Raw genomic sequence first — 133,785 nt, 5'->3', positions numbered from 1 at the left:
ACCACAATGGAATTAAGTTAGCAATCAAAAACATAAAAAAACTTCGGAAATCCCACAAATAAATTTGTAAATTAAGCAAGACATATCAATAATTCAAGGACTGGAGTTGGGAGTAATAATAAACACTACCAGTATACCTGCTACTCCCTACCCCTAAAGAAAAGAAGAAAAGAAACAAGAAAGACCACAGAGAACAGCCAGTGAAACATCTTTGGACTCTGATAACCAAGAGGGTAGCAGGGGTTGTCTCAGAGGAATTGCTAGAAATCATACAGGCTGGGCCAGCTCAGAGACCAGCAGCACAGACTTAGTCCCCACCGAGTGTCAGGTCTTAATATGAGAGTGAAAATCAGCTTCTCTAAGGCCCAGGTATGTGGGTTCCAGGACTAAATCTCCATGCCACATGGCAGCAGAGGCTGTCACTCCCTGGCTCCCCACCTGCTCATCAGCCTGGTTGTTACCCCCACAAGGTGCCCCCAGGAACAATCTTAGCATACCAACAGCCCTGGTTCAGAGACACCCAGTTGAATCCCAAAATGGATTAGTTCCCTATAGAAATGTCTCCAGGGCAGATGGAATAGAGAAGGGATCACTAAGAAAATGGTGACAGGAGCAATCAGTCAGGATGGGAGATGTGTGCTGAAAGTTGATAATGGAGCAAACATGATGACCTCTCAGTGTCTGTGTTGCAAGCTATAATGCCCCAAAGTAGAGAGAGAGTATGGGGAATATTGTCTGCCATGGAGGCGGGGGGAGGGTGGAAAAGGGGGGTATACTGGGGATATTGGTGGTGGGGAATGTGCACTGGTGGAGGGATGGGTGTTTGATCATTGTGTGATTGTAACACAAACATGAAAGCTTGTAACTATCTCATGGTGTCACTGTCACTGTCACTGTCATTCCATTGCTCATCGATTTGTTCGAGCGGGCACCAGTAACATGTCTCATTGAGAGACTTATTGTTACAATAAGTCTCTCAATCTCATGGTGATTCAATAAAATTTAAAAAAAAAAAAGAAATGTCTCCAGAACCCAATCATTTACAACCGAGGATTCCAGGAGTGTGCAGCAGTGGCACCCAAGATTTTCAAAATGAGCAATGAACAATAAATGATCGAGCATCTGCCCCTGGCAGGCAGGCTTGAATGGTGGAGGGAAATTTTGAGCAAAACATAATGCCCCAAAGTAGAGAGAGAGTATTGGGGAAATTTCCTGCCATGTAGGCAGGGTGAGGACTGGGATATTGGTGGTGGTGTGTGGCGGGGGGGTGGATATACTGGGGACACTGGTGGTAGAAAGTGTGCACTGGTGGAGGGATGGGTGTTCAATCATTGTAAGGCTGAATCTCAACATGAAAGCTTTGTAACTGTATCTCATGGTGATTTAAAAAAAGAAATGATGTGGAGTTCATGCCCAATTCAATCAGCTTAATCAATGGCTGAATAAATAGCAGTACTCCTACATTAAAAAAAATCAGCTTCTCTGTTTTAGCCCTACCGTGGCCTACTCATCACACACACAGTGGGGAGGTCCCAGGAACCTGCCCTCCAGAGGCATCTAAGAGTCTTGGGCCAGGAGCAGAGCAGCAGTAGAGCACTGGCCTTGCTTGTTTGAAGCCCTGAATTTGATCCCCATATGCAAAATAAAAAGAAAAGAAATTTAAGGTTCCGAGAGAGAGGCTGCAGTTGATTCAGAGAGAGGCAGGATCTGGGAGTGCGGGAGATGAGAAAGATGGAAGATTGAATAAACGGTAACTAATCAGCAATAATAATAATAATAATAATAATAATTTAAAAAAAAGAAATTTAAGGTTCCTCCTTTTTTTGCTTTCGGGTCACACAGCAGTGGTCAAGGATTGATCCCACAGTGCTCAGGGGGATTGTGCGGTCCCAGGAATTTCTTGGGGTTTCCTGCATGCCAAACTGGGGGCTCTGGCCTTTGCACTACCTCTCTGGCCAAAAGTTCTTTCGTTTCTTCCTTGGGAAGATGGGGGTGACAGGAAAGAATGTAATGTCATACTTAATGGAATATTCCAATTCTGAAGTAATAATATTATTCCATTAGAGCCTCTCATTCAAAATGTCTCATACCAAAAAAGAATAAATTATTTAACTAGATGTTCAGACCATCAGAGGACCCGTTCATAAATCATCACACTATCGTCAAACTGGAATTATAGGTCATCTGATAATTTCTTTGTCCTGCTTCCTGCAGTCATTTCTCAAAGCCACATTCCCTAAGTGCTGGCACAACACTCAGAAAGGGCAGGTGGTACAACCGCCCCCCAACCAAAACCCCTTGATTCTGAGAGGAAGAAGCCAGAGCAAGTGGGAATGGGGGTCCCGAGGCTTCTGGGTCTCTCAGAGCCATGTTCAGACTCAGACACATCGACCAGCCTCCTGGTCTTCCGCCCACATGTCCAGGGAGCAGCTGATCACTACTGCTCTCCAGATGCATCTCCTCTGCTCTGTGAAATAAGGCTGATGAAACCGCCCTTTAGAACCGGAATGGCGAGTAGGAGACGTTTGCCAAGGGCATAAGCACTGGAATTACCCACGTGGTGGAAGCACTGGTGTCAGGATCAGCATGGAAGTTCTCTTGCCCCCCTCCACTCATTCAAACCAGCTCAGGCCTGTCCCTCTACTAGGCCCCTCCAGCCCACTTATCTGCCCTATAAGTTGTTCAATCTCCAAATCATGAAACCTTTTCTTTTTAACTCTCACATCTTGTCCTATGGAAAATCCTGTGGATTTTACCCTCAAGACATGTCCAGATGCCAGGTAATCTCGTTATCAGCCACCATCCAGATCACATGGCTTCTTCTCCCAAAAGAGAACATGACATGAGGCCCCCATAACCATGCCACCGAACTCCACACCAGGCTGTTTCACATGGGGCACCCCAGAGGGAGGTGGGTGAGAGCCCTCCCTGCCCCAAGAGACCCAGCTCTGGCAACCAAAAACCTCCACAACCCAACTGCCGCCATGCTCAAGGCTGGTCCCATATGCTCAGGCCGAGCCTTACATATGAGTGAACATATTCCTGGACTGCGCGGCCGCAAAAGTGGCCATGCAACACATCATAAAACACTTTCTACCTTTTCTCCATAATTACCACACCACAATTGATGGGGTTCAGATAGTAGGCAACAAATCATAGAGGGAAATACGTATATACATATGTATGTATACATATTTTCAGATATATATACCAAAGCTCACATCGGGACTGGCCTCTTCCACTCAGATTCCCCTTTTTCCAGTAGCTAGGCAGTCACATCCAGAAACTGCTCTGGCACCATGTAATTCCATCAACAGTCAACATCCAGAGACTATAAAACCAAGCTTCCAGAAGAGGGCGACACAGAGTCTCTTGCCCCCGTGCCTGGCTATTTTTCACCAGGATCCCTCGGAGGGGGCAGGTTGAGTTTCCCTCCCTGCCCCGGGCAGAGCCCCATCAGTTGAAGACCTCTGGAACCCAGCCACAGCCATACTCAAGGCCACTCTCCACATGTCTGGACAAGCTTCACGCATGAAGGAACCAGCAGAGGAACCCAGGTGTGGGGGACCCAGGGCCAAGATCTCCAAGGCTGCTCAGATCAGAACTTGGCTTCTTCTACCCAGATTCCCCATTTTCCAGTAGCTAGGCAGTCACACCCAGAAACTGCCCCTAGTGCTGTGTAATCCCATCAATGGCCAACATCCAGAGACTGTAAAACCAAGCTCCCGGAAGAGAGTGACATCTGATAGCCTAGTTCTCCCTCTTGGAGAACCTGGCAAGCTACTGAGAGTTTACTACCGCATGTGGGAGAGTCTGGCAAGCTCCCCGTGGTGTGTGCATATGCCAAATATAGTAACAATGACAGTCTCATTCCCCTGACCCTGAAGAGCCTCTAATGAGGAACCACTGGGAAGGACAAGTAAAGAGAGGCTGCTAAAATCTCTAGGCTAGGATGAATGAAGATGTTACTGGGCCCGCTCGAGCATATCAATGATCAATGGGATGACAGTGATACAGTGATATACCAAAGCTCACATCACCCAAACTTTAACAACATGTTAGTGTCCTATAGAACGTCTTAATGGCTCCTGCCAAAATAGAACAATTCACACTGTTTCCTATATGAACACTTCTATGTAAACATGTTCAGCAGTTCTTCATAACAGACAACATGAAATATATTATTTTGGTTGTGTTTGGGGACAGGGACTAAGGTTTGGAATGGAAACATCCCGAATTTGGTGGTGGGAAGGTGTAATGGTGGTGGGATTGGTGTTTGAATATTGAATGCAATCAAACATGGTGAACTAACTTATAAATTTTAAAAAAAATTAAAAGAAAAAAAGTAATGTGGAGTCATGCCCATTTCAATTAGCTTAATCAATGGCTGAATGAATAGCAGTGCTCCTACATTATATATAAAAAAAGACATGTCCAGAGTTAAATCACATCTCAGCACCCCTGGTCCATCATTTTTCACCTGGTCTGGCAACTTCTGCCTGGCTGCAAGATTAGCACCCTGAAGGAGCCTATTAAACATGAGGTTGCTGGGTCAGGGAGAAGGCTCCATGGGCTAGGGTGCATGCTGGCACTATATGATGAATCTCCCAGGCACCACAGAGAGTGAGCACTGTGCCAGGAGCCAGCCCCAGCACTGTTGGGTGTGACCTAAAACCAAAGAGCAAGCTCACTCACTACTTCTGAGCAAAGCCAACTGCAAATGGTTTGACAGTTCCTGAACCAGAGGCAACAGTGGTCCCTGGGCCAGAAAGGATGGGTGCACACAGTATGGTGTGTGTTGGGGGACCTGAGGGAGCCCCTAATACAGAAAAAACGTGCAGCGTTCCAGCAACTTTCATGGCCCTCAGGATGGCACTGACTTTCGCAGACCTGCGGAGGCGGGGAATGGAGTCTGGCACAGGTTTCAAGACCAAGAATGATAGAGGGGCTTACCTTCTCCCTAAAGGTGTGCTCCCCCAAACTCCCGTGTTATCTCCAGCAGCCCCAGCTGGGTGCAGAGTCCGGAAGGATAAAGGGAAACTGGCTCCAGACAGTCTCCTCTGAATCAGGCCAATTCCATCAACGCTACAGCTACTGGAGCCTAGGAACGAGCTCAGCCGCCGACTGAAACCCAGGTTTAATCCCCAAACAAAATACCACCAGGAGGAGCCCCTGAACACTGCTGGGTGTGGCCTAAACAACAAGAAAGGCTGCAGGGGCTGGAGCAATAGCACAGCGGGTAGGGCGTTTGCCTTGCACGCGGCCGACCCCGTTCGATTCCCAGCATCTCATATGGTCCACTGAGCACCGCCGGGAGTAATTCCTGAGTGTAAAGCCAGGAGTAACCCCTGTGCATCGCCGGGTGTGACCCAAAAAGCAAAAAAAAAAAAAAAAGAAAACCTGCAGCTGTGCTGAAAGGGTGGGCTCTCCCCATACCATACCGCTGCTTGTTTTAAATGGCTTTCTTGAGGCATATTTGGTATAGAGAAAATATTGTATACAATGAATACAATTTGGTGAGTTGGGACTTATGCAAATACTTAAGAAACCATTGTCACAAATGGATAGATGTATTTGATATGCCAAAAACAGTAACTACAAGTTTTACAATGGAGACGTTACTGGTGCCCGCTCAAACAAATTGATGAGCAACGGGATGACAGTGATACAGTGATCCAACATCACCTCTAAGCTTCCTTATGCATTTTTTTTGTCACACCTGGCATTGCACAGAAGTTACTCCTAGCTCGTGCACTCAGGAATTACTCCTGGCAGTCCTCAGGGGATCATATGGGATGCTGGAAATCGAATCCGGGTCGGCTGCATGCAAGGCAAATGCCCTACCCACTGTGCTATGGCTCCAGCCCCTTCCTTATGCATCTTTAAAGAATAAATAATGCTTGTGGGGCCAGAGAGATAGTACTTAGGGTAGAGTGCTAGCCTTGTACATGTCCAACCCAAGTTTGATCCTTGGCACTCTAAGTGGTCCCCAGAGCCTGCCAGGAGAGGAGCAAACCAGAAGAACCACCATGTTGCAACAATGTTGCAATAAGGTTTAACTAGACAGTCTGAGGCATTTAAGATATGCACGCGAAAGAAATATGTTTTTGGGGAGGATCACATAACTGTCTCTGGAGTTTTTTGTGTTGTGGCCTGCCCAAGAGCAGCCTGTTCAGCCCCCTTTTATTAACTAGCTTGATGTTTTAACCAATGATATTAAGCCACATAGGCAGAATATGCAAATTAACTTAGTCAACGGAAACAGTATCAAAGTCAGTTACACAACGGAAGTATAGTCCGTTAAAGTAACAGTAACAGAAAAATGATGTTTACATCCAAGCCTAGCTAGGTCTGAGATTATGGGCTATTGTACACCAACACCAGGAGAACCACCAAGTATGGCACAAAAAACAAAATTTGAAAAATTACAAAATAAAATACGATGCTTCTCCAGGCCAGAGAGATAATACTGTAAGGAGGGCATTTGCATGCACTCAGGTCAGCTGCGAGCAAGGCAAGCACCTTTACACAGTGTACCAATCTTCCTGGCCCCACAAGTGACACTCAGTAGTTCCCCCACTTTCCTCTCCCCTGGTCACCTCATTCTCTGCTTCTCTTAAGTACTCTGTTTCTATATTTTAAGAGCCTCATACAAGTGTCATGGTTCAAGATTCGGCCTTCTGTGACAGGAAATTTATTCCAGGTTCATCCTGAAGCGAAATGTTCATTGTGGAATTGTTCACAATAGCCTAGTTATGGAAAGAACCCAAGTTCCCGCCAGCAAGTTTTAAAGTGTGATATATGCTATGTGAAATGTGTCTGAAAGAGAGGGACAGACATAGAATGACTGCACTCATCTGTGGGGTATAAAATAGCATAATATGAGACTAACACCCAAAGACAGTAGAAACAAGGGCCAGGAAGATTGCTCTATGGTTGAAAGCCTGTCTCATGAGCTGGAAGAAAAGGCAGCTGGAATAGAGAAGGGATCACTAAGTCAATGATGGTTGGAGGGATCCCTCAGGATGGGAGATGTGTGCTGAAAGGACCAAATATGATGGCCTCTCAGTATCTGTATTGCAAACCATAAGGCCCCAAAGTAGAGATAGAGAGAGTATAGGGGAAATTGTCTGCCATAGATGCAGGGGAAGGGATGGAACAGGGGGAAAACTGTCGACATTGGTGGTGGAAAATGTACACTGGTGAAGGTATGGGTGTTTGATCATTGTATGACTGAAACTCAAACACAACAGCTTTGTAACTGTGTCTCATGGTGATTCAATAAATAATAAAATAAAATAAAAATAATAATGTGATATTCATATAATGGGAAATTATCTAGCTTTGAAAAGGCAGGAAATACTATGTGCTTCTGAGAGGGCAAGCTACAGGTGGAATGACAGAACCTTAAGACTTAATGCACATACATCTCATGGGAGAGGAACTGGATAAAGAAATATGGAAAAAGACAAGCATCAAAAACCCAAAAGAGGGGCTGGAGCAATAGCACAGCAGGTAGGGCATTTGCCTTGCACTCGGCCAACCCGGGTTCAATTCCCAGCATCCCATATGGTTCCCCTGAGCACCACCAGTGGTAATTCCTGAGTGCAGAGCCAGGAGTAACCCCTGTGCATTGCCAGGTGTGATCCAAAAAGCAAAAAAAGAAAAAAAAGCCCAAAATCGACTGGAGAGAGAGAGTATAGTGGGTAAATTTTTCCTTGCATGCACTTGACCTGAGTTTGATCACTGGTACCCCATTAATGTCCCCAGAGCCTCTCCAAGGAGCAAGCCCTGAGCACCCCTGGGTATGACCCCAAAACCCAAAAGACAAAAACAGCCAAAGGTAAATCAGAGTAACTAAGGACTTTGGAAATTCTAATTGCTCAGAGGACTTGAACCGTGTGACTAGGATTTCCTCATGTTTTAATTTGCATAACAAATAACCTAAAATTCAGTGGCTTTAGACAATAAAGTTTATTATGGCTCATGTGTCTGCAGATTATTTGGGTCACTGTTTTGGCCTTAATTCCTTTATGCCCAACTGCCATGTTTAGTTAGATCTACAGGATGCTTTAGAAGGGCCTAGACGCCAGCAGACTGTCACTGGGCTGCCTCTTAGTACAGCTGGTCTGGGCCTCTGGGGATCGCGGCTGGTTACCAACGCATCCAGCATTTCTGTTCCCCTACAATGGCTGTAGCAAGCTGGGAGTCTAAATTCAGAGTCAGTAAGGGAGGATGTTACTTAAGTCTAGTAATAATACCATGAGCAACAGAACAATAATCCATCGACCGCACCGTGCCAGCCCCAGTTTCAAACCTGCCATGAGGCTGTCAGAGAGGTGCCCAGCCAACACCAGAATGGCTGGTCGAGACAGTGAGGTCCACCACACCTGGATACTAATCCCTTGTCCAAGTGTGTTCTGGAATCTTCCTTAACCGCTCTGGCCTCAGGTTCCCTCATCTGTAAAATGAGGATTATAATCTCCACCCCTCAGAACTGAGAAGATGAAATGACACAAACTGTGAAAATGTTCTCAAGCCGTGGTATATGGTGTGAGGCTTGGAGTAAAGGGGTACCTACAGGGGACCCCTACGAGCCCTCCTCTTCTCCTGGCTTCACATGAAATGTGGAGGACAGAAAGGATAAGGAGAGGAGGAGGGTAGAGGTAGTAAGGTTCTGGGGGCTGGCACTTCTCCACAGCACTGAGTTCTTTCCAGCCCCCCATCAGCCCTTGAAGCAGACCGAGAACAGACTCCAGGGACTAATGGGAAACAAACCAGGCAATTCATTAATTCACAGCCAGACCTGCTCAAATAGCCCAGGTAAAGGGTCTTCCATCACCTCTAACAAAGAGGGAGTTGTGACCTAACAAGGTTGCCTCCTTGCCCGTGATATTGATACAGCAGGAGCTGAAGCGTAGAGCACCAGGTCACTTTAAATCTCTGCCCATGGAACAGGTGGCCAATCAGAATGTAGAATGGGATAGCTGGGGGTGGGATTTGGAAGTCTCTCTCTCCCTCTCTCTCTCTCTCTCTCTCTGTCTCTTCTCTCCTCTCTCCTCTCTTCTCTCTCCTCTCTCCTTTCTCCTTTCTCTCCTTCTTCCTCTCTCCATCTCTCCCTCTTCCGCATACTCTCTTTCTCTCCTCTCTTTCTCCCTCTCTCTCTCTCTCCTCCTTTCCCCCTCTCCTTCATCCTCAGCGAGGTATGAAACATAGGGCTCCTGTCCGCGTGGGTATCTGTGGCTGGAGATGGATGAAATGTACCTGGGATAGAGAGCAGTGCAGAAACAGTACCTGGCCATTGTTCACAGGAGGCCAGTGGACAGCCTGGGACAGGACAGGGAAGTCGTTCACAAGTAAAGGAGAGGTCAGGACATCTAAGAAGGGACCTGGAACCATCTATCTTTTCTGTACAATAAACCAATTTTCAATTTTCCGAGTTTTGTATGCAAATCTTTCATACAATTCTCAAGAACCCACCTGCACAGTAAAACCTCCTTTCGCGCTAACAACATGATACCTCTCATCTGAGCTTGCATGAGAGAGACAGAGAATGGCTTCATTTCATACAGCTTGAAAGTATTAACTTAGTTTGTCCCTCTCATTTTCCCCTCACAGAGCAGCAAAACTGACCAGTGAGGCCCAATGGCTTGTCCCAACTCAGCCAATGAATAGACAGAGCTTGAACCCACCCAGGTACCCTGCACTTCCCTAGTCACCAAGGTCAAATTTCCAAAATCACCATTAGGAAACATAGCAATTTAGGAAAGAAATTACAAACCTCATTGAAAGCTATTCTCCTCACAGTTACAATTAGAGGGTAGGGCTACAGATCAAAAGTAGTCAGAAGAGACAGAGGGTGGAGGCAGATGACCCCAGACTCCTGTGACCTTCAGCACAGACCCAGACCTCTCTTCCCAGCATTGCTATTACTCTGTGGCATGGAGGATGGAGAATGGCCAGGCAGGAGAGCTTCCCTAAACGTCAGGCTTTCGAGGGGCCAGGAGAGGAGTGGGTAATGGAGTGTCCAGGGGAATAAAACCTTGGAGGTGTAACTTCAGGCTCTTTACTGCACCTTAGTTAAAGATATATGTTAAAGAGTTGTCTCATTAACATCAACTGTGACAGAAGGCCTAAGGTGACACTCCTACCCCACTGGGACATTCCAAGGATTCATCATTCCCAGGCACTAGGGCCAAGGTCTGGCCTCTTTGGACCAAATTCTGTACTAAACATGTTTCATCTATGTTTATGCCTATTGAAGGCAGTTACAATAACAAAAATAACTGTGCTGAGAGCCTAGTTTATGGCAGAAAATGCATCCAGATTGTGTTGAATCAACAATCCTGCAAAGTTGGTGTTCAGTCCCATTTTACAGATAGAAAATAGAAGCCAAGAAAGTTGCCCAAAATTTTAGAGTTGAAAAAGAAATTACACCATGTTGGCACAGCATACTTCTTGGCCTGTCTGATCCATGTTGTCAACATCATTCTTTCTTCCTTCCTTTGCCATTCATTCTATCAAACATTTAAGCCTTCTATATGCTAAGAACCCTTCTAGGTGCTAAAGATACAGCAAGGAACAAACTTTACAGAAATTTCAGCCTAGGGACCAGAAAGATAGTGCAGGGCTTCAGGTACTTGCCTTATACACAGCAGACCCTGATTCTATCATGTAGGGTCCTTGGGCATCTCTAGGTGTCACTCCTGAGTACAGAGCCAAGACTTAGGCACAATGGGTGTGGCCTAACCCCCGTCCCCATCAAGCCCCTGAAAAAGACTTTTTGTTTTGGCTCCACACCCAGTGGTGCTCAGGGCTTACTCCCGACTCTGCTCTCAGGAATCATTCCTAGAGAGCTCAGGGGACAATATGTGATGCCAGGGATCAAAACCAGGTTGGACCTATGCAAGATAAGTGCCATATCACTGTACTATTTCTCTGCCACCCCAAAATTAAAAAATAAATCTCACCCATGTTCAGTTGGGAAAGACATATTATAAACAAAAAAGTATGTTAAACATGTCATGGTGATACAACAATGTTACAAGGCATTTGTGTGCCTAGTTGGACTTTTATTCAAATGTTTCAACTATAATAAGAGTTTTAAAACAACTGGAAAATCAGATAAGATGTGTGTGTGTGTGTGTGTGTGTGTGTGTGTGTGTGTGTGTGTGTGCATAGGTCCAACCTGGTTTTGATCCCTGGCATCACTAAGATGACGTCAATGGAGCCAAGACTTGAAGGAGATGAGGAAGAGACGTAAGTGGATCTCTAGGTAAAGAACATTTGCAGGCAGAAATGGAAACAAGTATAAAGCCTTGAGTTGGAGTGTGCCAGAATGGACATGATCAAGGAAGAGGTTACCGGCTGAGAGGAATACTCAGTGGATCAAACAGTAGGAATTGGCCTCATCAGCAGAGATGGGGTGGGGGTGGCATGTGGAAGAGGTATCAGAATAGAGAATACCAACCAACAGACAAGGTAGGTAACCTAACAAAAGTAAGCAAAAGTCTTGAAAATACTCTACAGAGTAGGAAATGACCTATAAGCATATAAAAAGCTGTTCTAGGGGCCAGAAAAATAGCTTCAATACTGGAGCAGAGGCTTTGCCTGTGAAAGTCCTGGGTTCAATCCCTGACACTACCTGGTTGCCCCCATTCTTCAGGGAGTGGCTCCTAATACCAGTGATGTGACCAAAAATAAATGAAGGTTAAACAATGCGTACAACCACAGAAAAGCTGAAATGAAAAAGCAGAAAATCACATACATGGCTGGTGGGTCTGTAAGCATGTTCAGAGTCTACTAAAATTGGAAACCAGGCAGACTTTATAAGCAATCGGTTCCGTGTCTAGGTTTGTATTACAGAAAACCTTGTAAATGCACAGCAAGTCCTTGAAGAGGAGTGATTTTGAAAGCAATGAGATTCTTTTCATTTTGTGTTGTTTTTGGTCTTTTCGGGTCACACCCAGGGATACTCAGGGTTTACTCCTGGCTCTGCACTCAGGAATTATTCCTGATGGTGCTCAGGGGACAGATGGGTTGCTGGGGATCGAACCCAGGTTGGCCACATGCAAGGCAGATGCCCTACCTGCTCCAGTCCAAGCAATGAGATTCTTAACATCCAAAAATTTGAGAAATATCAAAATACCCAGGAATAGCAAATTGGATAAAAAGCGAACCACTGTTAACCGGGCCAAGATCTCCTCAGAGGAATCACACAAAGACAAGTTGCAATGCAATAAGCAAAGGGTCTTTATTGGCTAGCTCAGCTAGTTTGAGCTAGGGTCCTCGTCTGACACAGTGGCAACCTTCATGGAATGAGTGGCTCCGAGTCTCAAAAGTGAGGGGCTTTTATACCATAGCATTATAAAACAGAGACTTTCCAAGAATCACCCTTTTGTCCGGGGCTTTCCACTACTTGTACTTAGCCGATTGGCTGTAAGTTGGAGTTACAATAATAAGAGTTGCATAAGACTTACATAAGGTTATATAGGCGGGGGAACCGGGCTTCCCGACCTGCATCTGATTGGTAAACCTTAGTTAACCTCACCATGGCTATCTCACTACATAGAAATCATGACTCAATTCCAGGTATCTGTGGTCAATTGTAAAAAACTAAAGCACGCCGAAGGGCGTGTGCACTCGAGGGCTCTCCGGGTTGCTCTGTCTCACCGCCCTCGTTCGGTGCTCTGGAACTGCTGTTTATGGGCTGGATCGGGACAGCCATTGGCCAAGGACAGGCAAAGGAAGGACGAGGACCAAGCTGGTTGCTGATTAGTTACTGTTTATTCACTCTTCCATCTTTCTCATCTCCCGCACTCCCAGCTCCGTCCTCTCTCTGAATCTACTGCAGCCTCTCTCCCATCTCTCTCCTCCCCTTTTTCCTCTCTTGCCCGTGCCCCTAGGTTACACACTGCCAGATAGCAAAATCAGCATAAGAAAGCCCTTCCTGAGGGCTGTCAGGTTCAAAGGGAACACAACCTAGGAGCATTCCAAAGCCCTTCCTGACTGCCAATAGGCAAAATACCTCTTAAGGGTTTTTTCTCCTCTCCTTATTCCAAACACTCATTAACATCTTAATTCGAGTTATTTTTGTATGGACATAGAAAGAGATACATTGAGGCTTGCAAGGCAGCTCTCCTGGCAACATCTTGCCACAGACTCAGACTACAGCACTCAGGCCAGATTAATCATTCCTCACCCTAGCAGGGTCCAAATCTAGTTATCACTGGATAACTAGTTTGGATATCTAGTTTGGATCATGACAACATTTGTCCAAGATCAAGCTCTTATAGTTAAGCATTAGGCACTTTGGCCAGGCCCATCTCGATGCCAGGGTAGCACACAACTCACCGCTTGCCCTGGGTCCGTCTCGTCCCTCTTCAGGACCCTGCTTTTGGGGGTGCTAGGAAGTAAGGGCAGCTGAGGCTTAGGTTGAGAGAACAGATGCCCAGGAGGAAAATATCATGTAGCGTAAAATGACTCCCAGGTTACAAAAGCATAGCATTTTCTAAGTCTTCCTGTGTCCATACAAAAAGGTCATTGCTCTGAATAAACTATGCAAAGGACTCAAGGAGAAGAGAAAAACAATAATTACAAGTCAACGGAACACTAAGAAATAAGCAACAAATAAACACAGAGGAATGGGAGCACTATGATGGGAGTAACCCAATAAAACTAAACTACCTGAGGCTATGTTATCCTACAGTCAATTTCAGAAATTCTGGAACTGAAAGCTAGGCCTAGGTTCTTCTGGCTTCTTTATGAGCCTGTTGTGGTGCTGCATTTGCTTCACTATCTCTCACCACCATACTGTGCCAAGGCAAACATATAGATGAATCCCACCCAAAGTAGTAGGCAAAGGAAAACTGTATATTTGCATTAGTGTACAGTTCAAAACCAAGCAAAGTGTAAGTTATATGTTAGAAGTCTGTTAGAGTTTGTGGTAGCCTTAGTGAAGAAAGGGATTGGAGATAAGGACAGGGGTCGAAGTGACCATGGTGGCTAGTAAGGTCCAATTTCATATGTGGGTTTGATTTGTGAACATGCACTGGGCTACACACTTTGATCTGTGCACTTCCCTTTATCTGATTGTATTTTGATAAAACTGTAGCATTGTTGTCCCGTTGTTCATCGATTTGCTCGAGTGGGCACCAGTAATGTCTCCATTGTGAGACTTATTGCTTTTTTGGCATTTGAATATGCCACAGGTAGCCTGCCAGGTTCTGCCGTGCGGGCGGGATACTCTCGGTAGCTTGCCGGGCTCTCCGAGAAGGATGGAGGAATCGAACCCTGGTCGGCCACATGCAAGGCAAATGCCCTACCCGCTGTGCTATCACTCCAGTTTGATAAAACTATTTCTAAAAATCACAAAGGGGCATCTTGGTTCCCTCCTCTAAGGTACCAATTATGACCCACACAGGTCACTCCTACCCAGTTATCCTGAGATGAGTAAGAGAGACACAGAGCCCTGTGAATTGTTGGCTTACAGAGTAGAAGTCAGTTATTCACTTCATACCTGCAACCTCCACATTTCAAAATACTGAAACTGATAGAGCAAGTTCTCTCCTTCACGGAAAGGAAGAAACCAACTACTTAGAACTAGGTGAAACTATAAAGAAGAAATGAGAATTATTTCCTAAGCTTTCCAGTTACTCATAAAGGACTTTATTGTGTCTTACGTGAGAACATTTTACAAGTATCATAATGCCAATTGATTGTGGCATTGTTTCAATACCATTTTGAACTTAAACAATTCTTCAAATTTATAGGTATTAATGTGCTCATTGAATGCCAAAAATTTGGGGCCAGAACTATAGTACAGTGGGTTGGGTGTTTGCCTTGCACATGGCCAACTCAAGTTTGATTCCAGATACTACAAATGGTCCCTAGAGTCCTGCCAGGAATGATCCCTGAGCAGAGAGCCAGGAGCCAGCAGTAAGCTCCGAGCACAGCTGTATGTGTCCTAAAAAACAAGTCTAAAATGTGAGAAAAATCATGGATTCCTCCAAAACTTCCTAGGCATATTTGTTTCCAAAGTAACGAGTATTTTGGGCATCCTGATCTAATTTGGTGGTTGGCTTTTTTATTTTTTTTTGCATTTTTGGGTCACACCTGGCAATGCACAAGGGTTCGTCCTGGCTTTGTACTCAGGAATTACTCCTTATTCCTGGCGGTGCTCAGGGGACCATATGGAATGCTGGGAATCGAACTCAGGTCAGCTGTGTGCAAGGCAAATGCCCTAGCCGCTGTACTATTGCTCCAGCCCTGGCTTTTCCTTTTTAAAAAAAATTTTTGTTTTTCAGCCACACCCAGCTGTGTTCAGGGCTTACTCCTGGTTTTGCACTCAGGGATCACTCCTGGCAGTGCTCGGGGGACCACATGGGGATTCGGGAGATAGAACCCAGGTTGGCCACGAGCAAGGCAAATGCCCTAACTCTTGTATTAGTGCTCTAGCCCTGGATGTTTATCTGCTTAGTGTTTGCTTTTGTTCATTTGTTTTAATTGTGGATGGGTGCCACTCCTGGCAGTGTTCAGGGTTATTCCTGGTTCTATGCTTGAGGTACCCTGCATTGCCAGAGATCCAACTCAGGCCTTCTGCATGCAAAGTGTACGCCCAGCCCATTGAGCTGTCTCTCCAGCCCATGATAAATTTTCTTTGGCCACACCCAGTGGTGCTCAGTTCTTAGTCTTGTCTCTATTATTCAGGAATAATGGCCCTTGGCAGTGCTTGGGGAGAACCACATGTGGCGCCAGAGATCATCAAACCCAGGGTTGGTCACTTGCAAGCACCCTGCCCACTGTATAGTCTCTCCATGTTGATTTTTATTGTTTAGAATTTTATTTTATTTCATAATCAAGACCAGTTCATCAGGTAGGATGTCGAGTTCATTTTCTTTTTAGGTGGCTTGGACTGTTTCAAAATTAAGCTTAATCTTAAGCTAAAGTCTCAGACACCTGAGTTAAGTCCAACAAGATGCAGGATTTCCCAGTCATGGTGCAGAGGAGACTCCTCTCAACAGCCAGGGGCTTCTCGATACAGGAAGGATCTCCCAGCTAAGGCGAGGGTGGCCCGGTACATCCTAAAGGGGTAAGCAACTGCCTTGAAGATAAAAATGACTCAAGAGATCTCCAGCCTCCAGAGACGTGTCCACAAAGCAGGAGCCGGGAAGGCTATGCTCATCTTCACAGTGTGAAATCTCTGAAGGGACAGTGGCTGAGAAATCCTCTGTGTGGTGATCATGAGCCAAGTTCATGCGTTTTAGGCACAGCAGGAGCAGTGAGGAGAATAAGGGCTGGAGGCCAGTTCCACCCCGCCCACAATGTCTTGGCAGAGCAAGCCAAGAGCTTAAGGGAACTACACAGAGACCCGGGTCAGGAACCTGTCTGGGTTCTAACAGGAACCTCTGCCTTTAACTTCAGCAAGATTCATCTTTTATAAGCAGCTGCATATCTTCTGCAGCCAATGCCCCTCGGGGGCCCTAGAAATCTTTCAGGCTCCAAGTATAGCCCACTGGATGAGGATCTCTGAAAATAAGATTCTCCATCTATCGACTGACAGGATCCCGCTTTCTGAGGGAGCATCCAGGAGCGGTCTTGAGGGGACTGTACTTCCTGCTACACAAGCAAGGAATGTGAAACTCTATACCAGGAATTTTGTGATTCTCAGCAACGAATAGGAGGAAAAAATTGAATAGGGTGGGGTGTTTGCCTTGCACTCGGCCGAACTGGGATCGATTCCCAGTATTCCATATGGTCCCCTGAGCACCGCCAGGGTGAGTAACCCCTGTGCATCGCCAGGTGTGACCAAAAAAAAAATATTGTAGACCATGCATATGAGCTCTACATGAAACCACTCCTTGATGATTTAATTTCTCTCCCAGAAGATTAAACTTCTGAACCCAGGGGTTGCATATTCAAAGAGCGACAGAGTAACTGAGAGGACAGAGCTATAAAAGGTAAGTATGTCCTCCTGGGTTCCAAGAGATCCATACTGCAGGGCTATCAGATACAGTGGGGGGGAAGGGCGGAGCACCAGGTGAACTAGTTCATCCAATTGGCCCTTTAAATCTTGCTCAGACTCATGGAAAAGGTATCCAGAAATGGGATGGCTGGGGGTGCTAGGCAGCAGCAGATAAAAGGAAGCCCCCAGCCAGGCAGCCGTTTCTCCTCTCCATCACCATCTCCTCTCTCTTCTCCCTCTCCCTGCCTCAGGGGCATATAGCATGAGGGATCGCACTCATGCGCATGGGGCCATGGCCAGAGAGTAAGGAAAAGCTAAGAGGATGGGGAGATGCTGTGGTACAGTCTTACAGCTTTCAGAGCTGCAAGCCTCAGCAAGGGGACACAAGGACTATACCTGATGTCGAGGAACAGTATGAGTGATGTTGTGCACAGGTAAATAGAGAAACCTGGATATCAGGGAGTTACCTGGCCCCATCTACCGGAGCTGTACAATAAACTAATTTAAGCTCATGAGTTTCGTATGCAAATCTTTCATACTATTCTCAAGAACCCAGGAGCTCAGAAATAAACTTGCTTGTATGCTAACAAATTCATCACCTTCAAGTCTCCTTCTCCAGTGGGTCTGACCAACGGCCACAGTCCTGCCTCATCCCACAAGGTATGGCAGATGGTCTCTGCCAACCATGAGCAGCAGAGCAACTTCAGCAGCCCCCAACCCTGCCCTTCCCCGCAACTCTCGGAAGAACAGTCAGAAGTCATACAGAGCCAGACTCAGGGAGGAGGGCCGCGCCACAGCCACAGTGCCTGTTAGCCTTCTCCCTGACCTACGGGGGATGAAACCCATCTCTGTCCTGCCCCCAGTGACATCTCTGCCAGATAAAGAGGGGCAGGAATTCCCCACTGTGGAAGAGAGTCAACCTAGACCAGTCCTTCATGTAGGACAGAAAGACCCTCTCACCATGCCAGGTGCAGTTCCTAAGACATCAGCCAGTCTCCCAGCCCAGAATCTTCATCGGGAACCCAACTGGGCCTCCATGCAGCCTGGCCATGCCTCTGGGCTTGAGAGTACCCTCAGGAGCTTTTGCCCAGCCTTGCCCCAGCAAATTCTGTGCCTCTCCCTCCCATCTCCCATCGTGTAAGCAACTGGTCCATCCAACAGAACCCCACGCCACTCAGCCTCCTGGGACCAGACCAGAAGATATTGCCCTAAGCTGAGACCAGCCCCTGCCCCATGGCAATGGCCACAGCTGCTGATCAAATGTCATTCGGAGCTTCTTCAGGGAGTTCCGGTTCAAAACTAGGGAAGAAATCTCACAAACTTGCATGAACTTGAAGGCAAAGACCAAAGGAAGATAAACAGCCTCCATAGGGAGGCAGGGGAGACAGTGATGAAAAGAACTTCCAGAGCTAGGCAAGTTCTCTGCAGAGCAGGTGGAGGCCGAGGCACTGGAGCTCCATGAAGTCACACAAAGAGACGAGAGGGTGGGCGTCCGACAGCTCTGCGCAGCCCAGCTTGGACTCTGGTTATGCACAACTGGATAATCTCCGAAAAGATCTTGGACTTCCAGGGCCTCTGGCTGTACTTGGTCAGGCCAGTTCCCTGGGGTGCTGCTCCCTTGTGACCCCTTCAAAGTCTTCTCTTCCTCTTTGTCAAGGAGATGGCTCTGCAGAGACAAGACATAGCCACACAGTTCCTGGGAGCAGACAGAGGCCAGGTGCTCAGGACTGGAGAGCAGCCTCCAGCCACCGTCCTGCGTCCTGCGCTGTGGCAGTCGCCCCAGGCAGCTGGGCAGCAGGGAAGATTCCAGAGCAAAGGGAAGCTCTGACATGCTGCCAAGAGGCTGGAAGCCAGCACATCCCTGCCTTGAGCTCTCTGCCCTCCTGCATCCCCTAGAGCAGGGTACACTCCACGGGGGGCACTGTGCAAGGGAAAGTGGCCCGTCTCCACTCCCTGTTGACTCCAGAGCCAGCATGCTCCTATGCACCTTCTGGGCTCTTTGTCTTTTGGGGGCATCCAAGGGAATCCCACTCGTCCTCTTGGGCCCAGACCAAGAGATTTTGCTCCAAGGTGAGACCAGCTCCCTGTCCCGGAGCCCTCTCAAGGTACAGAGCCTTACCATACCAGGGCAGTCTTGCCTAGAAACATGTTCCCCCCCATCTCGCTGCCCGCTCCATCTCCTGAGTCAGAACTGATCTGGGCACCAGTTAATTCCATCACTATGGCTGCATCACACCCACACTGATGGTTCATTCATTTCTCAACAAGATGGGAGACAGCTGGGGCAAACAGTTCCTCCCTGCTGACCTCTCAAACAGAGGAGAGAGGGTAATGGACACTAGGTGCTGGTGGTCACAACTCCATCAACTAATTTCTCTATTTCTTTTCTTGAGAAATTGGGGCACAGACCAAGGGCTCCCTGTGTCTCTACTTCCTGTTTTCATTCCCTCTGGAACAACCCAAATTCTCTGCCAGTGATCAAACCCAAGACCTTACACACAGGAAGTGTATGCTCTTCTGCTGAACTTTACCTCTGGATGGATCCCACCCTCCTCCCGCCCCCCCCCCCCCCACCACTTGGCCTTTTGGGCTATATCCAGCAGTGCTAGGGCTTACTCCTGGCCATGTGCTCAGGGATCACTCCTGGCATAGCGCCAGAGACCATATGGGGTGCCAAGGATCAAACCTGAGTCAGCCACCTGCAGGGCAAGTACACTACCCACAGTACTATCTTTCTGGTCCCTGTCTATTTTGTATTCTGTATGTGCGTATTGTATTATTTATGGAAACAAAAATTCAGGAGTTACATTACTCCCAACTTACATGTACCAGCCAAAGAATGTGTTGATTTGCTCTAGCAAAGAAAGCACATCTGGAGCAGCAGACAAACTGACGTTCCATGGTTGTTCACCAAGATTCATCTGCCCTTTGTGGAAAAAGAACTCACTTATAGACATAGTTCAAAGAGGAAAAAACTGGGATTAAGCTACTAAATGCCCAAACGGAAGACAAACCTGACTGATGCCAAGGCAGTCCACCACCCCGAACCCTAAAATCTTTGTACATCTAATCTCATCAAGCTTGCGGATTTTGTTGTTGTTTGTTTGTTTTGGGGGGTTTGGCGCTACACCTGGCAGTACTCAGGGGTTACTCCTGGCTTTGTGCTCAGGGATCACTCCTGGAGCTGCTCAGGGGATCATATGGGGTGCTGGGAATCAAACCTACGTCAACTGCGTGCTAGGCAACTGCCCTATTTGCTGTACTATCTCTCTGGTCCCGAATCGCACCAAATCATTCACAAATCTGCGCCCCCTAGGGGCAGGAGCGGTAGTACTGCGGGTAGGGCATTTACCTTGTACGGAGCCGACTGGGGTTCAATCCCTGGCATCCCATATGGTCCTTTGAGCACCGCCAGAAGTAACTACTGAGTGCAGAGCATTCAGAGTAACTCAGAGTAATAGCTGAGCATCGCTGGGTGTGACCCCAAAAAGAAGAAAAAACTGAGCCTCCACAGATTTGCGGGGTGAAAAAATACATTTTTAAAATAACAATCTGACCTTCCCCACATATTAAATAGTTGAACATTTAATACCCCAAATAAAACTCAATATTACCCTTGAAGTCTTTGATTTCTGGTGGAAGCTCAAATCGGGACCTTTCTGGGTGACCGTTTGGCGATCACTGTTCTCAACGTCTAAAGTATGTGATCCGCGTGGTGGTCCCGCGGGGCTGGGCGGGGCGATGACGCTGCAGACCCGGGACTCGGATGTTCTTGCGTTTGGCTTCCAGGTCAACTCTGTCACTCCATGACAGGGCAGTTGGTTGGAACCACAGAAGTTGTGCATGCACTGCGGCAACTGCATAAGGAAAATTAATCTGCTCTAAGGGGCGGAGCAATAGTATAGTGGAGGGTGCTTGCGTGCCTTGCACACAGCCAAACTGGCTTCAATCCTGGCACCACATAAGGGTCCCCCGAGCCCTACCAGGAGTGATCCCTGAGTGCCATGCTAGAGGTAAGCCCTGAGCACTGCTGGGTGTAGCCCAAAAATTAAAAAAAGAAAGAAAATTCATTCGTACCATAAGATCTCAACACTGCTAGTGGCCGTTGTTGATGGGTTTCATGCTGTTGGTTTAAACCCTTAGGTAAATGCGTAAAACCAGGGCAGGAGTGACCCAGGTTCTGACGTGATATTTGACATTTCATGACTAGTTCCTGGCTGTTCCACTGCAGAAAATAGCAGATCACTTAAGACCACTTGAGTGGCAGCCCATCTTCACAGAGGGATGCAAACACCAGAACTGGAGCTGTAAGCACATGGCTTCAGAGGCAGAGCCAAGAAAAATGATCAACTAGGAAGGCATGGCATAATGATAAAGAGGCTAATCTGGGGCTGGAGAAATAGTACAGAGGGCAGGACGCTTGACTTGTATGCAGCTGACCCATTTCTGAGCCCTGGCACCACACATAGTTCCCTGAGCCCTGCCAGAGCACAGAGCCAGGAGTAAACTTGAGCACCACTGATTTGATGGGAGGTCCAAACTCTCTTCGCCAAAATAACCAAAATTCACTGTCTCACTGTCATCCCGTTGCTCATCGATTTGCTCGAGCGGGCACCAGTAACATCTCCACATTTGTGAGACTTGTTACTGTTTTGGGGATATCGAATACGCCACGGGGAGCTTGCCAGGCTCTGCCCTGTGGTGGGATACTCTCAGTAGCTTGCTGGGCTCTCCGAGAGGGATGGAGGAATCGAACCTGGGTCAGCCGCGTACAAGGCAAACGCCCTACCCACTGTGTTATCACTCCAGCCCCAAAATTAACAAAAATAATAAAAGGATCGATTTTCCCAGAAGACACAGCAATCTTCAACATGAATGAACCTAACAATAGAGCATCAAAGTGTATGAAGCAAAATTAATAGAATTGTAAGAAGACACAGACAAATCCATTTCTGACATGTGGAAATTGACACCTCTCTTAGGAATAAGCCCAGTAGGCAAAAAATCATTAAGGGTATATAGATAAACTGAAAAGTACCGTCAATTCAATGTATTGACATTCATTCACAGAATGCTGAATATACAGTCTTCACAAGCTCCTGTGAAACATTCACTAAAATAAACACATTCTGTTAAAGTGTTAAAATACATTTTAGCAGGGCCCCAGCCATAGCCCAGCAAGGAAAGCCACTGTCTTACACGTGGCTGACCTGGGTTTGATCCTTGACCCCACATATGGTCTTCCACCACCAGCACTGCCGGGAGCATCCCTGAGAGGCAAGGAGAAAGCCCTGGGAACAGCTGGGTGTGGCCCCCAAACAAAATAAGATACATTTTAGCAAATTTAAAAAGAATACATCAGTACTATAGATAGTACAGAGGGTCTGGCACTTGCCTTGCAGGCAGCCCACCTAGATTCAATCCCTGACATCCCAAATGGTTCCCAGAGCACCACAGCATCTCCAGGTGTGGCCTGAAAACCAAAATCAAAACCCAAAAAAACCAAACAGAAAAAAAATACATAAGTCTGCTCTCAGACCACAAGAGAATTGAGCAAAAAAGTAATAACAAAAGAGAGCTGGAAAACTCCAAATACTGGAAGATTAAACATCAGATTTCTAAATAACACGAGTCAACAAAGTGCCATGCCAGGGAGGTAGAGAAACTGCCTTTCATGACCTCCAGACTTCAATTCTTCATACTACAAAGAGCAAACAAGAAGTTCAAAGAAGAAAAAACAATTTCTCAAATGAATACATAATTTATCAAAACTTGCAGAATGCAGGAAAAGCAAAATTAGTGACTGACAGCTTTGAATGCATATACTAGACAAAGAAATGGTCAGGAGACAGTGTACAGGGAGGGGTCAAGGCACAAGCCTTGCGTGCAGCTGACTTCTATCCAATCCCTGGCACCTGTGGGCCTCTGAGCACTGCTGTGTGCAGCCCTGGAGGCCTGTCAGGTGTGGCCCAGATAATTCTGGCACAGCAGGGCTGCTGGTTGGTCAAGAAGAGCCAGGACAGACCAGTGGACCTCCTAATTACTGCTGGGTGGGGGTGGTGGAACCCCTTGCAAAGATTTTTTAAATAATAAAAGTTAAAATCAAAGTGTTGCAGGGAGTACAGGGGTTTAGGCCTTGGATGTGACTGACCTAGGGTTTAATCTCTGGCCCCCCATATGGTTCTCTGAGCCCTGTCTCTCGTGGTCCCTGAGCAGGGTCGCTGTGGTCTCAAAACAAAACAGAAATTGCTACTTGAGATAGAAATATTTGTCTTGAGATAGAAAGATTTAAATAATGAGAACTCTTACTAGACTCATTTTTTGGGTCATGGAAGGGGGCTTGCGTCTATGTACAAGGGACAGTGAGGGGCTACAGTGTCATGACCGGCTTCCTGAAGGAAGCCTGGACAAGAGTTATTATTATCTATCTAGCACACAGTGGTGCTCAGGGGCTACTCCTGGCACATTGCTCATTGCCTAGGACCACTCCTGAGAAGCTTGGGGAAAGCATACAGATCTGAGGATCAATTCCAAGCTCCCATGTTCACTGCAGCCTTTTGTGCTATCTGTGCAAAGGTTTTAAAATCTGTGAGGGATTTGTGCAGATCCATAAATCATGGCAATTGGACCAAAGCATTCTTCCAACCCAGTGGCTTCCTGTCTGTTGCAGCGAGATAAAGCCCTTGGCTCCCAGAAATTGCCTGGCCCGCTGGTCTGTAAGTGCCTAATTGGGTTCCGCTGTGGCCTGTGGGGTGACCTGTGGAGGTAGGTCCAGGCGGAGCATGCCCTGTGGAGATCAGTAACACCTGGCCTCAGAGGCACACCTGCTCATTATTGCCACTTGAGGAAGGTCATTTAGAGGACAGGTTGCTTAATACTGAGCCAGACTGCTAATAAGCACCAGTTACTCCAAGAGCTAAGAATTTTTCCCTGCTTTGCTGGGAAGATTGTCATCAAAATGCCCGATGGAATGATTAGCTTGCCCTGAAGAATTTGTAGGCTGGATGTTTTGCTTAGAGGCAAGTTCTCCAAGGAATTTGCAGGCTGGGCTGTTTTTTTCTTGAAGAGGGGGAAGGTGGATAAGGTACACCTGGTGGTGCTCAGGGACTAGTCCTGACTGTTCATTGTGGTACACCTGGGGGTGCTCAGAGACCCTTATGTGGTGTCGGGGACATGAGACTTTTACCGTCACATGCAAGTGTCTGCCTTCCATACTATCTTCCTGGCCCCTGGCTGGATTCCTTAATGGATGGGGTGAGTGGCCAAAGCCAGTCCTCAAAAATAAGTAGGAAAAGGGGCCCAGTAGAGCCCTTGCCTTGCACATTGCCAACCCAGGTTGATCCCCCGAGCCCCAAGCAGTCTACTGAGCTCTGCCAGGAACAATCCCTGAACACAGAGCCAGGAGAGAGCCCTCAGCATAGCTCAAAAAAGACAAAAATAGGTAGGATAAGAGAAATAATAAAAGTTTGAGGTATTGGGAAGATGTTTCAAAGAGCTGGTGTGCATACTTTGCCACCCAGCACCATACCGTCCCCCATGACCTCTGGCAGTGACCCCCAAGCAACAAGCAACCAGCCAGTCCTGAGAGAACTACTGGGTGTGGCACAAAGCAAAAACCAAACAAACATCTCAAAAGCAGAATCAAGAATTGTAAAATTTAAGATAGGAAATCAGTAGTGAAAAATCAAGAACATCAAAAACATATTTTTTGAAAAATCAGTGAGAAGGAAAAAGACAGGGACTAGAGCAATAACAGAGCGGGTAGGGCATTTGCCTTGCACGCGGTCCACCCGGGTTAAATTCCCAGCATCCCATATGGTCCCCCGAGCACTGCCAGGAGTAATTCCTGAGTGCAAAACCAGGAGTAACCCCTCAGCATTGCCAGGTGTGACACAAAAGGCAAAAAGGAAAAAAATGGAAAAAGACAAAAGAAAAATGAGTCAAATAAGCCTGTAGCCAGGCTACCAAGAGGTAAAACTTAAATTACTGATAAGAAAAATGTGAAAATAAAAAAAGGCCATCCCTGTTGCCAGCACAGTGAGGGAAAGCAGTGGGATATGGGAGGTTGTTTTTTCCTTTGACCATGTATCTGCTCATAGCCGGGTCTGTGTGTGCCCGAGGGTCCCAGAAGCTCTGTCAGGTGGGCAATGAGACATCCCTGTGTTTCCAGCACATCCTATTGAGCATACACAAACCCTCGGCCAGTAGTCAGTGATTGTTCCACTCTGAATGGTGGCTTAGACAGTGCTCCTTAAGGAAAGCTCCAGGGGCCTTTGACCGGTGCTCTCTGCTGTCTTAACACTGGCATTTGTTTTCTCATGGACACTGATGATAGTGTTAGAGGGGGGATTTGGGCCACACCGGGCAGTGTTCAGTGGATATTCCTGATTCTGCACTCAGGGGGACTCAAGGTGCTATTCGGGTAACCAGAAGTGGTGCTGTGGGTTCAGTATCTCTAAGACCTGCCCTATCTCCTCAGCCCTAAAATTTCAGGTTTTTTTTTCTTTATGGGTCACACCTGGCGATGCACAGGGGTTACTCCTATCTCTGCACTCAGGAATCACTCCTGGCAGTGCTCAGGGGACCATATGGGATGCTGGGAATCGAACCCGGGTCAGTCGAGTACAAGGCAAATGCCCTACCTGCCGTGCTATCGCTCCAGCCCCTAAAATTTCAGTTTTGATATCAATTTGCATGGTTTACTTTTTTAAAAATCAAAGTAAGCTAGGAAAACTGCTTCTTGGTGCTATTAAGGTGAGTAAGCTTGCTTTGGCCGTCTAGCTGATAGTAATTGCTGGCATTTTCCGTGGTGGGACGGGTTTCTTTGTCTGGCAAGCTGCAGCACCACAAAGCATTTAGCCAGCCTACCTGTCTGTGGTTTTCACGTCATGTAAATTAGAGCTGGCATAGTCCGAGAAGAGATTTGGGGTGGAGACTGTTTCACAGAGAAGTAGTACTTTTTCTCCCTCTGGTGGACAGTCTTATCTTTACAGTATGAGTACTTTTTTCAGTCAAGACTCACCTAGGCTCCAGGAAAGCAGGCGTAGCTCAGTAGCAGTGCACAGGCTGTGCATGTGTGAGGGGGCTTGACGGCTCACAGCAATGCTCAAGCCTCTCCCTAGACCAATCCAGACATGGGACCCCAGGAGCACTACTTAAGGGGGGGCCAGGGATTTGGGCCATGCCCAGCTGTGCTTTGAAACCACTCCAGGTTCTGCACTCAGGAGTGGCCCTGATGGTGCTTCGGGGACCATATGTGGTCCAGGGGATCGTAACTGGATAGCACCTTAACTCCTTAACTCTGTGGTCCTAAAACTGCATTTTTGTTTTGGGGGGCCACACCCAATGATGCTCAGGTCTTACTCCTTGCTCTTTGCCTAGAGGTTGCTCCTGGCAAGGCTGTCACTGTCACTGTCATCCCGTTGCTCATCGATTTGCTCGAGCAGGCACCAGTAACGTCTCTCACTGTGAGAATTCTTGTTACTGGTTTTGGCATATCCAATACGCCATGGGTAGCTTGCCAGGCTCTGCCGTGCGGGCGCGATACTCTCGGTAGCTTGCCAGGCTATCTGAGAGGGGCGGAGGAATCGAACTCGGGTCGGCCCCTGTGAAAGGCAAACACCCAACCACTGTGCTATCACTCAGTTGGCAAGGCTTGGGGGACCATATTTGATGCCAGGGTTTGAAGCCAGTGCTGCAAGGCATGTGCCCTATTCACTATACCATCATTCTGGCCCCTGAAATTGTGTTCTTGAACCACACACTGCTAGACCACACACTTCTCTGTGTACTATAGCATCTTGGGACTAGCAGCCTATATATAACTAAGCTGGTTACGTGTAAGCTGTACAGAATTATATCTCTGGATTTAGAACCCACATAGAATTCAATCATGCCGAGTCAGTACTATAAGGCCATCAAAGATAAACTAAGCCAGGCATCAACTAAAAAGGTGAGAACAGGATTAATTCTGGGAGAGGAGCCCTATCTTTCCTGACGCTGACATTTCAAATGAATGACTTCCAGGTCCTTGATACTCCTGAGTGATGGGACATACATACATCTCAAAGGGACTGAGAAAGGAGGCACAATTTTGAGTCTTTTTCAGTAAATTACTCAAAGAAAGTGCAATCAGGAGACTAGAGAGCTAAAGAGATGTACGGGCATTAAGGTGCTTGTCTTCTTGCATGTGGCTAATGCTGGTTGACACTGCATATCGTCTCCTTAGCACTGTCAAGAGTGATTCTTGAGCAGAGCCAGTAGTAAGCCCTGACCACAACAGAGGAGAGGGGGACAGGAGAGACAGAGAGACAGAGACAAGAGAGAGAGAGAGGAGAGAGAGAGAGGAGAGAGAGAGAGAGAGAGAGAGAGAGAGAGAGAGAGAGAGAGAGAGAGAGGCCCATGGTTAGGAACTAGCCCTGCTAAAATAGCAAATTCTTTAGACACTTGGATTTTTTTCCACAAAGGAAAGGGAATCTGTGGCATTGGAGAGACAGCACAGTGGGTAGGGCAATTGCCTTGCATGATACCAGCCTGGGTTTGATCCCAGATGGTCTCCTGAGCACAGCCAGGAGTAATTCCTGAGCACTGCTGGATGTGACCAAAACCCCCAAAACAAACAAAAAGGCTAAGCCAGCATTTGGTAAGCCCTCTCTTACTGCCTGGGTTTGAGCGGAGTGTTCGTGTTAGGACTTTGCAATGCTCAGGAGATCATGTGGTACCAAAGATTGCATCTTCCACATGCAAAGCATGTGCTTAATCCTTTGGGATACAAAGAAGGTAAAGCAGAAGAAAAAAAACACTGAGAATGGAACATCAATGGGCTCAGCCTTTTAGCTAACTAGTCATGAGAGCAGACTAGCTCAAGCCTCAGATTTAGGAAAACAGAATGAAGAGGCCCATTTATAGGTTTGGGCTACTCTGTCCTGGAAGAGGTTCTGAAGCTAAAATGTCCTTAATGAGCTCCAGGCAACTGACTCAGATTCCATCCCTGGCACCACATATGGTCCCTCAAGCCCGGTCAGGAGTAATCCTGAGCTCAGAGCCAAGAGTAAGTCCTGAGCCCTGCTGGGTGTAGCCCAGAAACCAAACCTAACCCAAAATCAGATAAACCTGGAACGTTTTGGTTGAGTGTCCAGTCCGGTCATTCGTCAGAACTTGACTGAAAAAGACAGCATTTTTAATTTTGCTTTTTTTCCCCATAAAATGTCTGGAAGGGAAGGAAAGTGCCCATGCTGATCTCACTGCTCCCTCATGGCAACCACAGCAGCAGCGATGATGTAAACAGAATCATTAGCACATGCTGTTTCGCTTCTTTCCGCTTCTAGGGAGACGGGCAGGTGGGAGGTGAAATAAGCTGTGGCCGGGACACATCTCCTTCATTACTTCTTCCTTCTGGATGACATGAGAGCCCTGGTCAGTGAGAACATGTGGACAGAACTTTGACTTCATGGCATAAGCGGTACAAGTGAGAGACACTGGCTGGTTTAACATGCCCATCAGTGACAATATTGTCTAAAATTTGCTAGTTGTCTTTGTTGTATTTATTTTGGTTTGGGGGCCACACTCAGCTGTGCCCAGAGGTCACTCTCACTTGTGTTGGAGGACCAACTGCAGTGCATCGATCTAACTGAGGTTAAAAAGATCTGAGTACCTTAATCCCTCTCTGGCCCACAAAACTGGTATACATTCTTTGGGGGGAGAGGGAGAATCTTCCATGCAGGGCTGAAGGGGGCTCGAGGTGCTGGGGATCAAACTCGAGTTGCCACATGCAAGGCAAATGCCCTACCTACTGCACTATCGCTCTGGCCCTTGGACTTAGAATTTTCATCGTGAAAAGGGCGTTAACTATTAGTTCATTTCCTTTTTGGGGGTCACACCTGGTGTTGCTGGGGTCCCACTCCAGATGTACTTCAGTCCTTTGTCATCTCTCCTTATTCATGTAACTTGTTTAACTTACTGTTGTTTTCATTTAGTGACACACAAAACAAAGCAAAGGCCGCCCTCCTTCTGCGAGAGGCCAGGTTCTTTATTGCACCGTGCACACAGCAGCTGCTTCAGAAATGCTGAAGAAGTAGTTGTGAGATGTCATAACGGTGGCAAAGGACTTCAGGAGGCAGACTGGTGAATCCAAGATGACTAGTGTTTGGGGATACATTGCCACATCCAGCAGTGCTTAGGAGAAACCCTTGGCAGGGCTCACAAGACTGGGTGTGGTACTGAGGATCTGTACCAGGGTCTGTGGGATAAAAGGCCAGTGCCTTAATCTATCTTATTTCTCCAGCCCTGTAGAGGGTCAGATATACCGCAACAATCACATTGCCCTGCCCCCACCAAGAGTCTTCATGCAGATGCAGGGACACACACACACACACACACACACTCTCTCTCTCTCTCTCTCTCTCTCTCTCTCTCTCTCTCTCTCCCCCCCTCCCCCTGCCCAGGGCCATTTTGATATTTACATTCTTCTTGGGCCACACAGTTGAGGCAGAAGGATTGAGGGCAGCAACCATGTGTGTCTGCCATGATATAACCCAGCAGGGCCCGACCATATGACTTCACAGGTCTTACGCCTGGAGGCTGCACCTTGCCTGGGTGATGAAGTTGCTCGGTGTAGAGGACGGAAGGAACAACTTGCAATAGTGAATCTAATTGCATTCTATATGGCCAGGAGAACAACTGCCAAGAAACACCACACAAATGTGATTGCCTCTGAGTGGTGGGCTCAGAGGTGAATCTGACTTTTTCATATTCCTTGTTGCACATAGAGCTGATTCCCCGGACCCTGTTGCAAACTGTAGTGGCTTGGGGGAGTCTGCAGCCTGGCCACTCTCTGCCCACATGGGCAGAGGTGGTGAGATTCAAGTAAGTATGCATGTGAAAAAAGTATAAAACTGCACACAAATGGAAAAGCTTCTATTTTGTCTCACAAGCATATAAATTTGTTGCTATTATTACAAGAAATTCACATGGAACAATGAAATCTAGAGTTTATTTAATTTCTGGTGGCACCAATAACCAAACTCAGGGCCCTCACACATGCAAGCATTGTTTAAACCACTAAGTCACCTTTACCCAGATTAATTCAAAACAAAATTCAAAAGTCACTGCTTTCTGCAGCAGGAACAACTAAAACACAAATCAGTGCTAAACTGGGCCAATGGTGAGAGGCAGGTTGAGGATCAGTCGTGGAAACGGCACAAATAACACAAGAGCAGACTGCAGAGGTTAAATTCAGGTGATTTATTGTAAACAGGATTACCCTAGCACTCCACCACACTGGCTGTGTCACATGCTCTGTCTTCCACATCAACTAGCAAAAAAGACTTCTTTGAAGAAGTCCCAGGTAACTAATAATTTAATTTGTTTCTCAAATCTCCTTGACTACGCCGTTGAGTATTGGGGAGGGGGGGTCTGTTATTGCTCAAGGACTGCAGCTTGGACCCATTGACATGAATCCATTAGTTTGCCTGAGTGATCCAACAGTTGCTCTCACTCCAGTCTGGAAGCTGCACAAAGCTGGGGGACACTGAGAAGCCACACGGGTTCCTGCAAGACTACCTGGGATTCCTGTCCGAATTTCGTCATGTGACTTTTTCATCAAAGTGACACTGCTAAATTTCATCCAATTTGTAAAAAGAGCCCAGTTATTCACGAGCACATAGTTTTCACAGAAAAGATAGGTGGACTATTGACTCTTACAGAGGCAGACTCAAAACACTCAGGACTAAGTTTGGATCCCACTTGTATATATTTGCTGTTTGATGAAACACTGCATAGTCGACAAGTGCATAAAACCAGAAGGAAGCAATGACTCACACGCCTTCTGGTGGGCCGAGATAGGCTTCTGATAAGAAGCTTTGGAAGGGAGAGGGTAAAAAGACGGTTACAGCACCACATTGATCTGACAACAGAAATGGAGCCCCACTTTGGAAAGCGGTCTCCATGGTAAATTATATCATTCTTGCCCCAAATTTAGATTATTTGGAAGATGGCAAATATGAAAACTTAAGATGTGAAAAGACGTGACTACAGAAAGAAGTCCTGGCAAATCAAGTCATGTGGAGGTAAATGTCATTTGAAAATGCCATTTCTTGACTGCCTGAGTTAGTGGACAACAGGCCATTACTATTATGAGTGCCTGTACGTGGAAGTATACTCACAATTTCTCTGAAAGCAGCAACAGTAAATATTCCAAAACAGCTGTTAAATCTATAGCATTTAATCTAAAATAGTATCTCATGAAAAAAATATTTTTTTAAAAGTCTATTCCAGTCATCATCTGTTTTGTATGTTTATATTTATATATATTCAAAAACAACTTAACACTTAAGGCAAGATTAGACTGGTAGCAAAAGGGATTTAAGAGTCTTATAGAGATCAGACTATTAAAGAACCCAAGGTTTATTTTTTATACCTCAAAAAGAAAGTAATAGTGGCTTTGTACGGTTGCCTTTTAAATTCTCAATGGGGCAAATATTTTGAATGCAATTTCATATTCTGAGAGCAATTTCATGGCAGTAAAGGTTACAGATGTTTAGAAGAGCTGATGTTGGAAAAGCATGTCACACACTCAGTGGGGTCTGAAGATGACCCTATATATACTTGTTAAATAAATACAGTAATATGATGATGGGAACAAGGAACTGATGGGAACACTGCAAACCAACTATGAACAAGAATGTCAATATAGAATTCAATCCAAAAGAAAAAAAAAGATTACAATAATCCTGAGAAATTCAGTTTGGGACAAAATTGATGTAAGGTATAAGTCTGTATTTCTAGCACTGTAAATAAGTAGGGTGTTCTAAGATTTTCCAGCATTTTAATAGTTTAAAAAATGTTCCAATTTTATAAAAAGATTAAAACCATGCCTTATATAATCAGCAATTTCACTAACAAAAGACAGTTACATTGCTTTGTTCATTATCTGCCAGATGTAACGTTCTCCACTGATTTACATGAAACCACCAAGTAGAAGGCAAATTTGAGGATCAATTTTGAACAAAGGGATAATCTTTCCAAATGTTTTGAAGTCTTTTCTGTCAACCTAGGAGGCATTTAGAAAAGAGCTAACATATTACCTTCTGACAAGTGGACTATTTTACAGAACAGGGAAGGAAGGTTCTATAGGAATATCATTCATCATTTTAAGTGTCGTTATATAAGGAAATTTTTTCATAATGAAAAGAAAAATTTTAAATATTTAAGCCATGTATTTTAAAAAATATTTTACATCTATAAGATTTTGTGATTTTATTGTTGGAATTTTAATACTTCTACATACTGACACTTGACAACTTTTTCTGTTTTTATCTCTAACAGTGAACCAGAAGCTATTAACGTAGCCAAGATTTCTTTTCCTCACGCCTGGAAGACTAAGAATGCATCCTCTTGCATTTTCCCACCCGAGGGGACTCTTCAGAGCTTCGCAGCCATGAAGTTGATATGTGGTTTTACGAGGGGAAACAGTGGCAAACCACGCTTGAACTCGGTCATGTTCTGAATCACTTCAGGCTGCAAAAGAGAACAACAAAACTTTGAGCATGTCTGGCCAGTAGTAGACCGAATGGGATGGCGTCCTTCCCTGATGACTAGGTCTCTGCCCGATACTTACTGTGGCCTGCTGACTTATCAGACAATTCATGTGAATAAGCCTACTGTGAGTGTTGCCCATGTGACTTGAGGCTGGAAGGGAGATTCTATGCTTTCCTCTGGCCACATAAAGACTAACCCAGCCTCAAGGTTGCAGAGAGGCAGAGGCGAGGGTGCACCCACCCCTCTCATGAAAAGGGCCCGGGGGCCTGCCAATTCTGCCCTCCTAGAAATAGCTGCCAGGCTTTCCAGAGAGTGAAAAGACACAGGGGCTGGAGGAGGAGCTGGAGGTGACCTGTGGCTGAGAGGCTGAGTCTCTACAGCCCTGGGAGCTGTAGAGAGCAGACCTGTCCCTAAGGGAGAGCCCCGACCTCTTGGTGACCGTGAATCTCTAGGTCTCCTGTGTGCCCTGGTGAATAAGCACTTTCTGTGTGAGAAAGTTCTTGAACAATGCAGCTTGTTTAACATTTACAGTTCTTACTTGTGGCAAGGATGGAGCCTGGGACAGATTTATGTCATTCTGACACGGGAACTCTCCAACCACAGGACCTATAAGAAAACAGAAGGTTTAATGTTTTCAAAGGATTGGTACTAGAAATCAGTGCATCGTTCCTTTGGGGGTCAGCAGGAGGGGGGGCGGTGATTTGAACTACATCTGGTACCAGGGAGCAAATCCACAATAAGCCATATAGAGGGCAAGCACCTTACCCCTGGACCATCTCTCTGGCCCCTTCAGGGAATTTATCAAAAAGCTGAGGGCTGGGAACACGGCTCAAGTGTAAAGCACTCTGGGGGTGAAGAGGGTTTGATCCCCGGCACCACGTAACCACACACCTCACACTGCCAGGAGAGACCCTGGCCGCCCCAGCACCACCAGGATTCGACCTTCCACTAAGAGACACCAACCATGACTATTTCCGCCCCTCACTCCCTACCCTAGGGGGTGGTCAGGGACTGCTCTTGGCCCCGTGCTGGGGCCACTCCTGGTGGCGCTCAGGACCGTGTGATGATGTCACTCTTGCAAGCAAAGCCTGCCTCCAGCCTGTTGAGCTCTCTCTAGTCCAAACACCAGTTCTCACTTCCACTTTATTTGCTAGGGACGGAAGCCGGGTCCCCTGCATGTCACACAGGCATTCTGCCCAGGAGTTCTCTTGGGCAGTCTATGACCTCAATCCCTGCACTCTCTTTCTAGCCTATAAACATAAGTTTTGTGCCTCAAATATGAGCTCCAGCAAACATGGGTAAGTCCCAGCAAAAATGTGAGCCCCCACAATCTCCTGGACAACTCCTGTTGACCACCCCAGTGAAGACCTCCTGTCACTGCAACAATGGCATCAATAACAAGGAGAGGGGTCGGAGTCATGGTACAAAGGGTAAGGCATTTGCTTTGCATGCACCTAACCTGGGTTCAATCCCTGGCACCCCATATGGTCCCCTGAGCACCGCCAGGAGTGATTCCTCAGTGCAGAGGCAGGAATGAAGAGCCAGGAATAGAGCCGGGTACGACCCAAAAAGCCCAAAACGAAACAAAACCAAACACCCCCCAAAAAGGGGAGAGAGAGAAGAGGAAATAAAGATTGGAGCATGTAAAATTTTTACAAGTCAACTAACAAATACTTACAAGAATCCATTTCCCTGGCAAGAACATGAACGGAAACCTTATGTCTCCTGGGGGCATCGACCGCCAACATTTCCTAAGCGGAAGGAAGAGCATGGTTATCCTTTTGCCCATTGAGAACTGAAGCTGAGCCGATTGCTCTCTCAGGACGCCACCACCACCAGCGATCAGGCGGTCCAAGCAAGAAACAACGCTGCCCTCACTCCCCGAGACACTGTCTGAGGAAGCAGGGAGGCAGAGACGCCCTACCCCGTCTTTGCTAATGAGCAAACAGCCCCAAGCAGAGCAAGGGATCCTGCTCAAATGCCTGGGCTGCGGCTCCTCCGGGGGGTGACACGAGGCTGCACTCTGGGCGATCTTTCATGTCGGTGACGTAAGGCCAAGGACAGTCACAATCCTGCATTTCTGAGAACCAAACTCTGCACGGGGGGAGCTGGGTCACTCAGTGGGGCCAGGTGCGCTCGGCTCTCTGTAGGGTGGGCATTTCAGCTCCCACTCGGACACTCGGCCAGTCTGCCCATCTCCGCTCCCCCAACTGCTGTGAGGGCTGCCCTATAGCTACAATGAGAACCAGGGCTGTGGGAAGCAGATCCACCTACGGAGAAGTATCTCCCGGCCTTTCATTCACTTTCACTGGGCTTTCATTTGTCTTTTCCAAAGCTAAGTGAGCGGTGATGGTTTCCTAAGCTCTCAGTGAGAAGTGACGTTTTGTTATCCTTTGAGGACCAACCAAGAGTGAATGAAGCAGTTATTTGTGGGGCAGGTTGGACAGAAGCCCGACCTTCCCAGCACGCCTAGTCGGGACCTCGGGCTCCCTGATGAAGAGCTGGCGTCTGAGTAGGGAGCAGGGAGGACAGAGGGCCCCCTCCAGAGCGCAGGGCCATGCCGGGCCCCGCCATGGGGAGAGGAAGACAGTACTCTAGGAGCTGTCCCCACGCCCCAAACAGCAGTGTCATAAACAGGGAAACCCCCAACAAGGCCGTCATAAACCCTTCCAGAATGGGTTTAAAAGCAGCAATACACATCCATGCATTATTTCCTCCTCTGTCAAAACCCAAAGAAGGAAATTCAAATTACCTTGTAGAATTTGATAATGTCTTCCTTGGTAAGTGTCTTTAAATATGCCACTTCGGTATTATCTGAAAAGGTAATCAATAATAATTTACTAACATATCTTCCCCCCCTTTATGGTGGGATGGAGGAGGACTCCAGCAGGCGGTCGTGGGGACAGTGGCTCCCTGCAAGGGCCTGAGGCTGCAGTGCCCTTGGATCCTGCTCAAATGCTGGGGTCAGGACCAAGGTGACGCCTGCGATGCCCTGGCCATCTCCCCGACCACTGACACTGCCACTGGAAGCAAGGCAACTACCCCGAGTGACAAAATACTCAGCACTAACACTCTCCAGCATCCCAAACCAGCGCTGGAATAGTCCCACAAAATGACCGCCCCCCTCTCTAGGAGGGCCCCCCTGTGCCAGCGCGACGCTGAGCCACCGTAAGTGCCGAGGTGCTCATGGTGTCTGACCTCTGTCAAAGTTGTACTGCTGCGAGATGATTTCCCCCCAGTATTTAGCGCACTCTGCCGACAGCTTCTTTGGTTTGTCTAGTCGACGAATAGCTAATGCCTGGATGTGCTTCTGGAAGGCTTCTTCCGTCATGTCCTCTATGGCCTTTTCCATGGTGATTAAGAAAGCTTCCACTCTGCTCTCTAGGTAGTGAGGTGGCTTTTCCGACTGAATGATGAACCTCAGGCCTTGTATGCCATTGGCTCGACGTGGCCCACTGAAGACAATATAGCCTGAAACACAAACATTAGTCAGGATTTAGGCATTTTAGACTTGGGTCACTCTGAGGGGGCAGGGGAGGGATGGGAGTTTGTGCCAGGGATCAAACCCAGGTCCCTAAACGCAAGGCATGTGCTCTACTACTGAGCCACATTGTGACCCTGGAGTCACTTCTAATCCGTCAAAAATTGTCAGAAAAAAAAAATCTACTTTGGGGATTAGTATCATTCACCTTTGAAAAAAAAAAAGAGCAACGAAGGCACTGCTAATTCCTAAGGACAGAAGAAATGCTCTCTGAAGAAAAGTTGGAAGTAACTTAAAAGCAACCAGGGCTCCACAGGCTAAGGCACATGCTTTGTGTGCTGAAGGTGGGTTTGATCCAAGGTCCGGGCACTACTGGGAACAAGCCCTGAGTAATGGACTAGGAGGCCCTAAGCACTGCCAGGTGCAGCCAAGGGGAAAAAAACAAAACCAACCAAATAAACAAAAAACCCCACAAAACCAAAAAAACCATCCTCCCTTACACACCCCCCCCCAAAAAAATCAATCCTATTCATCAATAAATTCTCAATGTCAGCGAATCTCCTTTAACCTACTGGTTATTTCTATTCATATAAAAATAAGACTCATTTTTATCACCTAACATTTGCTTTGCCCTCCAAGTTTCTGACCTCAACTAGACCCCCCACAGACCACCAGCCCTGTAATTCTGGGAGCTCCTACATGACCACGGCCCCCCTTCAGTATCTCTCCTAAATAGAGCTCGGGACTCCTCCTGCATGACACAGGCAGCTGTGGTCTCTTTGAGGTCCCTTTTTGAGGAAGAATGGGTCTACAGCATAACTGCAGTGTTTAAAGATCCTTAGGAACACTGCACTGAACTAGAATCATCACCCTTTTACGTTCTGCATTCCTGATGAGAAGGGAAGCCCCATCATTTAGCTTATCAGTTTGCAATATTCAGCATTAAGCATGAGGGTTATTTCAAAATTGATAATTGGAAGCTCATTTTCTCATGGGTTCTCACCAGTTACTGCTACAGCTTCCTTCTTTTCTTAGTGATCAAACATTCCAAGATCACTAAGACTTTTGACAGAGCCTCAATTTTAACATTTCCTCAATGCACACGGACTGAGTACCTTCTATGTACCTCGGGCTTGGGAAACAAAGATAAAGAAGAAAAAAATACCTGTTTGCAGGGATTCCAAAGCTAGTGAGTCTAAGTTTCTCTCGATAGCTTGCTTTCCACCTTGTCACACAAAAGAGTACATCCTTAGCATCCTCCCAACCCAAATGTCCTCTTAGGGTTCTATTTGTGATTTGGTTTGGTTTAGTTTTTGCAGTGGGGGAAAGAGAAGCCAGGACCTCATACATGCAAGGCAAGTGCTGTGCTGCTGAGTTACATCCCTAGCCCTGTCTACAAATGTTCTCTTAATTTGATGTGTCTGTGATGTAAAAACAGTGTTACTATCTCTAGAACTGCTTTAATGTCCATCTATACTGTTTACTTCTTAGAAGTGGATTTCCCCACAAGCACGGTACTCACAGGTCACTGAGTAGAGCATGCCTGGAGCACCATGCTGCGGAACTGTACATGTGGAGAATGTTTTCTGCAAAGAGTGTTTTCAAGGTCCCTGGTACCCTCCTACCCACCCCCACTCCCCATTTACCTAGCTGCTCCTTGGTGCGAAGGGTGTTGAAGCACGGCTCAGAGATGATCTGACAGAAGAGTTCCAAGAACATATTCTCCGAGGTACTCTGCATGTCTGTTTGGTAGTAGATCTCAATGCCACAGTTGTTATGAACTTCATTCCTCTGCTGATAAACAAACCAACCTCCTAGAAAGTTCAAAAAAAAAAAAAGAGGAACAAGATCTCAAATACTTATTTTGGCTCTAAGAAGCAATATTTGGCTTTTTTTTTAAAGTTGTTAGATTTGCTTGATGTTTTCTGATAATTCTATACTCCAATCAATTTATGAACAATGTAAGAGTCTGGGATGGACAATGAGTAGGACATCTGCCTTTATACTCGGCAAACCTAGGTTTGATCCCTGGTATCTCATACGGTCCCCTGAGCTCACCAGATTACCCCTGAGTGATGAGTCAGGAGGAAGCCCTGAGCACTGCCAGCTGTGGCCCCAAAACAAACTAACCAATAAAAGATGGGCTGGAGCCCTGGTTAACCTTGTGCCAGGCAAGCGCCCACATACTGTATTATTGGCTCCAGCCCCCTCTCTGTGGATATTTTTAATTGTTCACTCAATTTTTCACTAATTATTCACTAATTCTTCACTCAATTAAGTCAACCATAGTTTTATTCTCTTCAAAAAGATTACTTTTCTCAAATATTACCTCACTGGACCTTCTACAAAAAAAATCTCTTAGAAAATCACCTATCTTTGGGGCCGGAGTGATAGCACAGCGGGTAGGGCGTTTGTCTTGCACGCGGCCAACCCGGGTTCAATCCCCGGCATCCCATATGGTCCCCCAAGCACCGCCAGGAGTAATTCCTGAGTGCAAAGCCAGGAGTAAACCCTGAGCATCGCTGGGTGTGACCCAAAAAGCAAAAAAAAAAAAAGAAAAAGAAAATCACCTATCTTTAACTCACTTAAAAAATGTTTTACAAAAAAAAAAGGGGCTGGAGCGATAGCACAGCGGGTAGGGCATTTGCCTTGCACGCGGCCAACCCGGGTTCTAATCCCAGCGTCCCATATGGTCCCCTGAGCACCGCCAGGGGTAATTCCTGAGTGAAGAGCCAGGAGTAACCCCTGTGCATCGCCGGGTGTGACCCAAAAACCCAAAAAAAAAAAAAAAGTTTTACATTTACACCACAATAGTTGGTGGCTTCTCCCATACATTGCAGAGCTTCGGGGGTCACATCCCTCTGCGACTAGGGAATCGTGTGGTGCTGAGGACCCAGTCCTGGCCTCCCACATGCAAAGAGCGTGTTCCAGTCTGCTGAGCTACTTTATTATCATGCACGTCGAAAGAAATTTAATTTCAACTAATGAGTAATTTAACATTTCAACTTACTGTCAGGCAGCTGGACTTCTCTATAGCGAACCAGCTGACTTGGGAGGAGAGGTTTGGTGTGAGCATATTCAACAAGCGTGTCCTCGACCATCTGCATGATCCCTAATGCAGTCTGTGGAATAAAACAGGCCATGCCCATTACCATACACAAGGGTACCGTCTGGGAAAATGGTGTATTATCAGGTGGTGGCCATGTAATGCACACACATGCATGTGAAAGAAACAAAACCAGTGCAGTTGATCATGATCAGAAAACTAGATCTGTGAATCTTAAACACACCCCATCTGACTCAAATGCATTAAACCAAAATTAGTCCATCTGCCGTGGCAGGAGGAACACTTAGACATCAGTACTAACCCAGAACTCGAAGGAAAAGGGTTGCCAAATCTTTTTAAGAAGTACAGGTCCCAGGGAAGAACCCTGCCCAGACACTGGGAGTTAGGGCTAAGGTGAAGAAGTTAAGGCTTTATCTTGAATAAAACAGGTCCTGGGGGAAAGGGCATGAATTAGCAGCAGAGAGGACATACTGTTTTGGAGGCACTACAGCAGAATGGCAGAGTTCGGGCTCTTGAGAAGGACTCTCTAAGAACCGCAGAGACCTGCAAGGTGGGAGTCTAAATTCACGGGGTGAGTAAGAATGCAATCCTTCTAATTCTGATTTCATAGAGCAGGAAAGCAGAGCCCTCGCAGGCAGAGGCAATTCCAGAAGTTACCGATCTAGGAGGTAGCAGGATTTTACTCTGGGCTGCTGGACGCTCTACCAGGTGCTCATCCCATCACCCAGCCCGCGGTCCTGAACACGGCGGGAATAACTGCCGTCCCCCTCCCACAGGGCTTTCCTCCCAGCCTGACGGCTGCGGAGGGGACGGCAAGGAGAGTGGGTATGCAAGCGACCACTATCACGCTCTCCGCTCCTCTTGTTCCCTGCTTCTTCCAAAGAGCAAAACTTGAGTATGGCAGTACTCGGGATCATACTGCGATAGTGAATAGTCTTCGACTAGGGTTAAAAACAAGATCCAGAAAGATCTGCTAAGCCTGCTACACCCACCTGCTTTGTTATGTTTCCATGGAGAAGGGCTTCAATGTGCAGCCGAGACAGCAGCTGAGGAATGAAGGCCTTAAGGCAAGGAAGGGTGACATCTGCAAAGGGACAATAAACAGTCAGCAGCAGCCGGGAGGCTTTATAAAATAAACTCAGGGAATTTGAAAGAGAAAAGTTGCAAAGGTAACCCAGACCATGCGGGAACCCCATCACCCTGTCTCCCCTTAGGGGAGTATCTCTTCTAACCATAGAGTATTGATCAAAACCAAGACATCAACGCTGTGGCATGGTGTAAACTCAAATACAGGCATTATCTGGGTTTCCCGCTTCCCACTGGCATCGCTCCCTTTGTGTTTCAGGCTCCCATCCACACCCCACGCTGCACTTCGTTGCCAAGAGTCTTTAGTTTCCGCTAATCTGTGACAGTTCCTGGTCTTCACTTGTCTTTTAGTACCTTAAGATTTTTGGAGAGCACTATTCGATTTTGGCTTTAAGTTTTAGGGCCACCCCTAGTGGTACTCAGGGTTTACTCCTGGCTCTCTCCTCAGGAATCACTCCTTGTGGGGCTCGGGGGATTGAACCTAGGTTGGTGATGCACAAGGCAGGCACCTTACCCATGATGCTATCTTCCTTGGCCCCCAACATTTTCTAGTTTCTAACTCAGCCAAACAGAGAGAAAGATGTATTAGCATTCTTGTCTGATAAAATTACCAAGCTCGGTCTATTTTTTTCCTCTCTTCGGAGAACTTTAGTATTAATAAATTACAAATGCTTAAGCACAACATGCAACTACCTGCAAAAATATGTAAACAGAAATAACCACTGTGGATCCAGGTTGAAAATAGCAAACACAGCTAAGAAACAAGTTTCTTAAGGGAGTGGGAGGAATCACGGGGACATTAGTGCAGGGAAGTTGACACTGGTGATGGGATTGGTGCCGGAACACAATGTCTGAAACTCAATTATTTCCTTTGTAAATCACCGTGCCATAAACAAACAAACATAAAACACCCCAAAATGTCACCCAAATATCACTGTAATTTTATTTTGTTTTGGGTCCCATCCAGTGTTACTCAGGGGTTCCTCTGGCTCTACACTCAGGAGTCGCTCCTGGAGGGGTCACCATAGTTTTTATTTAAAAGTATGCCCAGGGGACAGAGAGAGAGTACAGTGGGTAAAGCACTTGGCTTCCAAGTGGCCAACCTGGGTTAGATCCCAAGCACCCCATGTAGTCCCCCGAGCCTTACCAGGAGTGATTCCTGAGTGCAGAGCCAGGAATAAAGCTCTAAGCACTGCCAGGTGGGGTCCCTCCTGGACCCCCAATAAATAGAGCATGCACAGCTGCCTTTAAAGTATAAACCAAGGTGATTTCAGAAAGATGAAGCAATAGGCTATAGGCGGGAAACAAGCATCTCACCATCCAGGGCTTCTTTCAGCTCATCTTTAGTCCAGGCCACTTCTGTCATCAGCAAGCGGAGGTAGTACATGGCATGCTGGTGGGGCTGCTCAGCCCGGAAGTTGTTGAGAGATCGCATATACTAGAGGATGAGACATGGGCTTATAACTTTAAGAAATACTTTTTTTTTTTCTTTCTTTTTGGGTCATACCTGGCGATGCACAGGGGTTACTCCTGACTCTGCACTCAGGAATTACCCCTGTCGGGGCTCAGGGGACCATATGGGGTGCTGGGAATTGAATCCGGGTCGGCTGCGTGCAAGGCAAAAGCCTTACCCGCTGTGCTATTGCTCCGGCCCCAATACTTTATTTTTTTAAAACTAATTATCTATTTATTGGTTTTTGGCCACATTCAGCAATGCTTAGGTGGTTACTCGACTCTGCACTCTGATGGTCTCGGGGGACTGTATGGGATGCTGGGGATCAAACCCAGGTTGGCTGCATGCAAGACAAGCGCCCTCCCTGCTATCCTATCACTCCAGTCCAGCTTTTAGAAATGCTTTAAAAGGCAATTACTTTACTCTTGCCCTTACAGGACTTGCTTTTCAGTGTCTAGGGTGGGGCTTTATCTGCAACATCTGACATGCCTGGAATGACACTATAAATATGTAGACCTCAGAAAGTTACCCCCAGCTTTTGGAGCCTTCATCTCTTGGCATTCTTTGGCACAGGCTAAGGCCATCCTGAAGTAGCAAGAAGCTGGCCCCATGGAATGTTAGACTCAGTATTACACATAAGAATAATATATGTATGTGTACACATATAACACACAGGCTCTTCATTTTTTTTATTATTATTTTTTAAATTTTTTGGCTTTTTGGGTCATACCCAGTGATGCTCAGGAGTTATTTCTGACTGCACTCAGGAATTACTCCTGGCAGTGGTCAGGGGACCATATGGAATGCCAAGAATCCAACCTGGGTCGGCCACATGCAAGGCGACTGTACTATCCACTGTACTATTACTCTGGCTCCAAGTTGTTCAATTTTAAAAATGCCATTTATGTTGGCGTACATTAAAGGTCACAGTCTGGTTCTTAAAACAGTATTCATCCCGTATTTCCATTATTGGGTCAACAGTGAACTGAATTTGAGCAGGATTCGTGTTTAATGTGACAGAGCTTAATGTGACAAGCTCCTCATAAAAGGCCAATCTCAACTTAGGGAACTGTGTGCTCTTCCAAGAAGAAAGTGAGACGAAACCTTCACGGTTTTCCTAGGTCACAGCAGGCTTCTCTGACAGCCAGTGCTGCCTTGTCCTTGCTCCTGGCCCCATGGACAGGCCAAGAACCACGTCTCCTGGGCTTCCCTTCTGCACTAAGGACTCAGCAAGAGCAGGCCGAGAGCATGAGCATGGGGTGGGGAATGCTTCTCTCCTCTCCAGAAATGTTTGGGACATGGCAGTAGCACCTTGCGAGTGAAAAAATTTCACTGACAATAAAATTAATTCAGGAAACTTACCACCTTTTTTTTTTTTTTTTTTGCTTTTTGAGTCATACCTGGCGATGCACAGGGGTTACTCCTGGCTCATGCACTCAGGAATTACTTCTGGCGGTGCTCTGGGGACCATATGGGATGCTGGGAATCGAACCTGGGTTGGCCGAGTGCAAGGCAAACGCCCCATCTGTTGTACCATCACTCCAGCCCCAACTTACCGCCTCTTTGATGATTTCAAATCTTTTTTCATCAATCTCAAAGGTGGCCATTTTCTCAATAATCTTCTTTAGCAAAATTGGCTGCTTGTCATTGTAACCTTTCACTGAGAGCTACAGAAAAAGAGTTCAGGGTATTTAAAGTCTAAGCACGCATGAGATGACTTCCAAATAGACATCTTAAGTTCTTTTTGTTTTCTGACCACTCCTGGCTTGGTGCTGGGAGAACTGCGTGGTGCCAGGGATCAAACCTGGGCTCCTGTATGCAAATCATGTGCTCCAGCCCTTTGAGTCATTTCCTTGACCCACCAAAAAAAAACCACTTCTTTTCTTGAGGGGAGCACACCCCAGGATATGCTCAACTATTCCTGGAGGTGCTGGGAAGAGCATATGGGGTCTAGGGATGCCAGGTCAGCTATGTGCAGGGCAAGCACTTGAACAGGTGCACTGTTTCTCTAGGACCTTAATCTGGATTTCTAAATTACAAAATCCCCAAATCAGGTATACAAAAATGAAAGTGAAAGGTGACATTCAGCTAACTTATATAATTTAAAACTTGGGGGGAAAATATCATTAACTCTCTTTACTAGTATCAGAAAAGCTTGATTTCGCTTCTCATAAGCAAAATAGAAGGAAAACTCATCTGGTGTGCACACACTATATCATTAAAACTTAAGTTCTCTGCCTGTCAAGGCGGCAGGCTGGGGGAGGGGGTGGGTGGCTGGGAGGAAACCTGGGAATCCTGGTGGAAGGAAGGGAAGAACTGGTGGTGGGACTGGTGCTGGAACACAGTAAACTTAAAACCCAACTTTGAAAATCGTGGTGCTCTAAATTTCTTTTTTTTTTTTTTAAACAAAGAGATGTCTTAAATTCTCATTAAATGGGAATGATGGAATAGCTATACATGTACTGTTGGGTTTTGGAGCCGCACCTAGTGCCACAAAGGGGCTACTCCTAGCAGCGCTCCAGCCCCATGCCCAGATGTGGCAGGGCTTACTCTAGCTCTGTGCTCAGGGCTCGGTCTCCCCTGGAAGTGCCTGGGGATTAGGGCACCATCTGCGGTATCAGGTTGGCTGTGTGCACGGCAAACACCTTAACCACTACTATACTTTTAAAGTTTAGTCTTTAAAAATGACTTTCTTTTTTTTTTTTTTTTCCCAAAAATTTTGGAACTCCCCAGCACTGCTCAGAGGACCAGAAGAAGTGCTGGGGATTTGACCTAGGATCGGCATTGGCAAGGAAAGCATCATAACCCCGGTACTATTTCTCCAGCCCCCAAGAAGAATTTCTAAGGAATAGCAGGATTATGGTTTGTTTTTTTTTTTTAAGTGTGTGGTAAGAAAGTATAAAACTACCAGGAACAAAGTAACAGGTATATCAAATTACTTGTATTTATCTTTGGTGAAATCAATACCCCTAATTTTGTATTAATATGTGATTTTGTCCCTTTTTCCATTCAAAGTTGTTCAATGAGGACCTATCGATACATCTCACTGCTTGTTTACTTGTGGATTGTACTGATATCAGGTTTGACCTTGGAACAATTTAATTCCATCTCTGAAAGTACTGAAAATCAGGCGATGCCACCTGTATTTCCAGAGGGCAGTACCCACAGCAGCCAAGGAGACAGTGCATCCAGAACACTCACGGAAGCCTCCATGCTGCAAATAATGACAGGCAGGAGTCCCTGGGGTGAGGGCCAGTGGTTTCAGAAAAGCACATTGGACCCCATGGGACTAGATGAACAATTAGCAGAGAGTCTATTTTGTCAGAAATATACAAGTTTTTAATTTGTTTAGGCTACACCTGGTGGCGTTCAGGGCTTGCTCCTGGCTCTGCACTCAGGGATTATTCCTGGTGGGGGTTAGGGACCATATGTGAAGCCGGAGATCCAACCTGGGCAGGCTGCACTGCAAGGCAAGCATCTTACCTGCTCAACTATCTATCTCTCTAGTCCCCAAACACGAATTATTTTAATGGCAATATCCTACTAAAATTAAATGGGAAAAAATAAACAACAGGATTACTACTTTTCTATTTGGGGCTTATTTTCACCTCTGGGCTTCAAATTTCCTGGATGCTAAGAGCAGTAATAATTTATATACATTTATCTACATTAAACAAAAGCTACCAAGAAATTTACTTTATGTGAAGAAAATAGTCACTACAAGATAAATCTTGAAAAGTTTAAGTCTTTTGTGTAAGTTTCTTGGTTTATTTTTTTAAGGATTATGCAGCACATGCTCTCATTTTAGTTTTCGCTAAAACAAACAATGTAATTTGAAGAAAAGTGAAGATGAATGTGTGCCATACATGAATGTTAATTTGGAAATGAGAAACGTTGGGAAAAAAATCAGTAAGTTTTAATAATAAGGATATTTCTTGGGATGCATTTAACAATGCTTGTTGAAAAAACAACTTAAAAGTATTTAATGATGCATGCCACAAAACAACTTAAATTAAAATGTCTGATATATCTAAACACAGGAACTCTCTACCACTGTTAGCAGAAAAAAAAGGTGTTTATGAGTAAGTAAAACTTGAGTGCCACAACAGTAACTGGATAGCTTTTAGTTACAGACATTAATATACTTAAATATGTGGAACAAAAAACATGCTGTCAGAATTAATATGTTAATTTAATTCAAGTGAAGGAGCATGCAAATAAATGTAGCACACATACATGTTCACAAGATGCAATAAGCTCTACTAAGTCATTCATTAGTGGAACTACTACTAATCTGATTTCTTCAATCAATAAAAAGGTGCAAGAAAAAAAATACCATCTTCTTGTTTAAGAATGCAGAAGTTAATTGTTTTCTCAAGCTCAACATAATGCTTCAAAGGAGTGGCACCTTTTCTTTGGTCTTCATTTTACTTACAAGTATTGCATTCATTCCTGATGCAATGCCATAGCTCAAACCTGAGAGGCGTGCTGCATATGTATACTCTTTTAAATCATCCTTCAATAACCTGATAAACAGGTATGTCATGTTGCAATGGAGAGGATCAGCATAAATGTAGCGACTAACAAAAAGAAAAACAAAAGAAATGCTTTGATACCTCAAGCAGTGACATGGTAATGAAGAAACATGACCGAAGAGTATGGATATGCAGCCACATGATCTGAATTTCTAGGGAAATGGTATAGGCCAACCTTATGTTTACAATGGCAGCAAGACTTCACTCTCTGCTTTCAGACCAAGACTTCAGGTACAGAATGAATGAGATCTTAACCTAAACACAGGTCCAATTTTGTTTGAGGATAAAAAATAAGACAATCTGATGAAAGATGTTTAAAAAAAGAAATCATGGAAATTTTGCATATATGAATGGAATATTGCTGAATACTTAGAATAAGAGTTAACTTAAAAATGATGAGAAATTATGATTAGCCATAAAGATTAAAAAAAGAAATTAAACTCATACCCTCAATCAAAAATGCTTCCATCAAATCAATATAAAAAATGTTGATGAGTGGAAGGCTCTAAGACGTGGGTACTTACATACATCCCATAGATGGTATTTTGGAGGTCATAGCTCAAGCCTGCTAGCTCTGCTGCATATGCATACTCGTTGAGTGAGTCTTTGAGGAGCTCAAGGTACAAATAGGCCATGTTACAGTGCAAGGGGTCCACATAAGCAAATGGGCTGGAAGAAAATGTTGACAGTAAAATAGCTGTTTTATTACTTCCCAATGTGACATGGCCTTTCGAGAAGGATCAAGAAACTGAACACCAGTTAATACCATTTCCTGAAGCTTGGCTTGAATTCTTGAGTCTGTTTTTTCTTCTTAGAGGATAAAAAGGCGGCTGAAATATGCTGTGTATGCTGGCGGTGGTGAAGAGGGAGAAGGCACTGCTTACCCTAGACGGTGTGGCAGAAAGGCAGGCCAAGGAACGGGCTCAAGTCTACCGTTCTGCTAAGAGGCGGAGGAGTATCTCAGAGGACTGCCACTCTCCCCTTCGGAGCCAGCCACACTCTTGGTGGATTCGGTATGTGACTGAGCTTGTATGTTATCAGTTAACTTAGAAAAACTGAGTTTTTCTTAGGTTTCTCTTAAAACCAAGAGTTTTGAGAAGTTTAAGTTTCTCTTAAAACCAAAAGAGTTTAAAGCACTGTCAGAGAAAAAACAACTTTTTTACCCTATTAATTGCAGTAACTCTTGTCAGAACTAGGAAACACTTAAACTAAGTGAGAAAGAGCAACCAGAGAGCACGGTGACAGAGTGCAACAGCTAAACAGAACAACAGATCATTTAAATCTTCATTTTCCAAGTAGGAAACACAATTTTGCTCATCTCACCTAGGTTTGTAGGAAGAATTAGGGTTCAAATATGAGTCAAATGGCCTACTCATCTGACTGTACAACATGCTTACCTTTTGAGAAGTAAAAGATTTATTCATGCAACAAATATGTATTACTAATGTACTACAGAACTAGGTTCTCTAGGTACTGGGAAAATAGAAGGAACAAATCAGGCAAATTTCTTGACTTCTGAAGATTATATAGTCAAGTCTCACTGGAGGGAATAAGTATTAACTTCTTATGGTGGTGGTGCCAGGGATCAAACCCAGGACCTTGCACTGGCCAGGAAAGTGCTATACCACTGAGCTACATAAAACCAAATACGATATACCAGGTGGTGAGGACACTGTGGACAAAAAAAAATGAGTAGAACAACGGGACAGAAGAGACAGTGTGGCAGTGACAGGGGAGAAAGATCTTGAGTTAATAAAAGGGTCAAGCATTTCTCTTAACAAAGGGACATTTCTCGTATATGTGATGCCAGAGTTCAAACTCAGAACCCCAAAAGTTATGTCTCTAATGCCTGGTAAGGGGTTAACTTAGGGAATGAAGAGAGAGAGCTGGGAGCATACTGGGGAGGGAAAGGTGCAGAATGAGGAGTTTTCCAGGGAAAGACACAGGTAGTACAGAGGAGCTGAAGCAGGGTCCCTATCTGGACACAAATTAGGAGTTTCCCTCTTTCTGCAGCACAGGAAATAGAATTAATGTGCTGAAAACAAAGCCAACAATGTTTGTTTCATGTTTTGTGTCTTTGGGCCACACCCAGCAGTGCTCAGGTGTCACTCCTGGCTCTGTGCTCAGGTAACTGCTCATTAGCAGACTTGGGGGATCATGTAGGATGCTGGGCATCCCTCAACAATGTCAATGAAGCAGATAAGTGAGCAAACAATACAGGCAAAGAACTATGGCATTTAAAGAATTAAAATCAAAGAAAGGGACGGGAACATGGCTCAACAGTCCCATCAGCCATACGTGTTTGAGGCCCAGGGGATGATACCTAGCACCACCCCGAGAAATTTAAAATCAAAATAATCAAAGAGAAAAATACTATAGTTACACATACTTCCTCCACCTGGAAATTCTCAGTACTTTATGGCTGAATATCCTCCATCACTGTTTCCTTTCTTTAGGAAAGAATGGCTCAAAAGCATAAAGCGGGCTGGGGCCATAGGACCGCAGGGAGGGTGCTTGCCTTGCACCTAGCTGACCTGGGTTGATCCCCAGCATCCCATATGGTCCCTCAAGCACTTCCAGGCATTAATTCCTAAGTGCAGAGCCAGGAGGAACCCCTGAGCATGGCCAAAAAAAAAAAAAGCAACATCATCAAAAGAAGATTTCATGAGAAGACCTCCTCGGCAGTTAGCTGTCTTACATTAAGAGCCAATCTGAGAGGGCAAAGGGACACAGCTCTAGCTCAGAATGTGACTCCAGGAAGTGCCCTAGACTGCTGCACCCCAGGAGCTGTGCTGGTGAAGGAGAGGCTGAAACAAACTAAACAAGGGAGCAAGAGTCAACCAGAATGCGTTAAGCCTGGTTTGCTGGTCAACTTATAAAACTGTATAGTAGTTTATATACTTAAGTATGGAGTCAGTTTTAAAAATTGTGACTCTGTGTATACATGAACATAATCTAAAATAACACAACACAAAATCACTTTAACAACATACAAAAAACTGAACAGTGTTTACCTTCAGGAAGACCAGAACATACACACACAAAGAGAAATTACGCGTGAGGGGTGATCATGGCAGTGAAGAAAGATTACAGTTTGGTCAAATGTCAAAGGGTCTTTCCATATGGCCAGAGATCTCTCCAGACCCCGTACCAAGCCCATCCCACCAGGGCACCTCAGATGGAGCAGATGTACTCTCCCCTCCCGCTCCAGATGAAACCCCAGTGACCACAAGCTTCCAGAAGCAAGGCCCAGGTATGCAGGCTCCAGGACCAAGACTCCCGGTCCTACAGCAGCAGCAGAGGAGTGAGGCTGTCCCTCCCCGGCTCCCGGCCGCTTGGGGTCCTGGTCATCATGCCCACTATCTGCCTCTGAGCACCATCTCAGCATACATCTCAGCCATGGTCCAGAGACATTCAAGTGAATCCCAAAATGGATTAGTGCCCTGCAGAGATGTCTCTGGACCCAAATCATTTACAATTTTAGAATTCCAGAAGTACACAGCCACTTTTGTGGCCATGCAAGCTCTCATGATATTCAAAATGAGCAACAGTAAATAAATTACCTAGCATCTTCCCCTGGCAGGCAGGCTTGAATGGTGGTGAGAAAATTAGCACAAACTATAATGCCCAAAAGTAGAGAGAGTATGGCGGAAATTGTCTGCCATAGAGGCAGGGGGAGGACTGGGATGGGGGAGGGGGGTTACTGGGGACATTCGTGATGAAAAAATGTGCATTGGAGGAGGGATGGGTGTTCAATCACTGTATGGCTGATTGAAGCTCAAACATGAAAGCTTTGTAACTGTATCTCATGGTACTGAATTAAAAAAATCAAAAGGTCTTTCGACAAGTATTATGAGGTAATTAATAATTTTTTAAAAATGGCAAAGTGGACACAAGCTGCTCAGTGTGTCACAAATATTCACCTGAACTGTAATAAAAGTCTGTGCTAAAGAACAAACCCTCTCATCACTCACCGAGAAAATCTACGAATCTCAGGTTATAAAACATAATATTTACAGCCCCACAATCTCAACATACTGAGTGAAATATTCACTTTCTACCAAGAGCTTGTTCTTTGCTTTCCCAGAGTATCTCTTTATTGGGGGTAGGGGAGATTGGGGAGGCAGGCGGGGTTGTTAGACCACACCTGGCAATGGACTGGGGATGACAGGTGGTGCCAGAGATTCGAACGAGGATGGCAGTCAATGTGGTTGCTTGCACGGCACTGTGCCTCCTGTGCTATCTCATTTTTGAGCCACACCCGGAGGTGCTCTGGAGGTGCTCAGGGATTACTCCTGGCTCTGTGCTCACTCCTGGTGGGTCTTGGGGGACCATATGTGGTGCCAGGAATTGAACCTGGGTCAGCCATTATGAAAGGCAAGCAAGTGCTCTACCTCCTGTACTACCTCTTCAGCCCATTTTCAATGAAATTTCTAAGATGAGTCTATAGTATCCCCAAGTTTTCAAATCCTGAAGGCCAGGAAGGGCTTCCTACTAGTGAATCCAAATCATTCAAAGGAAGAATGAGAAATTCATGAACAGCAGCAGCTTTCCCTTGTTTAGGCTAAATATCTCTTTAATTTGGGGGAGGGGCAGGGGCGGCGAGTAGTGGGCCCACGCTGAGCTGTGCTCACTCCTGGCTTTGTATTCAAGGATCACCCCTGGAGGTGGGACTATAAAGGCGCCAGGCACTGAACCACAGTGGGCTGAGTGGAAGGCAAGCACCTTAAGCCCTATCCTGTCCACTGTCCTCCTGGCCCCCTTCTGATTCTTTATTTGAGACATGAGTTCTCAAAAACACAGAGGAGACTTTTAGAAATGCAAATGTTGGTTTACAAGATGCTTTGTAGCTAGATTCAGTTTACCTACCTGAAAAATTCAAAATTGAGACAAGCCTTGGGCAAGAAAAACTTATCATCTTGCTTGAACCAGAGTTTGCTCATGGCTGTATCCTGTGATGGAGAAACAGTCTGGTTAGAGAAACGTGGCACAGCAAATCAGTCTGGAGGACAGAGGCAGTGGCTGGACTCTCCTCTGCAGAGGCTGCTACCTCTGGATTTTTTTTTTTTTGGTGGGGAACATGTGCACTGGTGAAGAGATGAGTGTTTGATCATTGTACGACAGAGACTTAAACCTGAAAGCTTTGTAACTGTTCTCAAGGTGATTCAATTAAAAAAAAAAAAGTAACAAAAATGAAAAAAAAAGTTATCTAATAATAATCTAATCTATAATTCATTAAAAACAATTTTTTTTTTTGGGGGGAGCTATACCTTGCAGCATACCCAGAGCGGGAGGAGGTAGGAGCCTGGAGAGCAAGGACTGCTAACCCCAGAGAAACCATCCGCTGCCTTCCTTGGGTTAGGGAAATCCAGCAGCAGTCCTATCTAACCCCCCTCACTGGACACTGGGTGGCAGCGTTCTTAGGGTGATCACGACCCACCCGTGGAAGCCATGGCTCCGTGGAGCCAGCCCTCTTCCCAACCTGCAGGAGGGCTGGTCTGACACGGCCAGGATGAGATCATAAGAGACACTCTGGCTTCCAGCTTGCTCGCTCAGTTTCCCTCTCGGGTCTCTCACTTTGGGGGAAGTCTGTGGCCAGCCAAGTCCCTCTATGGAGAGGTCCCGTGGTAAAGAACGCAGGCTTGCCAGCAACTACACAAGTAAACCTGGAAGGCGAGTGAAGCCCCAGCCAACACCTTGACCCAAAGCCGGAGCGACCCAAGTAAACCACTTTCAGATTTCTGACTTTCAGAAAACACGAGATAAGAATAAATGTGGATTTTTTTTTTTTGGTGGGGAACATGTGCACTGGTGAAGAGATGAGTGTTTGATCATTGTACGACAGAGACTTAAACCTAAAAGCTTTGTAACAGTTCTCAAGGTGATTCAATTAAAAAAAAAAGTAACAAAAATGGGAAAAAAAGTTATTTCTAATAATAATCTAATCTGTAATTCATTAAAAACAATTTTTTTTTGGGGGGAGCTACACCAGTGGTGAATCTTTACAGCTACACCCTGACTGTAAGGGATACTGGTGACCGAGCCTGGATTGCTATCAGCGAGTTGGCAAGTGCCTTGAGTCCCTCAATTTAAAACCACCAATCCTAATGTTACCTTGATAAGAGAAGGGTAAGGTGTTGCTTCTTTTTCTAATGGTAAAATCTCAAAATTCGTCGGAATAAATTCATTTTTTGTTGGAAGTTTAAATTTTCCATTCAGGTCAGCATTCTGCCATTTCTGGATAAAAAAATTAAAAACAAACACAAACAAGCAATTAAGAGTCTAAAAAGTTTAAAATCACCACTATGTTCAATATTCAGGCAAATATTAAGGGGACAAATGCCATAAAACTTTTTTCTCCTGTCACAGATAAAGAAGTTACATCCACAATCTATTGATGGCTCTTCATAAGAGCTCTGCTGGTTGCTCTGGTACTAAAGGTTTTGTACTTACTTTGGTCAGACATATCAAACTCTGGGCTCCCACCCGCATACACTCCATTCCTTTTAGTTATTTCCTCAGCCCTCAATACGAGCACTTCTTAAGGCCTGGCCTTTTTCCCAGATAATTAGGTGAACTTTTTCTTTTTTAATATTTTTGGGCCACACCCAGCGATGCTCAGAGACAACTCCAGCACTGCTCTGAAGCTCAGAATGCTGAGTCTCCTACAAGCAAAAGCAAAGCCACCCTCCAGCCTATGACTTTTATCCTCTGGCCTGAACCAGTGAACTTTAAAGTGAAGTTATTCTTTTTTGGGGCAGGCGGGGGGTCGGGGGGGGCCGGTTCAGGGGTGACTCCTGGCTCCTGTACTCAGGAATTAACTCCTGGCAGTGCTCGGAAGACCATATGGAATGTCAGAGATGGAACCCAAATCAGCCACATGCAAAATAAATGCTCTTTTTGCTGTACTATTGTTTATTATCGCTCCAGCCCCTAAGTGAACTTATTTGAATAATCACATAGCTAAAGATAAAGTTGAAACTTAAGTCTGGATTCTGGGACAGAGTTGACACAACTACGGGATTTTTTTTCTTTTCCTTTTTTTGGGAGATGGGGGTATAGCCGACAGTGCTCAGGGATCATTCCTGACACAGACACAGGGGACCATATGGGGTTGTCAAGGACTGTACCTGGGTCAGCCACTTGCAACCCACAGTACTATCACTCCAGCCCCCAGTTTGATTTTTTTCATGGGCTAATATTAAAAGTCTAGGCGACTAAATCACATGCCACCAATTATAGAATTCTATAAGGCTTAATTACTTATTATCTTTTGGATTTGGGGCAACACCCAGTAGTGCTCAGAGCTTACTCCTTGCTCAGTACCCAGGGACCACCTCTGATGGGGACTGGAGGTCCAAATGTGGTGCCAAGAATGGAACCCAGGTCAGCTGTGTGCAAGTCAGCACAAGTTCCCACTGTGCTGTTGCTCTGGCCCAAGACTTCGTTATGTACTGAAAAAATAAAATGTAATCCACTGCCAATAATTCTGGAGTCAGCAATCTGTCTCTAGTAGAGGTGGCGTAGCTTTGCAGCCTCTGTAGAGCTCAATTTTATCCTTATATCTGTATATTTTGGCACTATAGGGATACTGGCCATGTCACATAAATAGTAAACTTAAGTCTCTAGAGAAATAACTTCTATTTGGAGCACAACAGTCATGGTGAATAGAGTTTGGTGAGTAGGGATTCTCTCCTGCTTTAGCACTAACTCAAACTCAGCACTAGCTCATGAAAGAACAGTTTTCCTCACAGTCTTAACAGGTGAGGTGTAGATTCAAACCTAGGCCTCTTGTATGAAAAAGTATGTGATCAGGTGCATTGAATTTGCTTCCCAGCCCTTGATTTTCTTTCTTAAATTATGTTTCTTTTGTTTCTGCATTGTCAGTGCACAGGTATATTTAAGGAACGCTATTACTTCAATCTAATGAATTCTGATGTCTTCCCATGAAGGATACAATTTCAAAGCTGCACAGCCAATGAAAATAAAGAATAAGTACTAGGCAAGTAGATAAACCTTACAGATAAAATCTTGACTACTGATGAATGGGTTTAAAATGCTATTTAAGTACATTTATTTCATCATTGTTTCTAACTCCCCTATGTTGACAAAAAGGAGCAATGATATAATACAACATAAACTATACCACCTGTTACAGTGAAATTAGTGAGCCCCAGATTTCTCCCTGCCCCTGTTCACAGCAAGATCGTGAGTTCTCTGGAGACCTGGCATTTTGCCATTCATGCTCCCTACTTTCATCTCTTCCTGTCTCAATGCCTTTACTTCTGGGTGCACTTTTTGCTTCAATGATCTCTGCTTAAAGTTGGGAGTCAGCTTCACAGTCAGCTGGACTGACAAACACACGAAAGATGGCCAAAGTGCCATTTTTCCATGCAAAAACCTAAACTCCAGCTCTCTAGCATAAAGCGCCACCACCTTCTACTCTGGGGACCTGGGGCCTTCTCACACAAGCCATAGGTGTGCTGGTCTTACCTTGATGACATCCTCAGGAATGGCTTCTTGCTTGTACTGGGTTCCGTACCACTCTTCTGTGCGATCAGTTTGTCCTTCAAAGGATTTGGAAACTATTGCAACCCTGGAGATAGATAAATTAAAAATATATATTAAAAATAATCCATAAACCCATATTTTATATAAATATCTCTATATACAAATTTATAGAATCTGACACATTAAAAAATTATTTTGTTTTGGGGCCACACTTGGTGGTGCTCAGGGCTTTTATTCCTGACTCTATACTCTGGGATCACTCCTGGAGGACTTCTTAGACCACATGTGTGCCAGGGATTGAACCTGAGCAGGCAACATGCCAGGCAAATGCCCTGCCCCACTAGACTATTGCTTTGTCCCGACTTAAATTTTTTTTAAAGTAATTATAGGGAATAAGGGTATAGGAAGCACCTTTCTTCTGGTTTAGCAAAGGTTTCTTTGATACAATAGTAGAAACAGTCAAAAGGACAAAAACCTTCAGGGAGGGAAAGTATAACATGTCAAAGGATAACTGAACAGGGATCAGAGAGATGGTACAGTGGGTAATGCATTTGCCTTGCAAACAAGCTGACCTGGGCTTAATCCCCAGCATCCCATGTGGTCCCCTGAGCATCAGCAGGTGTGGCCCCAATGCAAAAAAAAAAAAAAGACAACTGAACAAAAGAACTAGTAAGAAGCAAAGGAAGCTCTGACCCAGGGGAGCTCCTGGACTTGTGGAGATTCACTAGGGAAATATCTGCTTCTGTTGCCTTTCTTGAATAATCTATGTTGGATTATTACACTCTGAGTAGCATGCTTAACTCTAGACAAGGACCAAACTATTCTGAATCTTATGGACAGAAGAGCTCAAAGCTACTAGCTTGGATGGCTTGTGATGACCTTAGTCTTGATACAAGTTCCACTGTTCCTTCACATCCCAATTCAAATAACCAGGTATGTGTCTGCTCCTGTCCATAGGTTTGGTAGTAGCTTCTGAAAGCTGATCTCACAGTGTTAAGTCCAGTATTTGCAAACAAAACTCCCCCTCTGCTGAAAACCCAACTATTTTCAAAAATTCTCATCTGTTTCCCAAACAGTTGCCCTCATAAGAACCCTTCAACTTCAGTGAGCAGGTATCTAGAGCATCTATTAATCATTTAGACAAAATTTTCTAGCTGAACTTGGTTTTAACACTGGTTTAAGAATATATATCTTGAGTCATTCAACTCACTTGTCTGTTAGCGTAATGAATTAATCAGTTCCAGGTGTTCTTGATCATTGGCTACATATTATTGACCACTTTGAGCTCTATAAACCATGCAAATAAAAAACTGCATCACAGAAACACCGAGGAATATAGGGTTTAGTGGGTGAGAGAAGTAATGCATGTTGGTAGTTGGAGAATTCCCCTGGGGGAGACGAGAGAATATATGCAGAACTGAATATACCCACACAAAAGGTATACAGGACAAAGCTTGCCAAGATTCAGTCTTAGAAATTACTTTCCCTCCTACTGACTTCTCAAAGAATAAATGGATAGATCCTCAAGGAGATGTGCGAAAACTGTGTGGGAATGAAATAACCTGGTAGCATTATCATCTTCCCTCTAAGAGCTGAGTGATTTTGGAAAAGTTGATTAGTAGATAGCACTGGTTTCCCTGAATGACAGAGATCAGAACAGTGGGCGAGGAACTGATGACAAGTTGTTAAGACTCAAACATTCACTTGCCAGTAAACTTTTCTGAGATGAAACTTTACACTCAGTTCTGAAAGAGAAAATACTCAGGGAACACTGCCAAGCTCCATGCACAGAACTCTGACCCAGAGGGCAGCACACGCTGGAGGTGTGGAGGGATGCTCAGATTAGAAAAAAGGAGCTGAGGGGGCAGAGACCTACCAGGTTAATCCTCGGGGACGTAGACAAATACCAGAGGGAAGTGTGTAACATTTGAAATGTTATCAGGAAGTAAATATGAAGCAGACAAATAATTTCTCAAACTGAGCAAATATCAAGCACAGTACTAACAAAAATGAAGGTCTTTGAAGACCAAAAGTTAGTGTACCATTTAGGAAAGGAAAGCTGAAATAGAAAATGGGAAGAGTACGTACTTAAATTTTTAAATATAGGGCAGAAGCGCAAGCTCCATGGGCTGAGTGCGTGCCTTGTACGTAGAAGGCCCCGTCTGCTTCCCAGCATTACCTGATCCTGTGAGCAGAGATGGGAGCAGCCCCTGAGCACCACTAGGTATGGCCCTAAACCGTCCCCCACCCAAAAAAAAAATTCAAAATAACAGGGTCAGGGAGATCACTCAAAAAGCTGGGTACGGGCCTTGTGTGTAGAGCACAGCAAGCCCCCCAATCTCAGCACCACCAAGTACAGCCTGAGTGGACCCCAGCTCCAGGCTGTGAGGGTGCAGCCAGCCAGGGAGGAGGCTGGAGCCCTAGGACAGCTTGCCTTGCACGTGGCTGAAGTGGGATCAATCGATCCCCGGCATCTCTTATGGCCCCCTGAGCACTGCCAGGAGTAATTCCTGAGTACAGAGCCAGGAGTAACCCCTGAGTATTGCTGGGTATGGCCTCAAAACAAAACAAAATTAAAAATTTAGAAAAAATACATCATAAGAGGCAGGAAAGGGGACAACAGAGCATACATAACACTGTAAAATATCTGGAAATCTGAGCTTGAGTGTGGAAGCACATGGAAAGAATTCTCGAATTGGGAGAAACAACTCCAGAGAACAGAAGTGTACTCCAGAGAGCAGCAGTGTATTTAACCGTCTGAGAAACCCTGGCACAGACATCACAGCACTTCTGACATCTGCTGGAAATCTAATTATGCTTTAAAAAATGTCTTGATGAGTTTTGTTGAAAATGTGTGCCTCTGCATCAATGCTGATCAGTCTTCTCAGTCCACAAAGGATTGGCTGCTGGGGCCCAGGCAAGAAACAGAGTCCTGGGTTCCATCCCCTGTACCATGTGACCTCTCAGACATGGAGTACCACTGGGAGGCCTCCTCCACCCCACAAAAAATAAAAATGACCGGTTGCAACTGGATGGCCCATTCAGAAATAATAAGCATTTGCATACCAGCTACAGGCTGACTCTTTTTTGAGATCCTGACCAGATCACGGGTAGAGCCTAAACTCTATGAATCTGTGGGCTTCTACTTCACTATTTACATTTTATTTTTTAGTTACACTTTGATATTTTATTGTACTCTTTGTTTTGGTTTTGGGCTCCACCCGGTGACGCTCAGGGGCAATCCCTGACTTTGCACTCAAATAATTACTCCTGGTAGTGCTGGGGGACTATATGGGATGCTGGGGATTGAACTAGGTCAGCTGCGTGCCAGGGAAGCGCCCTACCCACTGGACTATCTTTCCAGCCCCGCAAGGTTTTTTTTTAAAATACCTTACTAATGGGTCTAGAGAGATAGCACAAAGGGTACGGCACCTGCCTTGCAAACTGAGGTTTGATCCCCAGCATCCCATATGGTCCCCCAAGTACCACTAGGAGTAACTACTGAGTGCAGAACTAGGAGTAACCCCTAAGCAATGACAGGTGTGCCCTCTGGACCCCACCAAAAAAATCTTTATTGAGATACAGTGACTTACAGTGCTGTTAATGATGGTTTCATGCGTGTCCCCCCACACCACACCCACCACGGTGCCTACTTCCCTCCACCCAGTTCCTGAAGGCCCCTCCTTTTCAACAATCTCACCCCCACCCCACAAGAGTTGGTTCTGTGGACCAATTCTCCCACTCACTGCTTTTAATTAGGAATCTAAACCAGATGTACTCTATCCTTCTGCTGGAAGAACTCTACAATGTCCTGATATCAAATCACATATATAGAGTTGCTCGTTTGGGGGCCACACAGTCCACTCAGTACTCAGTGAACTTTCCTGACTGTCCTTAGGTGACCCAGTGGTGCTGGGTGCATTTTGAAAATGCGATGATTTTCAAAAAGAGTGGAAAATTTTTTTTTTTTTTTTGCTTTTTGGGTCACACCCGGCGATGCTCAGGGGTTACTCCTGGCTCTGCACTCAGGAATTACTCCTGGTGGCGCTCGGGGGACCATATGGGATGCTGGGAATCGAACCTGGGTCGGTCGTGTGCAAGGCAAAAACCCTACCCGCTGTGCTATCGCTCCAGCCCCCAAGAGTGGAAAAATTTCAAGACAAAAATACCACATAGCACTTCCCAAGCTCTTTAAGGAAAATTGTAGTTACTGTAAGAGTGTTTCCAACTTTTGATCTGGTTGGTCAGTCAAAAGAATTTTGACTGCAGAAAAAATGACTACATTTGCTTAGAAGAGCCAAATAGGTGAGCTGATATTTAAGGCATTTGAATTACACAGTGGATATTAGGTTTAGATACTTTTATTTTTAGCAGAATTGTGACCTCAGGGACTGGAAAGAGAGCTTAACAAGCCAAATGCATGATTTGCATGGGGGGAGGTGAGGTCTGATCCCTGGAACTGCTTATGATCCTCTGAGCACAGAGCCAGAAGTGGCCTCTGAGCACTGGAGGCTGTGGCCAAAAAATACAAAAATAACCAAATTCAACGAAGACTGACCAAGAGAGGCCAGAACAATAGTACAGCAGGTAGGGCACGTGCCTTGGACTTGGCCAACCCAGTTTTGATTCTTGGCACCTGATATGCTAGCCTGCGCGAGCCAGGAGTGAATCCTGAGCACAGAGCCAGGAGTAAGCCTTAAGCATTAATGGATGTAGCCCCAAAATGAAAAACAAAATTGAAAGAAAAAAATGTATGTATGTTCTGAAGATCAAAGTTGGGTATTAGTTCAACCTTTCTCTCAACTTTCATAATCATGCTTGAAAAACTGTTCAAAGCAATTTACTCACAATTTCAAATTTTTATTTCTAATCATCATAGTAAAATTTAGTATGTAATAAAAGTGACTCACCGGACATTTTCTGGTCTCAGTTTATCAAGAACCATTTCTATTAAGTCGCATCTAAATTCCTCTAGTAGATATTCAGCTGTGAGGACTTCTTCCAGGGGGTAATACTTAAAAAAAAAAAAAAAAAGTAAACATAAAATGCACAAGTCTAATATAAAGTAAAACTTATTAATTAAAACAAATGTCTAACATATTAAATTTATTTTTACATTACTCCCCTTTATCTATAGTTCATTTTGTTTAAAATTTCTCTGAATTCTAAGCAATTTCCTAATTTCATATTTTTATTTTCTACACTTGCAGAGAGCTAAATTTTTCAGGGGAAAATATGAGTAATATTTTTGCCTCAAAACTGTGTATTTATTAAGGCAGAAAATTTGAAAGTGCAATGCATCAACCTATAGTATTGGGTTTTTGGGTTTTTTTCTTTTTGGGTCACATCCAGCCATGTACAGGGGTTATTCCTGGATCTGCACTCAGGAATTACCCCTGGCGGTGCTCAGGGGACCATATGGGATGCTAGGAATTGAACCCGGGTCAGCTTCGAGCAAGGCAAATGCCCTACCCACTGTGCTATTGCTCCAGCCCCCCATAAAATTCTTAATATAACCTACACGCATTTTTGTAAGCAAAATTTCCTCTAACTTCTGTGAATGAAATCAGACAAACACTTAGAAAGAGACTGTGGAATTAAAAAAAAAAAAGGCTTATACTTTTGGGTAGTGAAGAAAAATCTAATTCTAATGTAGAGAATTCTTTTTAGCAATTTCCATTACACTGAGACTGACTCATTCATTTAACAGTTAATGGACTCTAATGAACAGGACACCAGGCATCATCTGAGAAGTTGCTGTGGATACAACAGCTAATAAAACAGATGACAAGTCTGTTCTCTGTGGACTTAACATTCTGACTTGGAAGGAGGCAGGGGGTACATAAACAGATACTGTCACTACAGTGATCGGTATCATGAAGAAAAATTAAAAACAGAACGTCTCTCTGAGGAAGATCTATCTGAATAGAGATCCAAATAATAAAAACTTAATCGTCTCAACAGGGAGGAAAAACTATTGCTAGTAGAGCTGACAGTAACCAGAAAGGTTTAGAGCAGACTTCCAAAGTGGGTGAGACCGCACCTGGAGGGGGTGGGGGCGTGAAGGGTGTGTGTGTGTGTGTGTGTGTGTGTGTGTGCGTGTGTTTTGGAGGCATGGCACAGCAATAACTTTGTGAGCAATGAGGTGGAAGGAAACTTCCATTTGCTCACTAAAAAAAGTAGGCTTCTTGGGGCTGGAGCAATAGCACAGTGGGTAGGGCGTTTGCTTTGCACGCGGCCGACCGGGGTTCGATTCCCAGCATCCCATATGGTCCCCTGAGCACCGCCGGGGGTAATTCCTGAGTGCAGATCCAGGAGTAACCCCTGTGCATCACCGGGTGTGACCCCCCCCAAAAAATAGTAGGCTTCTGAAGTAGCTAAGTACTCTTTTTATTTTTGGGGCCACACCTGGCAATGCTCAAGGTTTACTTCTGGCTCTGTACTCAGGAATCAGTCCTGGTGGTGCTTGGGGGACCATAGGGAATGTTGGGGTTCGACCCCTGGTTGGCGGCATGCAAGCCAAAAGCTCTACCCCCCGAGTAATTTTCTTTCAGGAAAGGGGGCAGCAAGGTCAAATATATTGGGAACCTCTAGTTTAAAGGAAGAGATAAAACTTAATATTTGGTGAATAGGTAGTTCATATATAGCTGCAGTTGAACGGGTATTATGGGAGAGGGTGAAATGGGGAATGGCCACAGAAATACACTGGGGTTGGATCACCATGTAGAAAATTTGAGATTTCGGGGCTGGAGCGATAGCACAGTGGGTAAGGCGCTTGCCTTGCATGGGGCCATCCCAGGTTTGATTTCCAGCACCACCAGGGGTAATTCCTGAGTGCAGAGCCAGGAGTAACCCCTGTACATCACCCGGTGTGACCCAAAAAGAAAAAAAAAACCCTGAGATTTCATTCCCACTCCAATGAAAAATCATTGAAGGACTTCAAAAGAAGTGAAGCAATCTGATTATGGTTTTGGTTTTCAACAGGTCATGAAGAATGAAAAAAAAAAAATACTATGGTAAAGCATAAGTAGGAAAACAGGCAACCCAGTCAAGAGACCATGGAATGAGAGCTCACAGTAAGAACAATAAAAATGGAGAAATGCTTGATTCACTTTCTTATACGTAGCATTTGACATAAATGGCAGAATATTTAAATCCAATAAGCAAAATGCCTTTATGTGCAAGGAAGATTTTAAGCACAAGAGACCAGAATGACTGTTCAATGGGCCGCGTACGAGCTCTACATGCAAAAGGGCCAGGGTTGGATCCCCAGCATTGCGTGTTCCCCCGAGCACCATCAGGGCAACTGCCGAGCACAGAACCACGAGGAGCTCTCAAGCACAGCCGGGTGGGGTCCAACCCGCTTCTGTCATCCCACTCCCCAAAAGATTTAAAGCATAATTAGACATTGAAATTTATCTGGTTACTAAGAAGTTTAAAGTTTCATACTGCAGTTACAGTTTTTAGCATTCATATAGTTCTGTCAAGTCTGTGTGCAGGATCACCAAACAGTGATCCATCTCTACATGCCAATGTATATAGTAAAATATACTATACCTAGAGAAACCTAAAAGCTCTTGTAAGAAACTCTTAGAAACAATTGACCTATACAGTAAAGTTGCAGGCTATAAAATCAATACCCAAAAATCCATGGCCTTCCTATATGCAAACAATGAGACAGAGGAAAGGGACATGAAAAAAGCAATCCCGTTCACAATTGTGCCCCAGAAAATCAAATACCTTGGAATCAGCTTAACTAAAGAAGTAAAGGACCTCTACAAAGAAAACTATAAAACTCTACTCCATGAAATAAAAGAGGACATGAGGAAATGGAAACATATCCCCTGCTCATGGATAGGGAGAATAAACATTGTCAAAATGGCAATACTCCCAAAAGCATTATACAGATTTAACGAGATCCCTATAAGGATACCCATGACATTCTTCAAATAAATGGAGCAAGCAATCCTGAAATATATATGGAACAATAAACGCCCACGGATAGCTAAAACAATTCTTGGGAAAAAGATGATGGGAGGCATCACCCTCCCCAACCTTAAACTCTACTACAAAGCGGTAACAATTAAAACAGCATGGTACTGGAACAAAGGCAGAGCTGCAGACCAATGGAACAGGGTGGAATATCCCAACACACAACCTCAAATGTATGACCATCTAATCTTTGATAAAGGAGCAAGTGATGTGAAGTGGAGCAAGGAAAGTCTCTTTAACAAATGGTGCTGGCACAACCGGACAACCACAGTAAAATATAAACTTACTTTACTATACACGTAATGTACATGATTAACATACAAACACTTATACATGCAATGTACTCTATACTGCCAACATATACTTACATGTAATATTCCTGCAATCTTAGAGGTATATCCCCGGGGCTTCTCCTTATCTTTAAACCTAAAAGCAACAGCGTTCAAGTCCTAAATGAAAAGTTAATCTAGTTAGACAGGTCAACCATTATTCAAAGATACTTTCTCTTCAGCGTATGAACTATCATTTTCTGAGAAAGTAACTATTTGACTTAGAAATATGTAAACATGAGGGAAAACAATAGACTGTTCCTCCAGCCTAAACTATTGAAACTATTAGTCACAGTATTAGGAAAACCATGTGACAGAACCTAGTGATATGCAATAATCAGAAAGATGATTCTGTTGATCCATTCACAGAATTGCACTTCATTACTGTCATAAATTTACCAAGTAGAGATCATACTTTTAAATTTTTACATAGGTGAAGAGGTGCTTTCATCTTAATATACTTTTCACAACGCTAAAAGCCTTAAATATAAAGTAGATATATTTTTAATTTCTTGGAAAAGAAGTTGAACAATTTGGAAAACAAATCTCTGTGGAAAAAAAAAGACATTAAGTACAATACTGAATGATAGAGTTTCGTACATAAAATTATTTTTTATTGCAGAATGTATGTGGTCTCTGTTTTAGATTAGGCACTATCAATATAAAACCTTTAAAATGAGCCCTCTGGAGGAACCAGTTGGGATGGGAGATGTATGCTGAAAGTAGATAATGGACCAAACATGATGACCTCTCAGTGTCTGTGTTGCAAGCTATAATGCCCAAAAGTAGAGAGAGAGTATGGGGAATATTGTCTGCCATGGAGGCAGGGGGAGGGTGGGAAAGGGGGCGTATACCCAGGATATTGATGGTGGAGGGATGGGTGTTTGATCATTGTGAGATTGTAACCCAAACATGAAAGCTTGTAACTATCTCACGATGATTCAATAAAATTTAAAAAAAATTTTTTTTTAAATAAAAAAAAAATACTGAAGTCTTTTGGGTTTTGGGTTTTTTTTGCAGTGCTAAGAACTAAAAGCAGGATCTCACACATAGAGTACAGTAGGATGTACTCTACTCCCTTGAGCCATATCCTTGGCTATAATCAGTTTTTTATGAACACAATCTTAAATAAAACCATTCCCCATTTTTCTGAGCATGCCACAAATTTTTATTATCAGCTCTAAAAATGACAGTTCATATAGCTTCAGGTAGAGTAAAGTAAGCTCTGACAGATACAATTTCAAGAAATTGCTTGTTGGAAAAACAATTCTGTTCCTTCTTTTCCCCTCTAAAAAGGATGCAATACTGCCTTAATCCTTAATGATAATCTATGTAGCCAAGCAGACTAATACATCTATACCTAACCACAAGTAATTGTAAAATTCAAAGAGTTCAGATGGGGGTGGGGGGAGGAGGTTCCAAAGATTCACTGGGCCTTAATTCAAATCAATTCCCGTGTTTATAGTATTAGACTATTGGGGCTGGAGCGATAGCACAGCGGGTAGGGCGTTTGCCTTGCACGCGGCCGACCCGGGTTCAAATCCCAGCATCCCATATGGTCCCCTGAGCACCGCCAGGAGTAATTCCTGAGTGTAGAACCAGGAGTAACCCCTGTGCATCGCCGGGCGTGACCCAAAAAAGCAAAAAATAAAAAAACAAAAAACAAAAACAAAAACAAAAAATATATAGTATTAGACTATTACCCAAGGACAGTAGAATGAGGGCCAGGAGGATTGGCCTACCATTGGAAGCTTGCGGCAAGTGCAGGGAAGAGGGCAGTTAGAATTAAATAAAAAAAAAAAAAAAGGAGGGGGATCATTATGACAATGGTCGTTGGAAATGATCACTCTGGACAAGAACTGAATAATGAAAGTAGGTAAAGGTGATGAACTTTCAGTACCTGTTCTATAAAACATAATGGATGGAGAGGGAGAGAGGGAGGGAGAGGGAGGGAGTCAGGAAAGGAGAGAGAGGAGAGAGAATGCAAAAGTGAAAAGCGGAAGTGCCTGCCATAGAGGCAGACTTGGGGTAGAGGCCTGACTATTGAGGGATATGGGAGATATTGATGGAGGAAAATGTATACTGGTGAAGGGACAGGTGTGGAACACTGTATGACTGAAAAACGCAATCATCAACAACTTTCTAATTGTATATATTTCACAATGATTTAACTAAGAAAAATTAATTCTCATGTATTTGTCCTTGATAAAACAAAAGTACCTTGCACTCTTGGAAAACCCATTCTTGAGGTCCTTCTGCACGTAACTTCTGAATGTATTGAAACATGTGCAAAATTATATCTTCAACATGTACTGGAAAAAAGGACATACTTAAAAACCCATTCAGTTCTCATATCCTCAAAGCAGTGAGCTCACCCCACCTAATGTAACATCAGGTAAGGGAAGGAGGAGTCCTCACCTTCTGATACCAGTGTTAGAGTCCCCCCCAACACATACAGCCCGCCAGTCTTGGGGAATTGTCAGAGAGGACATCTGAGTAGTAGATGAGCCAAATAATAAGTCAAGTACATATTTTGTAAGTGCAGCACACATGGTTAGCATGAAGGAGGGAGAAATCATCCATGAAACATAGGTCAAGTTAGGTGTGACAAAAATAATGGATGAATTTATGAAGTAGAGCTTTACAACATAAAGCCAGATTCACCGCATGAAAAACTTTTAGAAAGTAAACATAAAAAGTCAATTTTCATGCCCAGACAAAAGGGCAATACTTACATAATCCTTCTTCGGTCAAGTCCACATTAATGATAAAGAACATGAATCCTCGGGCTCCTTCCTTCTGCCCACCAACAAGAGTATTTACCCAGCCTGTGACAGCCAAAGGAAATCATAGTGACTGCATGTGTGGTTTCATTTAACACAGAATTTTTAAAAAACTCACACTATGCCCCTTAGCACTTAACTAGTAGGCCTGTAGCACCAGGCTGAGATTCTCAGGGAGTAACCCCCCACCCCGGGAGGTAGAAAATTCCTGGCATCAGAGGCCCTGAGCTCCATCCCAGGACCCCATAGTCCCTAAGCACCACCAGGGAGGGATTCTACACAGCACCTGGAGCTGCCCAGACTTACCCTTTGCTTTAAGTTCTGATAACAGACTCCCAGGACCTTCGTGTCCGATGAGGTGGCCAAGATAATGGCCAGGATTTGATTTGTAGTATTTCTGAAGGTCAGGTATGGGGAATGTCACATAAAGATTCCTAATATCCTTAATGGGTACTACTTTGTAAAGTTGCTGGAAAGGGAGAAAAAAAAATCAGAAGATCAGCTATATAAAACTTCTATTTCATGTTTTTGTTTCTTTGTGCCACACCTGACAATGCACAGGGCTTCCTCCTGGCTCTGCACTCGGGAATCATTCCTGGCAGTGCTCAGGGGGCCATCTAGAAAGCCGGGGATTGAATCCAGGTTTGCTGCATCTTACCACTGTAGTATCATTCCGGCCCCTAGCTAGATGCAACTTCTACTGAGTAAGTTATTTACAAACTATGAAGAAAAATTACTTTCATGAAAAATCCCAAATTCAGGAGAGAATCAACCGCCAAATAAAATGATAATCACCACAAAGATATAAATAAACTTGCCATTTTTTAGTGGAACTTCATTGTATTTGGTATGCAGTTTATGTGTGCTGCCCTAGACCATTCAGCCAAGTATTTGTCAACGCTTGTCTTTTGATGTTGGATAATAACTTCAACATCAGCTAATGCCTCCGCTACCAAGAACTAAGTATGCAAATGTTAGAACTTATCAGTATCTTTCTGGTGACACCTTAACAAGTGAAACATCTGGTTTGCTTATGCAAATATCAAAAAGTTCTATTCAGAAAATTACTAAAACTTGAGGGCTGGAAAGAGAGCTCACAGGGCTAAGCACATGCTTGGCATGCAGGAGACTTGAGCTCCATCCCTGATGTAGCCCTGAGCATTATCAGGTGTGACCACCCCGGCCTCTCCCCCTCCAACAACAACAAAAAAAAATCACAGAATGAATAAAACTTCAAAATTCTTCCATCTACTCTTTGGTAAGTAGGTAAGTGTTATGCATTTAAATTAAAGTACTGCTTTGCCAGTGTGAGACCAAGAGTTCGATCCCTAGTGCCACCTGCATAGCCAAGCCTGGTGCAGGCAGCCCTGCTGTTCTGGGGCACCACGGCATGGATGCAATCTCCAGGGTACTGTAGCTAGGCATGAGTGCTCTGGCAAGCAGGGGACTACACCGAAAGGAATGAAAACCACAGGAAGCACCACAACCAAGCATGGGCTCAACCCCAGGTCCTCGCAGCAAAAATAAAGGAAAAGGAAAAAATTAAAGATCCCGAAAAAGTTATTCTTACCTTCAGATGTTCTTCCTGGAAAGGGTGCTCAGGAAATTCTGGCAGTGGAACATTTTTGTTCTCTACTTCGGAAAATAACTTCACCACTAAATCTGTTAGGTCATCTAGAGATTCTACAAGAAAACAGACAAAACAATTTCAATTATAACACAACCATTCAGCCACATATTTCTTGGCATTTTCAAAACTTAGAATTGTGTGTGTGTGTGTGTGTGTGTAATTAACATGCCTTAAATTTTACACAACATTATACGTAAATTAAATCTCTTAATTAAACTGGAGCGAAGACAGAATGCTCTGATGGAACTGGAGTGATAAAGTGGTAGAGCACTTGCTTTGCATGCAGCTGACCCCAGTTCGATCCTCAGCACTGTATGCTGTCCCCTGAACACAGTGCTGGGAGTCCCTGAGCACCACCAGATCTGACCCAAACCCCCACCTCTAAAATGGACAAAAAAAAAAAAAAAAAACCTTTTATCTTCTGAAAGCTTTCAGGGCTATTAAATAAAAGTCAGAATTATTTATAACTCCTGGGGCTGCAGAGATAGTACAGTGGGGAGGGCTCTTGCCCTGCACCAGGCAACACAGGTTCAATCCCGGGCATCGCTGTCAGGAGTGATCCCGAGCAGAGCTAGCAGTGAGCACTGAGCACATCCAGGTTTGGCCCCCAAAGAAAACAAAACTGAAATTCCATATGATAAAGCTAAAGCACTTAAATTCTACCAGTGCCTATAAAATCAAGTTACTAATTAGCAATACTGATAATGGTTATACCTCACACATTTCTGTTTTCTATTTCAAACTCATTATACTTAAGAGAAAAAGAATTCACAATTACTCTTTTAAAATAAATTTAAAATAAGTATTAGAGGTGCTGGAGCGATAGCACAGCGGATAGGGTGTTTGCCTTGCACGCGGCTGACCTAGATTCGATTCCTCCGCCCGTCTCAGAGAGCCTGGCAAGCTACTGAGAGTATCCCGCCTGCACGGCAGAGCCTAGCAAGCTACCCATGGCATATTCGATATGCCAAAAATAGTAACAAGTCTCACTATGGAGACATTACTGGTGCCCACTCGAGCAAATCAATGAACAACAAGACGACAGTGCTACAGTGCTACCATTATATGAATCTGTATCATCACAATGTGCCAAGCTCACTCAGAGGTTAGTAATTCCTGACAGAACTACATGACTATTGAAGTACAGTTCTACATCCTCATCGGCCATATTCTTTGGTAAGAATCTCAATTGTCAGGGCTAGGTGATAACGCATCCTTTCACCATGCAGGAGGTCTGGGTTCCCACGGCTGGCATTACAGGTCCCCCAGAAACAGGAGCTAGAGTAGCCCCTGAGCATGGCCAACATAGCCAAACCCCAACACCTGCACCCTATCAAAAAAGGTACGCTTGTAAGGTTTAAAGCTGCAAGTAAGTATAAATATTTAACGCACACTGTTCAGTTACAAGAACTGGAAATGAACTAAACACTGACATATGTGAAGATGTTAAGAAATGTCAATATAGAAGAATTTCATTGAATCCCTAATGAAGGAGAGATCTGTTTCTACTAATACAAAAATATCTAAAAACTCTATCAACAGCAGCATACAAAATAATGACGTAGTAGAATCCCTTTGAAGAAGGGGCCTCCCAAGCGGCACTCAGGGGGACTGGGAGGTGCTCCTGGTGACACCTGATAGGCTGAGCATGCAGAAAGTGGGACTGAGGATGTGGAGCTACTCAGGCCCTTGGGTGCAGGGGACCACCAACAGGCCTATCCCCAGTCATGCGTGCGAGGTCATGTGGTACCAGGGAGTGAACCAGAATTGGGTGCAAGAGATGTACCCAAAAATCTGTACTATCACTCCAGCCCCTTGTTCATGTCTTAACAGGCATCATATAAGTAAATATATGAGCAAAATTCTATTTGGGAAAAAATAATAAGAAACTATGGAAGGTGAGGTGGTCATAGCATGGGAGAAGAACTTGAGTTCCATCTTTTTGTTTTGTTTCGGGACCATGCCCGTTGATGCTCAGAGTTACTCCTGGCTCTGCACTCAGGAATTACTCCAGGCGGTGCTCAGGAGAACATATAAGATGCCAGGGATCAAACCTGGGTTGGCCATATGCAAAGCAGTGCCCTACTCATCTATATTATCTCTCCAGCCCTTGATTTCCATTTTATATTTCTTTACTGTGTGGGAAATATTCTTTTCATGTATATATTATCACTATTAGTCTAAAAGAAAACAGTAAAGAGATTATCTTTTTATAAACAAGGGACACACCTTGATTCTATCTTCTGAAACAGAAGTATTTATAAAGGAATAAACAATCACTTGATAGTCAAGAATCAGGCATGTGGACCAGGGCCACAGAGACAGTACAGAGGGTAGAATGTTTGCTTTGCACTGGACCCATATTCAGGAGCGATAGCACAGCGGTTGGGCGTTCGCCTTTCATGAGACCGACCCGAGTTCGATTCCTACGCCCCTCTCGGAGAGCCCAGCAAGCTACCGAGAGTATCAAGCCCACTCGGCACAGCCTGGCAAGCCACCCGTATGTATTGGATATGCCAAAAACAGTAACAGTAAGTCTCTCAATGAGAGACGTTACTGGTGCCCACTCGAACAAATCGATGAGCAACAGGATGACAGTATCCCATATGGTGCCTAAGCATTGCCAGGAATAATTCCTAAGGGCAGAGCCAGGAATAACCCCTGATCATTGTTAAGTTTTTTAACATCAGATATTGGAATACTAAAAATATGAGCTTTGGGCCTGGAGAGGCAGATCAGCAGGTGAGGCACTGGCTTTGCATGCAGGTGACTCAGGTTCGATCCCCGCCATCTCATATGGTCCCCTGAGCACTGCCACAAGTAATTCTTGAGTACAGAGCCAGAAATAACTCCTAAGCACCACCAAGTATGGCCTCCAAAATTTTTTTATTGAGATTTTGTGGTTTACAATGCTGTTAGTAATGGTTTATCATGAACATAATTCTGACACCACACTGCATCACCAGTGTACCCAACTCTCTCCTTGCCAAGGGTCCCAAAGACCCTTCCTTACAACCTCTCACCAACTCTTTTTTGTGGACCAGTTCTTCTGTTATGTTGTCTTTGGACCTTTGGTACTATCTTGGTATGTATCTATAAATCTCTCATGTAAGATAGAACTAATTTTTATTTTCTTAAAATCTCCTAAACCCTGCCTTCAGATATTCTCCAACTCTATCATTATAAATTAAAGGCTATATCTTAAATACTTTTTTAATACTCTCAAGAAGCTAGAGTATAAGGAATTTTTTTTTAATTTATTTATTTTTAATTAGAGAATCACCGTGAGGGTACAGTTACAGATTTATACACTTTTGTGCTTATACTTCCCTCATACAAAGTTTGGGAACCCATCCCTTCATAGAGTATAAGGAATTTAAGCTTAGTGTTAGAGCATTTTGCCTTGTATGTGTGATACCTAATACCTCCCCCACACAAACACACACTGACAAACACACACACACACACACACACACACACACAGACCAAATGGAAAACTTAAATTACACAACTCTGAAAAACTTTAGTCTTACCTCGACCTAAAACACAAATGGCCATTAAGTTGGATGAATAATAAGTAGAATGGAATTTCAGTAGCTCTTGTCTCACATCAATGCCTTCTTGGTTTGGTCTAGTCTCAAGAGTATATTTGTTACCTGAAAAGGAAGAAAACATTTTTCAGAAAAGGCAAAATATAATGTTTCACAAATACTGACTGCTATAGGGTGAATTTAAATGCTGGGGTTCAAACTTAACATACATAATAAGTAGTCAAAAATGCTTGAATGTAAACAGGATACACAAGACAGAATAGTATGCTCTAGTAACACATAAACGATGGTTGTCCCTCAGGAACTTTATAAAAATCATAGTTCTTAAAATCCCTATGAGATCGCGGGTAAGCACTAATAAGAAAAAAAATGAGATCCTCATGGCCTCTGTTCACACTTATTTTAATTTCCAAGTCCCTAAGTGCTCCATAATTAATTGAACAGAGTCACTGAGGGATCTTTTTGGAACTTGCTGAGTTACTTGTGGAAAGAAAAGAACTATTCTTGGATGAAGCATTAAATTTGTGATGTGAGTTCTCACAGATTTGACTTAAGACAGGTAAAAATAGCACGAAACGTTATTTTTATGAGATCTCTTAAGAAATTTAACAATGAAATAAGTAAAATATGTCAAAAGCAGAAAGTCAAGGTTCAATAGCCAGCAATCAGGTGGGATCCAAACAGCCCAAACAAAACATAATAAAAAGACAAAAAATAAAAAGTGCAAACAGACTGTCTCAGCACTATTTCTCATAAAGCATTTGTAAGTTCAGGGACTGGGAAATGGATTTCCGATGATCAGTACCCTCTTCAAAAGTGCCACTGTGATTAAAAATATAATATTCTAGTGTATGTTCACCAACAGATCTTCGAAGAGCCGCAGCACCGGGCCCTGGCACTGAGCCTTTGACCAAATGGTCTGGGTTGGCTGAGTATCACAGGTATGGCTCCTGGTCCTCCTGAGCACTGTTTGGGAGACTGACCCACCCCTAATTTTAGAACCCTCACCTAATGGGGAAAGCGAAGAGGGTTGAGAGCCAATCCCTGGTACTGTTCAGGGGCTAGAACTGGCTCAGTGCTCAGGGATCATCCTGGCAGTGCTCAAGGGACCACACACAGTGCTAGGGATGGAACCAGGGTCAGCCATATATAAGGCAAGAGTCTTACCCCTGGTACTATCTCTCCAGTACAGATTCTAATGCAATTTATTATTGCTCTGTCTTACATCTGAAGAGATAAAACCATTAGCAGAACAGATTCTGGGCTTTACTGTTTGGGGGGTTCACACCCAGGAGTGCAAAACGTGCTCCAGTCCTTTGCGCAATCTCCCTGGTCTCAAAGGCTTGTTCGTTTCAAGTTTCTCCTCTTTCCTCTGCCACCCTACCCCGCTGCTATTGGCTTTACATATAGTTACACGGGCAAGCAAGACATACATAGATATAGATGTCAGCACGTAGCTTATTTATTTGCAGTGTACAGAATCAAGGCAGCGCCTCATGCACGCAAAATAAGCCTCTACCCCTAGAGTTACAGCCTGGGCCCCCGATGAAGCAGCACAGGAAGAATCTTGTCACTAAACTGGATTATCTACAAAAAGCCACCAGATGGCGTCCTCAAACCCACAGTCAGCTGCATTGAACTAAGATTTATGTCCCAGATGCTCGAATCAATACAACTAGTGGAGAGTGTGTGAGAACTGACTTAGCAAGCACTCACCAAAAATTTGTCTGGGGGCACTCAGGAGAATTACTCCTGGCAGTGCTCAGGAGACTATATGGGATGTTGGGGACAGAAGTTGGGTCGGCCATGTGCAAGGCAAACACCCTACCCACTATGGCTCCAGTTCCCTCAACAACCCTTTTTGAGACACAAAGTCATTGAATGTACTTCTATTTCCTAGAGGCGGCCTGCTGGGAAGTTCCCAGGTCCTTAATTAGTACTCTCAGTATTTTTTTACTACAGATCAGTACAATGCCAGAACTGTTGTAATCTGCAACATCCTCTCACCTTACTTGTTTTCAGGTGCTATTCAAAGAACCTGAGTTAACAAATCTTGGAGGGACGAGGGTGGGGGAACCTTTCTGCTGGATAATGTTTTAACATTTTCTCTACTGGGCCAGAGAGATAATACAATGGGTAGGGTGCTTGCTTTGCACAAGCAGACTGGGAGGACAGTCAGTTCTCAATACACTGACAAAGGACTATGGACACTAGGTACGATGGACCAGGTCAGGTTTGCTATTCACTTTCTCGACCCTCTCACAAGACAGTGCCTTCAGAAAGTCTACAAAAACAGAAAGTGGAGCCGGAGAGAAAGCACAGCACCTGCCGTGTGTGAGGCTGACTGGGGCTCAATCCCCAGCACCCATATGGTCCCCCAGTCCAACCAGGAGTGATCCCTGAGCACAGAGCCAGGAATAAGTCCTACCGGGTGAGGTCCTCCACCAAAAAGAAAAGAAAGGTATAAGAGGATAGAACAGAGCTTGGGGATTGGGCCTAGAATTCCAGAGCGCCTGGTGGAACCCAGGGCAGGGGGACACGGGCACGGGTCCTCTGATGTGCGTCAGCTTTCCCTTTTCCCTCATCCCTGTCCCCCTTCTTTCCCATCCCTTCTTTGGGGCCACAACCAGCAGTACTTGGCAGACACGCATGGTGCTGAGGACTGAGCAGGGGTCAGCCATGTATAAGGCTAGAGCCCTAACCCTGTACTATCTCTCCTGTCCCAAGGCAGCTTCTTTAAGTGACCTGTACAGTGCACAGTGCTTTGCTATTATCTCCTTTTGGGAAAAGCAAATAAGTAAACCGGTTGCAGCATCTAGCATAGTTATTTGCAGCATTACACAGACACAATACTACTGGGGTTAGAACTGCAGGAGGGACTCCTGGCATCTGCGCCTCCCAGACACTGGCTGTACACAGTAGAGAAGAAAGTTCTGTCAAGGGTTCAGATAACTTTCCTCCACTTAAGAACCATGTGTGGCCTGAAGAAATAGCCGGGAGCTCAGAGCACCTGCCTCGCAAGCCTATAGGCATGAATCCAAAACCCTGGTATCCTGCATGTGCTGAGTGATCCAGGCAGCTCTGCTCTCTGCTATTTCTGGCACTGCACATGACTCTCGGCCACCCTGCCCCAGCAAACACGACCGCAACTTGTGTCTTCAACGAAGAATGAGTGCCCCACCAAGCGTGTGCATGATCACAACTATACGAGCGCAAAATTCATTGAGCACCATGGATGACTATGCAAGCACTGCAGCCTCCTGTCCACCCCCTGACAAGCACCAAGGCTAATGTGAAAGCTCCGTGTGAGCGCCCCAGTCAGGTCTGTGCACGACACCTGGTCCTTGCCACCACCACAAAAGGATAATGGAGAGAGCGAGGATTTAACCAAAGGAAGGGAGGAAGACAGGAAGAGAAGGAGGAAGTAGAGGAGGAAGGGAGGAAGAAAGAACTAATTGTTTCCTTTTCACAGTGCCAGAAATAAAAATCTGGACCTCCCAAAGCATGGACTCTAAACCTTTGAGCTACTCTCTCCAGTCCCCCAAAAGTACACAGGAAGGAAGGAAGGAAGGAAGGAAGGAAGGAAGGAAGGAAGGAAGGAAGGAAGGAAGGAAGGAAGGAAGGAAGGAAGGAAGGAAGGAAGGAAGGAAGGAAGGAGGGAGGGAGGGAGGGAGGGAGGGAGGGAGGGAGGGAGGGGGAGGGAAGGGAAGAGGGAGGGAGGACCCATGTGTAGAAGTCAGTGTAAATATAGCTGGGATAACAAATAACACTTTAGTTACTGAAACATACTATCCTAAACGCATGCTAATTTAGCTAAATAATTTATGTCAAATTTATTTTATTTTTGGTTTTGGGGCCACACCTGGCAGAGCTCAGGGGACCATACAGGATGCTGGGGACTGAACCCAGGTTGGCCATGCGCAGCGCCTTGCCCACGGTACTATTGCTCCAGAGCCTGAAACGAAGGATTTGTCCCCATCAGAATGAGCCCTGCTAGGACTCTGCTCCTCTGGCCTTCTGGAAACGTGCTGGAAGCGTCAGGGTTTCTTGTCTTGACTTTATCAGAAGCTAGTAATTACACAACTCTGGAGAAGTCTGAACTATCTCCGAGGGATCACTTCTTTCATCTATAAAACAGGATGATCTAGATACACGCCAAGCTGTTGAAACATGTAGCCATTCCCTGACTTCTTGGTTTCTTAGCTCTGAGATATAGCCAAGATTCTCAACTCTAAGCTCAGGAGATTCCTATTTTTTGTTGTTTTGTGCCACACTTTGGCAGTGCTCAGGGCTTACTCCTCTCTGTGTTCAGGGATCACTCTTGGTTGGCTCAGGGATGAGATGGGGTGCCAAGCATCAAACCCGGGTCTGCCACATACAAGACAAATGCCCTACCCACTGCACTCTCTCCTGCCCCAAGATTTCTTATTTGTAAGTAAAATAAGAGAACCAGTCTCACAAGATCAGTATGAGAACTAAATGAAGAATTTATGGAAGGCTCAGCATAGCATTTATCAGATGCTTAATATAAACTCGAATTGTGAAGCTTATGAAAAGTGATAATAGATATAAAAATTGTTTTTTCTTTTATCTATTTTTGGACATGAAGGTTTTGTAGACTGTACTCATAATTCAGTAAATGCTTATATTTTCATTACAATTATTTCAAATCTATTAAAAGAAAACTACCCACGCAGGGCTGGAGAGATAATGCAGCAGGTCGGGCACTTTTCTCGCATGCAGTTGACCAAGTTCGATCTCTGCTATCCCAAATGATTCCCCAAGCACCATCAGGAGTGATTCCAGAGCCAAGAGTAACCCCTGACCATTGCCAGATGTGGTCCCATAACAAAAAACAAACAACAAAAACTCTAAATGAGTACTAATGTAATAATGTCATCTGGTAGTTATTTCTTCTACAAAGTCAAAGAATTTATATTTCTGAAAAATTTTAAAGTTAATTATTTCTTACACCTCATGAGAAGAACTGAGTTTGAAGTTCTAGAAATCTGCCTTAGAAACCATAGCTTGCGGACTAGAGTGATAGCACAATGGGTAGGGCGTTTCCTAGCATGTGGCCGACCCAGGTTTGATTCCCAGTATCCCATATGGTCCCCTGAGCACCGCCAGGAGTAATTCCTGAGTGCATGAGCCCGGAGTAACCCCTGTGCATCATCGGTGTGACCCCCCCCCAAAAAAAAAAGTAAGAAAAGAAACTACAGCTTGCCTACCAATGTATGCTTGAGAAGGAAGATCTTCAGTTTGCATTTCTCTAGAAATGCAACTTCTTAAGGTTGGGTTAAGAAATCAATAGTTTCTTGGAATTATTATATGCTCTTCTTAAATACTTCTTGGAACTGGAGAGAGAGCTCAGGCTCCAGCCTCACACGGGACTGACTGGAATCCCTAGCACCGTGTCTGATTTCCTGAACACTGCCTGAAGTGACCCCTAAGTACAGAGCGGAAATAACCCCTAAGTAACTGTCAGGGGTGGCCTCCAAACAATAAAAACTACCATCAAAAAACCAACACCAAAACCTTTCTTGCGGCTAGGGACATGGCTCAAATGGTAGAGCAGAAGTCTTGCATATTTGAGATCATGGGTTTAATCCCTTATCCCAAATGCTCTCTTCTGATGGGTCTTGTGGCCCTGAGCATCCATGGGGTCCAGGTGGGGCCTGAGCACCGCAGGCCCAAGCTCCATCGGAGTGGGCCCACGCCTCCAATGACCACAGCAGTAGCTCCAGCCTCAATCATCACACCATAACCTGGCAGGACACACCTCTCCATGGCACAAGAGTTCCTTCTTCTCTCAGTTGCAATCCTATAAAAATCCTGGAGACTTTTAAAATTCGAGCATCTTAAAAAAAAATCCATGGATGGGGCTAGAGCGATGCCTTGCATGAGGCGGACCCAGTTTCAGTTCCCAGAATCCCGTATGGTCCCTTAACTCTCGAGGAGTGATCCCTGAGCACAGAGCCAGGAGGAAAATCTGAGTGTTGCTGGGTATGGCCCAAAACACAAAAAATAAACTGGAGCTGGAAGGATAGTACAGTGGGTAGGGCATTTGTCTTGCATGTGGCTTACCTAGGTTCAATTCCCGGCATCCCATATGGTACCCGAGCACCACCAGGAGTAATTCCTGAGTGCAAAACCAGGAGTAACCCCTGAGCATCACCAGGTGTGACCCAAAAAGCCAATAAATAAATTAAATAAACAAAAGGCCATGGATGTTCCTAGAGAGTTAAAGACAGTATTCTCTTACAGCTTGGGAAGTACATCCAATATAAGATATGATTTACTAGAGAGAAGGGACTTAAGTAATGTGTCTGTTTCCACCAGTTCTAGTTTCCAGTAAATTCTTAGTTTTCCATAGATGAGGGAAAAACAATGATAGCAAAATCCATGGGAATAATAAGACATGACTAAGTGAGTTGAAACACACCAAATATTTTTATATCCATGAGTACATTATGATACAAAAAAAACCCCTACAAATTAGTCATCTTTCAAGGATGCCAGGGAACCAACACATTATTTTGGATGCTGGTAACTAAAGGGAATGAATGAAACATTTGTCTGACCTTTCCTGTAATAACTCTATTAGTGGGCAGCCAATTAGGTGAAAAGGAGATTTCCTTTGCTTTTCTTTTTACTCTGGGGGAAGAGGGCTGCTAGGCACTGCACAGGGGGCCAGGAGGTGTGCTCCCCCACTCCCCACCCCCCAGGCCTCTCTAGCAGAAATGGGATAGTCAGGCTGGGCGACAGCGCTGCTGACAGAACTGAGTCTCAGCATGCAAGGCACGTGCACCAGCCCTTTGAGCCAGTTCCCCAGGCCCAGATTATTTTCTTCTTTAGAGAGTTATTTAAGCTAATTAATGTGAAAAGGACTGATAGAACTGGAGGAACAAGAATTAGAGAGGATTGATGGTTATAGCATCAGAGAGATAACTGAGCATTATATGTCCTTGAAGGAAAAAACATGTCACCATTCATGAAGCTCACAAAAAAAAAAAAAAAAACAGAAATTCAGCTCAAACTTGCATACCCAACTACCAATTTGTGGCAAGACTGAGTACAGAGGGGTTCCACGCCTCCTTCTACTCGTAGATGCCTTCCCACTCTGCCTTCACTCCACGTGAATCAAGGAACACCCTGATGGGTTCCCTCACCCACCCACCCACTACTTCCCTTATTTATTTTTCCATTTCTTTCCCATCTAACTAAGCCTTACTTCCACAGGGCTCGTTCTGTTTGGTGGTTTGTTATGTGCTTATGTTTAGAGAAACAAATCATGAAAGAATAATTAGAACTATAAATCCAAATATTCCTGTTTGTATCCCAAGTGGTGGCAGTGGTGGAGCGTATGCCTAGCTGGAAGTTCAAGCAGACTATATGCCATCCATCTCCTGCACCACCAGGTGTGACCCCAGCACTGCCAGGTATGGTGGTACTCTTCCTCCAAATGCATAACATTTTAGCAATGAAAGATAAGGAGAACAGTATTTCTCTAACATTATTCTGCCCTACTGCCAGTTCATCAAACTCACAGGCCTTTCAGGCAGTTCTTAGCTGTGGAAGCTTTCCTTCACCAGAGGGGCTTTCTTGAAGTTCTGGTATCTTTCACAACGACTGATCAGTTATCATATTACTACACTGTTGTGAAGGCTACTGTCATTACTGAACACGGTCAGACTTTGCTAACCACTTCCCCTGCACAACCTCATTTAATTATCACATCAACCAAGAAAGGCAGGAAACCAAGAATTTACAGAGAAGTTCCATATGCACAGATTTTCAGCTGGACAGTGGTAAAGCAAAGATTTAAAGCCAGTTCAGCCCAAGTTTTTTTTTTTTTTTTTTTTGCTTTTTGGGTCACACCCAGCAATGCTCAGGGGTTACTCCTGGCTTTGCACTCAGGAATTACTCCTGGCGGTGCTGGGGGACCATATGGGATGCCGGGGATCGAACCCGGGTCGGCCGCGTGCAAGGCAAACGCCCTACCCGCTGTGCTATCGCTCCAGCCCCATCAGCCCAAGTTTTGAGGTCAAACTTTTTTTTTTTTGCTTTTTGCTTTTTAGGTCACACCTGGCTCTGCACAGGGGCTACTCCTGGCTCTGCACTCAGGAATCACTCCTGGCGGTACTCAGGGGACCATATGGGATGCTGGGAATCGAACCCGGGTCGTCCGTGTGCAAGGCAAACGCCCTACCCGCTGTGCTATTGCTCCAGCCCCGGTCAAACTTTTTTCAATCACTGAGTAATATGCCAGTAGGAGGTGAAATTCCTGGCTGATGCTGGCGACTAGGAGGGTCATAAAGATTTCAAAAGGAAACAGGTACGAAGACAGACTTCATAGACTTTATATGACAGCAACTTCCAAACAAAGTGAGTCAAAACCAAAACAAACAAAATAATTGGGCGGTGAGGCACACTCAGCTGTGCTCAAGGCTTACTCCTGGCTCTGTGCTCAGGGAGCACTCCCAGTGGGGCTAGGGGAACCATATGTAGTGTGAGGATCAAACCTGGGTTGGCCACATACAAGCAAGTGCTTCATCCACTTGGCTATCACTGCAGTCCCTTAAAACAAAAATTATTATCAGATGTCACTTTGAGAAAGTAAGAACTATGATCAGAGGAGGAAAAACTGCAATTTGAGGGCTTGTCCCATTTGGTTGCAGAAAGGTTTGCGAAACTCAATGCATAAGATAATAAATAATCTACAGGGATTTTCTTTTTCACTGTGTCTAAGCTGATAAGTCAATATATAGTAGTCCACCTACACACACAAGTGTGCTCTCTCTCCTGCTCACCTTGAAAAGTGTCACCCTGTTGGGCTTTCATTTTCTCATCGTTAAACAAATGAATATTGAAGTAGTCCACATTTCTCTTTTAAAACTAAAATATTTTAAATGTTTCAACACAGAGAAGTGATACAACGTATGTTGTACAAACATGATTACCACTTAGGTATATACAACCCAGTTTTGTCTCATCACATTTTGCCATATTATTACAAATCTTTTTCCTTCCATTAAAAATGAAAAATCCACCATTAAGGACAGAGCAAAAGTCTCTTCCTCCTTCACTCCTAGGACAAGCAATCAAAGTGTGGAACTTAGTAAGTCCTATACAGACATTAATAATATCCAGTATGGGGCTGGAGTGATAGTACAGTGGGTAGGATGTTTGCCTTACATGCAGCAAACGTGTTCGATTCCCAGCATCCCATATGTTCCCCTGAGCACTGCCAGGAGTAATTCCTGAGTGCATGAGCCAAGAGTAACCCTTGTGAGTCTCTGGGGGTGACCCAAAAAGGAAAAAAAAGAAATTCAGTATGTTTCAACTGTATTTAAATTTTATAGAAAGCTTCCATACATGTTTTAAAACTTACTTTTTCTTTTTTTTCCTTAGGTCTATTTTTTTTACATCTTAACTTTTTGATAAAAATATTCTGCACTCTACCTAGTTTGATACTTGAAGTCCAGTTTGCTCATTTTCACTGCTACGTAATATATTAAATTTTTTTTAATTAGTCACAGTGAAACTACACAGTTACTCATGATCAGGTTTCAGGCATGCACTGTTTCAACACCAATTCCTTCCCCAGCTTCCCTCAACCAATCCACCAGCAACAATGTAATATATTCTACAGACGCCAGATCACAAAAGGGCTGGAGTTCATGCTTTCCATGGAGGAACGTCCAGTTCAATCCCCAACTCTACACAGTCCCTTGAGCACTACCAGGACTGATGTTCAAGCATCAACAGGAGCTACTACCCACCCCCCAAAAAAAATGTTTCCTGTACATTCTTGTATATGCTCCCTCCGTCCGGCTGCTGAGCTGTTCCTCTCCAGGATGCCCAGGAATATGTCCAGAAATGGATTCCCATGGTCAAACAGCATAAACATCACTTCAGTAGATACTGAAAAATTGTTTTACAAGCTGTCAGGAATGGGCCCAGAGAACTAAGCCCAGAGAAGCCCATGAGCACTGCAGTTTAGCCCAAAAACCATGACCCTGGCTCGAACTTCAGTACTACAGATGGTCCCTCAAACACTTGCCAGCTATGACCCTTGAGCACAGAGCAGGTATGGTGTCTGAGCACCACCAGGTGTGGCCAAACAAAAAGGAGAAAGAGCCTTTCTATTCCAAAAACTTTACTGTTAGATTAGGTTTCTAAACTCAGCAGATCTCATTTTCTATACTTTTATACAGATCTGGGTCACTCAACTCTTAGCTGTTCATACTTCCTCATACTTGGCTTAATAAGTTTCCAGCAGCCGTGTCAGTGTTTAGAAAAACAAATATGCCTTCAAACTCCACCCACACATACATAACACCATGCACTTTTTCCCGAGACTTCTTGCCTCCAGAAACCAACCAGAGGTCATTCTTTGTTTAGTTTTGGGTTGGGGGAAGGATGTGCACTAAACAGTCCTTAGAGGCTACTCCCAACTCAGTGCTTGGGGAGCATGCCTGCTAGTGCTCAGGGGGACCACTGGACTGCAAGGGATTAAACTGATCTAACACATGCACTCCACCCTTTGAGCTAATGAAATGCACACCCCCACATCCCGTACATGTTAAAATATGAGAAATACAAAATTTTACTAATTTATTTCTGAAAGAAGTGCGGCTACGTCCTGAACTACATTGATAAGTCACCAGGCTATTTATTTATTCACTTATTTTCTGACTTTTGGGGCCACACCCAGCAATGCTCAGGGGTTACTCCTGGCTCCTCATTCAGGAATTATTCCTGGTAGTGCTTGGGGGACCATATGGGATGCCAGGTATCGAACCCAGGTCAGCCACATGCAAGGTAAACATCCTACCTGCTGTACTATCGCTCCTGTCCAATCATGAGGCTATTTAAAAGGCAACTCCCAAAGAGTAATCCCAACCATTTCACATAAAAGTGGCACTCTTTGTCTAAGTATCTAATCCCTACCAAAAGAAACTATTTAAAAAAAACTATCACTGGGATAAAATAATTTTGTGATTTGTTTTATAAATCTCCCCCCCTTTAAAAGAAATAAAAACACATTTATTTAAATCATAACATTTTAGAGGGCTAGAGCAATAGCACAGTAGATAGGGCATTTGCCTTATATGTGGCCGACCTGGGTTCGATTCCCAGCATCCCATATGGTCCCCTGAGCACTGCCAGGGGTGATAGTCCTGAGTGCAGAGGCAGAAGTAACCCCTGTGCATTGCCAGGTGTGACCCAAAAAGCAAAACAAAACAAAACAAAACAAAACAAAAAAACCTTTTTAGGCGTTACATAACATTGTGGGCTGGAGCGATAGCTCAGTGGTTGGGCGTTTACCTTTCACACGGCCGACCCGAGTTCGATTCCTCTGCCCTCTCAGAGTCCGGCAAGCTACCAAGAGTATCGAGCCCGCGCGCGCGGCAGAGCCTGGCAAGCTACCCTTGCGTATTGGATATGCCAAAAGCAGTAACAATAAGTCTCTCAATGAGAGACGTTACTGGTGCCCGCTCGAACAAATCAATGAAAAACGGGATGACAGTGACAGTGACAGTGACATAACATTGTAAACTGTGGGGCCATATTCCCTTCACTACATCAAGAGAAAGGGAGAGAGTTATTTCTAGCATTTCTGATGGGCTCATCAGTAAGAGAAAGAGCTTGAGCAGTAAACAGCAAAAGCGACCTTGGATTAGAAAAAGGGCAGTGTCCAGTTAAGCTCCTTAAGTTTCAGACTGATAATCGATAACCTTGGCCTGCAGCAGGCTCTCTCCTTCCAGACTCAAGTGTAAGGTCACCTATAAGGTCTACTACAGCAAAAAAAAAAAAAAAAAGAATTCTTATTTCATAATAGTTCCCGTCTCCCTATCTACTGAGCAATTTCTGAATTCTTCCTCACTGTGCTTTATGAGCAATATCACATTTAATCTTATAATAATGCTATAAATTCGTTGGTATTACCAGATGGGAAAATGAATCATGCAGCTAAGTAACTTGCCTAGTTACCAGATTTTAACTCATGTGTATGACTTCATGCACTAAACTATTGTCAATAAATCTGCATTTAATGCATCTAAACTCTCCTTGATACACCATATATGCTCATGGACTCTGCAAAAGCCACATTTCAAACAATTCAACAATGTGTAGACATTTCAGGAACCACAGGATTCCTCTTAGCAGTGATGCTGATATTGAGTGTTAGGTACTCTGTCTAAAAATACAGTATTATAAATGCTGCTAACTACAATGTAAAGCAATTTCTATTTGCTTTAATAGAGGCAAATTCTAAGCTCCTATTAGATTGCCCATAAGGAAAGATGCTTTTTCTTGCTCTTTCCTGCTAGCGGGATCCTCTATAATTCCCTGTGCAACCATATAAATAATATATGGGGATTGGGGCCAGAAGATGGTACAGTGGGTAAGTGCTTGCCTTACCTAGCTGGGGTTTGATCCTCAGCACCACATATGTATGGTCCCTTGAGCCTTACCAGGAGTGATCCCACTGGACAGAGCCCAGAGTAAGCCCCAACCAAGTACCACAAGATATGGCCCCCAAACAACAAAAAAAGAGATTTTAATGGGGACACACACCCAACCAAATCTAAGAAATAACAACAAAGAAATCTTTGTAAATGTATAAAACTATGCTGGGTATATTTAACTGGTTTCCAAATAGAAAGCTGTCTTCAGGAGTTGTCTTTACCATTTTGGGGGGTGATGGGGGAGATAAAAATAGTGCTTAGGGGTCCAGGTGAGATTCTTGGCAATACTGGGTATATTTCCTGTTTGTTCATTTGTTTGGGGGGTTACTACAGTCCTTGAGGCTACTCCTCGTTCTATGTTTGGGGGTCATTCCTGGCAGTGCTGGGGGGACCTTGGGGCTCTGAGATTCAGATTGGCTGCATATAAGAAAAGCACCTTGGGGCTGGAGTGATAGCACAGTGGGTAGGGCGTTTGCCTTGCACGCGGCCGACCCGGGTTCGAATCCCAGCATCCCATATGGTCCCCTGAGCATGGCCAGGGGTAATTCCTGAGTGCAGAGCCAGGAGTAACCCCTGTGCATCGCCAGGTGTGACCCAAAAAGCAAAAAAAAGAAAGAAAAGAAAAGCACCTTAACCCTGTACTGTCTATTTGGTCCTCAGAGGGTTGTTTTTTAGGGAGGCAAGGAGCATGCCCTAGATTGCTGAAGGCTGCTCACTCATAGTTGTGCTCTGGGGACCACATAGTAACGTGGATTGAACCAAACTGGCTGAATGTAAGGCAAGTGCGTTAACCTTTGTACATTGTCTCCAGCCCTCTGGAAAACTTGGACAGGCCTACAGATTCCGTGCCTGGACCTGGCAAACACTCTGCTCTGGCCCTGTGATGCTGGGGCCCACAATGCACAAGACCACATCAGGGAGTAGTGCCAGGGGCCACCAAGGTGACCAGACATGGGTGATCATACAGTGCCGGGGCTGGAGGTGAAGGCCTCCACAAGTAAAGCACACCTCCCAGGCCTCTGCGTTATCTCCCTTGCCCTGTCTGGAATCTTAAGAAAAGTCCACCAACAGTCTGGAGAGATGGTACATGGGGCTGAGCACATGCTTTGAACATTGGAGGCCTGGATTTGATCTCTGGCAACACACAGTCCCCCAAAGCAATACTTCTGTACTGTTCAAATATTTAATATACATTTTTCATTCAAAAGTATGTGATTAACCATAATGCACAAAAGAAAGGAAAACTGGAGGGGAGTGGGAGATGGTGAGAGGGAAATGGGGACACTGGTCACTGGTGCTGAGAAATGCACAATGGTGTAGGGATGGGTGCTGGATCATTGTATGACTGAAACCTAGTCATGAATAGCTTCGTAAGGGTCTATCTCACAAATATTCAATAAAATAATTAAAAAGCATGCAATTTTAAAATCTGGACTCTCCATTCACTCTATTTCCCCTCTCAGTTTCGCTTCTCATCTGCTCCCAGGACAGCACAGCTCTCTGAGCACAGGGACCCAGGGTTTCTGCGCTGCCCGCCCTCCCATGGAGCTAGTGCGATGGCGCACGCATCCGGAGGAGGAGAGGGGAGCTGGTGGGAGCAGAAGATTCAACAAGTCTTGAAATGTGCTCTAAAAATAGCATTTCCATTTGGAAGGTAGAGTTCAGAATAAAAAGATCTATTATCTTCTCTCCTTGAAAGGCTGGTAAAGATCTATGTGCAAGTCCTTTTCTGCTCCTTAAACAATTATACCCAACCTGAATGGAATGGCCAGTGAATCCCTAAGAGAATTAAATAACTGTTTAGGTCACTGTTGCTACAATGTGAAAAATATTCTCCTGAGTATTAAGTATAAAGTCCAATACCAAGAGCATGAGTCCTGTTTGACATCCTTAACCACTTCTTTTTTTTTTTTTTTGGAGGGAGGGGGCTACACCTGGCCGTGTTTAGGACTTACTCTCGACTTTGTGCTCAGGGGTCACTCCTGACTGGATGACTGGGGTTTAGTGGACTTGATACAGAGCCAGGGACAGAAGCTGGGGCAGTCATGAGCAAGGCAAGTATTTTACTCCCCGTAAACTATCTCTCTGGCACCCAACCAGTTCATTCCTAATGTCTGGAAACTCTGAAATCAAGTTCTCTATTTTGTTATCCAGCAAGCTTGCTTCATGCTGGGTCACTTGTCTCTCTCAATGACCTATAATTTTCTCTGTGAAGCCCACACATCTAAGCTTCAGCTTCATGTGTCAAAACATAGGTGTTTACACAGGGACCAGGCCCTTCACATAAGTGTCAGAGCACGGGTAAGAAATGACAGGGTAAACAGAAAACAGTAGTTTTGAAACCTTCTATCTTGAACAGTAAAATGTAATACTGAGCAAAGAGGCCTTGAGTTTAAATGAGGTCAAGGAGCATGAGAGCTGCTTTAGACAAACCTGTCCCAAATTTGCTGAATGGGTGTTTGGGATTTCCCGTCGCTTTTTCCAACTGGAAGAGTCTCCAGGCATCATTCATCACATTCTTCTCGTGTTCGGAATCGACTGCATTCACCTCTCGGTCTTTGCAACTCTCATCAAACAAGGGACACAGGAAAAACTGTGCAAACCTACGAGTATGAAACATGACAATTTCAAAGACTATTAACAGAGAGGAAATCTAAATTCTACAGAATCAGGAAGCATTACTATGGCTACTAAGAAAAAAACAAATAGGAGGGCAGGGAGATGGTTCAAAGGATCAGAGGGTATGTTTGACGTGTGAGAGCCTGTGTTTGGTCACTGGCACCATCTGGTCCCCCAAGCATGAGTGGAAGTGAAGCTCAGGCACTGAGCCAGAAGTAGCCCTTAGCAGTGCCAGATACAATGCAAAATACATGGAAAGGAGAGGACAAGGAGAAAGAGAAAAAAGGAAGAGAGAAAGAAAAAGAAAAAGAGGCATTTTCCCTGCAGCCACCAAGTTGCACAGAGGTGGAGGCTCGGGGAGGGAAGAGGCGTACAAGATTCCCTCCACCCAGAACCCACGGCCAAGGTGGAGGCAGCGCTGCTAAGACACTAACACTGCCCTACAAGAGGCACTGGGACCACCCACAGTCCTCATGTCCTGGGATGTGCAATTCGTGAAGTGGCACCAAGTCCATCTTTGTGTGCCTCTGTCCAACTGGATGGTCTGTGTATGTCAGGCTGGTGGAGGTGCTCTATGCTGGGTCCCAAATCAACCTCATTAAGGTACATGACAAAAAAAAAAAAAAAGGTGCATGACAACAAAAACCGAGGGAAATGGTGAGGCCTCTGTAAAACTGACAGAGATGGGAAAGCCCCGAAGAGCGTTGGGCTGCAATGGTGCTGTAGTTAAGGACAGTGCTAAAGAGCTGCAGGCTAAGGATGTTGCTGAGGAATCCTTCAAATGCAGAAGTTAAAAATTTGAAGGTCAGGGACTGGAGCGATAGCAGAGGGTAGGGCATTTGCCTTGCACGAGGCCGACCCAGGTTCGATTCCCAGCATCCCATATGGTCCCCTGAGCACCGCCAGGGGTGATTCCTGCGTGCAGAGCCAGGAGTGACCCCTGTGAATTGTCGGGTGTGACCCAAAAAGAAAAAAAAAATTTGGAGGTCAAAGGAAAACAAACTAGGGCCAGACTGATAATACAGTGGGTAGGGCGTTTGCCTTGTATGCAGCTGACTAGGGTTCGTCTCCCAGCATCCCCCAGCCTGCCAGGTTAATTCCTGAGTGGAGCCAGGAGTAAGCCATGAGCACTGCCACCAGGTATGGCCAAACAAACAAAAACAAACAAAAAAAGGGAAAATATAGATTGTAAGAGAGAAAAAAATAAAATATTGGACATACGCAAATCTGATGTCGATCAAACCATGATGTTTAATTAGTGAAAATACAAAAAAGATTACCACCTCTAGCTCTGACACACCATTCCCCATTTTTCCCTGCCCCACCCAGCAATTCTGCTACACCCACAGATGTTCTCCAATTCACCTCCATCCAGCTGGCCTCAGCCCACAGGAGAAGATTTAGTTCTTCTAGACTTTCAACCCTCTCCCTACTTCAGACCTAATCACAGACCCAGGCTGTCATCTGTCTCCGGGTCAAAGCTCAGAGGGTCCCACACATTCCCTCAATGAATTTTGCTAAAGTAGTTTACAGGATCCCAGGGAAATTCTGTGCTTACTAGATTATTCGATTACCATCACCTGAAAGTGACACATGGGGCAAACAATGGGAGAGAAGGTCAGAGCCTCCACGCTGGCACCTGTGAGGAAGATACTGGCTCGAGTCCTTCTGGGTATTTGGGAGGCTGAATTACACAACAGATCAACCCACTGGCTACCTGCGACCGAGCCCTTCTCCCCTCCTTGAAGGTGTGGACAGTTTCAACCCTGTAATCATAAAGCTGGATTTTCCTCCACTTCCATTCTCTAACCATCTTGGGGACTACCTCAGAGACATCCTCAAGGTCACACCCTTAAAAAACAAAACACACCTCTGTTAGGCGTTCATTATTTAGGAAGTAAATCACCAGAGTTTCAGGAGCTATGAGGCAGGGCCAGGATTAAGACCAAATACACACTACGCACCAACGTCAAGGCAGATATATGGTGGCAATAGTCAGGTAAGAGTTATTGTCATTTAGGGGCCAGGGAGATAGCCCAATGGACTGGAGCCCATGCTTTGCGTGCAGGAGGCCCAGACTGAATCCTCAATACCAGATGGTCCCTTATAGTTTGCAGATGCCATTTCATTAAGATTCAGGTTTTGTTGAAGGGGGGCACCAAGAGTAGTACAAGAGTAGTACCCAGAAGCTACTCTTAATTCTGAGCTCAAGACTCACTCCTCGTGGCACTCAGAGGACTACACCATAGCCAGGGATGTGACCATAGGCAGCATCATACAAAGCAAGCAGTTTAACCCCTGTGGCATCCCTCCAGCCCACTCCTCAAACATTTAAGAAAATTACTTTTAAAAGTAATTTTAAAAAGGTGTGTGGGACCCGGGACTGAGACCTCCAAACCTGCTCAGATTGGGACTGGGCCTCTTCAGCCCAGATTTCCCATTTTCCAGTAGCTAGGCGGTAACACCCAGGGACTGCCCCCGGCACCGTGTAATCCCACCAACGGCCAACATCCAGAGACTTAAAACAAAGCTCCTGACATCTTATAACTTACTTCTCCCTCTGGGAGAACCTGGCAATCTACTGAGAGTTTCCTGCCCACATGGGAGAGCCTTGAAAACTCCCCATGGTGTATTCTTATGCCAAAATCAGTAACAATGATGGGTCTCACTCCCCTGAGACTGAAAGAGCCTCCAATACGGCACCACTGGAAAGGATGAGTAAAGAGAGGCTTCTAAAATCTCAGAGCTAGGACAAATGGAGACATTACTGAGACTGCTCAAGAACTGCGATGATGATGATGATGATGATGATGATGATGATGATGATGACTTTTAAAAGGCTCTATTTAGATATGAATTTTTTTTTCTTTTAAAAACTGAGCTGGATTCAAGAATAAAGGTTCTGTCTAGTAGAACTACTAATCAGTCAAAGAAACTTTAGAGTCTATAAACAGCTCAGCATTGCATCTCACAGACCAGCTGTCCAAGAGGACAGATCCATCATTATGTGATATTCTAACTTGATATTTATTTTAAGCACACCATGCATACCATATTGCGATAAGTACTTTATTCATGCCAATACACAAGGAAACTCCATGTATCTGGAGTCTACAGTCAAACAAATTAAAAAAAAGGTGTTTTGGACACGCAGCCTCGAGTCCCTGATAGTCCAGAGTCATGATTATGACCCCAGTAATTCTGACATAATCAATGACATGACAATTTTTTAGAATATGTTCATATTTACATTGTCTCCATCATATAGAAACTGGTATATGAACAGCTGCTATAGAATTTGCAAAGCAGAAAACTGAATTCAGTGTATGATCCCTAAATCCCCTAGGGAATTCATTAACAGCAGGCTTCTGGGAATACAAGGTTTGGGGTTTGGGATGGAGATATGGTGGTGGGACTGATATTCAAATATCAAATGTAATCAAATATTTTGAACAATTTCTTTAAAAAGATGATTATACCTCAAAGTTGCTGCCAAAACGACTGAAACATAAGCTAGCATAAACAAAGGACTACTGTGACCCAGTCTTGTATCCAGGATCTATGGCATTGCCCTATTAATATTTTTTGGTGTTCAGGAATTAATTTAAATTGTTTAAAAATAAATAAGTAAGGATAAGGAGCCAGAGAAATAGTACAGCAGGTAAGGCCCTTTCCCTTGCACACAACCAACCTGGGTTGGATCCCTGGCCTCCCATATGCTCCCTTTGTGCCCCGCCAGGAGTAATCCCTGAACACAAGAGCTACAAGTCCCTAAGCACCGATGGGTGTGGCCCAAATACCCCACGCCCTCAAAAACCTAATCATCCCAGTTGACACAGCAGATCAAAACATCTGAATCTGATGAATATCCTTGAGAAGAGAGGCACCCAACAAACACCTAGCATCCTCAAACAGGAGAGGAGATCCATGACACTGCTGCTGTTTATGTCACCACATGCTTTGCATGTCACTCCAGTTAGAATTGGGAAGGGCTACTGAGGACTTTATAAGTCAATAAAATATTCTGTAGGCCTAAAGGCTAGTTTAAAGCCATACCATTATTCTTTCTCTATCACAATGCATACATATGACATCTCTCATCTTCTTTTTTATAAAACACAGGGAAAAAGGGGCTAGTTAAAAGGCCTTTGTTAAGATATAATGCTACAAAGACATCTTTTTAAAAATAATAATTATGTGGTAAGTACACACAGTTGGCTAATTTGTTGGGTGAATTCAGCATTACCTGTCCAGGGCACCTTCCAAGTGTTCATGGGAAACATCAAAGTAGTAGTTGGTATGCTCTCCACTGGTGAAGGCATTCGAACTGCCTGCATGCTCACTGAGAAACTGGCTGTATTCGTTTTCTTTAGGGTATTTTTTTGTTCCCAAAAACAGCATATGTTCACAAAAATGACTTAAGCCAGCAATATTTGGAGGATCTGACAATGAACCTGAAAGAGAAAAATACATGTAAATAATTTTTTATACCAAAAGCTATCAAGCGAAAAAGTTACAGGTGATCTGTCACTCCTGAGACAAATTCAACTATCCAATCAGAGAAAGCCTGCAACAGGCTTCTCTGAAACAGTTCAGACTCTAGTCCCAGTGCTTTAGACATTAATTAGGTGGTAACCTTGGGCGGATTACTTAACCTCTCTCAACAGGAATTTCGAGTTGAACTCACTCTTTTATAAGAGCTAGCATTTTCTAGTTCTTACATTTTATTGTAGGAGACTAAAGCATAGTGCTTAGAACCTAGGTTTAAAGGTTACTAGCTCTAGAAGCTATGAAACTCAATGTAATACTTGATTTCTCTTATCGCAGTCACTTTTTATGTTACCAAACTCATGGAGTTGTGTAAATATAAATTAAAAACTCTAAACTCACTGTATTATGTGGTATTTGTTCAACATGAAATGATTACTAATTCCCTCAACTCTCAATCATTTTGTTAAGAGCGTCTCAGAGAGGGAAAAACTGAACTTCACTAACATGTATAAATAGAAAAGAAGCAAATCAGGGGCTGGAGTGATAGCACAGCGGGTAGGGCGTTTGCCTTGCACGGGGCCGACCCGGGTTCGAGTCCCAGCATCCCATATGGTCTCCTGAGCTCAGCCAGGGGTGGTTCCTGAATGCAGAGCCAGGAGTGACCCTTGTGCATCGCCGGGTGTGACCCAAAAGCAAAAAAAAAAAAAAAAAAAGAAAAGAAGCAAATCAGAGCTGGAGAGATTGCACAGCAGAGAGGGTGCTTGTGGTGCCCAACACTAACCCGGGTTCGATCCTTGGCATCACATATGGTCCCCCAAATCCACAAGGAAGTCCTGAGTACCACTAGACCTGGCCCAAAAACCAACACCGAAACAGTAAAGGAGCAAACTTGACTTACTTTTTGGTTTGCATGCCATACCTAGACACCCAGCAGTGCTCAAAGGCTACTTAACCCTCTATACTATCACTCCAGGTCCTATGAAGGTACCTTTCATCTATTCATTTTCTTTGAAAGCAATATTGAGACCATGCAGGCAGGATGAAACTGTCACTTCATCCCCATTTACAAAGATCCCATGTCACTCTATCCCATGCGTATAACTGCTCATATCATTGCCAGACTAGAACAGCAAATCAATGGGAAGAAAGAGGTACCTTTTAAAGCAAGAGTAAGTGTGAAAGAATTATGTACAAGAGAATCTAGGATATGAGAGGGGGACAACTAGAAATATGGTGTTTCTCAGTATACAAAAAAATGTCTGCAAAGGAAAGCAATAAGAGTTGTTACTATAAAGGATGGCAGTAAATTTCCTTGCCGTCTGGTCACCTTCTATGGGAGCCTAATATGACAGCCTTCCTGGTAAATGTATTGACTTTATCACTGTGCACTGTTAGTTATACAGGGTTCCTCACAAAATAAGGTGTATAAAAACGGTATTTACGAGGATTTCGTTTACATCAATATGGGAGAGTTTCTATTAAATATCAACATTAGACAATGAAAGAGAACAACTGAAAATCCCAATTTTCAATCATAGTACCTATGTGTACATCGAGTGCTGCTGATGACTTATCCGTGGTGGGGTCACTGATGAGAAGTACTTTAATACCATTGGCCAGCTCAAGCCCACGGTATTCTCGCTTGTCTTCAGGAGATTTGATAATGTGATTTCCTAGTTTCTTGATAGCCGGGTTATTCATTTTGCTGTAAGGTGTTTTTTGGAAACTAAAGAAGAAAATAAAATTGTTTTCAATTATTGGGCTGTGATTTCTTTTAAAACAACAACAAATAACACCAAGCAAACCAATAAAATACATCATCATATAAAAAAGGAATTGAATCCTGGTTGAGAACCACAACCTCCGAGAACAACCCTGATGTGCATATGTGTCAGTACCACAGTGAAAATTAAGCGACCTCCTTCCTCCTCCTAGTGAGGCCCTAAACCAGATGTGATCCCCCCAGAGAAAGCACCATATCCAAGCAATTAATTGTGTATGCTACTTCAAGACACAGCAGCAGCAATCAAGGGAAGGGAAGAGAGAAAAGATCTGAAGGGAACTTTTTATAAAGTTTATCCACCATGTATTCCTCTTTCCTCCCTTTTAGATCTCACTCTTTATACATATGAAGTCAGTAAAAGGAAAAACATAACAAATAAAAATGGATCTTCCTAATTCCAAGTAATCTTTGTAACCTGGTCAAGTTGAAATCCCGAACAGAAACAACTCAGAAATTTAAGAGATGTTTGTTATTTCTCTTATATATGGTTTGTTTTGGATTTTGGGTGACACTACCAGTGCTCAGGGATCACTCCTGGCATGTAAGGCAGACACCTTAACCATTGTATTGTTCTCCCTCTCCCCCTCCCAACCCACTGTCTCCCTGTCTCTCTCTGTCTCTCTCTCCTTCCTTCCCTCTCTCTCCCTCCCACTTCTCCATCTCTCTCTCCCTCCCTCCCTCTTCCTCTTCAACCGCCCCCCCACCCCACCCCACACACACGGTAGGGGGCCTGGGATTGAACCAAGGGCCTCACATATGGGAGGTATGTGTACTGCCACCAAGTCATATCTCAAGCCTGAAATACTAACAATACTGATTTTTGTATTTACCTAGAGATCTGAGACAGAATGGGTTAGACCGGGGCTGGAGCAATAGCACAGCAAGTAAGGCGTTTGCCTTCCATGCGGCCCACCCGGGTTCGATTCCCAGCATCCCATATGGTCCCCTGAGCACCGCCAGGAGTAATTCCTGAGTGCATGATCCAGGAGTAACCCCTGTGCATTGCCAGGTGTGACCCAAAAAGCAAAAAAAGAATGGGTTAGACCATGAGATGGCCATTCTATTGACCTAGAATATCTTTCGATGACTGATAACTGCTTCTGTACCTATTTCAGAGTTATCTACTAGAGCACATGAGGTAAGAGATTACATAAGAATTATTACTGAGTCAGCCAAAACATTGCTCAACCTGAAGACAAAGATGCAGCAGATCTGGAACGCAAACACTAAGAATCCTCATAGGAATAATCCTGTGACCTCCTAAAGCACATTAAGAGACTTGGGCTATGCGCTGTTCTATGGAGACAGAAAAAGGAAAGATACAACAAACAGAACTGGTTATCTTCCTAATTGAAAAAATTTTTGTTACTTGACCAAGTCGAATATTCAAGCAGAAACAACTCAGGATAAATTTAATGGAGATGTTTGATCATTTTTCTTAAAAGGATGTACCTTCCTCTGGCAGACCTTTCCTTTCTTCTCTAGAAAAGCTGGAGTTAAAGTGATGGGAAGGACATCATCATCAGACAGGGTCATTCTGAAGCAGTACCAGTTCAGTGAAGGGATTTTTCCAGAGTCTGGGGTATGTTACATGTTTCTGACACCAAGTTATTTCTGTCTATGTTGAATATTGCTTAAGAAACAAAACAACTGGAACCAGAAAGATGACTCAAAGGGCTGGAGTGCAAGTTTCCCAGGAGTGATTAGAGTCTAGGGTTCAAACTCCCCCACGCCACCCTGCACTGTTCCTGAGCTACTTCCCTAATCACTGAGCTGGGAGTGACCCCCTACCCCTCACCCCAAAACTAAGCAAACCCCCCCTCACACACACACACAAAAAAAAACCTTGCTATTATCAGTAGGTCAATATATCATTTATATGAAAATAAAAACACCTGAAAAGAATAAAGATGATCCTGTATTTGCTTATTTGCTTTTTGCTTGGAAGACAAAACAAATGGATCTGACCGTTCCTTGAGGACCAACATATAGGGACAGATAGCTAGGTCAGGGAGCTGAACAGACAGTTTGGCATGCCAGAGGCTTCCCAAACATCGCTGAGTGTGACTCTCCAAACCAAACAAACCAAAACCTCAACCAATATATATCTAGATCTACTTATTTATTTACCTATTTATTACAGAGCCAAAGATCTAACTCAAGGTCTCATACATGCAAAGCATGTGCTCTACTACTGAGTTGCATTCCTGGCCCTGCACACCTATGTCTGTAGGTAGATCAGAGGAGATATACATATGTACACAATCGTTTTTGAATAAAATATTTTTGCAAGAAAATCTCTGAGGGTTAAGGGAAGGAAAAATCCATTTTGTTTTTATTAGAATACCTTCCTCTGAAATCACCTATAACTACTATTCTAACAATACATCAAAGAGCTAAAACAGTGGGTAAAGCACTTGCCCTGGACATGGTTGACCCAGGTTCAAACTCTGTCACCTCATATGGTCCCCTAAGCACTGTAGCACCAGGAGTAAGAGATCCCTGGGTGCAGTACCAAGAATAAGCCCTAAGCACAGCTAGGTGTGACCCCAAAAACAAACAAAAAACCCTCCATAGATAGGAGTTCTACCCAGCAATGTTCAGGGAGACCATGTGGTCCCAGGGATCAGACCAGGGTCAGACGTCAGACACCTGCAAGGCATCTGCACTAACCCATGGACTCATCTCCCCTGCCCAATGTCAATTTTTTAAAAACTCACACAGTACTTTACACAATGCTAAATCTTGCCTCATTTGTTTTGGTTTTGGGGCCACAGCCAATAGTGCTGGGGTAGGAGTGAGAGGTATCTCTCCCGGAGCTCAGCGAAGCATGCAGTACCTGGGATCAAACTCTGACTGAACCAGCACTTTGAGCTGCCTTCCAGCCCCTCTTTGTGTTTGTTATCTAGGTGGTGCTAGGGACAGAACCCAGGTTCTCATACTTCAAAGTAAGCACTTCACAAATGAGCTATATCCCCAAGCCCTAGATCTTGCTTTATATATAGTAAAAATACTTTCTTGAAAAATAAAGCATAGCTGGGGCCAAAGAGATAGTACAGAGGGTAGGACGTCCTTGCAAGTGGCCAACCTGGGTTCAATCCCAAGCATTCCATGCGGTTCCTGAGCATGGTCAGGCATAATTCCTGAGTACAGAGCCAGGAGTAACCCCTGAGCATCGCCGAGTGTGACCCAAAAAGCAATAAATGAATAAATGAATAAAATAAGGCATAGGGCCGAAGAGATAATACAGAGACTACAGCACTCCTGAATTGGGTAAATTCTGGTTTGTTCCTTGATACTTTGGCTAGGTATAACACATGCTTTGCATATAGGAGTTTGCAAACTCCCTCAGTTTGATCCCCAACAGCACCAAAAAAGAAAAGTTTTGACATAGCAACAACATTAAGAAACACACAAGGGGGATATTAAAAAAACAAAACAAAACAGTAAGAAACTAATATCTAAAGCCAGGGGAAACGGAAAAACGAGCCAGGAGGACTGGCTAATGGTTGGAAATTACCACAAGGGTGTGGGGGGGAGGGCAGTTAAGATAGAGGACATAATGCTGCCATTATGACAGCATTAGTTGATCACTCTAACAGGAACTGAGTGTTGAAAGTAGGTAAAGGGATACACATGATAACCTTGATTACCTTTCAGCATCTGTGTTGCTAACCATAATGCCTAAAATGAAAGAGAAAAAGAGGGGGGGGAGGGAGAGAGAGAGAGAGAGAGAGAGAGAGAGAGAGAGAGAGAGAGAGCGCGAGAGCAGAAAGGTGCCTGTCATAGAGGCAGGCAGGGGTGAGGGTGGGTGGGAAACTGGGGACATTGGTGCTGGGAAATTACACTGGGGGTGGGGACCGATGTTGGAGCGTTGTATGACAGAAACCCAACCACGAACAGCTTTGTAATGCTATATCTCATGGTAACTCAATAAAATAAAACGTTTAAAAACGAAATGCACAAGGCAGCATCCATTAGAGCCCCCCAACCATAAAAGCATTAAAAGGCAACAGTGTAAACCACAAAGAAATCTGAAGTAACTAACTGCAAGGCCCACCTGGAGAGAGGGAAAGGAGTTGAGTTTCTAAGGAAAGATTCCAGGGGGAAAGAGTAAAGGACAGTGGCTATTTTGGCTCCATTATCATTTGCTTACATCCAATTCCTTTTACCGTGTTTCTCAAGCTCCTCTGAACTAGGGAAACCCAGAATCCCAAAAGATTACCGTACAATAGGGGGTGATGACAATGATGGAGCTCTACAACTTCTGTCCAATTATCACAACTACAGTGAAGAGATGAAACATAGCTCACTTCAGTAGGACAAACTGTCATACTCAGGAAATGAAAAATTCATTAGTTAAGATCGCTACCAGCAACAGAGGCTATCTATATTCCATATTTAAAACACAACTTCCCTTCTCCAGATTTTCATTTTCAATTTTTAAGATGCGGTATATTATTGAGGGTTTTTTTTTTTTCTTGGTTTTGGTTTTTTATTTGAGGGCCACACCCGGCAGTGCTCAGGGCTTACTCCTTATTTTGCACTCGGGGATCACTTCCAATAGGCTTGGGGAACCGTATGTGGTGCCAGGAATCAAACCTGGTCAGCAACTGCCCTACCCACTATACAATTGCTTGAGTTCCCCAGACCTTCTTTTCTTAAAAGAAAAATAAATGATCCGAGTTCATCACTATAATGGATATAATTCATTTGGCCAAAGAAGTTAGGACTGATTAGTATCCCTGAGATGGCTGAGAGTAAGAAGGATTTAGGCTACATGTCAAACAAAAAAATCTACCCGACCACTTTTATTTGTTCATAAGATCACAGATTGCTATAAATTTCCTAGCTGGCAATACTCCCAATCAAATACCATAACTTGTTGAGGACATGAAAGCCAAAAGAAACATTAACAAAGGTAACAATAAGACGAATCCCCACACTGAATCGACATAGTCCGGTTTACCTCTAACACCAAGTTCTCCAACAATCTGATTCTCACCTGCAGAGCTGAAGACAGTGATACGGAACACCTCCTCCAATGATGAGCTCATCACCAGCTGGCCTGTGTCTGCATTTATACTCAAGATCACATGTCTATCCCGTCTCATCTCAGCTCCCTCATTAGCATAAGCCTTCAAAAGTAATTTATTTTATTACAAATGCTCTCCAATAAGTGTTGGGGCTGGACTGAGCTACCAGGGCGAGCCCATGTATACTGTACCGTACTACGGACAGGAACATAGGGACCCATGAAAATGGGCGAGACTTCTCGTGTGTCCTGACTGGTTTGGATGAAGCTGAACATTTTCCCCCTTCAAGCTGCCTTCAGAAAAATAATTTCAGAATACTGAAAAGAGCAGTTTTTCCTTCTCTCACAGAAGCCTGGCTGGTCTTTGACATGCAGATGGTGTTAGCCAGGCCTGACCTTTGATATAGTAAATTGTAGATTTCAGGTGCAGGCCCAGCTTTGTCTTTGGGATGCAGATTTCAGGTGCCTGCCCAGTTTGTATTTGAAGTGGCAAGCACAGCCTAGTCTTTGGGATGTAAATCCAGGTGCCTGAAGAAGGTTTCAGTTTCGGTTTTGTATCCAGGTGCCTGTAGGTTTCAGTTTCGGTTTTGTATCTTTCCCTTCTCAGTTCTGTATTCTTTTCCAGGAAACAATATGTTCCCATTGTCTCAATGTTCTCCCTGTACCATTTTTTGATGCCTTTGGTGACGTCACTATATTGCGCCCTTTAGAGGTACCATGATCAATAAAAGGAGGTCCACGAGGCCCTCTGCCTTTGCTAAGAGCCAGAGCGAGCCTTAGTCCTCCAATCAGTAATTATTTCTTCCGCGTTCCTATCTCAGCGCCTCCGATTGCAGAACGTTCACGCAACAAATAAGCACCATAGCAAGCAAGTATTCTTGACTTTTAGATAGATGACAAGCTAGTGCAAACCCAAATGCTTTCCCAGACATTTATTTGATATTTTTAACTTGTCAAAGTCAAAATTTTAGGAGCAATGAAATTGCTTTACATTTTAGGGATGTGATCATACACTGGAAACTTCAAAGTAAGGCATAGAATTGTTTTGACATTCTGATCGACTGGAGAGATACTCAGTAATCCCAGCACTCTTTGTTAGTTTCGTTCAGAATTGAAAACAATGAATAAAATCAAATGGGAAAAGCAGAAAGGGCCACTAGATATCATACCATCCTTTCTGGGCAGACTATGAACCATTTAACAAGGTCTCTAGACCAACTGTTCCCTTATCTTGCAGGAAGCTCAGAGAGTCTAAATCATTCATCCAAGATCTTAGAGCAAACAGGTTTTTGTTTTTTGTTTAATTAGAACTCAGCTTTGGGGCAGGGATAGCTCAGTGGTAGAAAGCAAACTTAGACAGATGAGGTTAACAGGTTTTTGTTTTTAATCAGAACTCAGCTTTGGGGCAGGGAATATAGCTCAGTGATAGAAAGCAAACTTAGATGAGGTTAAATTCTCCATGTGCAGTTTCTCTCTCTCTCTCTCTCTCTCTCTCTCTCTCTCTCTCTCTCTCTCTCTCTCTCTCTCTCAAAAAAAAAAAAAAAAAAGACCCAAAACTAACTTCTTAGCTCGCAGTCTTATATCCACTCCACCTCACACATTTAAAAAAATATTAAGGAGGGGCTGGAGAGATAGCACAGCGGGTAGGGCGTTTGCCTTACACGCGGCCGACCCGGGTTCAAATCCCAGCATCCCATATGGTCCCCTGAGCACTGCCAGGAGTAATTCCTGAGTGCAGAGCCAGGAGTAACCCCTGTGCATCGCCAGGTGTGACCCAAAAAGCAAAAAAAAAAAAAAAAATTAAGGAGACCTATTAAGGGCCAGAAACCATGTGATATATATTAAGTTTCTGTGCCAAATCCCTTGCTCTGAAGGAACCCAGACTTTGCTTGTAAGTATGGCGACAAAATTGTCCCTAGGGCACAGAGAGTCACAAAGGAGTGTGGGGGGCACCTTACCCTATACAAGAGTAAGGAAAGTAGGTGAGGAAGAGCCAAACAAAACATAGGGGTGACCAAAGGCAAGTAACTGGGGAGGGGGTGCATATTTTTAGGGGCCAGAGAGATACTGCAACGGGAAGGACACTTGCCTTGCATGTGGCTGACCTGGGTCCAATCCCTGGCACCCAATATGGTCCCCTCAACCCACCAGGAGTGATTCCTGAGCATAGAGCCAGGATTAACACCTGAGCACCACTGGGAGGGAGTGCCCTCCCCCCCCCAAAAAAAAGAGCTATATTTTGGAAAAAAATATCAAGTTTGACATACTAATGAAACTAAAACTAAAAACATGAACTTTTTTATCTAGCCCTAAACTATTAAGACCTAAATTGCTGGTTCACAAAAACTGATCTCCAAATCCACTAATTTCAAGGTCTCATAGCAAGAAAAAAAAAGCTTCATGTAAATACTTTTATTCAGATGATATGCATCAGTCTTAGCTCTTTAAATAGTTCATAGCCTATTTAATAGAGAAGTGTTGCATTTTCTTTGCCTATCTAACCAATAGACCCAGATATAGTTATTTATTTATTTTTATTTTTTGGTTTTTGGGTCACACCCGGTGATGTACAGGGGTTACTCCTGTCTCATGCACTCAGGAATTACTCCTAGCAGTACTCAGGGGACAATATGGGATGCTGGGAATCAAACCCAGGTCACTGCGTGCAAGGCAAATGCCCTACCTGCCGTGCTATCACTCCATCCCCACCCCAGATATTTTAAAGTGAGAACTGATCCATTTTTATTTTTCAAATGAATGACCTATAAACTCGGGCAGGTGAAATGATGTGCTAATGGTCAAATTAGAAACCCAAATCTCCTTTCTGTGGAATCCATCCACCCACCCCCAAAACCATAGGTGAAATTGAAGCTTACCTATGGTGCAGGTAAATATAAGGTGACATAGCACCCAGAGAGACAATGCCTGGACTCAGAACCATATCACAAATACCCTTTTTTTTTTCTTTTTGGATCACACCCGACAATACACAGGGGTCACTCCTGGCTCATGCACTCAGGAATTACTCTTGGTGGTGCTCAGGGGACCATATGGGATGCTGAGAATCGAACCTGGGTCAGCCACGTGCAAAGCAAATGCCCTACCCTCCTGTGCTATCACTCCAGTCCCACAAATACCCTTTCTGCACCAGCAGTAAGTAGAGAGAGTATCGTGGTAGTAGTGACATGAGAACCTAGGATCTCAAATTACGAATATAGTTTAGAAGCACAGATTTCCAAACACTGTGTTCCTTGATATAAAATACTGACGTGCTTCAGGGAACCATGTCCCCATGACTATTTCATATGCCAGCTAGAGGTTAAAGGTTATAAACTAAAACCGAGCCAGTTGAACATTATTTTCTTCTGAGGACATGCTCTGGCTTTGTTCTAGTTAAAATGCCAGCCCTTCTAACTCTGTTAGGATACCTCAGCACTTTGGATAGAAATTTATAATTAAAAAAGAAAAAAGAAAATGAAACCTCACATGAATAGGGATAGTTTCAATGTAAAGAAATCCTACAGCAGTGTAATTCTGAGACTTAAGTGTTACAGCAAACTGTGTGATTTTGATGTATTCAAGTCAATGGTGGTTTAGTCCACAAGTGACAGAAGCAAATGAATAAAGTCTCCACTTTCTACCTCTCTTTTGTTTGCTTTTGGGGATTTGGGGAGCCACATCTGGCAGGCAGGGGCTACTTCTGGCTCTGTGCTCAGAAGTCACCCAGGGAGGTGCTGGGGAACCATGTGTGGTGGTGAACCGGGGCCAATACATTCCAGGCAAGCACAAAAGCTCTGTATCATCTCTCAGCTGCCCACCACTTCATACCACTTGCCATGCAGTTCCCCAAGATTTCTTAGAGTTGTAGTTTTAGGACTCAGTGTTTCAAACTATCCTGCAGGCTGCCTTCGGGCTGCTGGAAAATAAATGTGAGACAGCTGTGACTGCATGAAACGAATCCTAACAATCACTCCCATTTTTAAAGTGTCCTACAGGTTTTATAAAATAGCTCATTTAATTTTTCCATTCTCCCTACATAGTAGGTCACAGCAACCAGGGAAGGTCATTCTCCTCCATCCCAGGAGGAAACAAAAGCCCAGCAATGAAGCAACTTGCCCAAGGGCATTCACACTAGTTATTTATGATGGAGCTGAAACTGGAGAGAAAGAGGAAGCGTGGGAAGGGGAGGAGCAAAGGTGGTGCTTAAGGAAATCATATATCGCCTTCTCCCCCAGCTCCGACTAACACCCACAGCCCTTCCCTGACCCCATTTCTCCTCCCTCACCGTCCCCCAAACAAGAATTCACATCAGTCAAAAGAAATACAATCTTTTGTCAAAAGAAATCCAATTAAGTAAAAAAATAAAATAAAAATCCAAAAGGTTTTCAGTTTTTAACTCCTTCTTCCCTATAATAAGCTTCTAATCTGCTGAGAACCATATTATCTCACAAAACTTTGCTGATAAAACATGAAAAGGAGGGGAAGCCTCACAGCTTGAGGCCCTGCCCTGAGTTAGACCCAGGGTCACCAAAAGAGAACTAAAATAAACATAAAAAGGAGAATGTATGTCAGAGCTAAACTGTAGGTTTTAAGAGACAAGAGTATAAAGATTTTCTGATGCACAAAAGGGAACATGAGAATAAGTACTACAGTGAGCATGGTAGGGCTCTGGGGTTTGTATTTGAAAAGCAAACATTAAGTCACAGGAACAGAAAGAGGGTGGGGAAGGAGAAGGAAACGGGCTTTAAAAAAAACCTAACATTTCCCACAGGTTACATGGTTGTGGTGCACAGAGATTTCTAAGAATGTCTAGACAACTTTAGATGGGATATCACAGACCAGAATCATCTGACTGACCTGCAAAATCGGAAGAAAAAAATGATAAATCACAAAATCCCATTTTCAGATACGATGAGGAAATGTGAAGGCAAGGAGGAATGGATGAAGTGAAATTCAGGCCCCCCAGCTGTTTCCTTCTCTAGGGGCATCTGCCAATTCTGGGTGCAGACTGACAATTCCCCCAGCCCAGCCAAGAACTCTACTCCAGAAACAAGCAATACTTTAGTGGCTCCAGGAGCCTCATGTGACATGAAAGGCCCAAGATGCCTCAAATTCACAGTGATTTTTGCTATGATTTTCTGAAGTACCACTAAATATCTGGGCTGGAGAGATAGCATAGCGGGTATCTTGCCTTGCACACAGCCAACCAGGGTTCGATTCCTCCGCCCCTCTCGGAGAGCCCGGCAAGCTACTGAGAGTATCTCGCCCACATGGCAGAGCCTGGCAAGCTACCCATGGCGTATTCAATATGCCAAAAACAGTAACAAGTCTCACAATGGAGACGTTTACTGGTACCCGCTCAAGCAAATCGATGAGCAATGGGATGACAGTGACAGTGACCACTAAATATCTACCAGAAAGACTAAATGGGAAAAACAAAACAGAACGTGGAAAAATCCAAGTGAGAAAGCACAGGGTAGCCCAAACTCTCATACACACGGCTACTGGGAATGCAAAGCGGCATAAGCATTTTCAGAAACTGGCAGTATATACTCAAGCTGACAACTCAACCTACCCATTCATGAATGAGATATACCCCCAAAAAGCACTTATATGTCACAGCAATACTAATCACGACCGCCAAAACCAGGAGGGGCGAGAAGCCAAAACCAGAAGGATGGGATGCCCATGAGCAGTGAAAACACACGCTACATCTGATATAGTCCGAGACGGACTTATCCACAGCAATGGAGACGAGTGGTCTTGAACAAAGTACAGTATGAACAGAACTTCCTGAAGCTAGCTGGGAGGAAGAAGCTAGATGCAAGAGTAAATAACTGCACCCTACCATTTACCAACAGGGCAAGAACAAATTAAACCGAGTCCCCTATGCCAGGACAGGGGCCAGCAGGGTGGGTAGGAGGCTGTAATTAGAAGGAAGCGAGAGGGGCGCTTCGGGAGCCGCTTATTCCATAGGTAGGTACGTTCAGTCTGTGAAACCTCCTCAAAGCTGAACACTTCTTTGCTGCAAATAAATTTTGTTGTAGTTTTGGAAAATTTTATCAAACTGAGGGGCTAAGAGATACATAACGACTGCATCTCCAGCAAAAGTTATCCTGGAAATAATTATCACTGGGATAATGGGAAGTAGCTATCCACATCAAACAGGCACCTAAGCAAAGGCTCACCAAGAAATAATAGTCCAATTAACAGGGCAATTATCTACACCTCTTCAGGTGTGTCCTGAGACAATTATTTCTGTTGCTGTCATCCTGGCCACAAAAACAGGAGGTCCATGTAAATACAGCAATGAGTCAACGTAGCTAATATCAAAAGTATATTAAATATTGTAAATTTATTCATTAAAATTATGTGAAAATAAGTTTTTTAGTAATTACTTTAAGCCCCCAGTTAAGATTTAAAAATAACACCCGAGAGCCAGGGAACTAGCTCAAAGGACCACACAGCACAGGCTGACACGAGGGAGCACCCCAGGGAATGACCCCCACAAGGAAAATACCCAAACTGGGTCAGGGATGTGGCTCCCTCGGAGTACCTGCTGTGAAGTCAGGGCTTGATCCCCAGCATTGCCAATATGTATCAAAAATATACCAATAAAGTAAATAAAAATAAAACTCAAGGTCCGGGGAGACAGCTCTAACAGCACAGCACACACCTGGCACACGGGAAGTCCTGAGCTCCTGCCCCCCTCCCCAGGGTCCCCCTTCCCATCCTCCACCTCCTCCCCCACTCCACCCAGCGAGACAGAGCACTGAGCTGGGAGGAGCTGCCCCTGAGCACCAGAGAGTACACACACCAAATGAAATAAAAATTATAAACAGAGGTTGGAGAGAGAGTACACTGGGTAGGGCGCTTGCCTACGGCATCCCATCTGTTCCCCTGAGCACTGCCAGGAGTAATTTCAGGAGTAATTTCTGAGTGCAGAGCCAGGAGTTACCTCTGAGCATCACCCTCCGTGGTCCAAGCCCACCCACCTCCAAATAAATAAAACCTGGCACTCCAACCAACCAATTAAGAGTGACAACTGTTCATGTAATCCGACTACAAGGAAAAGGATTAAGCTTCAAACAGTCTTCCTAATTTTCCACATTTACATCAAAAAACAAAAAACTTCTAACCCAGGGGATATTTGTTTGAATTTTTTTGGGGGGCCAAGGAGGCGGGGAGGCAGTTGGGGCCATACTCAGAAGTGCTGGGTTACTCCTGGCTGGACTCGAGGGCCATTTGCAACGCTGGGGATTGAGCTGCTGGGCGAGGCGAATTCCCCACTGCTGTACTCTTTTCTTGGAACCCTAAGCCAGGATTTGAACTAGACAAGTTCCTTCAAGTATAATAAAAAGAATGCTAAAGTCAGCATATCTTTAAACTCAAAATTAATTTCACATGTGGAACATACTTTCTCACAGATGCTTCATGATCCTGGAAACACAAGGACATGAAAAAGGTTGCACACAAATACTCATTCTGGACACAGAGGCTGATCAGTTCCACCGATATCAGTTCCACCCCGGTTCTGAGAAAAAATGTCATCTTCAAATATTGCTGGTTACAGAAGCCTGATTTGTGGTCTGCCTTCCAACCAATGTTCGGGAATTGACGACCTTTATTGAATAAATCCTTAAATTCTGGGCTCCACAGCTTTTTTGTCCTCATCTAGTTTGCCAGTCAAGAGTCAAATAGGGAGGCAAAAGAGAATACAGCAGGTAGGGCACTTGCCTGCAAGCAAGCTCCTCAGGCTCGACTCCTGGCATCGCATTATGGTTCCCTAAGCGCTACATGTGACCCCTGATCACAGTGCCAGGAGAAGCCCTGAGCACAGCAGCTGTAGCCCCAAATCCCCTCCCCCCACCACAAAGTCACATTAGGAGCCAGTGGAGCCTCTGTCCCCCACCCAGACTGGCCTTACCGGAGCAGTCATGAGCACAACTAGCAGTGTAGGCACATGGGAAGAAACCAGTAAGTCAGTGCTGGTTAAATATGCCCAGGGACATGGGGTCCCGGACGTGAAGAGTCCTTGTCAAAACGATTCAATTTTTGCTCAAAACTTGCCATTTCCATTCTCTAAAAGGCAACATAACTGGAAACTAAGGCATGATTCTAATAATTAGAGGTTGGAGTGCATCTCCAACACTTTTTTATAGTTCTTAGTTTTTATAGTTAGGTATAGGAACTTGGTTTGAAAGGGGACAGGTCATCGGGAACAGGACACTGTAGCAGGAAAAAAAAAGCAGCAGCTGCATATGCAAAAAAGGCTCAATTCAAGGGAAGATTTACTGTGAATCTATATGAAATCCAGTATAAACACTGTATGATAACTGGATATGCGATATGAGAACAAAGTTAAGGAACACTCCAAGTTGTTAGCCTAACCAACTGGGGCCTAACCAACTGGGTGGGCAGGAGTGCAGAATTAAGGAGCTTGCCTTGCATCTGCCAACCAGGTTCAATTCCTGGCACCATATACTACATACAGTCTCCTGACACAAAGCCAGGAATATGATCTGAGCACTGCTGGCTATAGTCCAAGCACCACCACCTCTGTCCCCCACCCAAGAAAAGAATAGAGGGGCTGGAGCAATAATAGAGCAGGTAGGGCGTTTGCCTTGCAGGCGGCAGACCCAGGTTCAATTCCCAGCATCTCATATGGTCCCCCAAGCACCGCTAGGAGTAATTCCTGAGTGCAGAGCCAGGAGTAACCCCTGTGCATCGCTGGGTGTGAACCCCCCCCCCCAAAGAAAAGAAGAACAGAGTGCGTTAGGAAGATACTTCAAGTGGTAGAACACTTGCTTAGCAAGTGCTAGGTCTAAGCTGGATGCCCCAAACCATCTTGCCCTTCCTCAATACCATCAGCTGAGGCCTCTCCCGCCAGGCACTGCCAAGTGTGACCCCACTGGCCAGCGATGAGCCCTAGGACAGTGCCCAGATGGCCTGGAATGGTCCACAAAGACCTGCCCCGAAGACCAAGGAATAGGAATTGTGGGAAAGCTATGAAAGGAGCAGGTTTTGATATCTAGAGATCGGTCTTGAGAAGTTATATACTGGCCATATAAGGGAAAATGTTGAGTAGCAAGTCTGTTACTTATATCTGAAATTCTGGGGAAAGGTTCTGGCTAAGAGATTTACATTCTGGACCTGTTTCATAGGGCTTATGTGACAAAGGAAAAGCATTACGTAGGCTCTGCCCCATATGGTAGCCACAAGCCTCAGGGGACTTGAACTGTGGCTAGAGTGACTAAGGAAAGTGAACTGTTAACTTTAGCTAATTTACATTTAAATAAGTACATGTGGTTTACTTAAGTGTATACAGGCAGGATTTAAAGCAATGTGACTGAGGCTTGGGATGTGGCTCTCTGGCAGAGCCCTGACTTTGGCTGGGTGATGCCCCAGGTTTGATTTCAGCAACGGAATCAACTATGAATGGAAGTCAACAACAAAGTTAAATGAAAAAATTAAGCTAAATGAGTGAATATAGGTAGAATGGACACCCAAAGGCTCAGTGAGAACTCACCACACTAATAGCATGGGTTATCTGTGATAGACTAAAAAAAAAAAATACAAACCATCATCAACAGAGGAATAACTGATGGCATATTCACACCAGAATTCTACTCAGGGCAAGTGGAAATAAGAGTTCAAAGGACTGAGCTCTGAGGGGGGTCCAGGTTGCCAAGGACAAGTACTACTGGGAGTGAACATGAAGCACCAAGCTATGAGCAGCTGGCAAGCAAGTGGAGGTGGTCCAAAACATAAAAATACAAAATGAGGGGCTGGAGAGATCATACAGCAGGTAGGGCACTTGCCTTGTATGCAGCCAGTGGGGTTGGGTGGGAGGGGGTTTAATCCCTGGCACTAACCCCCTCCAAGACTGATCCCCCAGCACAGAGCCAACAGTAAGCCCTCAGCACAGAAAAGTGTAGTCCAAACCTCCCCTCACAAAAAGCTATTCAGGGGGCTGGAGAGATAGCACAGCGGGTAGGGCGTTTGCCTTGCACGCGGCCGACCCGGGTTCAAATCCCAACATCCCATATGGTACCCTGAGCATGGCCAGGGGTAATTCCTGAGTGCAGAGCCAGGAGTAACCCCTGTGCATCGCCAGGTGTGACCCAAAAAGCAAAAAAAAAAAAAAAAAAAAAAAAAGCTATTCAGGGGCTGGAGCGATAGCTCGGCGGGCAGGGTGTTTGCCTTGCACTCGGTCAACCTGGGTTCGATTCCCAGCATCCCACATGGTCCCCTGAGCACCACCAGGAGTTAATTCCTGAGTGCATGAGCCAGGAGTAATCCCTGTGCATCGCCGGGTGTGATCAAAAAAAAAAAGCTATTCAAATGTGAACTCAACTCTATGAATATCAACTACAAAGTTATATGAAAAATTAACTCAGTGAAAGAATTTCTGTAAGGATCAAAAACAGACTAAACTAAAAACAAGAATTTTAAGAATCTGTGTTTAAGATTGTATTCAGGGCCAAGCAGATACCTAAAAACAGATACCAAAGCACAGTGCCAGCCACAATGGGTGAATCCCTCCAACCAAACCAGGAGTAGCCCTAAGCACCACTGAATATGACCCAAATACAAATTAAACCTTGTAGACGTGGAATGTCATGGCAGATGAACATGTATTGAATTTAAATGGTTACAGATCAAGTTTATTAAAAAGAAAAAAAGGATGAAGATTCAAGAGTTTGAGAATAGGCAATAAGGGGAAAAGAGAATCAAAAGTTACTCCTGTTTCGAGGCTGGAGAGATAGCACAGCGGGTAGGGCGTTTGCCTTGCACGCGGCCTACCCGGGTTCAAATCCCAGCATCCCATATGATCCCCTGAGCACGGCCAGGGGTGGTTCCTGAGTGCAGAGCCAGGAGTAACCCCTGTGCATCGCCAGGTGTGACCCAAAAAGAAAAAAAAAAAAGTTACTCCTGTTTCAAGCTAATTCGGAAAATAATAATACCAACTTACTAGGAAAACTACAAGAGAAAACAAAATTGGTGTTTTAAGGTGTTTCGGTTCAGTTTGGGTTTGGGATTTTGAGCCACACCTTGTAGTGCTCAGTGCTTAGTCCTTCTCTGCATCCAGGGCCCATATGGGATTCCGGTGATCAAACCCAGGGTGGCATGCAAGGCAAACTGCCTACCTGCTGTACTATCACTCCAGTCCAGAGAAAACTGATCTTAAGAGAGGTCATTCATTCATTCATAACTACATCAAGGCAAGTATGACATTTTCCACTTTAAAAAGTAGCTTGAGCCCCACCAGCACTGCCAGGAGTAACCACAGATACCACCAGGTATGGCCCCAAAGCCAAAGTACATAATAATCATGAATTTCACAGATTTACAACTCTATCAAATTTCAAGAGGGGCCAAGAGATAGCTCAAACGCTAGTGGCACATACTTCCATGCCAGAACCCTCGTTGTGACCCCCAACACCACAGGATCCCTTAGCAGTGCTAAGTGTAACCCCCAACCCCCAGCCCAGAGCCAGGAGCAGCTCCTGAGCACCACTGAGTGTGAACCCCAATCATGAATATAGCTTCACACCTCTACATGTGTTTCAGACTCCCCTGGACCCACCTTCCAATTTCCAGTGCCATCACACTATTAAAATGGCTCCTCTACCCTTTCCTCCCCTCCCCTCTCCCCTATACTAACCTACTACGCTTTTTACAATCAGAGGTTATTTGTTTTGCCAGTCCTTTTGTTCTGTTACATTCCACACAGATGAACATCCATAATTGTCTTCATTCCTGACTTATTGCCCTTAGCATAATCATCTCAAGTTCAAGTTCCATTCACGGAGCTGCAAATGATATGACTTCATCTCTTTTAATAGCTGAATAGTATTCCACTGAGTACATTTACCACATGTTCCTTTTAGTGCCAGGGACTTAACCCAGTGTTCTCCCACATTACCACAGTTTCTTCATCTAGGCAACTGTAAATATGTTATAATTCCATGTTTTGGTTAGCGTGCATATGCTGCTACGAACAGAGTTCTACTCCTTCAAATCAGTGTTCTCCGGGCTGGAGCGATAGCATAGTGGGTAGGGCGTTTGCCTTGCACGCAGCTGACCTGGGTTCAATTCCCAGCATCCCATATGGTCCCCTGAGCACCCTCAGTAGTGGTTCCTGAGTGCAGAGCTAGGAGTAACCTCTGTGCATCTCCAGGTGTGACCAAAAAAGAAAAAAAAAATCAGTGTTCTCTTATCTTTGGATAAATACCCGGAAGTGATACTGCTGGATCATACAGTGTATCTTTTGGGTACTTTTGTTTTTGTTGCTTTTGAAATACACCTGATAGTGCTTGGAGGTTGTTCCCAGGGGTCTTAAGAGGACATGCAATGTGGGGATCAAATTCAAGGCCCCTGCAAGCAAAGCATGCACTACTAACCATTAAGCTAGCTCCCTAGCCCTTCGCTTTTTCTTCTAAAGTGATCTCCATGCTGTTTTCCGTAGAGACTCTACCAATGTATATCCGTACTAATAGGGTATAAGCATTTTGTTCTGTGGCCATAGCTGTTGCTCTGAAGGTACTCCTAGTTCCCTGGCTGCTGTGGGGAAGGGAGAGTGTCATTCCTAGAGGGCTCAGGGGATCATTTGGTACAAGGGATGGAACCCAACCTGGACGGACCTCCTGCATGCAAAACATAGACTCCAGCCAGTTGAGCTATTTGGGGCCAAGGGTCCATTTTTTTGTCCACTTATCTGCATTCCATTTCGGAATCACCTTTATCCAAACCTGGGGTAAGTAATTCCCAAAAGAAAGTAAAAGTGGGGCCAGAGAGATATTATAGTGGATAGGGTACTTGTCCATATGTGATCTACTTGGGTTCAAACCCTGGCATCACATATGGTCCCCCAAGCACCACCAGGTGTGATTCCTGAGTGCAGAGCCAGGAGTAACCCCTGAGCAACACTGGGTGTGGCCCCAAACCAAAACACACACACAAAAAAAGGTAAAAGTGGGACAGGCCAGATAAATAGTATAGCATTTAAGGCACTTGCCTTGCATGTAGTCAACCTGGATTTGATCCCCAGCACCACATATGATACCCCAAACTCCACCAGGAGTGATCCCTGAACACCACTGCATGTGACCCAAAAGCAAAAAAATCAAAAACAGAAAAAGCTTTTTCCTTTCTCCTCTCTGGGAAGTGTACTTTCTCTCTTGGGCACAATATCTTCTTTCTCCCTTATTTTTGGTTTTGTTTTTGGGCCACACCAGGCAGTGCTAATGGGGTTACACTTCACTCTGCTCTCATGAATCACCTCTGGCAGTGCTTGGGGGACCATATGGGATGCTGTAGATTGAACCAGGTCAGCCAGGTGCAAGGCAAGCACTCTACCCACTATACTCTTTACTCTCTTCCTTCTCCCTTTTAATAAAATTTTAAAAGTTCCTCCTTTTTTTCCACCACTGCTGCTAATATTTCTGATGTAAGTCATTCTTCTGGTTATGAGTCCTACTTTTAAAAGAATTGTACTGTTGCTTTCTGAAATAAATCTTACTGCGGTTTTGATTTAAAATTCCCTAGTGTCAGGAAGCTCAGTGGTATAGCATTTGTCTTTTACATGAAGCCCTGGGTTAAATCACTGCCACTGTAAAAAAATAATAATAATTTTAATAACAAAAAATTATAAATCTCTAAGTGAAATATACATTGGGCCATCTATATGTCTTGGAGATATACTTATTCAGATGTTTTATCCATTTTATAAATAGGACTTTTACCTTTCTAGGAAGAGGCTTCGGGCTATACCAGGCTGTGTGCTCAGGCAATATCCCTGCCTATAATCAAGAGTGACACCTGGAGGTACTCTGGGGACCCCATATGATGCCAAGGGTTACAGTCACATGTAAGGAAAGAGCCTTAACCCCCAAACTATCTCTCCAATCCCAGCTTCCTTATTTGGGACTTAGTTGAGAGAGCCAGTTCCACACTTCAGGTATCCAGCCCTGTTGTAAGTCCCTACTTTGTTTTTGAATTGAGTCACTGTGAGATATAGTAAGTCCTATTGTAAAAAAGTACCGTTTTGTAAAGAATTGGAAAAAAGCAACAGAACACAGAGGTGGAGCTGTTTACTCAAGATCACGGGTAAAGCAGAGTAATCCTGGACAGCAACCTGAGCACTGTTGAGATCGTGCATCCCCAAGCGCTGGGCACTATGAGTAACCGCCACTGAGCAGATGCTCAAATATGGCTGGGAGAGCGGACAGGAAAGAATGAGGGCAGACCAAAGACAAGTCAGAACACCCTGAAGGGGCCCAAGCCCAACACACCTAGCACTTCAACCCTAATGGAAAGGAGAACGCTTTGGCCTGGCCCCCTGACTCACAGGTAGGCCGAGCCTCTAGGTACATCTTTAGGAGATGTCAAAATGCCAACAGAGAAAACCAGAAAGGAAACCAAGTATGACAAACACACACGTGGGGTGCATTTCACTCTGGAACCACCCCTATCCCAACCTGATCTATGTTGTTCCTTTCCTTTCCTTCTCTCCTCTCGCAGAAGCCCATAATCGCTCAGCCCATAATCACTCACATGCATTTTACTTATTCGTCCTTTCACACAGACACAGAGGATCTCTCTCATCAGTGGGATATGAAGAAACAAAGTACAGGTACATCAAATGCCCAAAAGCAGCAGAAACAGAACTGGTCTTTGGTAGGGCGCTTACCACAGGGGAGGGAAGCGGGTACTGAGATGGGAGGAGGCACGGGGGCAATGGTGGAGGGCAGCAGACGGCAGTGCCGGGTGTAGTACTGCATGCATTGTTGACGGTATTGTAAATGATGGTGCCTATTTTGTTGGGGAGGCGGGGAGGGGGGAAGGAGACAGCGGTACTTGGGGCTTATTCCTGGCTCTGAGCTCAGGGGTCACTCCTGGCAGGGCTCAGGAACTCATACAGGGTGCCAAGAATCAAACCCAGGGCAGGGGCAGGTACCCTAACTGCTGAACTATCTTGCTACTTGAAGAAAATTCTTTACTTCAGGTGTATCTGAATCTCCTGAGATGTGTACTTTACCCCAAGGACACATCTGCCCACATCCCCCTGAGGTGGGTACGTTCTTACTTTAGGGCACCACTACAGCACAATCCCATTCTGGGGAAATGACCCACACATCCATGCTTGTCCTTTGTACTTTGCTTTTTCTATGCTGCAGAAGCCCGAGGTCTCTCTTGAGCACATCTCTCTTTTTTCCCTCCATTTATTTCCTCAATAAACCTTTAAAATTTTTCCTTTACTTAAAAAAAAAAAAAAAACCTAGTGAATTTTTGCGGGTCGGCAAAATAATGTCAATATATGTGTATGTATATATATATATATATGTGTATGTGTGTGTGTGTGTGTGTTGACTTTTAGTGATGGACACCTGAAACTTATGTCATAATGCAATGTCGTTCCAGTAAAAAAATAAAGGAGCCAGAGCAACAGTATAATAGGTAGGGTGCTTGCCTTGCACACAGCTGAGCCAGGTTAGTCCCTGGCTCCCCATTATGGTCTGCTCCCACCAGCCCCACAGGAGTGATTCCTGAGTGCAGAGTCAGGATTAAGTCCTGAGCACTGCCAGGTGTGACCCAAAAACCAAAATAAAAATTTAAAAATAAAACATTCAAGAAAAAAGTAAAAGGCTTTTACCCCACTTCACCCCAAGACTGTCCCCGACACTATTTTCTAAGGCAGGCAGGTAGAATATAAGAGCACTATGTGATGACTGGGCCAACGCTAATTAATGATACTCAAGAATATCCTATCCCGAGGGAAAGCCCTGGCACTGAGGCGGGACGGAGGGGACAGGGTGGGGGTGGTGGGAGGGATGCTTCGGTGGTGGAAAATGGACCCTGGAGGAGGGATGGGTATTTGATCATTGTATGACTGAAACACAAGCACTAAAGTTTTTAAGTCTGTAACTGTACCTCAAGGTGATTCACTAATAAAAATTTTTTTTAAAAAAGATTTTATTAAGAATATCCTGTCCTTGGGGGCTGGAGCAATAGCACAGCGGGTAGGGCGTTTGCCTTGCACACGGCCGACCCGGGTTGATTCCCAGCATCCCTTGAAATTCTTCAAGTAGCGAGACAGGAGTGACCCCTGTGCATCGCCAGGTGTGACCCAAAAAGGAAAAAAAAAAAAATATCCTATCCTTTTAGACAATTCCAAGCCTTTTTGTTTAAAAAAAAAAAAAAGAAAAAGAAAAACTACACTACTTTTAAAACTAAACATAGTTTAAAAGCCTAAATCCTGGGGTTGGGGCTATTACCTCCAATTTTCCTCAATAATTGAGACAGTCACGCATCACCCCAACTTACCCAACAAGGCTGAACAGTGGGCAATGAGACTGCTTTTTAAATGAACCGATCTTACACAAACGCACTACGGCATCTCTTTTTCTTTTTTTTTGCTTTTTGGGTCACACCCGGCAATGCACAGGGGTTACTCCTGGCTCTGCACTCAAGAATTACCCCTGGCAGTGCTCAGGGGACCATATGGGATGCTGGGATTTGAACCCGGGTTGGCCGAGTGCAAGGCAAACGCCCTCCCCGCTGTGCTATCGCTCCAGCCCCGGCATCTCTTTTTCTCAAGCAGCAATAAGTGAATGCCCAAACACTGCAACCACAATAGCTCAGAGCTCAGGCTCTGGGGCTGGACAGACATGTTAAATCTTCCACTGACTAGCTCCATGACAATACCTTAAATTCCATTGCATTACCATTACACGAAGACTGAGTTAAGATTTAAAATATAATCAGCTCACATTAGATCCTGAGATCAGTATCTGGAAATAACAACAAAGATCTGGATATGTGATAGCTCCACTTGTTACTATTTCCTGCCAGAGAACTATGGGCCTGAAAGATGGTGCAATGATACAGGCTCACGAAGCAGGTCACGAGTGCAAACGCTGATGTGTCTGCAGTCAGGTCCCAGGTGAGGCAGGCAGCCCCACTGTTTGTGATCCCCCGTGAAAAGGGGCCCAGAAAACGGCTCCGCAGCCTAAAAAATACCCCAGGGTGGCCAGAGAGATAGTCTAGCAGGTGGGCAACTTGTATGTAGTCAACCTGGGTTAAATCCTCAGCACCCTGTGTGGTCCCCAAAGCAAGGGGAGGAGGGGAGGAGACATCACTGAGGGATGTGGCTGAGTTGTAAAATGCATGTCTTAGTACACATGACCTGAGTGTGGTAGCTAGTATCAGAAAAACAAAAGGATAAAAAAGAACAGCTGACTGGATAAAGAGTAACGCACATTTACACAATGGACTACTACTTATATGTATACTAAAAAAAATGATACAACGAGTGGGGTGAATATAAGGCACTTGCCTTGCATGCTCCTGACCTGGGTTCGATCTCCTGCTTTCCATTTGTTCCCCGAGCACTGCTAGGAGTAATTCCTGAGTGTGCAGCCAGGGATAACCCCTGAGCATCATCGGGTGTGACCCCCAAACAAAATAAGATAAAATCCAACGGGAAGCATAGTACAATGAGTACAGGTACAGGTAATGTATAATAGCACAGGCAATATACAACAGTACAGGCAAGTACATAACCCACTTGCCTTGCATGGGACAAATAGAGTTCAATCCCCAGGACCCCAAATCGTCCTCGTCCCCCTGAGCCCATCAGGAGTGATCCCTGGAGCTTAGAGCCAGGAGTACGAGTTTAGCACAACTCAGCGAGTGTGGCCAAAAAAAAAAAAAAAGAGGGAGAGGGAAGGGTGGGGGGGAGAGAGAAAGAGAGAGAGAGAGAGAGAGAGAGAGAGAGAGAGAGAGAGAGAGGGAGAGGGAGAGAGGGAGAGGGAGGGAGGTGTGCCCCCGCCCCAAAAAAATAAAGGGAGAGGGAAGGATAGGGGGGAGGAGGGGGAGGGGAGAGAGGAAGAGAGAGAGAGTGTCACCTGGAGAGTATCATGCTGAGGAAGAAAAAGATAACCAAAAGATCTCTCACCTGTGGAATAGAGAGAAAAATATTAAAAATTGATCTCACCTGTGGGATATAAAGAAACTTCGAAAGGAAACAATAAATTCCCAAAGGCAACAGGAAGTGAGACCTAGGCCTTAGAAGGCAACGTGCTGCAGGAGGGATGGGGTGAAAAGAGGAGAGGGGACACTGGGACGAGGCGGAGGGCGGCTGACACTGGCAGAGGATGTGGTGACGGAATGTTTTATGCAGGAAATACTGTAAATCACAGTGTCTAAAATAAAGTTTTAAAAAAGCACCCAGGGCAAGAGGTAGGGAGAAGGCTAATTCTGTGCCACACGCACTGAGACGGCCCTGTTACAATCTGAAAGTAATAAAACTATATGCAGGCCTGAAAGAGAAGGGGCTTTGGGTTCCTGGGGGACAGAGGCGGGTATACTGGTGATGGGTGTGGTGTTAAGACTTATGTGCATGGGAAGCCATCATTTAACAGCATTATTAATCACAGAACCTCCATGAGGAAAAAAAGAGCTAGAAAATAAAAATAAAACAGAACTACACCTTAGTGGCTAGAGAGAGAGTTCAGCGGGAAGAACACAGATGACCCAGTTATTTGATCCCCAGGATCTGAGCACTGCCAGGAGTGATCCCAGAGCACAGAGCCAGGTGTGGCCCTGAGTACAGTCACTGCCCAAAAGAAAAACAAACAAAAACTACTACACCCTAACCTCTCTGACTAAAACTACTGTTCTTATTAGACTTAGTCACTAATTTTTAGGGTCAAATTCTGTAGATGCATTGATACCTCACTCACTGTGCTTTGACTCTCGCAAGTTTCCCTCCAAAAAGGCTGCCTTTTTGTTGTTTTGAGCATCTTGCTGTGTGGGGATTGGGGTGCTCCCAGCTCTCACTTCTGTGCTGGGGGTGCACCCTGCATGGTACCGGAGGACCAGCCAATTGGGGGAGGCATGCACTCAATCCCTTGAGTGATTCATACTCTCTCTCTCTCTCCCCCCCTCCCCTCCCTCCTTCCTTCCCTCCCTCCCTCTCTTTCTCACCCTCTCTCTCTCCATGAGCAAAATTAGTTCAATGAGACCTGGACTTCAACTGAGGCAGTGAAGAGAAGAGGGAGAAAAATCACAAAGAAAAGCAAATCGTGTGTAGAATACATGAAAACAAATGGCTTTCTGGGGCCAGAGAAATAGTGCAAAGGTTAAGGTGCTTGCCTAGCATGTGACTGCAATCACGACCCGAGCTGGAATCCTACACAACATCTGGTCCCCTGAGCACAGAGCCAGGTGTTGCCCCTGAGCAGACAGAAAAAAAAGGAAAACAAGGAAAACGGATTGTTTCCTAGGGTCCAGAGATAGCACAGCAGGTAAGGCGCTTATCTTGCACAAGGTGGGGTTGGATCCATGGCATTCCCAGCCCCGCCAAGTGATCCCTGAGCACAGAGCCAGGATAAACCCTGAACATTTGGTGTGGTCCAAATACACCCTTCCCCCCAAAACAGAACTAAACTGAAGGAGGGCCAGGCTAGCCTCACAAACCCCATTTCTTTAAGCTCAGAAACCTTTTTTTGCATGACTTGGGAGGGAGGAGGGAAAACAAGATCCCCAGATTTACTTCTATACTTTAGGCCTTAGTACCATTACCACCCGCCTAACAACCGGTTTCTCAGCTTTGGGTTCTCTCTCGGCTCCTGACATCCACCACCAAGTCACCAAACTCATTTCCTAAACTACCAGTTTCAGCAGATTATGCCACAGCTCAAGAACTCTTAATGGCTCCCTTCCTTTTCCCTGGGAAAAAAGCCCAACTTTAAAAAAAAAAAAAAATCAAAGTCCTGGCTAGCATTATCCCACTTTTATAATGCAGGACTTGTTTGCAACCAAATTCACCCCCCCCACCACCACTACAACACCCCCACGGAAATTCAAGGAGCCTCATCTACCGTCTCCCCAGCACAGACTGCCACCCTAAGTGGATTATTAGATCTGCCCATACCCCACCGAGGATCCTTCAGCGACCAGTCGGACCCCCTCCTCCATCTCAGCCCCACAACGTGCTCCCAAAGCACAGGCTCCTCCCCCGCTGCCCACCTTTGGCTCAGGATAAAGCAGAGGAGAGATACATATTTAGCTGCCAATCACAGCATCTCAATCCGTTCCAACCCAGCCAAAGTTCCTTGACATAAGGCCACATCCTACACCAGGGCTCCAAGCCCAGGGCCCCGCACCTAGGAGGTGATCAAAGACGAGGGTTGGCTGGGAGGGTTCAAGACCACACACCAAAGGAGTGGGGGGAAGACAATACTGCCCGTCTCTGCCAATCCCCCTATTCACGGACCGGGGGAACTGGGCGTTCGCGAGGCGGTCCAAAAGTCTCGCCCCGCGGCCGGTGGAGCGAGTACGCCACCGGATGGCTGAACAGACACAGCGCCCCGCGCCCCGATCCCGGGGCTGGCCCCCGTCCCCGCCACGCTGGGGAAATCGCACGATCTCCCTGGGCCTCGCTCGTGTCTCAGGTGGGCTGGGCTGGGCACCCGGAGGTCTCCCCGGCTCCCCCCACCCCCCGATTCTCGCCCACAGGAAGCCCCAACCCTCCACGACTCCCCCACGGCTGGCGCTGGCAAACTTTTTCAGTTCCCAGCGCCGACGTGTCCGGAGAGGACTGGCGCGGACTCGTTTTCCCCAAGAGCGGAAAAAAAATAATAATAATAAATGCAGAAGTGCGAGGCGGGGAGACGCGGTGTCCGGGAGAACTCGGATTCCCGGACCCCCGCGCCGGCGACAGTCCGCCCGGGCTTCCCGGCGCTCTGGGGCAGGGCCGAGGGGGCCCGGTGCGCGGCCCCGTCCCCGCGCCGCCCGCACAGGGGACACACGCGGCGGCCCGAGAGCTCGGGTCCCGGCCCTAAGCCGCCCTCCCCGCCGCCCCGCGCGGGGGGCCAGGCCGCTAAGCGCGCCCGCCCGGGCGAGCCTCCCTCCCGGGCAGCGCCGGGGCCCGCGCCGGCGGGACGGGCGGCGTGAGGGGCGGCGGCGCGGCTCGAAGTGCTGAATCACCACTTTGCAAGGCGAGCGCCCCAAACACGGTGACCCGCGGGCCCCGGCGGGGGGCAGCGGCGGGGGTGTGGGGCCCGGCGCGCCCGCTCCGCTTACCCACACAGGCGCTCGGGGAGCAGCGGCCGGGCGCCAACCAGGGCGCGGAAGGTGCGGGGCAGCGCGGGATGCAGCAGCCACGCTAGCCCGTTCCGCATAGCCCAGCGGACACTCCGGGATCGCGGCGGACGCTTCCTTCTTGCGCCTGGAGCCGGCCCTGCCCACTGCGCATGCTCGGGCCGCCGCGCCGCCGCGCCGCCTCGCGGGAACCGCCGACGGGCCTGGCCGCCCGCGCCGGGGCGTGCTGGGAGCCGGCCTGGGCGGGGAGGGCGCGGGACCGCGGCTCGGGCGACAGCCGCTCGGGGCCCGGTGTAAGCTGCGCGAAGCCCGGCCGCGGGGCGCACTGGCGAGGGCGGGGGCCCCGGGATGCGCTGTGACGCGGGCGCGGGCCGGCGGGGCGGGGGCGTGGGAGGCGGGGGCGCTCTGTGAGGGCACAAGGGGCCACGTGGGGCCCCGAGCGAGCAGGTGCTGGCATCAAGGTCAGCGGCCGCCCGGGGCCAGGGTTGGGGGGAGGACTGAGGGAGGCCGAGGGAGGCCCGGCTGCCTTCAAAGCGCGCGGTGGAGGCAGGTCACGGCCAAACCGGGCTCCGGCGTCCGGAATAGAAACTAGGGCTGCCTTGGGGCTGTTCGCCCCCAGCATTCCGCTCTGGGGCCGCTGCGAGCCCACGGTACTACTAGAGTGGCTGGTTACGTAACTCCACTCGAGCCGCGCGGAGAGTACTACATAGGCGGGCCGCTGTCGGTCATTATTTGGACGACGGGACTCTGCTTCCCAGTGGCATCCTTACCGTGTTCTGCATCCAAAGTCCACTGACTTATTAGTATGGATGAGACTTTGCGTTACATTCTTTTCTTTCTTTTTTTGAGGGTGGTGGCCACACCCCTCCAGCTCAGAATTTATTCCTGGCTCTGAGGCCCAAGGATCACTCCTCTTGGGACTTGTGCAGGAACCATATATGGTGTCTGGAATTACACCCAGGTCAGCTGCATGCAAAGCAAGCACATTTCCCGCTGTACGTGTGGCCTCCCATTACATTCTTCTTATTTTTTTTTTCTTGAGTCACCGAGAATTACAAAGTTGTTTATAATTGACTTTCAGCAACAGCAATCCCTGCCACCAATGTCCCGTTTCCCTCCGGCCTTCCAGCCTGCCTCTGGACAGCATTTTAGGAACCTCATTGCTGACATCGCCACACCCCACCCTACACACACACACACACACACACACACACACACATGCACACACACCAGCACACCAGTGGCAAGCTGTCACTGTCACTCATCCCGTTGCTCATGGATTTGTTCGAGCGGGCACCAGTAACATCTCTCATTGAGTGGCAAGCTACCTGCTGAAAATCAGTTTTTTGTTTTTCTTGGTTTTTTTGGGGGGCCACACCCTGCGATGCACAGAGGTTATTCCTGGCTCATGCACTCAGGAGTTACTCCTGGCGGTGCTTGGAGGACCATATGAGATGCTGGGAATCGAACCTGGGTCGGCAGCATGCAAGGCAAACGCCCTAACCACTATGCTATCGCTCCAGCTCCTGAAAATCAGTTCTTAAGCCCTTCCTTTGGACATTTGTTGTTCCCATATTTTCTTTATATTTCATATATGAGAGAGATCACTCTGTGTCTCTCTCTCCCCCTCTGACTTCACTCAACACCATTCTTTCTAATCCATCTATGTAGCAGCAAATTGCATGCCTTCGTCTTTTATTATGGCCAGGTAGTATTCCATTGTTTTTTGCTGTTTGTTTTGCTTTTTGGGTCACACCCGGTGATGCACAGGGGTTACTCCTGGCTCTGTACCCAGGACTTAACCCTGACAGTCTCAGGGGACCATATGGGATGCTGGGAATTGAACCCTGGTTGGCTGCGTGCAAGGCAAACGCTCTACCCGCTGTGCTATTGCTCCAGCCCCTCCATTGTTTTTTTTGTGCACTCATCTGTTCCTGGGCACTTGGTTGTTTTTTGATTTTGGCTGTTATGAATAGTGCTGCAATGAACATAGGAGTGCAGATGTCTTTATTCTGTTTTTGAGTCCTTGGGGTATATTCCAAGGAATGAAATTGCTGGATCATATGGAAACTCAATTGCTAGGTTTTTGAGGAATGTTCATATCATTACATTTGTATGAGAGTCTTGAAGTAAGAGTGCCATTAGGGAGAGTGACTCTTACCTGGGTGCTTTTAGGTTTCTGTGGTGACTGAGCAAGCAACCAAGAAAAATGCTCTAACCACAGTGCCCAAAGGGGGAAAGAGAGAAAGAGAGAGAGAGAGAGAGAGAGAGCGAGCGAGAGAGAGAGCACCTGCCATAGAGGCAGGCTGAGAGGGAGCATGATGGGAGGGAAACTGGGGACACTGGTGTTGGGAAATGTACACTGGTGGAGGGATGCGTGGTGGAACACTGTCAGACTGAAACGTAATCATGAACAGCTTTGTAACCATCTATCTCAGTGATTCAATTAAAAAAAATGTTAATCAGCTAGAAAGCAGAGATTGGTGCTCTGAAAAATAAAAAAGGACAAATTACAATTCCTTTTACCAGTCTTTGAATGCAAAATATTTTATTTGAGGAAAATCACTCTGTTCACACAGTCCTACAGTGCTCACCTTCTTATTCTCTCCTTCTGTTTGCTGCATGCTGTTACCCTGTGCAACAGTAAACAGACCGGCTGGATGTGCACATTCACATTGAAGTAAACTAATGACGTGAAAAATAAATAATGGGACTGGAGTGATAGCATAACAGGTAGGGCGTTTGCCTTGCACGCGGCCAACCTGAGTTCAATTCCCAGTATCCCATATGGTCCCCTAAGCACTGCCAGGAGTGATTTCTGAGTGCAAAGCCAGGAGTAACCCCTGAGCATCACTGGGTGTGACCCAAAAATAAATAAATAAATAAATATTGCTAAATTCTAAAAAAAGAAAGAAAGAATGCTCTGAATTTCAGCATAACCTCTAGTGGGGATTCAGTAGGAGGCTGGCTAATCCCATAGACGTCTGCCTGGGCAGAGAAATACAGCCTTAGCTAAAGTTAAGCCTGGATGGATGAATTCTAAGTCAAAGGCCTCCCAGTCATGATTTTAAGAACTTTTGAGTTACACTTAATCATTTTGGAGCATCGTGGAGCAGTTTCTGTGAGTTTAAACAGGTTTTTGTTTTGGGGCCACACCCAGTGCTCAGGCAATGGAGTTATTCTTGGTTGCAAAGACTGGAAGTGCTCAGGGGACCTTATGGGATGCTGGGATTGAACCTGCAACTGCCATGTGCAAGGCAAACACTCATGCTGTACTATCACTGAGTTAATCCAGATTTTGGGGGCCAGGGGTGAGATATTGAGCTACTCCCTGCTCTGTGCTCAGGTCCAACCTCAGGCTTTTGAACCTGAGTTCAACTATCTGAGCTCTATTTCTGGCCCAAATACAGACTCAGGGTTTTTGGGTTTTTTTTTCAATTATTTATTTTTTCACTTTTTTTGGGTCACACCCGGCGATGCACAGGGGTTACTCCTGGCTCGTGCACTCAGGAATTACTCCTGGCGGTGCTCGGGGGACCATATGGGATGCTGGGAATCGAACCCAGGTCGGCCGTGTACAAGGCAAACGCCCTATCAGCTGTGCTATCACTCCAGCCTAGAGACTCAGGTTTTATATAATTTAAAATAATCTAGGGGTGGTCTTTGAGAAAATAATAAATAGTACAGGGGCTAAGGTACTTGCCTTGCAGGGGAAGACCTCTGGGTGATTCCTGGCATTGCTGATGGTCCTCCCGACCACTGTCAGGAGTGATGGAACAGAGGGCTGCGTACATACTTTGCAGGAGGATGGATGTCTGGGTTGAACCATGGCAGCACATGGAAATCATCCTGAGCACTGAGTCAGGAGTAATTTCTCAACCTCATTGAGTGTGACTTCAAAACCAGAAAAAAATAACATGTAAAAGTATTAAACTAAATATTTAGAAATTAATTACTTAACAGGAGATCATTTAAACTATTTAAAGTGAGATCTCTTGGGCTGGAGCAATAGCACAGTGGGTAGGGCGTTTGCCTTGCACGCAACTGACCCGGGTTCGATTCCCAGCATCCCATATGGTCCCCCAAGCACCACCAGGAGTAATTCCTGAGTGTATGAGCCAGGAATAACCCCTGTGCATCGCCGGGTGTGACCCAAAAAATAATAAAATAAAGTGAGATCTCTTTAAACTATTTGAAATGCTTACATAAAAATCTTCCTGGCAAGGGTGGAGTGATAGTATAGCAGGTAGGATGTCTGCCTTGCACGCGCCAACCCAGGTTCCATCCTATGGAACCCCAGGTCTGCAGGGTGGTCCCTGAGTGCAGAGCCAGGAGTAAGCCCTGAGCACTGCTGGACATGGCAGAAAAAGAGAAAGAGAAAAGGAGAGAAAGAGACAAAGAAATGGGGGTGGGGGTGGGGATAATATGGGCCAGGGAAGTAGATCAAAGGGTTGAATGCATGTTTACATGCAAACCTGGCTTTGGTCTCTGGCACCACATGGTCCTCTGAGTACTGCTAGGAATAACATCCAAGAATCAGGTATGGTGTAGCCATGAACACCTCTGTAGCCACCAAAACAGAGAAAGGATAAGACCAGAGAGAAAGTATAAGGATTAAATAGGCATTTGCCTTGCATGTGCTTAATCCTGGTTCAATCCCTGTCACCGACTATGGTCCCTCCCAGGCACTGTGAGGAGTGATCTGGGAGCACAGATCCATGAGTAATTCTTGAGCACATCTAGGTTTAATCCACCCCAAATGTCACTACAAAAAAAGAATATTGTTAATTGATAGCAGAGAGGAGGTGAGTTGAAAAGAAGTAACAGTGTTGAGACTACCACTGTAGGCAGATCCGTCTTTATTTATTTATTTATTTATTTATTTATTTATTTATTGGGGGGGGGTCACACCTGGCAATGCACAGGGGTTGCTCCTGGCTCTGCACTTAGGAATCACCCTGGGCAGTGCTCAGGGGACCATATGGGATGCTGGGAATTGAACCCGGGTCGGCCGCATGCAAGGCAAACACCCTACCCACTGTGCTATTGCTCCAGCCCCAGCTCTGTCTTTAAATTTCATAATCTGGTCTTTAAATTTAACAACAACTAGCTGAAATAGATACTCCATGCGTACCAGAGAGGAAAGCAGTTATATAAAGAAACAAGCAATTTGTCCACAATTGTACAAAAAGAACAGCTTCATAGGGCCCAAAAGATGACTGGGAGGCTGAAAGCACTTGCTCAGCAAAAATAATGCCGCAAGTTCAAACCCGGATGCCTCCCACAAACACTTAGCAGTCTGGACCGCGCTGGGGTCTGACACCCACTAGAGGCTCAGTGTCCCAGGAAGTGCCTGGGGCAAGCATAAATCCTAAACTCAATGACCCGGGCTCCACATGCCCCGCAGTCAGCTTGACTATTGGCAGGGTGTGGGTCCCCTGAGAGTGGATTTGTAATTTGAACTCAGAACTGACATTCCAAACCATGAGTCGTTCTGTCACTAATATTTTTTCCAAATAAAAATAAAAAATTTTTTGTTGAGGTAACATGATTCACTCTTTTGTTGACTTAGGAAAGACTGCTGATCGACTTCAAGGCACTATATATCATTAAAGGTGATATAAATAACAGTGAACTCCAAAAAGTAGTCAAGATTTTTTTGTTTGTGTTAGGATCACACCTGGCAATGCTCAGGGGTTACTCTTCGAGTGGCACTCGGGAAATACTCAAGGGACTATATGGAATGCGAGGGATCGAACCCTTACTAGTTGCACTATCTCTTCAGTGCCCCCTCCCCCCATTTTTAATATTTTTGGAACCTAATTTCTGTGTGTGTGGGAAAAACAGGAAACAAATGAATAATGATGAAATACCTAATAAATAAAGGGGCTGGGAATATAACTCAAAGGGCTAGAGTATATGCTTTGCATGTGATTACCTAAAGTTCAATATCTAGGACCTGCCTGGTCCCCCGGACCTGGGAGGTTAGTCCTCTGGTACTGCTAGATGTTATCCAAAGCCCACAGGAAAAGAACAGAAAAGAAAAAAGAGCAAGATGGAGGAATAGTTAGAAAGTAAAAGGATTTTTAAAAATTTTAACTATTTATTTTGAAGTGATCACACCTGGCAGTGCCAGGGCTTACTCCTGCCTCTGCACTCAGAGATCACTCCTTATGGACCCAAGTCTGCCTCATGTAAGGCAAGTATCTGAACCGCTGTACATCTCTCTGGCCCATATTTTCCTTTTTTTCGTGATACTGAGGATTGAACACGGTTTCACATGTGCAAAGCATGGAAGCAGACTCTAATAAGCCCACTAGGAGGCCTCTCTGAACAGGTGATACTTGAGTAGAGGCGAGAATGATGAAAAGAAAAGAAGAAAAGAAATAAAATCTACCCTTCAAACAGAAGCCTGAGGTGTGAGCCACTGAGGCATCTCATTCAGTTGCACAAAACAGTAATGCCTCAAAGTCATTACTTGTCACAGATGAAGATATTAGAGTATTCAGGTCTGAGAATCCTAACATGCCTCAAGACAAATATAAGTAATTTTTGGTTCATCAATGCTGTAGTTCCTATTCACTAGCTGGAGTCTGGTACTAGTATTGGTCAGGGTATTCTAACAAATTCAGGGGAAAGGATGTCCACTGACAGACTAACAATTCCTAATTGGTAACATTCAGAAAATTATGGCCACATCTTTTGAACTAATCTATTGTTTTATTACACATTCAAAATCAAACTATAATAAAATATTCTTAATTCTCAATCCATCAATATAAAAATGTGCTAAGATCTGGGGCCGGAGCGATAGCACAGCGGGTAGGGCGTTTGCCTTGCACGTGGCCGACCCGGGTTCGATCCCCAGCATCCCATATGGTCCCCCAAGCACTGCCAGGAGTAATTCCTGAGTGCAAAGCCAGGAGTAACCCCTGAGCATCGCTGGGTGTGACCCAAAAAGCAAAAAATAAATAAATAAATAAATAAATAAATAAAAATGTGCTAAGATCTAAAGAGAAAGGATAGCTAAGAAATTAATAATAAATTTAAATTAAAAGTTGAATTTCGGGCGAGAGAGTTAGAACAAGGGTTAAGGCACTTGTCTTGCTTATGACCAGGCTCCGTGCATGGTCCCTGAGTCCTGCCAGAACTGATCCCTAAACAGCAAGGTATTCCCAGGCATTCCCCTCACACTCAACAAAATAGATGTACAGGCTCTAAGGCTAGGCTGTAGGTACATTTTGGGGGGAGCTACTACTCAGCTCACCCGTTCCCACACTTTTCAACTTTTACCAGTGTGTCCAGTGTGCACTGCTGCCAGTTGATACTTACAAGGCTACAAATTGGAAGTGGCCTTTATTCAACTTTTCCACATTTTCACTCCCCATCTGCCCCAGTGGAATCACCATTCTCTGATCTGAGCTGCCAGTAGTTTCCTACTGCACTGTAGCACTGTCATTCCGTTGTTTATCGATTTTCTCAAGCAGGCGCCAGTAACGTCTCCATTCATCTTTGTCATGTGCTAGTGTAGCCCAATGGCGTCTGCTCGCTCCAGGAACACGAAGTGAGACCCATTACTCTTACTGTTTTTGGCATATCGAAACATAGTGAAATTCAAGAACTAGAAAAAAAACATCAAACATAAAAGGAAAACTGCTATGGGTAGTCAAATGAATGCAGACATGGAAGCAATTTATGATGAAAGTACTGATGAGGGAAGTAAAAAAGTGCCTGATCCCTCTGTGTTGACTTCAGTAATTATCCCCTCAGAGAGCCCGGCAAGTGACCGAGGGTATTCCGCCCACACGGCAGAGTCTGGCAAGCTACCTGTGGCGTATTCGATATGCCCAAACAGTTTTCTACTAAAGGCATTAATTTGGATATTGACCTTCCCTATAGACTGGAGTGATAACACAGTGGATAGGGCGTTTGTCTTGCACGTGGCTGACCCGGGTTCAATTCCTTCGTCCCTCTCGGAGAGCCTGGCAAGCTACCGAGAGTATCCTGCCCGCATGGCAGAGCCTGGCAAGCTACCCATGGTGTATTCGATTTGCCAAAAACAGTAACAAGAAGTTTCACAATGGAGACATTACTGGTGCCCGCTCGAGCAAATAGAGGAGCAACAGGATGACAGTGCTATAGTGCTACCTTCCCTATACTGTAGAAGCAATAGATTAAGAGTGACCTGTTCATCACTTTTGTATCTGACATTGAAGCAGGCATAGTGCTTAATAAATGCCAAATGCATGTTTGCTGAATCTGATCAATTCAGATTATAACTAATGCTGATAGGATATATATATATATAGGGGATAAGCATATTAAATCTCACCATACGAGAAATAATTAGTAAAATATAGAATTTTGGCATACTACAGAGAAAAATCCCCTAATTTATTCAATAAATTCCAAAATAAAAGAATAAGGAGAAGTCTATGGACTAAATGGAATTTACAATTGATAGACCATAAACAAATTATAAATTTTCATATGAAAATGTAAGGAGACAGGAAGTCTCAAGCCAAAGGACTGGCAGGATGACACAGTGGCTGAAGTGTTTGCCTTGCACATGGCCGAACCCGGTCCAGTCCCCAGCACCAGCACCCCAGATGCTACCCTAAGCCCCACCAAGACTGATCCCTTAGCACAGAGGCAGGAGTAATCCCTAAGCACTGCCAACTATGGCTCTACCCCTACCCCCACCAAAAAAAAAAAAAAAAATCCAAGGTGATCTTGATTTTTATTTATTCCTTTTTTTTTTTTTTAAAGGAGGTTGGGAGTCCCTCTCTAACAGTGTTGGGGGCCAACAGGGTTCTATGTAGTGGTGTTTGGGAGGCCATAGGGTAGCAGGGAAGAATTGGGGCCCAGTGTGTACCAGGCATTCACTCCAGGTCCATCTCTCTGACCAACCCAAGTGAATCTACTAGAATTTAGAGCACTTACACTACCTGTATGTAACTCTTATGTTAAGAATTGCTGGGAGCTGGAGTGATAGTACAGCGAGTAGGGAGTTTGCCTTGCATGTGGCCAACCCGGGTTTGATTCCCCAGTATCCCATATGGTCCCCGAGCACCGCCAGGAATAATTCCTGAGTGCAAAGCCAGGAGTAACTACTGAGCATTGCCAGGTGTGACAAAAAAAAAAGAATTGCTATAATGATTAAGCTATTATTTTTTTTTACTACAGAGTATACATATAGATCATGGAAAACTGGGAATATCTTACATATGTGCTGACTCAGAAGCTCTACTTCTGATTATATCCAGCAGAGATTTGGGCAAATGGTTATGAAAATATAGGTACAGAGTGCCCTCAGGAGCCTGATTAATAATAGTCCCAAAACTGGAAGCAACCAAAAATCTATTGGTCCTAAAATGCACTACAAAAAATAAAGCGGGAAATCATTCACACAGTAGAATACTATAACTGCTCACCACCAGCAATGGCCCAAAATGAAAAAAAATCAAAAACTGTAAAATGCAAAGAAAATGATCAAAAATTTCACTTAACATCATGGATGAATCTCACAAACATGTGAAATGATACAGACACAAAAGAGCATAGACTGGCCATGGATATAGCTCAGTCATCAAGCACTTGTTTGCATGTTTTGATCCCTGGCACCCCCTTGATCACAGGAGTGATCCCTGAGCACAGAGGTAAGAGTAGGTCCTGAGCACCTCTGGGTGTGCCCCTTCTCTTTCACTCCCCTCAAATCCCTAAAAAAAGCAGTTGTGCTGTGTCTTCCTGATAGAGCAAAAGCTTCATATGTGTGAGCATCAGGACTCAGTCCTCAGCACTGCAAAAAAAGCAAAAAAAAAAAAAAAGAGTCATATTAATCAAATGAAATGTTTGGTTCCTATTTGAATACCAACTTAAACAAACATCATGCAAAAACAAACTTATGAGAAATAAGAAACATTATAATTGCTAATTTTTTGTAAGTTAACAATCGTGGCCTATTTTTTAAAGTTCTTTGAATTATAAGCTGAAGCAGTATGATGCCCAGATTTGGATTTATTTATCTATGTATATGCTTTGTTTTTAGGTTGTACTTGCAGTGCTTAAGGCTTATTCCTGACACTGTGCCAGATATCACTCCTGTGAGTCTCAGGAGACCTTATATGGTTTTGGGGATTGAACCCAGGTTGGCTGCAGATAAGGCAAATGCCCTACCCACTGAACTATCTCTCCAATTCCATTGCAAGGATTTGATTAAAAATAAGTCAGTGGCTGGGGGCTGGAGCGATAGCACAGCAGGTAGGGCGTTTGCCTTGCACGCGGCCGACCCGGGTTCGAATCCCAGTATCCCATATGGTCCCCCGAACACCGCCAGGAGTAATTCCTGAGTGTAGTACCAGGAGTAACCCCTGTGCATCGCCGGGTGTGACCCAAAAAGCAAAAAAAAAAAAAAAAAAAAAAGAAGTCAGTGGAAGGGAGAAGAGGCAAACGGAGTGTAAATAAAATAATGTTGACCATAAGCTGATATTAAATCTTGGTAATGGATACCTGGGAGATTTATTATGTTACTCTCTGCTTTTTGTATACGTTTGAAATTTTCCATGATCAAAAGCTTTATAATGTGTGCTAGCTTTAAGTACAGTACTGTGGCAATAAAATATCTAAAAGCAACATGAATTTTTAAAAACATTTATAGAAAAGTGATTTATTAAATATTGATTTGTTTGTTGAAAGTTTTTCTAAATGATTCATACCTGCTTAGAGTTCTTAAAGGTAAATTTGAGTTATCTTATAACTCAATAGTAATAAGAATTAATGTAAATCTATAGGTCAGAGAAGACTGTAGAGCAGGTAGGGCATTTGCCTTGCACAATAGGTTTGCCACCCAGGTTTGATCCCCAGCATTACAAAGGGTCCCTTGACCATAGCCAGGATCTCTTAGCACAGAACTAGAAAAAAGTCCTGAGCACAGTCAGATATTCGACCTCCCCCAATCTATAATTTATGAGCTGAAGATGTGATTTAGTGTTGAACACACAGATTGCATGTGTAAGGCCCGGGTTTGACCCCTAACACCGCATGATCCCCTGAATCCAACTGGATGTGGCTCCAAAACAAACAAACAAAAAACACATTTAGAGTAATACTATGGCTCCTAAAGTAGTTTTTCGGCTATCTGGCTTCTTCCGTGTAAGATTTCTTTTTTTGTTCACTTATTTGTTTTGTTTCTGGGCCACACCTGGCTGTACTCAGGGCTTACTCTTGGCTGTGCTCTCAGGAATCACTCCTGGCAGAACTTGGGACTCAGGGGACCATAGGTGATGCCATCGATTGAACCCAGGTCTGTTGCATGCAAGGCAAGCACTCTACCCGCTGTAATATCACCTTGGCCCAAAAAGATCATATAATTTTAAATGTTTATGAAGACCTTTGAAATATAAGGAATTATGCTTATTTTATATTAAAATTCAGGACGCATGTTGATGGTACTCAGGACTTACTTTTGGTTCCGTGCTCACGGATCACTCCTGGAGGTATTGGGGGGACACATAGGCTGTGCCAGGGACCAAACTGCGGTCAATCACAGGCAAGACAAGCACCTGACCCATTGTACCATCCCTTTAGCCCAATGTGGTAATTCTATTTAAGCCGCTTGATGGGTTGGGTTTTGGTTTTCCTAGCACTACTAGGGATCACCAGGACTACACCTGGCAGTGCTCAGGAGGCCCATCAGTGCCAGGGATCAAGCCAGGGCTCTGTGTACCCCGGCATGACTCCTAGCCCTTTAACTTCTCTCCCCAGCCCTGTGTTTAAACTTTGCCAGATTCCTCTGCAAAGTTATTGCCCCCCATTTTGCCTTTACAATAGCAATTTGTGAAGATTTCAATTTCTGCAGCAAGTATCCATTAATATATATAGAGAAAGTGGCAGTGCCAGGGATTGAAGCCAGGCCACCAAGTACAGGAAGTATGCACTTAACAGCGGAGCCACAAATAGAAATCTATATTTAGGTTATTATGCCTATTCACAGCTAAGCATTTTGTCTAGTGGGATTTTTCCCGTTTCTTTTTGTCTATTCTGTAGTTAATAACTACCCAGTCTGATTATTTTTCCTTGTACATCTCCTAAATTTTCTTTTAGTTTCTAGTATATGCCCTTGGTAAAATTTTCTACTAATTCAAATAACATCCAAAGTCTCTCAGTTTCATGCCGTTTCTGATTGGGCTATGTTCTAGGTCTGTAGCATTAGAACCATCCCAATTAAGTGCTTTTTCCCTCTTGGGTTGAATACCGTGTTTGTGGCATCTCATTTGTGTTCTTTTTCTTGTGTTTCTCCCTTATGGAGGTGGAGCACATTATCTAGAGAAAAAGCGCACAGGAAATATGTTTCCTGAGAATTTGTCTGAAGATTTTATTCTTCCCTGATGTCTGATTGTGACACAGGCTAGATGTAGAATTCCAGAAAGTATTACTGCAGATTTTTTCCAAGGGGCACATTACTTTCCACTGGCTGCTATAATAATCATCACAAACCTGGTGGTGTAAAACGGCAGAAATTTATCTTTCACAGTATGGAGGCCAGAAGGCAGTTACAGTTTCACTGAGTAGAACCATAGCTTCTCATTGTCACATCTCCTGCCTTTTTCTTAGGGATATGTGTGTTTATAGTAAATAACACCCCACCCTCCACCCATTAATCCAGAATAATCTCCCATCTCAAAATCATGTCTACAAAGTCCCTTTATATTTCATAAAGTAATAGTCAAAAATCACTGTATCACTGTTATCCCATTGCTCATCGATTTGCTGGAGCAGGCACCAGTAACATCTCCACTGTGAGACTTGTTGTTAATATTTTTGGCATATCGAATACGCCATGGGTAGCTTGCCAGGCTCTGCCGTGCAGGCGAGATACTCTTGGTAGCTTGCCGGGCTCTCTGAGAGGGGCGGAGGAATCAAACCAGGGTCCGCCGCTCACAAGGTGAACGCCCTACCCGTTGCGCCATTGCTCCAGCCCATAGTAAAAAATATTAGGATTTTTTTGGTGATTATTACTTAGCCTACCACAGGAAAAAAAATCATGAAATGTTTTATCTATTTCTAAGCCCTGCTCACTGCACTATCTGATCCTGATATTTTTCCTCCCCCCATTTTTCTTTCTTAAAAAATATTTAGGGGGGCACACCTGGCCGTGCTGAGGACTTACTCCTGGTTCTGAGCTCAGAGATCTTCACTCATGGTGGGTTGGCGGACCAAATGGGGTGCTGATAAGCAAACCTGGGTTGGCTGCATGTGAGACAAACATCCTACTTGCTGTACTAGCTCTCCAATCCCTTTAAAAAATTGGGGCCAGAGTAATACTACAGCTGGTAGGGCATTTACCTTGCATGTGACTGACTGGGGTTCAATCTCCTGGGCCACATATGATCCTCCAAGTCAGCCAGGAGTGATCTCTGAGCCCAGAGTTAGAGTAAACTCTGAGCACAATTGGCTGTCTTCCCCCCAAATAAAAGATCTTCAGAATTGACCACCAGAAATTCAATGCTTTTCCCCATGGAAAGTCTACTTAACTCTACTTGTACAAAGAATTCAAGATCGAGGCAAGTATGGAAATATCCACAGACAACCCATTCCAAAGTGACGGAGTGCTCTGTCCAAGCCCACAGAAGCTCTCTCCCCATCTTTCCCAATCACCTTACCTTACTTCACCATTCCTCTCTTTCCTAAAATTAATTTCTGCAAGGGAAATTGATCTGTATGGAAACCCATGGTAGAATTTAATTTGTGTGTATGTGTGTGCATGCGTGTGTGCTGGCTGTGCTCAGGGCTTACTATTGGTTATATGCTGGCAGGGCATGGGGGACCATATATGGTAGTGGTTTTTGCCACCTAGCCTTTACACACCCTCTTCCCCCACCACCGCCCCCCTCCCAAAATAAATCAGCTGCTAGGGATCAGGGATCATTTCACATGCTGGATAGAATAAGCACGATTCACCTGCAGTTTGCTCACTATTGTAATGCGTAGGTGCTCAAAGCAGAGCACCAGTCCCGAATGTCCCCAGGCATAAAATGTGGGTAGACTCTGAAGCTACCAACTCTTTTCTCCCCCACTTAAAGTGAGTCACCTGCAACCGTAGGATGCAGTGATCAAGGGTTCTGGTTATGTCTTCAGATAAAGATTATGGGAGCCAGAGAGATAATCACTTGTACCACTTGTCATCCCGTTGTTCATTCATTTGCTTGAGCAGGTGCCAGTAATGTCTCCATTCGTCTCTGCTTCGTGCTAGTGTAGCCCAGTGGTGTCTGTTCGCTCCAGGAACCTGAAGAGCCTCAAACCCTTCATTCAGGGTCTTGATGAAGAAGTCTGACTATCTCGTAGGTGGGAGGCCACGCCGTCTTTTGACGTCCTGTGGAATCCAGTCGGTGACAGCTCTAGTCCAACGGCCGTCTCTAAATCGCATTACGTGTTCGTAAAGAGAGGTAATACAGGGGTTTAAGTGCTTGCTTTGCATGTGGACAACTCTAGTCTGGTTTGAACCCCAGCACAGTTGGGTGTGCTCCCCTCTAATCCTCCTCAAAATGGAAAGTTTATGGTGGAGGTATGGGGGATAAAGAGCCAACTTTTTTCTATTGGTTGCTTAGGGGCTATGCTTCACGGTGTTCCGGGACTGAACCTGGGCCTTACGCACACAATGCATGTACTCAACCCCTTGGGCCTAAGAGCTCACTTCCAAAGAGGTCCACTTTGAATCTCAGTGAGCCATTTAAGAGGCGATCTCAGGAAAAACTACTGGCTGTGCAGAACAGAGGTGACTAACATATAAGCTGTTGCCTTGGAGAAGTGAGGAGGTTGGTAGGCAGAGGAACTTTGGGGGACTGAGAGCCTTTTCTCCCATGGGATGGTATTTTAGCTAAAATGGTATCAAGAACCTATTGATAGGTTAACACTTGGAAGATCAGCTCCAGCACGAGTCAGAGGTCCAGTATTTCCTGGGCATGGACCACACCCCAAGCACAGCCCAGAAACTCAAGGCACCCCCCTGGGAAGCAGGAGATTGGCACCCAGTAACCCTCCTTGAGAAGCCCCCTGAATGTGTGCAGTTAATGGAGAGAAACCTGCTCCTCCCTCCACCGCCCCTCCTCCCCTCCAACCAGTAGACCAGATATTGATAAACGCCTGTCTTACTTTCTTGCTTAAAACCCATTTGCAATGAAGACTTCTTATGAACCAAAAAGGTATAAGCACTGAATTCTGAAAATGAAATCCAATATTCTCATCATGATTGAGAACCTATAGTAGCCTTATCTTGTTAACATATCCTAATGATGACCATGATGATCATTATTATTCCTTTCTTTTTTTTTTTTTTTTTTTGCTTTTCGGG

General features: G+C 44.9%; 1 protein-coding gene and 1 non-coding gene across 4 annotated transcripts; both read right to left on the bottom strand.

Annotated features, from left to right (window-relative positions):
* Positions 1-29,980: 29,980 nt before the first annotated feature.
* IDE (insulin degrading enzyme) lies at positions 29,981-118,616 on the bottom strand. Of its 3 annotated transcripts, none has more exons than XM_055119054.1 (25): positions 118,419-118,616; positions 92,049-92,233; positions 90,263-90,470; positions 85,831-86,000; positions 70,901-71,023; positions 67,308-67,420; positions 66,044-66,206; positions 65,690-65,782; positions 65,175-65,266; positions 62,994-63,074; positions 59,544-59,647; positions 54,616-54,718; positions 52,237-52,359; positions 50,992-51,074; positions 46,023-46,167; positions 43,144-43,254; positions 41,452-41,572; positions 40,041-40,132; positions 38,992-39,103; positions 37,628-37,795; positions 35,699-35,971; positions 35,253-35,314; positions 34,179-34,251; positions 33,039-33,106; positions 29,981-32,479 (listed from the first exon to the last, which is right to left on the bottom strand). In XM_055119054.1, the coding sequence occupies exons 1-25, from the start codon at positions 118,514-118,516 to the stop codon at positions 32,384-32,386; spliced, it is 3,060 nt and encodes a 1,019-aa protein (XP_054975029.1). In that variant the 5' UTR covers positions 118,517-118,616; the 3' UTR covers positions 29,981-32,383. The 3 variants fall into 3 exon arrangements, with proteins under 3 accessions (XP_054975029.1, XP_054975028.1, XP_054975030.1); XM_055119053.1 differs by lacking the exon at positions 46,023-46,167 and adding an exon at positions 46,647-46,791 and having other exon boundaries at positions 29,983-32,479; positions 118,419-118,612; XM_055119055.1 differs by lacking the exons at positions 46,023-46,167; positions 92,049-92,233 and adding an exon at positions 46,647-46,791 and having other exon boundaries at positions 29,984-32,479; positions 118,419-118,541.
* LOC129399478 (small nucleolar RNA SNORA20) lies at positions 91,523-91,652 on the bottom strand. The gene has a single exon (XR_008627114.1). It is a non-coding gene; the product is annotated as a small nucleolar RNA SNORA20 (small nucleolar RNA).
* Positions 118,617-133,785: the final 15,169 nt, after the last annotated feature.

This window comes from Sorex araneus, chromosome 11, assembly GCF_027595985.1.
Source record: "Sorex araneus isolate mSorAra2 chromosome 11, mSorAra2.pri, whole genome shotgun sequence".
Lineage (NCBI taxonomy): Eukaryota > Metazoa > Chordata > Mammalia > Eulipotyphla > Soricidae > Sorex > Sorex araneus.
This window is presented reverse-complemented; position numbering and strand designations above follow the sequence as displayed.

Excerpts from the sequence above, each read along its gene's own strand:
- IDE (XM_055119054.1), bottom strand. The coding sequence starts at position 118,516 with ATGCGGAACGGGCTAGCGTGGCTGCTGCATCCCGCGCTGCCCCGCACC. Across the intron at positions 65,267-65,689 it reads CTTGACCGAAGAAGGATTAT|TACATGTTGAAGATATAATT; the intron begins GTAAGTATTGCC and ends CCTTTTTTCCAG. Across the intron at positions 43,255-46,022 it reads CAGGAATGAATGCAATACTT|CTCTCAGTGAAAGGTTACAA; the intron begins GTAAGTAAAATG and ends CTTTTTCTGTAG.